The 121896-nt window shown below is 43.5% G+C and overlaps 2 protein-coding genes and 1 long non-coding RNA gene across 4 annotated transcripts; 1 reads left to right on the plus strand and 2 right to left on the minus strand.

The window, feature by feature from the left end:
- Positions 1-6700: 6700 nt before the first annotated feature.
- DCLK3 (doublecortin like kinase 3) lies at positions 6701-37354 on the minus strand (the record flags this gene model as incomplete). 2 transcript variants are annotated; one of them, XM_081834764.1, is made up of 5 exons in its annotated part: positions 6701-10316; positions 11301-11468; positions 13351-13483; positions 17525-19404; positions 37252-37354. In XM_081834764.1, 5 exons carry the CDS (start codon positions 37352-37354, stop codon positions 10120-10122), a joined length of 2481 nt encoding a protein of 826 aa, XP_081690890.1. In that variant the 3' UTR covers positions 6701-10119. The 2 variants fall into 2 exon arrangements, with proteins under 2 accessions (XP_081690890.1, XP_081690891.1); XM_081834765.1 differs by lacking the exon at positions 37252-37354 and adding an exon at positions 26760-26787.
- Positions 37355-64183: 26829 nt separating this feature from the next.
- On the minus strand, positions 64184-117142 carry TRANK1 (tetratricopeptide repeat and ankyrin repeat containing 1). Its single transcript, XM_081834706.1, has 24 exons — positions 116992-117142; positions 100706-100858; positions 100246-100375; positions 98619-98769; positions 97677-97795; positions 96426-96509; positions 95816-95954; positions 94797-94928; positions 93420-93590; positions 89333-89494; positions 86882-87136; positions 85259-85435; positions 80603-83566; positions 79122-79321; positions 78520-78657; positions 77841-77984; positions 77037-77193; positions 76304-76392; positions 73663-73766; positions 72561-72693; positions 71585-71730; positions 67214-70254; positions 66720-66821; positions 64184-64723 (listed from the first exon to the last, which is right to left on the minus strand). The coding sequence occupies exons 2-24, from the start codon at positions 100855-100857 to the stop codon at positions 64611-64613; spliced, it is 9003 nt and encodes a 3000-aa protein (XP_081690832.1). The 5' UTR covers position 100858; positions 116992-117142; the 3' UTR covers positions 64184-64610.
- Positions 73671-74201, plus strand: LOC309326281. The gene is made up of 2 exons (XR_014150258.1): positions 73671-73813; positions 73946-74201. It is a non-coding gene; the product is annotated as an uncharacterized lncRNA (long non-coding RNA).
- Positions 117143-121896: the final 4754 nt, after the last annotated feature.

The raw sequence follows: 121896 nt of genomic DNA on the forward strand, positions 1-121896 counted from the left end.
TTTTGGGCATATCCCCCCAATGTGGATTGGTGAGAGGTTGGTGAGTAATCGTGCCAAAGCAGTAGCAGACTCGGAGGAAAACGGCAGTGAATAGGCTTTGGGGGAAAGTGAACACCATAACCATTCGGAGAGTTTCCATGAAATACTGAATGCTAGAGAGAAAGTAGAGTTTTCTCCCCGGAAATCAAAATGGGAGCCGCATTCATAAACACTAAGCCTACGATAGAAAAGCAATTTCGTTCTCAGAAATACCCAGCTAGAAAAGCAAGTTTTCCTTTTCTTTGCCAAGGGCCCCATCTGCCGGACATAGCAGAGAACTGAGAATGAGCTGCACCAGCAGGAAACCATCAAATAAATCGAGAGAGGGAGAAAGCAAGGGCAATCGCTGTGCTACAACTCTGACTCTGACCACTTATCCTTGTCCCACCACCAATCCCCAGACTCTGAGCCTTCTTTCTTCCCTTGGGGTTCCCCAGCTAGTGCCTGACACCATTCCTCTGTGCCTAAACATAGAATACCAAAAATGCACATCAAAATGCTTATTTTTATAAATGCATTATGAGACTATATACTTTTAGAATTCATGTTTTGTGGTTAGAAAACAAGTTTAGCACAGAAGATGCAGAAACAGGACAGAATAGATTTATAAAGGAGCATATGCAAAATTGACACAGTCTGCAAACAGACTGATGTGTCCACCCCAGTGTCAAAACTGTCAAAGAAGCATGCCTGCTGAGTTTCATTAACCAAGGGCATGTTTGATTCCCTCCCGTTTCTTTTAATCAAAAGTGGAGCTTCTATAACCGTCAGCAATAATGATTATACTACTTTCTCTTTGCAGGGAGCAAACAGACTGGTGGGACAGCTTTATATCAAGGTTCAAAACCCCACTCTTGAGTACATAGTCAAGATTGTTAGTGCAGTCCTATAAATCAGGGCGAAGAACTGTGGGATTGCTGTCTTGTTTGTTTGTTTGTTTGTTTGTTTGTTTGTTTGTTTGTTTGTTAAATTTGTATGCCACACTTCATCTGTTAGATCTCGGGGAGGTTCACAAAAACAAAAAAGCACAAAATTAGACCCACAAGACCTCTCCATTTGGCCCACCAAGCCATTTAATCCGGATCACACCCACGTGTTTTACACCTGATGTCGTATGAACAGCCTGCTGGATCAGGCCAATGGCCCATCTAGGCCAGCATCCTGTTCTCACAGTGGCCAATCAGGTGTCAATGGGAAGCCCACAAGAGAAGAAGAAGAGTTTGGATTTTATATCCCACTTTATCACTACCCTGAGGAGTATCAGTCCTTGCTGCTCTGGTTCGCCAGAAGCAGCTTAGTCATGCTGGCCACATGACCCGGAAGCTGTATGCTGGCTCCCTCAGCCAATAAAGCAAGATGAGCACCGCAACCCCAGAGTCGGCCACGACTGGACCCAATGGTCAGGGGTCACTTTACCTCACTTTAAGGAGTCTCAAATCAGCTAACATTCTCCTTTCCCTTCCTCCCCCACAACAAACACTCTGTGAGGTGAGTGGGGCTGAGAGACTTCAGAGAAGTGTGACTGGCCCAAGGTCACCCAGCAGCTGCAGGTGGAGGAGCAGAGACACGAACCCGGTTCACCAGATTACGAGTCCACCGCTCTTAACCACTACACCACACTGGCTCTCAACACAAGGGCACTCACCACTCCTGTTATTTCCAGTAACTGTAGGGCTGCCATACGTCTGGATCTTCCCAGACATTACTGGGATTTCAAAGGTGGAATTGATATATCGGGGGGGGGGGGTCCGAAAGGTAATGCTTTGTCCAGGATCTTAGGCAAGTCAAATGTTTGTGGACTACAGGATCTTAGGCAAGTCAAATGTTTTTTGGGGGGGGGGTTGGCGTTTTTTTAAAAAAAGAAAAGTTTCTACAATTTTGGTGCTTTCCTTAGAAAAAACTCAACAATTTTGGGGTGTTCCTAAAAAAGAAAAAAAAAGAGGCTCGGCAACCCTAAACAACTGGTAATATGTGGCACAAGGTGTGGGGCTCAGCCAAAAGCAGGTTTGCAGAGATCACCAAACAGTGGTGCTGTAAGATCCCACTTCGGAAAGGGCTCACAAAGGCCGCAACCCCTTTGCAACGGACAATCTAGCGAACCTCTTTGTGAAAGGGTGGTGGAGATAACAGCCTGGCCAACCTACCAGGTCCAGGACTACAGCCCTGCTATATGTGTTTATGCAAAATTTCAATTCCTTATTTGCATATGTGGACCTGTGTGAAAACTATCTACAGTATCCCCCTGCTGGCCCAGGGTGAGAACTTCAGTACATAACAGCCAGCACCTTCCCCACCTGGCAGTCCACATTCTGTGGCCTCATTGCGACAGTCTGGAAGCCCCTCCCCACAAATTAGGGTGTGTGTGTCCCCCCCCCCAGGTTTTTGTTCTTCTACAAATTTCAGGGTTCTCCCAAGCCTGCCACTGCTCTGTTGTGCATAAATGGCCTTTTTGCTACACTCAGACAATGAGCTCACTAGCTAGGCAGAGTTAACAGGGGCTGCAGGAATCAAGAGAAGGATTGGCTGGCTGGCTTCACGGTTTTCACCCTGTGATTTTTGCTTAGCGTTCACACACACATCACAATGTGGGGAAAACCAGCTCAGCTCTCCCCGGCTGCAGGGACCAGCGAATCACAAAAGCAGGTGCCAGCAAAAATGAGGGGTGCAGACAACTTGGAACTGCAAGCGGTGGTGTAGTCGTAATTTTTGAGGAGCAGAAGCCTGCTGTAACAGAACCCACTATTATACCCCGAAGTCCTAAATGGTTGGATATATGATCCCACAGGAAGAGAAAACAGTGTGCGGCATAATATGTATTTATCAGGATCGAGTCACATGACTTTTTTCCATGCTAGTATGACGCAATATATAGTAAAACATGAAAGCCCTGTTATCACCTCACTCACTTCCCAGAGCTAAGGGTTCATCTGCTTTAACAGATTTTACATATGTATAGTTAATTCATTTTTAAAAAATTAAAATTATACCTTTTAAGTGGGCCTTATTTTTATCTGTAAGCCACCTTGAGTCCTGCCAAGGTAAAAGACAGGGTATAAATAAATATATTACAATAATATTCAGTTGCCCCGGCCCTTCAGCAGGTGGTATCATTCCAGCTTAGCAGTGTTCAATTTGGATCAAAAAGTCTTATTGTTTTTCAAAGTACGTGAATGGCAGATCTATTCACATGTATGGCATTCCCCCTGCCAGCTATACCATGCCCACTTGTTACAGCTAATAATGAAGGTAGCTACCAGAAACTCCTCCCTATTGCCTGCCTTAAATTGAGAGTCTCAAACCTGTTAAAGAGGGCAGGATCACATCCAAATCAAACACAGAACGAGCACGTAGGCAAGGAGAACGAGGAGCCGTGCAAAAGGACAGTGTCAGGTTTAGCTCTGGTTCCTTAAGTCTTTTGTCTGCCTAGTTCCGCCAGGAGTTAAGCAGCCCAAGAGAATGGTCGAGTCCTTTCTGGGCTGCCGGTGATACAAAGCACATTAGTCAATAATTGATTATACGAAAAGTCTTTTCCTCCTCTGCGCTATGAAAAGTCTCAATAGGGTGCTTCTTGAAGGACAACAGAATGCAGCTTGAGCTCCAGACTGGCAGCGGCCCTGAACTTGAGAACATGCCTTCATCTTGCCCAACTATGACCTTTCAAAATTACCATTTGGCACAAAGCCGCCCACATCCTTGGATCATTCACAGGTCTGAGAACTTTCATAAGCAGCTGAACTCTGCAGCAGACATCTAATCCACACTTAATTAAGGCAAGGCAGCTAGGAATCCTCTCTTAATACTGGAAGCAGAATTTCCATTTCAGGTCCATCTTAGCCTTCAAAGCTTTATTCCCCCACGGCATGGAAAATACACCATCACAAAAATCTCATTCTTTATATTCTTGCTATACGAAGATGGGGCCGTTATCAGCAGTAAATTATCTTGTTTAGTCGTTCCACTTTCATAACCCAGGGTGAATAATTCTCTCTCCTCCCAGTCCTATCTCTTTGCGTGACCAGGCAGCGACAGCCCCAGCCCCAGGGATCATAAGAAAGAAATAAAGACTCTGGCAACATTTTATGGAATTAAAATCAGGCCACAACTTTATTAAACTTCCAAATGTAGGAGGCCTTAGGCCTTGGGCGTGTACCCCTCCCAGCCCCCCAGCCGGGGAAACTGGGGCACATCAGGGTAAATGGGATATGGGGGTGCACTGTGAGACGTAAGTGTATGCAGGCAGCGCAGCCCATATCCCCACACACAGGGTAGTTCACTGACAGCCTTTCGGTGTATGGCCAGTGACACCCATTATATAACCCCTTTTAAGAGGGGACCCTGGAATCGCCGCCGCAGGGGGGTGAGTCACCACTTCACGCCCACTCCCCATTATAGGGAAGAAAAGACTAAAGGATTCCACCCAAGGCCACAACCACCAAAGTTGTGACGACTTGCTACGGGGAAGACAAAACCTGCCAATGCAGGAAAATTTCTTCCTGGTCCTTCATCAACAACCAGTCAAAGACCGCAGCAGCGCCCACTAAAAAGGAAGAAAAAGTTAACCTGCAAACAAAAAAAACCATTAAACTAAGGGAGGGACAGTTGGGTGAATCTCCTGAGCCGGCTGCGTGGCTACTGTCGGCTCCACCCCCTATATATAAATGGGACTGGCCTCACCTCCCAGCAATGAAATTTGACTACTGAGGCTGGGCGTGAACCAGTGGCGTAGCGTGGGGGGTGCAGGGGGGGCCGGCCGCACCGGGCGCAACATCGGGGGGGCGCGCTCGCCGCCTCCGGAGTCGCCGAAGAGCCTCGGGCGCAGGCTGTAGCAGAGCCCCATGTCTCGCGGAACCAACAAGCTGTGCGCGCGTCCGGGCTGAAGGCGACGGCAGGCAGCGGCTCTCAGCGCTCACCGCGGTCCCCGCGTGTCAGGGCCGCGGAGGGCGTGCCAGGCAGCTCCTCCTCACAGCCCCGCCGCCGCCGCCGCCGCCGCTGCTGCTGCAGCTGCTGGGCCATGTTGCATTTTCCTCGCCTCTCTGCCCTCATCCTCCTCGGGGCAAGCGGCGTCGTTTGAGCGGCAGCACCAGCAGCAACTCGCCTCAGATCACCTGACACGGACCCCCCACCGCCGCCGTGGCTACCTTACCGTAAATACCCCAGCCCAGGCAGCAGCAAGAAGAAGCTGGCAGCGGCGGCAGGTTAGGGGTTAGGGGCGCAAATTACTTGCCTTGCCCCGGGTTAGGGGGCGCAAATTACTTGCCTTGCCCCGGGTTAGGGGGCGCAAATTACTTGCCTTGCCCCGGGTGCTGACAACCCATGCTACGCCGCTGGCGTGAACCTCCAAATAATAACAATGAGAAGCAGGCCAGTCCCTCTGTTTGCCATTAAGCTTCCTGGGAACTGTAGCACCACGTGCGATCCCGCAAAGGGCACCCACAATGTAAAGTGTGAGTGCTCATTATAGATGTGCAAAATGCTGATACTTTGTGCAGAACTTCAAGGGCCACACTTACAAGTTTTTTGCATGAAGGACAAATCTTACACTTCTTGATGGAAAAAAAGTCACTTTGGCAAATGCCTACTAATCAAGCAGAAACTTTTTTATGCAGAAATTCCAAACAGTCAAATAGGTGAAGCCCCATTAATAGCTTTCTGAAACAAAAGCTTAGAAGCAGCATTAGAATAGATGAACTGACACAGAATGCCGCTTGCGGGCCGAATAGACCATTGTCTGTATGTTTTCAAGATAAGCAAATATGGCTGTTTCATCATGGAAAACAGGTGTTTTTCATTCTTAACTAAGATGAGGGGTAGAGTTTAATTTTGACACCCAAAGGAACACTCGGTGGCTGGAGCTACATCTCCTCTGCTTTAAGTTATCACTTCATATTTCTTCCAGGTTGAGCTGGTACAAGCATTGAGCTGGGCTAGCAAGTTCCTGGAAAGATGGAATAGGTAACTAAAATCGGGGAGGGGTAAATATTCACCCACACACGCTTTTCAATGCACTAAAGCAAACTCCCCATGTACTCTATTTTGGACATGACTACGTCAGGCACATGAAGAACGAGCCTAGCTCTCCAGGTCAGGGCTTCCCAAACTGTGGTCTGCAGATCACCAGTAGTCCATAAACTCGATTCAGGTGGTCCACGGTGTGTCTCTAAAAATACAATTAAATATCATACAGCATCTAACAGAGCATGCTACAACAGAGAGGAAAGAAATATTAAGTGGTCTGCCAAGACTCTAAGCATTTTTCAAGTGGTCCATGGAGAGAAATGCCTGGGAACCACTGATCTAGCTTGTTTGTGAGAAGTGTGAACTGTCCCATTCTCAAAGTTCAAACATCAAAATCTAGTGGAAAGTATTTATACTGTTAATTATTACTCGTGTTTTTAATAAATTTAATTTTTTTTAAAAAAAAATCTTTATTCCCCCCCCCCCCAAAAAAAAAACTAGGTGCGCCCTATGGTCTGGCACGCCCTATGGAGCAAAAAATACGGTAAATCCATGTTGGCTTGATTAAGGCCCATAGCATTTACAAGTCTACTGTACACAGCTTCCTTCCTCAAATTTCCCAAAATGAGCTTTCCCCACCGCACCGGAGGCTATTCCGTAAAGAGAGAGAGAGGACTATTTAACAGACAGACACCACCAAGGAAGATATTCCTGAGTTTTTGTTTAATTTTTCAGTGTTACAATCTAGAACAGTAAAAACAAGGGATGAAAAGTTAAAAGAGACAAAAAGAGTGCTGGCAGATTTGCAGCGGAGACCTGGCAACAGGTTTTGATTCCTCCCACCCCGTGAAACTGAAGATGGAGAGGGAACAAAGGTGAAGCTCTGAATGACTTGTGTCGCAATCAGCCACCTCCATGCTCCATATGAATTTCCATCCATTTCCATGCTCTAGCTGAATCTACACATGTGGACCGGTTTCCTTTGTAAGTAGTAACCAGAGTTGCTGGGGAAATTGGAACTTTGTTCTGGAAACATGAAAAATTGGTTTCTCTAGAGTGAACATCAATTTGATTGATTGATTGATTGATTGATTGATTTGATTGATTGATTGATTGATTGATTGATCAGTCTTCTTATTTCTCCCTGCATATCACTGGCTTCTCACAACATTATCAGGGATACAGACAGTCATAACCAGGGACGGTTCAAGACATTTTGGCACCTGAGGCAAAAAACAAAATGGCGTCATCCTGCCCACCTGGGAGGTAAAGGTGAGCAAAAATCTACAAGGGAACAAGTGGGGAATAAATATCTACATCAGGAACAAAAGGGGGAGGGAAGATCTGTATTGGGGAAAAGCGAGGGAATCAAGTCAACCTTACTCAAAGTGGGAATCAAAGGCCATAATGGGGGAGATAGGGGCCTGCTCTGAATCACACCAGGCAGGTACAGACCCCCCCCCCAGGAGACCCCAGAAGACAGCCCCTGGCATTTCCTCCTTAGCAGTGGGAAGAGACCTATTTGCTGAGGCCACTTCTATCCACCAGATCCAGCCTCCAAAGACCATGCTGCAGCCATCGCTGCAAGCGATGCATTCCTTGGAGGCTGGATCTGCTGCCCTACAGATACTGCCATCTGAGGCAGTTGCTTCCCCTTGCTTCATAGGTGGGCTGGCCCTGGTCCTAATTCAGTTAAAGGTAGAAGCTGGAGCCTGACGTGAAGGAGACAGAAGTGAGTGAACAGGGCAGGGCAGATGGCAAAGTGTTTTTACCGAATCCGGCAACCCCAGTGGCTTTAGATGCTGATGTTGCAAACCTCCGGAGCTGGAATGTATGCAACCTCAGAATTTAAAGTTTCCTGGTTGAAGTGCCAGACTCACTGCTAAAGTTTATGTTGAAGCAGGATATACTCGTATTGTTTTTTCTCTCATGGGCTGTACAGAGCAACAACTTAAATATGATGTTCCAAAGAAAGTATGAGAAATTAAATATTTGAATTGCATAATATTGGAAATAGAAATATCTGTTGCAGCATAGATTTGTGGACTGACTGTGTTTGATACCATATCTAAAAGTAAAGGAATCTGGTTTTTATATGTTCCAACTCTTCACTATTTATAAGGGGATAAAATTTCTTGAAGATAATTCACATCCTATTAGCACAATATCCTATTAACTTTTCTCATATTTTCTATTACGTGTTCAGAATATTATATTTTTATGTGTGTGTTTTTGTGTATATCTATATATATCTATATGTATCTAAATACACCTGAAACAAGGTTCCCCCATACACAACACGTACAGGGAGAACGATCCCAGTTCGTCAACAATAAAGGATACAAATGCTATAAATCTACAAAGAAAATTATAACACCAAGGCTGAATTCAATAGCCAGGATCCAAAGAACACGCAGCTCATTCTAGATTCCCAAGGAAGCTTTTTGCTTATGATTCTCAAACAGCCAACTGTGCCCCATGGCAGGCCTTGGAAACTGTATCCAGCTGGGGGCAGGGTCCTTAATAACCAAGTCACTGACAGGTGGGCAGGAAATTTCAAAGAAAGGAACCAAGAGTGCTCTCTACGTGAGCTCCCAATATTTCATTTATAGCCTGGTTTGAATTCAAGCCAGAGATACAAAGGAACAATGTCCCTGCAAAGGAAGAATTGTGAGCACACGCCCCTTATTTGTCTTCCCTTTTGCCATAGCTTCTGCTTTAGCCAGGTTTCCGGCATTACAGGGGAGTGGACTCCCTAAAAACTCCACATCCTACAACTGTATTATTCTAGTTGTTGCTTGAACTTGCCCTTGCCTGACATCATATACAACATCAGACTAGGGAAAGGTGGTCGTGGTTTTGCTCCAAAAAGCCTGGTAGGTTAAGCTCTGAAGCCTGGCAGATCTAACTAGACCAGAAAGCCGGAAGTTCCCTATCACTGCCCCTTGGCAAGCTGCCTTTGTAAATTGAGGATACTTTCCAAAAGGAAATACAGTAGTACCTCGGAAGTTGAACAAAGTCCATTCGACTTCCAAAATGTTCGGAAACCAAGGCAGGGCTTATGATTGGCTGCAGGAAGCTTCTGCAGCCAATCGGAAGCTGCAGAAGCCACATTGGCCATTCGGGTTCCAAAGAATGTTTAGAAACCAGAACAGTCACTTCCGGGTTTGCAATGTTCGGGTGCCAAAACATTCAATTTGCAAGGCATTCGTCAGCCAAGGTACAACTGTACGAACATTTACTCTTAAGTAAAAAAAAATGCCATTGGTCACACACATTCACAAGTCCTCATGCACACTTAAAAGTAGTTCTTAGGGTCCTGACCAGTATGTAAACTTATTAAAACATGTTGACGGATTACAAACAGAATCAATTTTATCCATTTAAGTTAACAGTTCAACAAGGACTTTGCAGGTAGCATTTTCAAAGTGAGTTCTGCTTAAAATATGCCTCCACCACCACGACGTGGCCTCTTCACCCCAAAGAAAAGGTGCAGGTGTAAAAGTTGGAAGCATTCAGATAATTAGATTAACATTAAGGCAGCCTTTTGGTGCACGCAGACGTACCAAAAAGAAAACAAGAACAAAAATCGCATTTTCATGGGCCAGAAACTGAAGAAGCTGCCTCATTCGGAGTCAGACCCACAGTGCAGCTAGCTCAGTACTGAACACAATGACTGGCAACAGCTCTCTGGGGCTTCAAGTCCTACCAGGAGTTGCTCTGGGTTGAATCTGGTACCTCCTGCGTCCAAAGTAGATGTTCTACCACGATGCTATGACCAGCCCAGCTTCCTTCTGCATCTGGAGAGCCAGTGACAAATGTGCTAACCAGAAAACTGAAGGCCAATTCCATCCTCCGCCAAAATATTTCAAGGTTGGGTTCCCAAGATTGCTCAAACAGGCTGTTCACCACCACCCCTGCCCCAAGTATTTTTTTTTAAAAAAAAACAACTGTAGAAAGAAGGAAATGGGGCACATAACATCACAGGAAACTAGCCATTCAGTTTGGGGGCACAGGGGCTTTGTCTTCATACAGGAATAATGGATTTCCCCTGAGCTCAGTCCTTAAGAGTATTTGATAAGTGTGCTTTTACAGTGGGCTCATTAAGTACACCTGGGCGCACCTTTACGAGTCTTTGTTGCTAGCTTCAGCCTTGCGCTGGCTCAGAAAGTGGCGCTCAAGATTGATGGTCACCTCTCTCTGGAGGTTCCTGCTGCTGTTTTTCCCCGCTGTGTGGATCCACAGGTGCTGAAGAACTTGCTGGGCGGTGTAGCGCTTCTGGGGGTCAATCACAAGGAGTCTGCTGATCAGGTCCTTTGCAGCTGTCAGGGGCAAGAACAAAGCAGTGAGCGTGAGTTGTTTGGAACAAACTGGAGAAATGGGGTGACAGTTAACAGTCAGTATATAATAATAATAATTTATTATTTGTACGCTGCCCAGAGTGGCTGGGGAGACCCAGCCAGATCTCCCTTGATCTGGCTCCGAAACAGCTCCTCTTGATCTCTTTCATGACTCCGGAAGGGGGGGAATCCACAAAGCTGGGGTCTCCCCAGCCACTCTGGGCAGCTTCCAACAAAGATAAAAAATACATAAAAATGTCCCACATTAAAAACTTCCCTAAACAGGGCTGCCTTCAGATGTCTTCTAAATGTCAGGTAGTTGTTTATTTCTTTGACATCTGATGGGAGGGCGTTCCACAAGGCGGGTGCCACTACCAAGAAGGCCCTCTGCCTGGTTCCCTGTAGCTTTGCTTCTCGCAGTGAGGGAACAGCCAGAAGGCCCTTGGCGCTGGACCTCAGTGTCCAGGCAGAACGATGGGGGTGGAGACTAGTAGGTCTAATTCAGACATCCCCAAACTCGGCCCTCCAGATGTTTTGGGACGACAACTCCCATTATCCCTAGCTAGCTAACAGGACCAGTGGTCAGGGATGATGGGAGTTGTCGTCCCAAAACAGCTGGAGGGACGAGTTTGGGGATGCCTGGTCTAATTCATCAGAATATTCAACAGATAGCGCGGCTGCAAACTCTACCACACCGAGTGAGACTTGCAGGCAGATCATGGGAGAGGTTTTTGCTGCCCATGGCAATGTTAAGAGTAGATCTCAAGGCAATTTTAAAAACAGCATTTTCTTATCAGATCTAACCAAACTCATAACGCTAAAGTTTAATGGTATGTGCCAAAAAGACCAATAAAACTAAATTCTGCAGTTCTCGAGAAAGACGGATGCCAACAACATAAATCACAGAATTGTCCAACACACACAGTCCTGGCTATCAACTCCCCAGTCTGTTTTTAGGAAACTTACCAGCTGAAATGTTGTCCCAGTATGGTGAGAGAAATTCATAATGCCCAAGTTGTATGATTCGAAACAGCTCCTCTTGATCTCTTTCATGACTCCGGAAGGGGGGGAATCCACAAAGCAAAATATAGAGTATAATGCCAGTAGCCCACATGTCCACTTCTAGTCCATAGCCTAGGGGAGCAGAAAGATAAATCCAGAATCTTTAACATATGCAACTAGTTTATAAGGAACAGCCGCTTTCATTAAAAATGTAAATGAAATATTGGAGTAAAATGAAAAATCTCCTTTCAAACGGCACAGAGATTATACTCATGCAGCGCACATACATGCCTAGTTAGACGTAAGTTACATTGGTCTTCAATGGGACTTACTCAAATGTAAGGGTGCATTATTGTCAGTGACTGGGCAGAGGATGAATGGTGGAGTCTGCTTCCCATTCCTGACCCTTCCAGGGAGGAGGAAGAGGAAGAGGAAGACAGTATAGATTTACAACAGGGGGTTGAGGGAGGTGGCAGCTCAGAGGCAGATGAGGGGGAAAGTTAGGAAATCGTGGGAGAGCCATAGCAACACCAGGCTGACACGTTGTCATTAGAAATCATTCCAGACCCTCCATCTCCCAGAATCCAGCGAGCCTCGAAAGTAGGAGAGCAAAGAGCTCAAAGACAGAGGGCACATAGCAGCACCCGTAGAGGAGGTGATGAAGATGACGAATGAGGAAATGGAAGAGAAGGGGGGTGGAGACTCACTCAGGACAACACCATTATCCAAGAGGCTGGGTTCTACAGCCTCTCTCTGTAAATACTGAATAAAAAAGGACAGTAAGAAACTTTTCCTTGTCTTTATACTTTCCTGGGCAACCAGCCAGGAGCTGATGACAGCATCCTGACAATAGTAGTGCAGTCTGTGTGCTTCTTAATCTTTTTAAACTTGGGAATCCCCATTAAACTTTTTCTAGCTTTTCTATCATCCCCCATTCCCAGGATAGCACCAATAACCTGTTCTATAAGTAAACATGCACAAAAGTTGCGTGCAAAGAATCTGCTGGTGCTATATTGAAAGATTCACTAATGCCAACACCACCTTTAGCAAAGAAATAGGATGTTGCAGGGAATCATAGTAAGAATAAGCAGCAGTTTTTAAAGCCCTCTTTTTTCCAAATCACATTAGGATGATGGAGCAGTGAGGGTGCTGTCACTTCCGGGGGTGGGGGGGAATCCAGTGACTGCATTCTTCCAAGATGCAATCCACCCTGGACTTTGCTAGAAAGCAAGGAAGGTACGACTTGCTTCAGGTTTCTACCCTTTCTTAGAACATCACAACCTAAGCTTTCATGCTACAAAGTCAAGAGGGAAAATTGCCCCACAGCTTACAGAGCAGGGTTTTCAAGCAGATTTTCGAAAGAAACCCAGTACAGCCTGTCCATCAATTCTAACACTATTAAGGAACTGAATATGGAGAAGCGGGATACGTAAAAAGAAGCTAGTGGTCATCCCAATATCCTAGGTAAAGGTAAAGGTACCCCTGCCCGTACGGGCCAGTCTTGACAGACTCTAGGGTTGTGCGCTCATCTCACTCTAGAGGCCGGGAGCCAGCGCTGTCCGCAGACACTTCCGGGTCACGTGGCCAGCGTGACAAGCTGCATCTGGCGAGCCAGCGCAGCACACGGAACGCCGTTTACCTTCCCGCTGGTAAGCGGTCCCTATTTATCTACTTGCACCTGGAGGTGCTTTTGAACTGCTAGGTTGGCAGGTGCTGGGACCGAACGACGGGAGCGCACCCCGCCGCGGGGATTCGAACCGCCGACCTGACGATCGGCAAGTCCTAGGCGCTGAGGTTTTACCCACAGCGCCACCCGCGTCCCCCCAATATCGTAGAGTATGTTTATCTGCCCTGTACAAGCTCTCATCCAGAAGACAGCAAACTGTTGGAAAAAATAATAATGAGAAGCCCAATTATATTTCTTGTTCAATACTGCATCTAACAAATATTTGAATAATAGGACAATACACTAGATTATTTGGAGCGTATTAAATGAGTTAAACTTCATATTCACCAGTCTCAGCCAGTATTTCAGGAGCAACGTAAGTTGGAGTTCCGCACACGGTGAATATGGGTTTGGTCACCTGTTTTGCAAGGCCAAAATCTGCTAGTTTCAATGTGGTACTTTTGTCTGGATTACGCTGGACCTGTGCAGAAACAAAAAAAATTCAGAACAAGCTGCACCTTAAGAATATAAGAAAACAAAGAACTTTCGCCTTAACACAAACCTAACACAGGCTTTCCAAATGAAGAGCAGCATTTATTTCAATAGCACATGCAGGTGGGAAAAAGCACATCATATATAGCTGGCTGTCACTTGTGAGCTTTCCCTTGCCACACACTGTGATGTCATGAAGTGGTTATAAATATTTTTGCTGGTTCAGGAAAAGTCCACAGATATGATTCCCCCTGCCATTTTTTTTAATTATTATTGTTGTTGTTGTTGTTGTTGTTTTGCTTCTCAATATTCTCTGGTTGGTCTCATGTTATTTTCTCCTACCGACAGAGAACCTACAAAAGGACTCCATATGGGCTCTTGGGTACCCCATAAGGGAAAAGGAGCAGGTTTTTTTACTTATATCATAACTATATCTCAAATGACAGAATTATATTTCAAATTACAGTATGAATTTATGTGTGAGTCCTTACAGTAACCTGGTTAGCAGGTCATTAGTGATTTAAGGGAAAGAACAAGTGCCCACAGCTGCACGCTTCAAATCTTTGCATTTCTCTATGCTGTATCTCTTTACAACACAAGATGGCAATACTACATTATTATTTCAAAACATTTGCAGGAACTAGACTCCCTCTATATTCCCAGGCCTGCATAAAACCAATGGAACAGAACAAAGCCTTGTTAATACTGTGGTACCTTGGGTTACATACGCTTCAGGTTACATATGCTTCAGGTTACAGACTCCGCTAACCCAGAAATAGTACCTTGGGTTAAGAACTTTGCTTCAGGATGAGAACAGAAATCATGCAGCAGCGGCACGGTAGCAGCAGGAGGCCCCATTAGCTAAAGTGGTGCATCAGGTTAAGAACAGTTTCAGGTTAAGAACAGACCTTCAGAACGAATTAAGTTCTTAACCTGAGGTACCACTGCATTCTTTTCTGTATAACCGCTTAAGCTTCTATTAGCACCATTTCCAAGCTTGCTATTGTCAAAGAAACTGAAGTGTGCTTATGTAATGCAAATTAATCTCAAGTGTGGAAAGTGGTGGGTTCTACTTCCTTGGAGGATTTTAAGCAGAGGTGGCCATCTGTCCTGGATGTTTTAGTTGAGATTCCTGCATTCCAGGGGGTGGGTCTAGATGACCCTCAGTGTTCCCTTCCAACTCAACATTTCTATGATCTGGCAGTGTTTCATCCTTTGTGAAGGAAAGTTTTGCTTCTGCACATCACCCTAGAATGTTCAGTTCACCATGAGTTCACGGAAACATTGCATTCTGACCTGTTCTTAGTGCTTGGTTGACCACATCTACGGCTGAATGCTATATATTAATGTTATTAATTGTTTAAGTCTTGCTATATTAATCACTAGTTATAATTTAATAACGCCTGTCCAATTCTGTGTTCCCTTTCCCACCCTTTAATCTATTGATGATTAATGTCTATATGTAACCTTTGCTTTGTACTTGTGTTAACCAACATATGTGGCAATGCTGTAATATTCAATAAAAGGGACTCCCCGAGACATGCTCGAGAGATGCCTCCCATATGACACCCCACCACTCGTCTGTCGTCTATTTCAACCCAACACTTTGCATTCTCATTTGCACAATTTCGCGTGGGAAAGGGGCTAAAATGCTGTGCAAAAGCATTATCAGAACGATTATTAAACAGGTGGTGTCGGGTGATTCAAATTCAAAGGAAGAATCAGGCAGACTAGACGGAAGGAGGGACTTTAACTAGCAAATATATTCATATAATGGAGAGCAGAACTACAGGCATATGCCTCATCAGAAACAACTGGTTCCACTTGTCAACCTCTGCCCATCTACCCACATATCCATGCCCACTCCCATCACGGATGGACCTCAAATACCTTGGCCTTCCCAGTTCCACACCAAGGGTGCTTTTACTGGGATGAGGCAGGCTGCTGGTGGTGGTTGGTGCCTCCTGTCTTCCTTTTCCTGGTCCCCAACCGCACATCCATCTTCGCTGCTAATCACTAGAAAGGCCCCACCACCTCAGTTTACCTATGTGGCTGTTTCCAGCTGCAAAATCTAGCAGAGGGGAGGGAGAAGCCAGCCTAGATGAGAGCTGGAGACTACCAGAATCTGCTCGCTCTGCCTCCTGCCACAACAAACAGTTAAATCAACACTTCTTAACTCAGATGCATCAAGTGTGTGTTTTGGATGGGGGACTTTCAGGTTTCTGGTTCACTAGGAAGGTTTTCTGTCTGAGGGAGGCTATAAATCTGCTATTTATTGTTTTAGCTTCCTTGAATTTTCAAGCCTGGGTACAGAAAATCAATCTCAGAGAAAGGGGGTGGAAGAAGAAGTACGGCTGCGAGTTTGAGAGGAGATATGTGGGAGGAAAAGAGATGTAATCACTGAACTTCAGTATCACAGACTAAAAAGAAAGAGACAAAAACAAATGAGGTGCCAGTACATAAGGTATCTGTTCTAGTCAGTATATTTTCCCTTGCAAGTACGAGTTATTCTCTTATGAAACCTGTGGATTTTTCGTTAAAGAACAAAAGCAAAGCCAGGGAGCCACACAAAAGCTGTTTAATGTGCCTCTTTACCTTTAAGTTAAACTTTCAAACACCACCAAGGGCCTTCTAGTGGTTCCCTCACTGCAAGTAGTGTCACTACAGGGAGGGCCTTCTGGGTAGTGGCACCCACCTTGTAGAACGCCCACCCACCAGATGTCAAGGAGATGAATAACTGCATAACTTTTAGAAGACATCTGATGGCAGCCCTGTATAGGGAAGCTTTTTAATGTATGTTTTATGTTTCTATATACAGTGGAACCTCTACTTACCACCATAATCCGTTCCAGCGGCCCGTCCTTTAGGTGAAATGGGTCGCTGGTAGAAGCGCCCTTATGCGCATGAGCAGATGGCGGCAGCTGCTTCTGCGCGTGCGTGTATCGCGGCAAACCTGGTATTTACTTCCGGGTTTGCCACAGCTCACGACTTGGATCGGGCCCAAGTAGAGGCAGTTGTAAGTAGAGGTTCTACATAAGTAGAGGTTCTACTACATGTTGGAAGCGACCCAGAGTGACCGGGGCAACCCAGTCAGATGGGCAGGGTACAAACAATAAAATTGATGTTGTTAATGTTGTTGTTATTTAAACTTCTATGCTGCCCTTCATCAGAGGATGGCAGGGTGATTTACAATATAAGAACACAAAAATATGTAATAAGGTAACAAACAAAAACTGTACCCCCAGCATCTAGTATTGCTAGGCAAGACCTAGAATAATGTGCTCTGATGGAGGCTTTCACATTATAGGGCCTGAAGACTTAAGAATCTCGCCATATGTGCACAAACTAGAGAGAACCACGGCCGGTCATAAGGTCCATGCAGCATATACCCATATCAAACAGGTATTTATAGCAAGCTTGTAAAAAGCCACTTGCCTGAATAACAGAGAAAGGTACAAGTTACCTACAGGTGAGAGGGCACAGAGGACGTCTTGTATACTGAAAGAGGGTTGATTATTGTTAATTTTCAAGGTGTCACTATAGCTGACACTAATTAGCAACAGACGCATGGATAGGAAGACCAGTAATGGTTTTGTGGGATAGTAGGTTTTGTGGACTTATTTGCAAGGGTGGTTTATAAGCACTGCATGTTGCATTTTTAGTACCATAACTGAGTGCAAAATGGTGTCAGTTGTGTCCCAAGCAAGGATATTAGAAGTTATTCCGCGTCTCTCGTTCCAGAAATAGCATCCTAACGTTCACACCCTACAGTGTATATCCATTTCCTGAAAATTAGTATTTCTGTCCAACACAACAAGTACAACCCCTCAGTTGTATTATTATTATTATTATTATTATTATTATTATTGATTGCTTGATTGAATTTATATACCACCCTAGACCCAGAGGTCTCAGGGCGGTTCACAGAACTAAATCAGAATAAAATACCACAAAATATATAATCAAAATAAAAACAACAACCCCATAAACGCCACCCCGCCCCCCTCCCAGCACATTTCCCAATACTTACCAGAAGATTTTCTGGCTTAAGATCTCTGTGGACAATGTTCTTGCCGTGAATATAGACGAGAGCTTCGCACAGATCAGTTATCATGAGAGCAGCATCACGTTCTGTGAATTTCACACTCTCGATTATGGCATCAAACAAGTCCCCACCAGGAACGTACTCCAAGATTAGGTATATTTCTGCATCGGTTTCAAATACTTCAATCAAACTGACAATGTTTGGATGGGAAAGGCTCTTTATGATCAGTATTTCATTTTCAAGCATGTCTTCCTTTCCTTTCAGCTTGGACTTATCGATGATTTTCATAGCATAGTTCTGATTAGTGCTGCGGTGATGACACTCCATCACAACAGCAAAGTTCCCGTCTCCAATGGTTCTGCCAATCTCATAGCTCTTCTCCACATCTGCTCTGCTTGAGACATCATGTCTCAGCTTTGCGTCACTGGCCCTACGCGTCTTGTTAATCTCTTTGATGACTTTATGTTCTTCCTCCTTTTCATACCTAATCAGTTCACCCTCACTGTGACCTACTTTCTCATCTACTCCCTTAGCTTCCTCCTTCGGTTTCCGTACCTCTTCCCTATTCCCCTGAATCTTCAATGGTTTTTCAGTATCTGTCCGAGAACCCTTGATCAACCAACAGCTTTGGTTCACTCTAGAACATTTTCGGTGCTCCTTCTTCAGTTCATAGGCATCTCCTACTATGGTACGCTGACTTTCGATGGGTTTCATCTTTCCCAGTTCTTCATCATGATTCTTATGGCTTTCCAGAGTTTGCTCTCTGTCAACGCTCCTTTTTTGCTTCTCCGAGTCTTTTTTGGCATGGCTGAGAGGGGCTGTCCAGGTACTTTGACAAGCAGCATCGTTCCATGTAATTTTGCCCTCTTCCACTGAGCTTTCTGACAATTTCCTGCAATTTCTCAATTTCACTGGCCTTTCTACATGGTATCTCTGACAGGTTCTCATACTCAAGTCCCTGCTCTCAAATGGAAGATCAGTCTGTCTTTCCTTCTGCAATTTTTGCCTGAGTTCCCTTTCTCTTTGGCACTTCTCACACCTCACTATCACGTCCGAACTCTTTTCTGCTTCACTTTCAAGGCATTTCTCTTGATTAAAATATCTCTCGCATTCTCTTGCTTTTGTAGATGGCTTTGCATCTTGCTCTTCATTCCAGTTGTCTCTGACCCACCTCTTTTTGGTCCTCACCTTCTCCTCTTGCCTGACCCTGGTCTGAACTTTCACTTCATGCCTATTAATTAGTTTAGGAGATATGGCATCCAGACAGTTCTTGGCAGCTATGGGCTCAAGGCTCTTTTCCAGTTTGGAAGACTTTTCATACAGCCTGTTTTTGGGTTTCTGAGTTTGTTCCCAGTTTTGTGTGGTTCCAGTACGAGGTGCATAGGGGTTGTCAGGGAAAAGCTCTTGGATTGCCGCCTCCAGGTTCTTCGGGGTTAGCTGCTCCTTTCCCATAGCTATAAAGGCATCGCCTTCTCTAAAAAAGTCAGAAACACTTCGGATTTCCCTTCCCTTCAAATTATACAGTTTTCTCACGCGGTCATTCTTCCAGCGTGGAAACCCAAGGGCTTCTGAGATGTCAGCGATCAGTTGTTCAAATGTCTGGACAGATCGGCGATTTAGGAGCAGCGTTATCTTCCTCACTGTGTGCCCACAAGGTTTTACGACAGTGACAATCCTCGGTTTTACTGGGCTGTTCTCGGAATGAATTGTGTGGAAACCAGTCCGGGAATTAATAAATGGGGAACTGAAACAGTTTGTACCAAAGAATGGCTTCCCAAAACTTCCACGGCCAATTGGTGGGCAAGTGCCTTGTAGTCTCCTCTCCGTTATGCAGTTTAAAGAGTGGTCAAAAAATCCTCGAGGTTCTGCAAAAGAAAAGAAAGCCATTCAACTTTTGTTCCCCACGAACTTCTAGTGAACATTTTCTGCAAGTTGGGTGGGCCTAATACACAAAAACTAAGACACTCAGACCAAAGAGCTGCTAACTGTTAACTGATCCCTATTAGCATATTCATATCACTTAACATGTCCCTTTATATCAGGAATACATTTGTCCAGTTTGGAACCCCAATTTTCAAGGAAGATATTGACGTGTGTTGTCTCGCACCAAAAATAGACTGTGAGGCATTTGAATGGAACAGAGAGATCCAAAATATGTATTAGAAAGCCAATGGTGTGAATTTAAAGTCTATTTCCAAGTGTTTGTGCCATGTTGAGCTTGGTGGGTTTTTTGGCTAACTTTCATTGGAATATTTTCTGGTGCAGAAAAACACACTATAAAGCAAAGTACCATAGATCTGAACAAACAAAAGCTGTCCACAGAGGACTTTTGAAACACTTGTAAGTTAAAACCCAGTGGCCACAACACGGCAACTGGAAGTTTAGGGAAACAAAACAAGTAAACACACACACATGTACCCTGTTCTACTTTTAAGGCTATTGGTGGGAGGCAGCCCTCGAGACCTGCTGAGTTTTCCCCAGCAGCCTACATCAATATAGAAAAGATATTTCTCCCAAGAAAAGGAGTCAATTCAAACAAAGCATCCGCTCCCAAAATAAAAGGCAGGAAGGGAATTCAAACTCTTCTAAAATAGAAACCAGCATGTTTTTGGATTTCAAAGAATGTCATGCACATCTCTAACTCAGAAGTTCTTATAGACAAGGTCACTGCAAATATCACAATCCCCTCTATGGAAACAACACAAAGAGAAGTGATAAAGCCATTTTTATACCGCAGCATGACTTTGCAATAAAAATACAACTTAGTCATTCTGGCCTATGATTTATATGGCTATAAGCAGTGCTATTTTTCTAGAAAAAGAGGTGCTGGAAATCCCTTGTTCTTTTATAATGGCAATGGCACCCACCTGAGAGGGGCCGGAACTGAGTTTCAGCAAGTTCTGGCTGAAAAAAAGCCCTGGCTATAAGCATATAGAGTAGTTCTTCCAACTCCAGAGATACTATAGTTGTAAAGTTAGGACCTGGACCTGGACCAACTGATTGCTTCTAGTGATTTCTCTCCTTTCCTAATCTAGTGGAAACTCTTGCCCTCCCACAGTCAACAGGCTAGCTACATATACAACTGAAACACCCATTATTTGAGCTGGAAGCACCGAGTGCCTCTGAAACCCCAGTCTTTAATATCCTTTGACAACGTCCTAAAACAATAGCATCTTTACATTGAACCTTAATGGACAAGACAGCTTGACCTCAATGGAAAGAGAGAGGATTGGTCAACTGGAATATCAGGTACCTGGAAAGCAATGCTGGCATCCATGAGACTGATCTCTCTGGGTATCAGGCTGGGCCTTATGCAGCGAAGAGTCATATTCAGAGCTTACCAAACCCCACAATGGCTTTCCCAAAAAGATATGAAGCACAGGCAATGCTGTCCATGTGCTACCCACTCAGAGATCACATGTGGTCCTGCCCTAAAATTACAGAGTTGGGGCAGAGACTGTCAGCCATTTTAATATATCTCAGATAAATATCTGAGATTCAAGGACATCAATATCTTGTGAAATTATGTTCCAACCCTATGGAACCTGATGGAGGGACAAAAGGCCATTATGGTGGATAAGCATTCCGGCACTGGAAAAAACAATCATCCTCTTCAATTGCGCAGTGATCAGAGAATATGACCACCCTAGCTCCATACAAGAAAGTAACTTTTCAAAAATGGAAACAGGAAGGGAAATTCTTAGATATATAATACGTTTACGTAAGGTTGCATAAAAGGAGCTCTGTTAAATTGTGATTGCCAACTGAGAGTCCCCAAACCTCTTATTTCAGTATATTAAAAAATGTAAATTGTAAAAAGTGAGGCTGTGAAGGACTATGCAATTGGTCAAACCTGCCAAACAGGTCTTCCTTTGTTATGTAAAAAAAAAAATGACCAAGTACAAGAGACTTGTTGGAGACCCTTCTGTTTTTTTGTTTTTTTTTTATAAATATTTATTAAAGTTTTTTCTGGCGGGGAGAGCAATTTGGAAATCAGCTGTAGAATGTGCAAACTCAGTGTCTGTTTGAAAGAAGCAGTTTAAATTAAGCTGAGAGAAGACATACAAAAAAAGGTGGACTGCTTTATGCAATGATCCTACAGGAGCTTGTGGTTTCACTCGGAATTTGAAGAGGGAGCAGTGGATTTAGGGCATTTGCTTGTGTTAAGTGGTATATATTCCCCTATGCTCAACCTGTATATATGTGTATACAAATCACCAACACAAACGCCACAAACACTAGCAAGTCTCCTCCAGTGACCTCGTTCCAAGGGAATAGGACCTGCGTACACTGTGCCCCTTGAGTTCTCATCATTTAGAGAACTGGGACACATGCAAAATATTATGAACCCAGCTGTACACTGGTATGTCAGTATTAGTCCTGATCAGAATAGACTCCCATTTAAAAGGGCTAAGGACACAAAACGGAGTGCTTCCGGAAGTGGCAGAAAGATATATCCAGATTTGTCTGGCAGGGCAAAAAGCCCAGAATTAAGTTTAAGATATTAACAGATGCGAAAGAAAGAGGGGGCTTTGCCCTGCCAGACTTAAAGTTGTACTATGAAGCCGCAGCTTTTTGCTGGCTAAAAGACTGGCTACTTCTCGAAGACACTGACGTGTTGGACTTGGAAGGTTTTAACAATGCTTTTGGTTGGCATGCATACTTATGGTATGATAAAGTTAAGATCAATAAGGCCTTTAAGAACCATATTGTCAGGAAAGCAGTGTTTAATGTCTGGACAAAATACAAAGACTTACTGGAAAATAAAACTCCAAGGTGGCTCTCACCTCTGGAGGCTAAGGCCCTAAAAAGACCCAATATGGAGGCTAAATGGCCAAAATATTGGGAAATATTAGAAAAAGATGGAGACAATTGGAAATTGCAGAGTTTAGAGAAAATGAAGGATAAGGTGCGAGACTGGTTACATTATGCTCAGATTAAAGAAGTTTTTAAAAATGATAAAAAGTTAGGGTTCCAGGTGGAGAAATCGAAGTTAGAAACTGAATTGTTAGAACCAAAGACTAAGGTATTATCTAGAATGTATAACTTGCTGTTAAAATGGAATACACAAGACGAAATGGTTAAATCGGCTATGATAAAATGGGCACAGGACATTGGGCATAACATTATGTTTGAGGACTGGGAAAGGTTGTGGACCACTGGGCTGAACTTCACCGCATGTAATGCTCTGAAGGAAAATGTAATGAAAATGATATATAGATGGTACATGACCCCAGTTAAACTTGCCAAAATATACCATTCGTCTGATAATAAATGTTGGAAATGTAAAGAAAACGAAGGAACATTCTTTCACCTCTGGTGGACATGCCCTAAGGTGAAGGTCTTCTGGGAAATGATATATAATGAGCTGAAAAAGGTATTTAAGTATACCTTCACTAAGAAACCAGAGGCCTTCCTTCTGGGTATTGTCGGCCAGAAGGTGTTAAAGAAGGACCGAACATTTTTTATGTATGCAACAACGGCAGCAAGGATACTCATCGCAAAAAACTGGAAAACTCAAGATCTACCCACACTGGAAGAGTGGCAGATGCAACTGATGGACTATATGCAACTGGCCGAGATGACTGGCAGAATCCGTGACCTGGGAGAAGAGAAGATGGAGGAAGACTGGGAGAAATTCAAGAAGTATCTACAAAAACATTGTAATTTGGTTGAATGCTAAGAAGGATGCTAGATTATAAAAAACTGGCCACCACTAAATTAGATCTGAAATTTGATGATAAGTGAGACTAAAGAAAATATAAAATTTTTTGGAAGAAGTGCTAGATTATATTTGAATGAGTGGACATGAGATTGTAAACAAGTTGATAATTTGTTTGGAAAAAACTTTTAACGATGTAAATGGGAGCGGGAGACGTGAGGGAGCCCAAAGAAGTGATGAAATTATGTCTGTGATAGAAGTAAGACTGTTTATTATTTGTGCATTTATATTTAAAAACTTTAATAAATATTTATAAAAAAAAAAAAATAAATAAAAGGGCTAAGGACAAAAGCTTAAGAACATTGTCCATGTAGGTAATGCTACATTTTCACAATAGCACACACACAAAAACCAGTAGCCTCTTTGTTTGTAAAGTTATATCTGAGAGCGTTTCTGTAATGCCTGGAGACGTTTGAAGCCAGGGAAGTCTGTGTAACTCTGCTTGAGAGATACATTGACTGATTTAATAAATAAATTAATTGAATGTAAGTTGTTGAACACACTGCTCTACAGGGAGGGTGAGGTTTTACTGTCTCTCATAAATCATTGCCCCTACATATAACTAAAAGAATAAATGGTGTCAAGCAGCAAATTCCACTGTCAAACAGCTCTTACTGTCAGGAAGTTCTTCCTAATGTTTAGGTGGAATCTTCTTTCTTGTAGTTTGGAACCATTGCTCTGTGTCCGCTTCTCTGGAGCAGCAGAAAACAACCTTTCTCCCTCCTCTATGTGACATCCTTTTATATATTTGAACATGGCTATCATATCACCCCTTAACCTCCTCTTCTCCAGGCTAAACATGCCCAGCTCCCTTAGCCGTTCCTCATAAGGCATCGTTTCCAGGCCTTTGACCATTTTGGTTGCCCTCCTTTGCAGTGGCGTAGCGTGGGTTGTCAGCACCCGGGGCAAGGCAAGTAATTTGCATCCCCTAACTCGGGGCAAGGCAAGTAATTTGCGCCCCTAACCCCTAACCTGCCGTCGCTGCCAGCTTCTTCTTGCTGCTGCCTGGGCTGGGGTATTTACGGTAAGGTAGCCACGGCGGCGGCGGGTCCGTGTCAGGTGATCTGAGGCGAGTTGCCGCTGCCGCCCAAATGACGCCGCTTGCCCAGAGGAGGAGGAGGGCAGAGAGGCGAGGAAAATGCAACATGGCCCAGCAGCTGCAGCAGAAGCGGCGACGGCGGGGCTGTGAGGAGGGGCTGCCTGGCGCAGCCTCCACGGCCCTGGCACGCGGGGACCGCGGCGAGTGCTGAGAGCCGCTGCCTGCCGGACGCCTTCAGCCCGACGTGCGCACAGCTCGTCGGTTCTGCGAGACATGGGGCTCTGCTACAGCCTGCGCCCGAGGCTCTTCGGTGACTCCGGAGGCGGCGAGCGCGCCCCCCCAGATGTTGCGCCCGGTGCGGCCGGCCCCCCCTGCACCCCCCACGCTACGCCACTGCTCCTTTGGACACGTTCCAGTTTGTCAGTGTCCTTCTTGAACTGTGGTGCCCAGAACTGGACACAGTACTCCAGGGGAGGTCTGACCAGAGCAGAATACAGTGGCACTATTACTTCCCTTGAATACTTTATCCCTCACAGCCCAGGCATAACGCCCATATTTGAATTACATACCCCAACTTTAATATGTGCTAAGTCAATACATGAACCCTCTTCAGATGTTCAGTGTAGTCTGAACAAAAGTGCATGGGTTGGAGAAGAGGAATGTGGCGCCAAGACTCCACCTCACACCTAAGCATGTACATTTAAAAATCTGAAGAGAACCTGTGAGTTCAAGTAGGGACCTCTATACACAATTGGGAGCTTTGACTTTCACCAAGTTCCCAATTACACAGAGAAATCCGAATGTACAGTCTTAGGGGTGAAGCTTCTTCATCATGCATGTTCATTGTACGTATGTTAAAAGGTCCCAAAGAGGGCCTTATATTGAGGCCAAAAATATCAGTTCACCTAGGCTTGCCAACGTTTCTCACAAAGAGTATAAAAAGTTTGAAAGACAGACAGAGGAAGCCTTACAAACAGGAAGACACTCTGGGCATTGCCTGCATGACTTTCTTGAACCACTTGAGACTCCTGCTCAAATACCCACAAAAATTCTACCAGGTACTGGGGTGCCATTGGGGGGAGCGGGGAGGCCGAGGCACCCCAAAAAATTCAAGCGGGGGGCAGGTCCCGCATAGCTGTGTAGTCTCCGTCGGGCCCTCCCACAGTGGTCCCCATCGGGCCTTCCTTGTGGCCACAACAGACCCTGACCACAGATGTGCAACAAGCCCCCCCAAAAGTTGGGTGGAACCCAGTGCGTGTCCTAGGGCACAAGGATAACTATTTTGAGCCAGACATGCCATTTTGTTTTTAAAACAGTGAAGCCAGTTCTTTATATTCCTGCTCCAATTCATTGAAGGTGGGGTCAGGGGAAGAGAGGCTTTGTTAGATTTCGAGGTGGGGAGGGGGAATTTCTATTACTAATAGTTTCTCAAGTAGAAAAACCCTTCAAAACACATTCTTATTATGCAGAAAGCCTTTGAAAGAGCATAGCTACCAAAAACGAAGTTTGAATTTATATCACCAGTGATCCATTATTTATTTCATTGTCATGCAAAAGACCTTTCATTGGCTAATTTACGAGGCTGATGACTAAATTGCAACTACCTTTGATACTTGCCCCTTCCCCAACTAAAGTCAGTGCATTAATCCCAACGATACTAAAATTATAGTACACAAAGGTATGCACTGTGACAGACCCACAAATCACTGCATACAAGTATGCGTAAAAGCAGGCTAAAGGAAGGACACACTGGCATCTGTGTGCCTCAGCTGAGCACAGTTCAGAACAGCCCTTTGTACGACATGGCTCCCTTGCGTAAACGTACACAGGTTTGCAATGCACAAGTAGCCATTATCTGTAAGGTGTAACTTGAGTCTTTTAGAACTATATTGCCTTCGATCTCTTGTTCCTTAAAGTAAATTATTCACAACGGCAACTTGCAAGGCCAGTGTACACTGTGTGTGCACGAGACTGTACAGAAAGGGGGAGCAAAGAAGGCAGGACACTACATAGCAAGTGTATTGAATTAGTCAGGTGGAAACAAAATGTGACCACAGGCATCCTTTTACAGCACGTGAATTTCACACTGGCATTGTTTACCGGCACCTTAGAAATGGAATCCTGCCTTCTTAGCCTAGGTCAGCAAGCAGAAATAAAAGCCAAGCAATGAGGGATTTAAGGAAGCAAAAATTAAGGTTTTAAATTTTTAAATTTAATATAAAATTATTAAAATGGAGGGAAATGCAGACAGGAGCAAATCTGAGAGCTCAAATATACTTTTATCCATCTAAGAATGCCCTATTTATTATGCAGATACAGAATTAGTACAACTGGCTTTGCAGTGGCTTATGAACACAACCAAGACATCAAGATTTCATGCAATGTGGGGCTTCCCACCTAACCCCCCGTTTTCCAAGATCAAATTTAAGATAGAGACTTCCCTGCACGTATTTACTTACCTAAGCTAACCATTCTGCAATGGATAAATCCAGATTTGTCCAGGGTCTGGAAGGAGGGGGAAACCATCTGTGTTGAGAGCTCGAGAGGTTGCTAGTATAACCTGAGACTAACTCCTGTCTGAAGAAGAGTTCAATGTAACCTGAACCTGCCAAAACAGTTCAATTCACTGCTTCAGTCTTGTCTCTTGTAGCTCTGTACCAATTTAATGCTGGGTGTCAATCAAATTTAAGAAACCGGAGCAGACCAGAGAGTTGCATCCACTTCCTTAACTGTGATTAAGGCAGAAGGTGGAAGCGCATCTGCTCTAACTGTGGTTAAGGCTGCCCAAGGGCAAATGCAGATGTACCAATTTGCCACATGGCTGATGCTGGAGAGCAAAATCCCATCTTTAGCCTTCCCCTCTGTCCTGTATATTTCAGCAGACATCTCCTCGGTCTGCAATAAAGTCTAGACTACATTTACATTTTATGTTATTATTGAAACAGGAAAGCAAAACTGAATGTTACAAATGCTAGACATAAGCAAATATTTAAACCTTTCAATACACACACACACACACACACACCATGTGCAACACTAATCTGAAATATTATTAAACTTCTAATCTGAAAACCTGGTTCTTTAAAGACAACTCTACTCACAAGACTCTATAGTTCAGGGAATATACCTCCTCTGCTCTTTTATCATGTGTCATGGATCGCTAATGCGGATGACCAGTTTACAAGTGGTTAACCCCCAAGCCTTGAGCACTATTCAGAATGCAAGTGAGGCAGGGGGAAAACTCACATGACCAAGCAAATTCCACGGTTGCCAGACTGCTTATTTTGGCCACAAGCTTGCTGCGTAACCAGTATAGCTCCAAATCCTTGTTTAAGAATCTTAGGATGGAAATTTGATCTGCACAGGTAGTGAGCAGGTGATTCTGCGGCCCATTCAAGATTTCTTGTTAAGAGAGTCCCAACTACCATCACCCTTAAGAGACCAAAGCTAGGCATTCTTGTAATACCTGCTGAGAACTGAAGTGTAACTCCCAAAATAATTTTGTTTCTAAGTGGACTAAGTGGTTACATAGTGGAGATACAGATCAAACACTGCTAACAAGGCAGCTTACAAAGGGAAATCAATGTTATGCATTAACTTGCAAAGCGGTCTTAATACTCCCCCAGATCTATCAGCTCCTTATGCACTGAACAAGACCGACTTAATTTTATACGACAGGACAAGTAATTGATCATTTCTGCAGGGGGAAGAGATTTTATCTCGATCCATAGGGACAGTCTGAATACAAACATCTGCCAATATTGAAAACAGGCTTTAACATTAACATATTTGTTCACAAAAAGAACGCATTTGTTAAAACAGGAATATTCATATTATAAGAAAACTATAGATTGTGCCTTCTACCCAAACAGATGACGTTTTCCAATTTTAAGGCCTTTTCAGTGGCAGCCCGTCAACGATGGAATGCGTCCCATAGCAAAGTTCCCCAACTGCTGCCTTCTTAGCACTAAGCTAAGATTCTTCTGTTCTCCAGGGTCTTTTAAGAACTGGATTCTGAAGTCCCCATGATACAGCTGACAGTTTTGATGTATGCATTTCACGGGTGTTCTGCACCAAATTTAGGATGGTGCAGGTGGTTTGTGCACACAGGGCACCAAGCCAAGGGGGTGCATAATAAAACAAAACAAAACAAAACAACAACAACAACAACAACAACAACAACACCTATATTTATTCGGGTACCTATTGATATGATCCTTTTTAAAAGCAACTGGACCAAAAGGAATTGTTGTGAAAATAAGAAATATTGGGGGGGGGGGGGGGGGCAGAACGTGCCAAATTTTGTCTGCTCAGGACACCATATTACCAAAGTCTGTCCCTACAGGTGTTTTCGGTTCTGTGCTGTACACAGTATTATACTGAGCTGGTTTTATTGTGCTGGGTTTGTATCTCTCTCTTAACTTTGTGGTTTTATTGTTGCTAGACCTCAGAATTCTGCAAATAAGCTGCTTGAGTGACAGATCATTTTCACAAGGATTACTGAAAGCCTCCTTTATGCGTAAAGGTAATTGCTCACATTAGCGCCATAATTGGACTAAATAAAATTATACTAGGAACAGAAGGAAGTCAGGAAATGTTCTATTTTAATTTACAGTGAAGCAAACTATTCCTAGGTAAGCTAAACAACTTTCAGACACCATAGACTGTATATAATTCAATAAACTATTTAATTAAAGGGAACACAGGAAGCCTGCCTTGAGGCAGACTGCTTCTCTGGCTTTGGGGCTTTGGGGTTTTATTGTTAAACAGGAGCAGGTTCTAAGTGAGTCTGTTCAACCCCCTGCATTGTTCTATGGCTAATTACATTTAAAGGGGGATATAGACCACCCTTCAAGGGATACAAAAATTATTCAGAGATCACAAATGTTAAGTAAGGGATGAGGGGGCTAAGTGGCAACATATTGCTCTTGTGACGCCAGAGGCAGTCAGGTTGTGATTTTATTTTTATTTTATTTTACTGACTTCCATAATTTTCTATTACGTGGGTGGCAGTCAGCAAGAAACAAACACAAAGTCTGTTGCGTTAAAATGCCCAGGTTAAGCAAAATGCAGAGAACCAACGGGCCCCAATTGCTGTGCCAATAGCACATTCTAGCAATCATATTCATTTCTCAGTGTTTGCAGAATATGGCTACATATGCATATGCAGAAAGGCACAAGCCCTTTCTTCATATTTATTTATACCTTTAATCATAAGGTATGGGGAAAGACCCCATAACGGAGAACATATTGTGCATGCAATAGATTTGGTTTCTGTCATCTCCAGGTAGGGTGGAGAAAGACAAGATGCTGGAGTTGGTACTAGGCATCATTCTAAACCTAGTAACCTGTTTGGCCTGCTTCTGCACATCCAAGATGGTGGCCAAGCCACCACTATTTATTCTGAAAGCTTTCCCCCACTCTTTTTCCAGCCCTTGTAAACAAGGTCAGATGCTAGTTAAGGCACAGTTATTTTGGAATAGGGTGCATGGGATGCTCCTTCTGGGGTAGTTTGTCCACCTTTGGTCATCACTCTGCACTCAGCTCTCACCTGTGGCTCTTAGAAGCTGTCAGCATGCGGCAGTAGTCACATCCCGGGAACGGCTTCCACTGGCCAGCTAAACCAGGTGAGGGTAGCCGATGGGTCTCAAACCCTTGGTGAGTCAGGGACTTTCCCTGCATGGCTCTGGAGAATGAATAGACCAAGTGGGTTCAATGGTCAAGAAGGTGGTTTCTGCACGTTATAGAGGGAAGTGAGGGGCAGATGGGGCTCATCAACCTGGGAAGGGAGTCCATCTAGGAGAAGGAAAACTCTGATCCTCAGCCTCCGCTGCCTTGTGGGATATATTTGGGAGGAAGAGAAGAGGCTAAGGAGCTACTAACACACAGAGAAGCCAACAACAAATTTTGGAATAACAGATCATATAAAAAAAAACCATCTGCAAACTGATCTACTACAACTTCTTTTTCTTCAGATTTCCCTCTGTCTGCCTCAACAAATCTCAAGCACCCTCCTACTCAATCCATTATGAGTGAATTGCCATTCCTTGCATAGCTTTTTCGAGAACAAAAAAAGGAATGTGTTGGTATATTTGAAAAGGCAAGTACCTTGCTGAGAGAGAGAGAGAGAGAGAGAGAGAGAGAGAGGGAGGGAGGGGTGAAAACAGTGGCAACTCCAACCAACAAAAGCAGGACACAAAGTAAATATTCAGGCTTGTAGCTAGAAATTGAGTTGACTGGGTCATCTTACTTCAGTGCAAAACAGCAAGGGTAATGTCTTTTATTTAAAGGTAATAAAACATTTTAATTCAAAACCACTTCAAACCATTGCTAATTATCCCCGTCTTTTCACATGGATCAGAAACAGCCAGGAACAATGGGGTGGGCAACTGCCTTGAGTGTCTGGTCATTTGTTCTTCCAGAAACATAAGAACAAGACACTTTTTTTCCTGAAAACAAAAGGAAGAGGCCTGGACCACCTCTAAGCTTGGAGTCTAGGGGTGAAACCCCAAAGCTTTCCACCCCTTCGAGTTACAACTGAAGCTCATTTAACATTTGCAAAAGTGGATCATTTCCAAGATTCTGATAAGTTTGTGGACTCTAATCCACAAAAAAATTATGCCATACAACAGTTCTTCTTTGTTGTTAATTGAACTGTCTCAAGAGAAAGGAGTCTACATAGATTCCGTCTGACTGAACCAGAATCCTTCTTCCTGTCCCACATGCCAATTTCTTCTTCCATTTGTTCTAAGCATAGTTTCAAGTGATGACTGATAAAGCAGCTATGGTCAGTTCCCAAGTCCAAGCCTTGGTTTACGCTGCTATTTCAAACCATGGTTTCAAATTGCGTTTTGAAGACTAACACTAATTACTGTTTGCCCAGTTCAGCTATTATGGCATTGTTTAAAGAAAACCCAGAAATGAGGGGGGAAGCACCAAACCATTATTACCTTGATGGATCATAACATAGGTCCTGAATACCGTGGTGCCTCGCAAGACGAAATTAATCCGTTCCGTGAGGCTCTTCGTATAGCATTTTTTCTCGTCTTGCGAAGCAAGCCCATTTACAGCTTAGCGGATTAGCGCTATTAGCGGTTTAGCAGCTTTTAGCGGATAAGCAGATAAGCGGCTTAGCGGCTTAGGAAAGGGGGGGAAGGGGGGAAAACCCCGAAGGAACTCACAAGACCTTTTCGTCTTGCGAAGCAAGCCCATAGGGAAATTCGTTTTGCGAAGCGCCTCCAAAACGGAAAACCCTTTCGTCTAGCGGGTTTTCCGTCTTGCGAGGCGTTCGTCTTGCGGGGCACCACTGTACAGCCACATCTCTCTCTTGTGGTGAGGAACCCATCCCTTGCTAATTGGCACTATACTTAAATTTTAACATGATACCAAAGTAAATTTCCATAGTTCCTCTTATTATTAAGTACACATTTCTTGTATGGACTGAAAGAGAAGTGGATAGCTTCTAGAAAGGAGATGTCTTTCTAAAAAGGGAGCATTTTCCCCCTTTAACTCATAGCTCTGAAGTCAAGAGCAAAAATATTCGCACAGCATAAACACCATATTAAAAGGAAGCATATTAACTGTTCACATTGTTTTTTTCATGGTGACATCTATCGAATAATGAAAAAGGTATGCATTTCTTTATGAAGTGTTCGACGGAAATAAAAGACTCATGTTAACTATCCACCCACTGCACTAACACAATCCATGCAGCTTGATTCTTTAATGTTCAGGCATCTATTTATAATATTTTAAGCTTCCACCCTCTCCCTACGTCACAGTATCGAGCTTAGCATGTATACATCACACGCACAAGTTGCTAAGGGGCAACTGTTTCTAAAAGAGAGATTACTTTTCAACTTTTGGAGGACTATGGCAGAAACGAAAAGACAACGCTGTCAGTGTTGAGAGATCCAGGCAGCAGTTCTGCAGGCTAAATGCTCCCAGACTGCACATCATAGCCGCCTTCCCTTCTTCGTGGAATGCTTTCCCTTTGGTCCCTGTGTACTCCTTTCCAGTCATTCAACATTTAAAACCTAGGCAACCTGAAAGCGAAAGCCAAAACTAACAACCTAAGCTTCTTCCAAGGGCAGATATGCATGACTGACAAAATACACAGCTGGAGCTCTAGCACCTTCACAAAGTCTGCTGTTTGCTTGTTTCTCAAGCAACTAGAACACATTCATTTTATGCAGAGTGGAAATATGCCCCCTTGCCCCCCCAAATGACTGTAGAGTCCCAAACCTGTTCTCATTTAAGTATACTATGGCATTTTCTGTTCTCAATTGGAACTACTGAATTTTAGAAGTCATGCTTTAAAAACATAAAAATGATTATTTTCAGCAGAATTGAAACCAGTGTTAGAAATATGAAAACTGGGAGCTAAATGGCACCTTAAACCTAGGTTATGGGCGCAACAGAGGAATGTCTAGGTGTGCTTTTTAATAGCAAAAATATAAATTTGAAAATGAATGAACTGCAGCTAAAATATTATGTCTATTTTCCATGTGGTCTAGTCCTTTCCCTGCCCACTCCCTTAATATTCTTAAGGGGGGTCTCTTCTCCGGGCTTCAGAGAGTGGCTGGAAGTGGGGAGGCAGAAAAAGGTCCTCCTTTCCTTCCACTTTGCAGTTTTAAGCTGAAATCTTAGCCGCAGTAGTGCACCCAGAGCTCAGAAAGTGCTTGTGCTAATTCTCTGTCGCAATTTGCACCTAGAACAATGGGAGTTTCAAACACTGATTGAAACATCAATATATCCTTGATTTTCCCTATAACGCTGAAACAACTTGGATTTTTGAAAGGTTTGGTTGTTTTTCCAATCCACCAAATTCCTGCAAATCTAATGACACCTGTCTAAGTTTTATCAAAAGTCTTCACTTTGTTCTTTAACAAAAAAGGATGGATAGCAGTATGCACTCAACCAACAGTATACACAAACCAGATTCTATTTTTCCTGCAATAAATTATTTGCTCATTTGCTGAAAGGGTTGTTAACATGAACTCCAATGAACTCCCATCACAGGCCATGGGAATGTGAACCATGACGACAAGCCAAAACAACTTTTTTAAAAAGTTGTTTTTCATAAGTGTTTTTTTGTAGAACACATCAATACTGTGGTCCAATTGTCATATCACAATAAAGCATACAGTCGTTTGCAAATTCACATTAAAACATATTTAAAAACTATGTGTTCGCCCACCCTGCTAAAAAGTTCTCACTCTGCTCTTCTCCCAAAACCTGGCTTTTGATGTCTGAACCCTGGCTCATGGTTTGTTTCTCTTCAAGCTACAAGCAGTAAACCAAGAACAAACTGTTGATTACCAGTCATGGTTTGCTTAGAGAGAAACAAACCATGAGTCAAGGTTTAGATATCAAAAGAAGACGGAGTGTCTGTTTCTTGGTGACACAGCAAGAAGGGAGGACTAGAGCGAGAACTTCTGAGCAGCATTTACTAGCACAAGGCACATTCATATTAAAATATTAAAGTAATAACTTTAAACTGTAGTTTAATGTGACATGTGAACTGGGCCAAGTGTTCCTGGCTCAGATTTGCCACACGCAAAAAAGAATTTTAATACAGCTGTTGAATTTGAGAATACTGTGATGCTTTTCACTGGATGCAAACTTAACTTTAAAAAAAAGTATCTGAAATAATATTCACCTCGTTCTCCAACCACAATTATTTCACCCTCCACAGCTATAGCAGACTTTAAGATTCTCTAGTTAAATATTTTCCAAGTTTTGAAAAGGAAGATATACAAACATTTGGAGAAAGTAACTCATTAAGAAGCACAAAGCGGAACACAACCAACATCATTAATATCCATTTTAACGTGCAACCAGCTGAAGGTGACACAAAAAGGACCAGCCTCTTAACCACTTTGCTGATAGATCCATGAGATATATCCATCCCACACAAACTACATTCACTATCCTGCAAAGATGGAGAACTAGGCCTGCATTTCTGACAGAAACAGTCCCTGCCCTTCACAACATGAGAACAACTTTGCCACCAAGGCGATGGCTTTCAGGCAATGACCCTCTAATGAGGAAAAATTCTAGGACAGAGCAGGATCCTGAAGCAAGCTCTGATTCGTGCCTCTCCCAGCCTACACCTAGTTAGTAAGGTTGAATATGCGCAAAAAAAGGGGTCCTCATTGATTCACACTTTGCAGAAAGGCCATCGTTTAGTAACAGAGCATCTGCTTGGCATGTAGAAGGTCAGTCATTGTAGACAGGGCCTGCCATTGTCGCTAGGTAGATCAAGGCAGCTTCTTATCAAGATTGGGCAAGTAGCATAGTGTGGAAGGGAAGAGCTGCCCGACTTCAACAAGTCTTAGAAATTTTACCTTATCCTGTGCCTATCACATGGAAGCAGAATAAGAAGCAGGTAGACAAACAGTGACCCAAAAAAACAGCAGCCACATAGTCTACTGATGCGTTTTAAATTTTTATAAAGCAGGAAAACATATAAAGGATCTCCATAACACTTAATTTGTGTAAAGCGACTCCTGAGAGTGGAATCCGGCGCAACAAGAGATGTGGCTTTCTGGAACTGGCCAATATTCATCTGGTCTGGCATCCTTTTTGCAAAAAATCCCAACAGGTGGTGCTACCCCGACTGGCCATTAAGTCACCAAGGGACCACAAAGTCCATCTTCTGCCCATGCTTACTTACTCTCCTAATTTTGACAGCTACTGTATCGGATCACCACTAACAGCCACCTGGGGAAGAAAGTCAGAGTTATGAACCGATAACTTTATGATCAAAAGTCAGGAAGCACTGGGAGGGCTCTTTTGTTCCTCCTATCCCAGGATACTAGAGATCCCAAGACCAAAAAGATACAAAACTTTTTCCAACCCCCATCCCAGCCAATGAAAGGAAGCGGATGTTTAGTTCACATCACAATTTGCTGCTGTTTTGGAACTGCACCATACTTTTCACTGGCAATAAACAGAGAAAAGACAGGTCAGTGTGCTCACTTCTTGCTAGCACAGGAGTCAACTTGTGGGGCCAAAGTCCCTTCACCCCCCCAATAAAATATTTGAGGGGGCTGCTCCCCAAGTTGATGGGCATTGCCATTCAAATAGTGTGTGCATGCTGCGTCATGTGATCAATTATGCCCCAACCCCCCCAATACTCTATTCAAGCTGACACTCCTGCTAGCTAGCTATCCCATGTTGGGCAAAAATATTCATCCACTGGAGGGGGTTGGACTAAATGACCCTTGTGGGTCTTTCCAACTCCACGATTCTCTGATTCTGTTAACTACAGTGGTACCTCGGGTTACATACGCTTGAGGTTACAGACTCCGCTAACCCAGAAATAGTATCTCGGGTTAAGAACTTTGCTTCAGGATGAGAACAGAAATTGCGTGGCGGCAGCGGGAGGCCCCATGAGCTAAAGTGGTACCTCAGGTTAAGAACAGTTTCAGGTTCAGAACGGACCTCCGGAACGAATTAAGTTCTTAACCCGAGGTACCACTGTATTGTGCATTGAAACAAGCTCTGCCCAGGATAGAAACCAGTCGATACCCAGCTAGGCATTGCCTTTTCAGGAGAAGATTCTCCCAAGGACTCAGAAGACAAACCCTCTGGATCGTTTCTGACCAGCAGATCTACCAGGTATTCCCCCACCTGCTGAAGCCGAGGATCCTTTTTTTTAAAAAAAAAACAAAAACAAACCTCCACCAAGCACCCCCCCCCCAGGTTAATCACTGGAGGTAACACAGAATGAGGGCAGATAAATGTGGGGGCGTCAATAAGGAGGCTGATATGGGGGTAGGGGGTAAAGAGTAGAAGAGGGGAGGAGGAGGGGTGGGGTTCGGGGTAGAGGGGAGGAGGAGGGTGGGGTAGGGTGGGGTTAGCAGGAGGGGTGGGTGGGGGTAAGGTGGGGTAGGAGGAGAGGTGGGGTAGGGTGAGGGTAGAGGGTAAGAGGGGGTGGAGGTAGGGGTAGGGGTGGGGATAGGATAGGGGGTGGAGGTAGGATGGGGGTGGAGGGTAGGAGGAAGTGTGGGGTAAGGGATAGGGTGCGGGTAGAGGGCAGAGGAGGGGTGGGGTGGGGGTAGGATAGGGGGTGGAGGTAGGATGGGGGTGGAGGGTAGGAGGAAGTGTGGGGTAAGGGATAGGGTGCGGGTAGAGGGCAGAGGAGGGGTGGGGTGGGGGTAGGATAGGGGGTGGAGGTAGGATGGGGGTGGAGGGTAGGAGGAAGTGTGGGGTAAGAGATAGGGTGCGGGTAGAGGGCAGAGGAGGGGTGGGGTGGGGTGGGGGTAGGATAGGGGGTGGAGGTAGGATGGGGGTGGAGGGTAGGAGGAAGTGTGGGGTAAGGGATAGGGTGCGGGTAGAGGGCAGAGGAGGGGTGGGGTGGGGTGGGGGTAGGATAGGGGGTGGAGGTAGGATGGGGGTGGAGGGTAGGAGGAAGTGTGGGGTAAGAGATAGGGTGCGGGTAGAGGGCAGAGGAGGGGTGGGGTGGGGTGGGGGTAGGATAGGGGGTGGAGGTAGGATGGGGGTGGAGGGTAGGAGGAAGTGTGGGGTAAGGGATAGGGTGCGGGTAGAGGGCAGAGGAGGGGTGGGGTGGGGGTAGGATAAGGGGTGGAGGGAGGATGGGGGTGGAGGGTAGGAGGAAGTGTGGGGTAAGGGATAGGGTGCGGGTAGAGGGCAGAGGAGGGGTGGGGTGGGGTAGTCTGGGTAGAGAGTAAGGGGGGGCCGAGTGGGGTCTCCAAGGAATCCTGCGCGGGCGGGCGAGGCTTTCACACGTTTCCCCTCGTCACGTTTCCCTCTCAAGTTGGGGCAGCGAAACTCCCGCCCAGGGGAGCGCGCGAAAAACTCACGCAGCAGCTATGAAGCCGGGAGAGGGGGGGGCTGGCAGAGGAAACGGGGCGCGGGGGTCCCATGGGGGGTGGGGAGTCAAGAGGGTCGCCCCCGCTGCGGCGCAAGGCGGGCCCCACTCACCGGGATGGTGTCGGGCGCAGGGGCAGCCGCAGGAGGGCGCCGGCCCGGCGGCGGCGGCGGCGGCGGCGGGGCGCAAGGGGGGCGGCGGCGCGGCGGCAGGCATGGTCCCCGCTGCGCTGAGTCCCTCCGTCGCTCCGTCTCCTCGCGCTCTGGCGGCAGACGCGGGCACGAGATGGCGAGGCGGCGCCTCTTCCGCCCAGAGGGCTGCGCCCTTCCCCGCGGAGGCGGCGTCGCTTTCCCGGGAGGCTGCCTGGCTGCCTCCTGCCGCTCTGCCTTCGACGCCCGGCTCCGAAATCTCTCTTTAAATAATATAATAATATATATATATATATATATATATATGCAGGTTTTGGTGTCCTCGGGTGTCTTCCCGTGTAAAAGTTGGGGTGAAAGTACACGGGAAGACACCCGAGGACACCAAAACCTGCATTCCTGTACCCGTGAAAATCTACGAAAGCATATATATATATATATATATATATATATATATATATATATATAAATTTTAAAGGTTACAAAAAGAAAAATAGAATAAACACCAAGTTGAACAAAAACAAAAACAAAACAATGCATAAAGACAAACAACATCAAAAAAAGAAGAAAAGAGAAAAAACAAAATTAAATACAAACAATTAAAAAACAAATCAAACCTTTACATATCTTTCTTTCCTTTGCTTATTTCCTTGACCTCCTCACACCTCCCTTTTTGGTATTCTAGTTCAAGTAGATATTTCAGCAAATCCTTTCCATCTTTATCCTAATAATTTATTTTGATATACTATAATTTTACATTCTCTTCTTGAATTAACAATCCATTTTTACTTAGTCCTTTATATCATTTCTGCTAAAACCACATAACTTCATTCCAACATCCTTCTAACATTCCTTAATTTTACAATATTTCTGTAGATGAACTTTAAATTTCTTCCAATCTTCCTCCACCAACTCTTCTCCTTGGTCCCGGATTCTGCCAGTCATCTCCGCCAATTCCATATAGTCCATCACCTTCATCTGCCATCCGGCTCCGAAATCTTACCCAGCCTCTCGCTGGGCTTCTTTGCGCAGGCTGCTGCCGGCGCCAAGCCGGAATTCCAACAGGTGAAGCTTTCCTCCTCTGGCATTGCCAGGAAAAGCTGCCCTTCTGAACCTGTTGAATGTCTGCCTGCCTACCGCGCAGGCACACACACAGATTGCCGGCAGCGCTCCAAGGCACTCAGCATAGCCCCGTTGGGAGTGCAGGAGACCCTTAATCTCTGGGTCGTGGGTTCGAGTTCCACCTGGACAATAAATTCCTACATTGCAGGAGGTCGGTGTTTCCCAAATTTGGGTCTCCGGCTGCTTGGGGACTACAACTGCCATCATCCCTAGCTAGCAGAAGGTCAGGCATGATAATAATAATAATAATATTTTTTTATTTATACCCCGCCCTCCCCAGCCAAGGCCGGGCTCAAGCAATAATAAAAACAAGATGAATGATTACAAACTTAAAAACAAAAATAAAATACAACATTAAAATAATGGAACATTAAAATATTAAAAATGTAGCCTCATCGCAGGAGGAGAAGGGATAGAAAAAAGAGAGAGAGGGAGGGAGGGAATCAAATTGGCTCCAAGCCAAAGGCCAGGCGGAACAACTCTGTCTTACAGGCCCTGCGGAAAGAAATCAGATCCTGCAGGGATCCTGGTCTCATGAGGCAGAGCGTTCCACCAGGCTGGAGCCAGAGTTGAAAAGGCCCTGGCTCTGGTTGAAGCCAATCTAATGATGGGAATTGACAGCGGGAGACCCAAGTCTGGGAAGCCCTGATGACTCTTGTGGCCCCTTTATGAATGCGCCCAAGTAAGACTGTCAATGTAACCAGTGATGAATAATTTCGAGCAGTAGGGTTGCTGCCGTTTCCTTCCCGTTCCTGTCGTTTGGGTCCTCAACAGCTTGTGCGGCAGGCAGAAATTAAACAGGTCTGAAGCACAGCTTTTCCCAGTACCTGAACAACTGAGCTGTTTGTTTTCAGGAGCAACTGTTCCTGTTTCCCTTATTCTCTTTCATGGGAGTAGCACTATGACAACCCTGTGTTTTGAGCCATTGCTCGGCCAAGCAGTCTTATTTTAATGCCAAGACTCAATATCACCTAGCTCTTGGGACACAGTTCACCTTACAGCATTTCCACCTTGTGACTGACCAATACTTAATTTGAAACATCTCTCACCTGCCCTTCAACAAAACATACTCCAGGGCTGTGTGAAATAATATAGACAATGCATTAACTAACAGTTAACAATAAAGCACTTAAAATTAGCAACATAATAAAAGGCAGCTGGTAAAAACTGCACAGTCGACTGAGACAGACCCTGGTGCTGAAATGAGTGTGATATAAATGCCAGGTGTACTCCTCGGAGGAAAGCATTCCAAAGCTGAGGTGCCACCACTGAAAAGTCCACTCCTTTATGATTGCATCATGGCACAAGTCTGAGTTGGCAGCAGGACTTCAGTGGCATATCTTCAGACATGGGCAGGTCGGTCCAGTCTCCCCACCATTGTGCAACTTACTATTAAGTTGCTGCGAACTTAACTTCTCGGTTGTCTGCCCGTCGTGTTGCCAACATGGCAGACACAGCAGAGAGGGAAGACCCAGTGATTTTTCTTCCCCCTTGCCCTCTTATTTTTCTGTAGCTGCCCTGCCATTTTGAAATGCCAGGCTCAAAGACTCGCAGAACACCTCAGAAATCCTCTATGGTGAATATGAGTGAATAAAATAAGCATTTTTCTGATGCAAAGTGGTTGCTTGCATTTGACCTATAGGCAAGCACTTCAGGGCCGGTCCTCTTAGTAGGCAGAGTCAAGCAGCTGCCTCAGGCTCTGGATTTTGGGTGTCACGAATGGGTAGCAAATGGTTAGTTATTTAATTTCCTGTTGCTTTGTTTTGACTACTATGGAGGTGTAAGGTTGTTGTTTCTCCCCCTCAAATGTCAAAATGACTGGACTGACGTTGAGTACTAGGCCCACTGACTCTCATGGGTGTTGTGCTGTTCCGTCTCAAGAAGCGGCAAAATGGCTTGACCCGGCTTGGGTGATGAAAGGACCTTAAACTTTGCCCGTCCATCAGTTTAATCTGGCTAAAAATCTGTGAAATTGTTCAGCCTGAGTGGCAGATGATGGGAAGGGGAGTTCAAGTCTTTCCTGTTCTCCATCACCCTGCTGTTTCTCCCCCACTTAGATCTCACCCCTTTCTGAAGCCACAATCAAGGACTGGGGAACATAACTGGAGGAAGGTGGAGCTCCATAAATAACAGACTCGGGGACTGGTCACAGGTCCAGTTGCCACACAGCACCTTCATGTTTCCAAAGCTCCACGTTTTCAAAACTCTTCTTCACTTATTATTATTTTATTACCTCTGCCAAGTTTTAAGTACTGAGATTATTAATTTATCTGCATCAGGTTATTATTATCTTTCTCCCTGTCCTGACCATCCCTCCGAGGTTATATTTATATTTATAATCTTTCAACTTGGCTGGTCTATTCACTTAACCGCCCATGGGACAGAGGGTCATGGATGAATGATAATCCAGCTTCTACCTAGGGTTTTAATAGGTCATAAGATTTTATGGTAACTATATTCGTAATGTATTTTTGTCGGTGTTTGTCCTTTGATGCTATGGCCTGTCGGCTACGCAAATAAAGTCTATTCCTATTCCTCCACGTTTTCAGAACTCTTCACTTCTTCACAATTTTAAAAGGAGAAAAGTTTTTTTATTTTTATTTTTAAAGCATTTTCAATTGCCACTTGTAAAATGTGAGCATTTTCCTGCAGCAATGAGAGACCCGTCCATTTTCTATTTCCCTCGATCTCATTTATCATCCTGATTCCATCTAATTTAGTGGTGCACAGCTGTTTATGATCTAGCATCCTTCTTAACATTCAGAGACCCGTCCATTTTCTAATGAGCAGAGGCTGGTTAGCAATGATGGCCATGCATTAACATTTTTAAAATTTGCTTTGTAATTTACCCAGCAGTTAATTAGAACTTAAATAAATACCCATCTGTGTACATTAAGGCCCTGTTTCATGTTGCTATCAAGAGGCAGCCGGAGACATTTTGGAGACTGAAGTAGAAAATCCAGCTTGTATTTAGCCTGTGTACACGATATACCTTTAAAGCGTTTGAAATTCTGCTCCTTGGAGAATTATCTGCCGTTTACCTCTCACCGAATTACCGATTCCCAGCAACCCTTAACAAACTACAGTGCCCAGGATTCTTTGAGGGTGAGAATGTGTTTTGAATGTGCTTTAAAGGAATATTATAAACACTATTCTGCAACCACAAAAGGGTATCTAGGGCAGCTAAATTGCACAATCAATAGTGGTAAATAGATTAAACTGTTTCTATTTGATACTTCAAAAAGAATCTGCTCCCTGTGGTGGGTTGCCTCCCCTGCCTAATGGTAAGGCTGGCCCTGGTGTTGTTTGACCTACATAGTTACTATAGCAATCGTCTGCCTCTGTTTCTCTATGCAGCATCTCACGGTCACTTCATTGCTCTCCTTCCAAAGATGACTAATGAGAACACTGTTACTCCCCCCATTCTGTACAATACAGTCAAACAAGGAGTGTTGCACTGTATTGCCATGCAGAATGAAATTGCCACCAGAATGAAAATACCTGGTATTTTTGTTGGTCTGGCTACTTTTGGAGGGGATAGGGATGCGGGGAAGGCAGTAATTTCATCTCCCACTAAGATGGAGATGGGGAATGAAATATACTCGGAGTCGAGTGTGGATTTCATGCTCTTTATTCAGCTCATAGAGGTGAGGAGGAATGGAAGTTCCCCCAGAATGTCTGCTTTATATACATTATTTACACAATGGGCCCCACGTGATTGGCTAATTCCGGGATTCTCCTGTAGGCCAATCAGGTTGCGGATTCACTTCTACCTGGAGCTGGATTGGGTGGCTCCTGTGGACCAATCAGACTGCTGCATTCTGAGTCCTATTGTTCTAGGACCAATCAGACTGCTGCATTTTGGATCCTATTCAACTCAGTACATAACAGGGAGCATGTGGCCTGCAGATGTTGCTAGAGCTCAGCTCCCATCATTCCTGAGCTTAGGCTGTGCCAGCTTGGGGTGATGGAAGTTGGAGTCCCTCAACATCTGGGCAACCACAAGTTCCCCAGCCCTGCTGTAGAATGGCCACAAAAAGTTAGAAGGGTTCAGACAGAATGGCACAGGATAGGGTTACTGTTACTGTTACTGAGCCATAACCTCAATACTGGAAGACCGAAATGTGGCAACAGAACTGAGCTGAACAAATGAACCTGTGCTCTGGAGAGCCACCGTAATCCCTCCTCCACTCTGTTTTGAGCTTGCCTGTTGCAAATAGTTGTTCCAAAACAGAGCAGGGAAAGCAGCTTGCAGAGATCAAGCCTACAGACTCAGCACGGGCCAAATGGTTTTTTGGTTTGATTTGTTTACAAAATACAGTACCGCCGTCTATGTGTGCAAGATGCGACTTTAAAGCCAGCCCATTTAATTTTTGCAGCTCCTGGGAGCTACCATCTGCCCTGCTGATCAGCAGACACCTGACACATAATACAATATAAAAATAAAAGTGGTTGTTTTGTCTGTTATATTAGCTTCAGTAGTAAACCAATTTATACGCAGTTATGGCATTAAAAAACACAGAGAAGGGGATTTCATTGCTATACAAATTCTTCTGGTGCAATATTTTTGCACCAGAGTTGCAATGTGATATCAGTGCCTGTCAGCTCTAATCCACCTTAGTACTATGATATTGATCCTACCAATAGCAAGGTGCCTGGCAGCGATGCCACACTGGGCGCTATAGACACTTTATGAATCATATAATCTTGTTCAGAGTACATTGACTCTGCTGCTTTTCAACAAGCTGTCCTGTACTTCAATCACCTCACAGGTCCTGAAATACCGCCAGCTGAAAAGGATCGATCTAACAACTATTCAGATATTATTCTTTTAAAATAAACTTGAAAAATTTTGCCCTCCCCCACCTCAGTCTGCCCCATCCACACCTGCTTCACAGCAGGTGAATGACCCTGGGATCTACAGATGAAGGGTGAGAGCTGGACCATAAAGAAGGTTGATCGCTGAAGAATGGATACTTTTGAATTATGGTGCTGGAGGAGACTCTTGAGAGTCCCATTGGACTGCAAGAAGATCAAACCTCTCCATTCCGAAGGAAATCAGCCCTGAGTGCTCATTGGAAGGACAGATCGTGAAGCTGAGGCTCCAATACTTTGGCCACATCATGAGAAGAGAAGAGTCTCTGGAAAAGACCCTGATGTTGGGAAAGATGGAGGGCACAAGGAGAAGGGGACAACAGAGGACGAGATGGCTGGACAGTGTTCCCGAAGCTACCAGCATGAGTTTGACTAAACTGCGGGAGGCAGTGGAAGACAGGAGTGCCTGGTGTGCTCTGGTCCATGGGGTCATGAAGAGTCGGACATGACTAAATGACTAAACAACAACAACAACAATAATGGCATTAAACATAGGAGTCAGCAGTAGAGCAGGCAGGGCTGGCTCATGACATTCCTGTGTCCTTTAAAGATAAAATAATGCTTGAATAGAGTTGTGGATGTTTGCAGACTAGGCAGCAGCGAAACCCTGCCATGAGAGAATCCCTTGCAGAGACAGACAGTTGTGTTGTGCATCCACAACAGGGACCAGGGGAGGAATGACCCCTGGGAGGAGCATGGAGAGAAGAAACACCCTGGTTTATCTGAAGCAGCACGACTGGATGCCTTCATCTGCCCCAGCTGCAACAAAACATGTCTCTTCCATATCTACAGCCACAGCAGGCGCTGCGACCTTCCCACAGTGTGACTTCACTCCCACAGGCTCACTCCTCCATTGTCTCCCAAGACAGCTGGATACCAACAAGTCCCATATATGGCAGAAACCGATTTCAATGCGTTCATAGCATGAGGGGTGGGGTCCTAAATTCCCCTGCGTCGACTGTTTGGTAAGTCGTACATGTAATTTTGAAGTAGTGCATGGGAAAGCTTTTTAATTAAACTGCAGCCAACAATCGGAAACTCACAAGGGACTAGCAGCTTGATCTGATAATTAGAGTGGAAGCACACATTACTTTAGCAAACATGTATTCCCAAGCTCATGCTTGTAAAGGTAAACAAAGACGAGGAGGCAAAAGGAACATTTATAGGGAAGAATAAGGAAAAGGGATGGGTATTTAGCTCCTCTGGTACCCACCAATACTTCTCTGTAAATACACTCTCCTCCACCTAGACTGCTTCTTCTCTGCCAACCTTCTTCTCATTTTAGAGCCTGGATGTTGAAAAGGCTTATTAAACATGGCCCAGGGAGGGCATTTTCCAGTGAGAAGTTTGTGGTCATGAGAAGCGTTAAGCCCCCTCTTCCTCGTGGCTGACGGAGTACAATTCAGTTGCCGCATTGTGCAGCCCTTGCCTGGTGACAAATTAAGAACCAGACCAAAACCAGACATTCTCTGGCAAAACGAAATCTCTTACAATACAATCTGCGTCACGTTTGCTCAGAATTAAGTCCCACTGTGTTCAGTGAGGTGTACTCTTAAGTGAGAGCGTCTAGGAATGCAGCGTGACACATCCAATGTTGTCGTCGCCGCTTGTTACCTAAAGGGACCCCAGATTTTGAAACACAAACAATATATACATTATACCATAGGGGCAAAGGGACATTTATATAAAATGTTAACAAGAATGAGGGATCTTATTTCTTATCGGAAGGGCCACTGGTGGTGCAAACCACCAACTGTTTTCTTTTTGTGAGTGAGTGGCCTGGGGGATGTTTTTGAAAACATGGATCAAGTAGGCTGTTAGCTGGCATGACCTGGCATGATTAATCTCCCACTGGGTAAGTGAGAGCTTTGAAAGTGCAGATTGTGCAGCTGGCAGCCTCCTGCCAGAGGAGAACTTAAGGGCAAAGCATACCCTCCAACATTTCTCCAGTGAAAATAGGGGCATTCTATTCAATAATAATAATAATCTGCTCATCTGACTGGGTTGCCCCAGCCACCCAGGGCAGCTTCCAACATATATAAAAACATAATAAAACATTTTTTAAAACCTTCCCTGTACAGAGCTGCCCCCTAAAGGTTGTACAGTTACTTATCTCCTTGGCTCGGGGGTGGGTCACATAACTCCATACCCTCCAACACTTCTCCAATGAAAATAGGGACGTCCTAAGGAAAAGGGACGCGGGGGGGGGTGCTGTGGGTTAAACCACAGAGCCTCAGAATTGCCAATCAGAAGGTCGGTGGTTCGAATCCCTGCGACGGGGTGAGCTCCCGTTGCTCGGTCCCTGCTGCTGCCAACCTAGCAGTTCAAAAGCACGCCAAAGTGCAAGTAGATAAACAGGTACCACTCCGGCGGGAAGGTAAACGGCGTTTCCGTGTGCTGCTTTGGTTTGCCAGAAGCGGCTTAGCCATGATGGCCACATGACCTGGAAGCTGTACGCCGGCTCCCTTGGCCAATAAAGCGAGATGAGCACCACAACCCCAGAGTCGGCCACGACTGGACCTAATGGTCAGGGGTCCCTTTACCTTTACTTTAAGGAAAAGCAGGACATTCTGGGATCAAATCAGAAACCAGGACAGCTTCCGTAAATCTGGGAGTGTCCCTGGAAAATAGGGACACTCGGGGCATCTGCCAAAGCAGTGGTGTATCATGGGTTGTCAGCACCCGGGGTCGTGTGGAGCGGTATCTGCATCACTCAAAAGATCATAGCCACAGAGATAAGGAAAGAAGAGTCATTCTGTTGTCTGCAGAGAGCACTTCCTGGTTCTCATGAAGAAGCCGTTTTGTATGGAGCTCAGCAATAGAAGCATGCAGCTGTACAGGGGGAGCACCGGGTGTTGAAATTTTGTGCCCCTAACAATTTTGCGTCTGGGTCAACCGTCCCTTTGGCCTCCCCATGCTTTGCCACTTGGCCAAAGGACTAAACAGCTAGTTTGTGGCCTAGAGGTTCCCTGCCCCTGGTTTCAAAAGACCTAACCATAAAACAATATTCTTGGGTGAAACAGGACCGGAGATAGGCGTTTGGCAGGGGACAGTGTGTGGAGGCTGCGTTCTTCTATCAGCCACCATGGCTACATCTCCAATTTTGCCATCAGTCAAACGTGGAGTGTGATGGAATTTAGCTACTTATTCTGGAAACACAGTTCCAGAGCAATGGCCTAAGGGAGCCAGCACCTGTTGGGTGGCTTAAAAAGGGCAATAGTTCTTACTCTGCTTGCATAAAAGAGAGGGTGTGACAAAATAATTGCCTAGCATCAGAAACAATGCCTGAAGAACACTCAAATGATATCATACGTACAGTAATGTTATGCTTCCAACACTGATATACATTGCAACAATAGCACACTTCATACAAGCAAGAACAGTTGCACAGCAACAGCACGGCTCCCAAATAACTGTGTTGTAAGAGTTGGGGATCGGGGGGGGGGGTTAATGGTGCCAGAATGACTGCAAATTTTCCTTGATAATCACTGGAAAAATTGTCAGCCAGATCGTAAGTTAGGGTCCAAAAAGGCTAGAAAATTGTAAAAGAAAGTAAGTCATTCTTCTTTTCCCCTCCCCTTTCCACCTAAGTAAGGGGCAAGCTAAGCATGTGTGGGAAAATTAATAACAGCATATTCAGAGGCAGACTACACTTTTGGAGAGAAAATGCAAAGAGGAAGCAAATGCTGGGGGAAACAGCAACACTTTTTTGGAGGGGATGGCCCTCTTTGGAGAGCTGAGAATTTTCTGCCAGCGTATTTAAGCTGTGTGCTTCCATTTATGTTCACCCTGTATATTTGTAAAATATTACTAAATAGTTACACTTTACAAATGCTATAAAATGCCAGAAGCTTCCAGTGGCTTCCTTCCAAAGGGAATAAACATGCCTGGAATTTCTCTCTTTTTTTTTTTAATAAATATTTATTAAAAATTTTAAATATAAATGCACAAATAATAAACAATCTTACTTCTGTCACAAACATAGTTTCATCACTTCTTTGGACTCCCTCGCGTCTCCCGCTCCCATTTACATCGTTAAAAGTTTTTTCCAAACAAATTATCAACTTGTTTACAAATCTCATGTCCACTCATTCAAATATAATCTAGCAATTCTTCCAAAAAATTTTATATTTTCTTTAGTCTCACTTATCATCAAATTTAAATCTAATTTAGTGGTGGCCGATTTTTTATAATCTAGCATCCTTCTTAACATTCAGCCAAATTACAATCCAATTAAAATAAAGTCAGATTTCAAAGTCCAAGAACCTTCAATAAAAAAATTTCCAGCAGAGTTAGGATTTAGTATTTAACAACAACAGTGTTTCTAATGGTGCATACTGGTAATCCAAATGCTTCAGAGTAACAAGTTCAGACTCTCTCAGATTGTTTCAAAGTTCAGATTCAAAGTATCCAAGCTGCAAACTGCAAACTGACAGCTCAATTTCTCAGGCAGCTCCAGCACCTGGGGTTTTAACTTAAAATGTAGCTCCAAGAGAAGAAAGGTATCCCCATGCAGCTAAAACTCATAAAGTCCAGCACATAAAATTATTGTTCCACTTAAGATAAAGTTCAATGGGTGCTCAGATCAGTTAGTTTAAAAGATCTCTCTTTGCCTCCACTCCTCCAGCTCTTTGCGTTCAAGTTCAACGACAGCGGAAGACGGACTTCCTGTTTTTCGTCACTCCGCTTTCAGCCAAATTCAATACTTTAAAGTCCAAATTGTACAAAGTCTGTTGTTTACTCACGGGTTGTTGTTTCCAGAGCAAAAATTTCAGGAAGAAAGGTCGGCACTCACTGGCAACAGCTACGCGGCTTCGCTCCGTTGATTGCGGAACGACCCTCAGCGCCGCTACCCCCTCCGCGATCCGGAGCCCCTTACGGGGTTCCTTCAACGTTTTGGGGGCAGCTCCTGGCGCCCGCCGGGTCCCAAGACCGCAGGCTTCTGCCGCCTGCGGTTTTCCGATGTGGGTCTCCGCTTCGCCGTAGCGGACGACCCTTTTCAGCGAAGCTACCCTCTCCCGGTTAGAAGAGGGCAGCCATTACCATTTCGCGCCGCCTCCGGAAGTCCCATGCCTGGAATTTCTCACTACTCCGAGAAGTCATGGGTTACAATATGTTCAGAGCGCAATCTCTGTCACATGGACCAGCAAAAAATATGCAGTCATCAGGCATCAGAAGAAGCACCAGTTGTACAACAGGTGTGGGAGAGAGGAACTATGGAAATCGATATGTTGCTTTCATCCTAGCATTTAGACCCAACTCACCAGATTCAGTAGGGAAAATTCATAGAAGACGTTTCTTCTCATGATCAAATCCCAGAGTGGACACACATTGGCGAATGGAATGTTTGAACTGGGTGGTTGCATGTTTCGTCAACAACATTTCCTGTGGACTGTGAGGAAACAGGAGTGGTATTGTATAGGCCAAGTGACTTCAGGTTCCAGGTCTTCGTACAGTGGTACCTCGGGTTACATACGCTTCAGGTTACATATGCTTCAGGTTACAGACTCTGCTAACCCAGAAATATTACCTCAGGTTAAGAACTTTGCTTCAGTATGAGAACAGAAATCGTGCAGCAGCAGCAGCAGGAGGCCCCATTAGCTACAGTGGTGCTTCAGGTTAAGAACAGTTTCAGGTTAAGAACAGACCTCCAGAACGAATTAAGTTCTTAATCTGAGGTACCACTGTACTTCCTTAGCAGGAGATACCTATCCAGAAACCATTGTGCTTGTGCATGTCTTCCTCAACTGAATGCTAGCTCTGAAAAATAAGACTCCTTGGCTCAGATTATAGACACAAAGAGTTGGAAGGGACCCTGAGAATAGTTCTAGTCCAATCCCCTGCAATGCAGGAATATGTAGTTGTCCTTTACGGGGATCGAACCTGTAACTTTGGCATTATCAGCACCATGCTTTAACCAACTGAGCTATCTAGCCTAACCTGGCCAGATGTAGCAGAGGGCAAGACTCTTGCACATTTAATATTCATCCAGGTGAGATAAATTATCAGCACTGGCGCCAACGTGGTGGAACGCTCTGTCACAAGAGACTAGGGCCTTGTGGGATTTGACATATTTCCGCAGGGCCTGCAAGACAGAGCTGTTCCACCTGGCCTTCGGCTTAGACTCACTCTGACCCCTTATGTGGGATTTGGTATATAAATTTTCCCTTTGCTTTTTTGCTGGCCCATGTAGGACCAGCAAGGATAGCTGGCCCGGGTGAATACCGGATGTTTCCTCCCTTTATGGTCTTGATTTATGGGCTACTACTAAAATGAGGCTGTATTTTAAGCTGTATTTTAAGCCGTATTTTAATTAACTGTTTGTTTGTTTGTTGTTGTTGTTGTTGTTGTTGTTGTTGTTGTTGTTGTTTTCCTATTACGTTTTATTGTAATTCATATTTGGTGTTAGCCACCCTGAGCCCGGCCCTGGCAGGGGAGGGCAGGATATAAATAAAAAAGTATTATTATTATTATTATTATTATTATTATTATTATTATTATACACAACTATTAAAGGGACAGAAGCCCTGCCCCCTTTTGCATTTGCTTAGATCTTCTAATAATTACATCACTGATTAGACTGAGATCCTATATACCAAGAGCAAACTTCGGTCTCCAAATGTAATTCAAATAACACCAACACAAGAGAGGGAGGTATCTCCAAGGTTTGCAGAAATACAAAATATTTTAGGGAAAAGCAAAACGTTGGAGATGGCAAAAACAGCACAATAAGGACCAAGCATCCTCAGTGGCTGACTCTCTCTTTTTTTGGGGGGGGGGGGAGAAGGGGATGCAATGGAAAGAAGGCATGGGCAGCTGGAACCCTGAACCGGTAGAATCTACACTATAACTTTTTGTTGCAGGTCCCCACAGATATTCTACATCTGTCAACTTTGAAATACAATCATTTGTGAAGGTTAAAGATTTAGCACCTGACACTGCCACAAGTTTTAAACTAATTAATCCGTAGGAGCACGAGATAATTAGAAACCAAAGTGCAGCAGGGGTATCTTGATGGGCGGTCGTTTTTAAATCAACTGTGGCAGAAGCTGGAGAATTCTCAATAGATACATTATTATTTTTTAATGGCAAATGTGTCATCTCACAATTGCATGTCAAAAGTAAAATGAGTATAAATTATGACTGCCTGGCATTCTATGCTCTTTTGCACCATAGATTTTATTATGTGCGATTTGCGTTGAGCTGCAATTATGGCCGCTGTGTTGACCCCTATCTTTAGGCTGCACACTGAGAGATATGTACCTCATGAAGTATGCCTCACAATACGCTGCAAACCACAATCATAATAATTTGCATGGGTTGAGTGCTATGCCTTTTAATTAAAGCTACCAAAAACACCATTTTTATCCTGTTCTGATGAATGAATCATTTTTTGCAACTTTGTCTATATACGTGTAAAAAAAGGCAGGCTGGTACTGGGCTTATCAAATCCAGAAAAAATATCTTCCACTTATTAATGAAGTAAATATTTGTTTGGGAGAAGTGAATTAAAAATCAAAAGCTGGATCAAACCAGAGGCTTTTCAAGCTGTGCTCTCTTTGGTAACTTGCATACAGGACTATTGCAATGCATTCTATATAGTGCTGCTCTCGGTACTATGGCATGTATTCCTGTGTTTTTATATTGTAAACTGACCTGTGATCCTCGGAGGAAGGGCGGTATAGAACTTTAATTAATGAAATAATAATACATTTTAAAAGTTCCATCAGCAAAATGACAAACTCACTTGTGTTTCCTTCAGCATCTGATAATCAGAGAGAGTGCTCCTGTACATGAAAGCACAGTTACGAGCTATTGAAGCTAACCAGTGTTGTGCAGAACTAGAAATGCTTCTGTCCACTTGATAAGGGAGGGTCTTCTGAACTGATGCACCCTGATTGTGGAACAGGTTGCCTAGGAAGAAGTGCCCGGCTCCTTTACTGCCTGCCTTTTGACAGGCAATAGAAGCAATTACCATATTTTTTGCTCTATAAGACCCCCTTTTTTCCTTCTAAAAAGTAAGGGGAAATGTGTGTGCGTCTTATGGAGCGAATGCAGGCTGCGCAGCTATCCCAGAAGCCAGAACAGCAAGAGGGATCGCTGCTTTCGCTGTGCAGCGATCCTTCTGGAGGATCTGAAGAGGCTTCACGTGGCTGTTTGATCCCTCTTGCTGTTCTGACTTCTGAGATTCAGAATATTTTTTTTCTTGTTTTCCTCCTCCAAAAACTACGTGCGTCTTATGGTCTGGTGCGTCTTGTAGGGCGAGAAATACGGTAAGTTCAAAAAGCAAATTCCTAATTTGACCTGGTGGATGTCTCTCCCCCCCCCCCAGTTAATCATTGGTTTTTATTTAATGATTGTAATGATTATTCTGAGGAGACTAAAGGATTAGGGTAGCCAGATGCAAAAGAAATTGGGGTTTCTGCACCATTAGTAGTTGTGAAAAAGAAGGAATAGCTGCTGCAGCTGCTGAAAATTTTGTGGTCTGCTTGGAAGAACCAACACACTAAAAGCTTCTTTGTCTGAATGGGTCAGACACTACCAAAATACTCAGAAAATAAAAACTCCACCTGAAGTATGTAAGAATTGTCTTTTTGACTCACAGGAGAACCAGTGTGATGTAGAGTGAGTTGTCTCCAACTGAGTTCTACTCAGAGTAAACCCAATGAAATTAATGGACCTAAGTTAGTAACGCCCATAGGTCTCCTCTGGATAGAACTAACTTTGGATACAACCCTTTGTTTTGGACTGAGAGACTTGAGTCCAAATCGATAGCCAGACATGAGTATCACTAGTCCAGCATGTTGATTCTGACAGTGTATAGCCAGATGCATCTAAGCACTCAAAAAGGGCATCAAAGTTGCTAGTCCCTCCCGTGTTGGTTGCCCTCACCACCTTGGATGCACAAAGTATGCCACGCCTGCACAAAGATCTTCTATTTATAGCTATCCCAACTAATAAAATTAAGGAGAGCATTATCTACAGAGTTACAATGACATAGAGGGCACACTGAGTTTTGGACAACTAGGAGTCTCAAATAACCAAAGCTCAGATGACAGCCGTTGCACTACTAACTTAGTGGAAAAAGCTGTTTACCCATGTTTTATTTATATAAACCAAGTAACAAACTCTCAGTAAGATTTATTATTTATAATGCAATGGTATACACAGACAACTCTCAGTTTCATTAAAGAATATCATGGCATTTGGGGTCTTTCTAGAAGCATTTTCTCCTGAAGGCTAAGAAATTTCAGTCAGCTTGACACAAAACTGGATTTTTAGGAGCCATGCAGCTGTCTCATTGATGTTGAAACAATAAAATGTATTTGTAGGGCTTACAGACTGAATACAGGTGAGGCTATGTACACATTTAATTGCTGCATATCTGTTTACTTACTTCTCTGAGATAGATGATCAAACATCTCATGGGAGATATTGTTTTTCAGAGTTATTGATGTTTGCCCTGCAAACATCATGAAATCCTATTACAGCACAGACTCTTCCGCAGCGTATTTAAAATGAACAGGATTCAGTTGGTTTAATCACCCCCCAAAAATGAATGCATGCTTCTCCTTGGCATTCAGTCTGCTAGACCAATTCTCGTTTTGTCTCACTTACCTTCAGTAAAACTGAGAATTAACAGACTCACTATTTTATTTGCTTGGGGCAATCGCTGCCGGCTAAATCAAGTTGAAAGTAAGAAACAGGCCTCCATAATAATAATGCTCAATGTGACTTTCATTTCAGGGCAGAGCTAGTGTAGCTAAGAGACTGAGCTATGAACCACAACGTATCTAGTGCTTTCCACAGTAAGGCATTTTTGAATTGTCTAGGCCAGGCAAAGGCCAACTCGGCCCTCCAGATGTTTTGGGACTACAATTCCCATCATCCCTGACCACTGGCCCTGTTAGCTAGGGATGATGGGAGTTGTAGTCCCAAAACATCTGGAGGGCTGAGTTTGCCTATGCCTGGCCTAGGCATTGTTCTCCTGCAATTTGCTGAAAGTGGAATTAACTGAGTGCTTCCACAAGGTGCAGAATAATGGTGATAGGAAAAGACCCTGGTGTTGGGAAAGATGGAGGGCACAAGGAGAAGGGGACAACGAGATGGTTGAACAGTGTTCTCGAAGCTACCAGCATGAGTTGGACCAAACTGCGGGAGGCAGTGGAAGACAGGAGTGCCTGGCGTGCTCTGGTCCAGGGGGTCATGAAGAGTCGGACACAACTAAATGACCAAACAACAACAACATTCTCCAGAAACTTCCCAGAGACCAGACCCTTCAAAAGAAAGAACAGGGAATAGTGGAAGGCAAGATCTTGTCTGTCTGTTATTATTGAGTGCAGGAATTACGAACACTCTGAAGAAGTGTGTGAAACCAGCACCTTCATATCTGACCTCAGCCAGCCATTCATTCGCTTGGTGCCCTTTGATCAGGAATCTGTGGCCCTCAATGTTGTTGTAGTTCAGTTCCTATCAGCCAAAGCCAGTGCGACCAATACTCGGGGAGAATGGGCAATGCTATCCAACAGCTACTGTAGCAGGGGCAAATTTTGGTAACCTCTTGTAATATGGCCAAAATTTGGCGCCCCCAGATGAATCTTCTCAATTGTGGATCTTCTCAATTTTACACCCCCTCGGCTCCCTGTGCATGGGAACTGCCAAAACCACCCTAGATCTGGTGCTCCCAGGTATCAAACACTCGCCTTAGGGCTCAGTTCCTTACCCTAAACATAGGAATAAAACAGGCCAACCTTAAAGGTTCACATTAAAGATGACTGAAATCATGCCTTGCAAGTACCGTATTTTTCGCTCTATAAGATGCACTTTTCCCCTCCTAAAAAGTAAGGGGAAATGTGTGTGCGTCTTATGGAGCCAATGCAGGCTGCGCAGCTATTGCTGAAGCCACACAAAGACTCCTGAGCGCAGCAGACTTTGCGTTTCCATTTCTCCTCCCGCTTTCCTGGAGAGGCGCTGCGCAGAGAGGGAGAGAATATTTTTCTTCTTGTTCTCCTCCTCTAAAACTAGGAGCATCTTATGGTCGGGTGCGTCTTATAGAGCGAAAAACACGGCACTTTGCGGGTTTAAAGCATTTCACATGTACAACCTATTTCAAATGCTAAGGATCGTTCATAGGAATAGGCAAAATTCCCAGACTAGGTGGGTTCAAGCTGTCCCAGGTATTTAGCACAGGTGTCCAGTTCTGGTAGGTGGATGGGGGAAAAGAATTATCTCATGCCATGAGGAATTAGGAAAACAACCTAATTAATCCATCATTGCCTTAGGTTTGCCTTTTAACTGCAGGAGGTAGTTAAGTACTAAAGTAATCTCACCTGCAGGAGGGCAAAAAAGAAACTCAGGAAATGCCTCTTTGGGGAAGAAGAATGTAGAAGAAATGTATTTATCCTCTCACAGGCAAAGTCCCAAGGCTGAATTCTCACCTGCCTGATTCCTGGCTTGGTTTGTGCTGACACAGATGTCAGCAAAATAACTTTGGGATGTCTGCCCACAAACAAACAGCTAGGAGAAAAAGCAAGCAAGCAAGATGTTATGCACAGGTGATGGGTACAAAAAAAAAGGTTACATAAGGAACTCCGCCCTGACCCCACGAGACACCAGCAGAGAAAAGGGACTGAGCAAGACTTCTGTCTAGAACAAGGCACAAACTTGTGTGCATATAGTAAACACCTAAAGAAACAGGAAACGGCATTAAACAATGACAGGTAATAGCAAACACTGAAGATTTTGCTGCCTCTTTATACAATTAGCAGCTCAGCATAATCTTTACTAATATATATAGTATTACTAGTAACTAGTCCAGGAATGGGGAGCTTGTGGGAAACTCATTTTATGTCAGGTGGACAGAAAATGAGGAATGGGCAGTTTCGAGAGATGATATAATAAATAATAATAATAATAATACATGCATTAAACTCCAAATAAGGGCAATACTCATTCAAGGGCCTCTCACCAATTAGGTACTGAAGATAAATTTCATGATTTGCATAAGCCAAGGGGAAAGAGTTGACAAGACTCATGGGGAACAAGATAGCGATTAGTAGAATCTGTATCTTGTCTTTAATCCCACAAGCTACCTGCTATGCGGTTGAATTCCCACCTTGGCCAACCACTTCCAAGTATACTTCTTTAGTTTGCCACCATAGAAAAGATCCCTCTCTTCTTCCACTGTTTAAGCCAAAGGTCAATTTTTTTCTTGCTAAATAATAAAATGCCTTGATTTACATCAGCAGATGTCAAGGCAATAAACAACTATTTTACTTTTAAAAGACAACTGAAGGCGGCCCTCTTTAGGGAAGTTTTTAATGTCTAATGCTGTATTGTTTTTAATATTCAGTTGGAAGCCGCCCAGAGTGGCTGGGGAAACCCAGCCAGATGGGTGGGGTATAAATAATAAATTATTATTATTATTATTATTATTATTATTATTATTATTAGACTGGCTGCCTTTGGTCCAGGCAATGTGGCTGCTGTTCCACTCGCCTCCAGGTTCAGGGAGTGTTGCTGGTTGTCGCTGCACAGCTCCTTAATAAACAATTTTAAATCCCTAACATATGGGGGGCGGGGAGGAATATTATTTATTTATTTATTTATTGAATTTATATACCCCCCCCCATATACCCGAAGGTCTCAGGATGGTTCACAGAACAAAAATGCTCTGTGAGGGGTAAGAAAAGCACTCTCACAGATGTGCAAAAAGCATGGATTAATCCTTAACTAGTGAAGAGTTAAAAGTGGCAACTCTCATTTCCATTGGGGGGGGGGGGAACGCAAGAGAAAACTGAAGGGATTACATGGTGTTTACTTCAGCACACAGGAGTCCACATTAACCTCTTTTCCAAATTTAGGCTCACCCCAGGGAAAATAAATTCTGCAGATGTACATTTCTAAAGGGCATCCTCTTTGATGCACAACGTTATCCCCCAAAAAGAGGCAGTCACGCAGCAGCCTTCTCAGGTCTCTCTCGGCCTCAGGCACATAAACTGAGAGCATGTGGGTTGTTGCTGCATGAGTCCATTTCAATGCGGAGCATTAGGATTCATTTCACCAGAGTGCGCAGGCCCCGCCACCAACTTTCTATAATAAATCTGTTTTATTATCTACAGAGAAGGGGGCCCTTCTTAGAAAAGAAAAAGAACTGATATTGCCAGTGCCCCCAAATAACTCTTTAGGGCTGTATTTCTCATGTGCTTGGGGGAAGAGGGAGGATAGGGAAAAGGTCAAAACAATGTTAATTTGCAGTGCAAATTATATAACAAAGAGCAATTTGTCTTATTATGCAGGAAATCATACTGCATTGAAAAATGTTGCCGGCATCATTCTGACATGGCAAACAAATCCAGAAATTTGGAGCATCGTGCAATTTTTTTTAACATATCAATTTTGGGAGTGGGGGAGGGAAGCAATCACAAAGTGGCACAAATTCTCCATTATTATGTTATTGCTCATCAGTCATATTGATATATGACTACATAGCTAAGGGAAGAGGACACATATTTGCATTCAGGCTGTTTTACCATTAAGACCAAACTAGAAGTGTCATGGGAATTGCTTGAATGCAATAAACATGCAGTTTTAAAAAAATGTAAAAAGGATGAGAGGAAGTCTGATCATAGAGAATGGAGATGAGGGCTTTAACTCTCTAAGTCCCTGACCCCACACCCCACAAATAATCCTGACTTAAAAAAATAGTTTATCCACTGCTTTCCAGTATACCTGAAGGAGCGTCTCCACCCCCATCATTCTGCCCAGACACTGAGGTCCAGCACTGAGGGCCTTCTGGTGGTTCCCTCGCTGCGAGAAGTGAGGTTACAGGGAACCAGGCAGAGGGCCTTCTCGGTAGTGGCACCTGCCCTGTGGAACGCCCTCCCATCAGATGTCAAAGAGAACAACAACTACCAGACTTTTAGAAGACATCTGAAGGCAGCCCTGTTGAGGGAAGCTTTTAATGTTTAATAGGTTATTGTATTTTAATATTCTGTTGGAAGCCGCCCAGAGTGGCTGGGGAAACCCAGCCAGATGGGTGGAGTAGTAATAATAATAATAATAATAATAATAATATATAATATATTATTTTCAAGAAAAATATGTGCCAGAACTCACCATGAATATGTTACAATAAGTCACTGGGCGACTCGGAGCAGTCCTGAACAGATGCTGGTTTGACACATAGACATCTTAGGTAAAGGTAAAGGGACCCCTGACCGTTAGGTCCAGTCATGCACAACTCTGGGGTTGCAGCATTTATCTCACTTTACTGGCCAAGGGACCCAGCATTTGCCCACATACAGCATCCGGGTCATGTTGGCCACTATGCCAACTATTAGCATGACTATGCCACTTCTGGCGAACCAGAGCAGCGCACGAAAACGCCGTTTACCTTCCCGCCGGAGCGGTAGCTATTTATCTACTTGCACTTTGATGTGCTTTCGAACTGCTAGGTTGGCAGGAGCAGGCACCGAGCAACGGGAGCTCACTCCATCGCGGGGATTCGAACCGCCGACCTTCTGATCGGCAAGCCCTAGGCTCTGTGGTTTAACCCACAGCATACAAGTTATGTTGACACAAAACCACACACACGCACTACGTAAGTAGAAGAATAGAAGCATAACCACCCACCCCACCCACTATTTCCCCCCTTCCCCCTTTTTTTCTTCCTAATTGTTTAAACCAGTTCATGAACCAAGAACTTGTACATTGACCACTAACAACGAAACTCATGTTATAGGTATTTTCCCACATTTATTGTGCTATTTTTGTGAAATACAAATGTCATGTGGCGGGGTGGGGGAACCATACACCATTTTCGCTAATTTCATTTACTATTTTGTTAAGAAAAAATTGGCTAAATGGTCTTTTTAAAGTCAGTGGGGGAGGGGGGGCTATGTAATATTTCTTGGCTGGATTTTTCAAGAACTCGGCTCAGAGCAAGCCAGCAAACTACTGTACAGTACTTACATTCACCTTACATTTGATAGGTACCAATGGACACAGATCTTCCTTTAGACTGGTGGAGAGAAAGTGCAGGATGTTATGAGAAGAACTCCACAAAACCAAAGCACCCAGTTTTAAGAGGCGTTTCCCCTTCCTTAAAAAAAAACAACAAAACCAAATCACCACCACTACAAAATCAGTGTTTTGAGTGCTGTTGCCAAAAGAATTGCAGAAGGAAAGTTTATCTGCACAGACTTAGGAAACCCATTTCTAATCCCTCTCTGTTTATTAGGAATAACCCCCCCCCCCCGCTTCCCCCATGCCATGGAGAATTCGTCATTAGGCCAGGAGCCTGGGGACTCTTCCTTTGCTACCATGGCAACTTATCTGCATCATCTACAATGCCCTGTGGATAGTCTTCCTCAAGTCCTAGTTTCAGCGAAAAACAGGGAGTCAAGATAACTCTAGTCATCTGTCTTTCCCATTAATACAAGTCGCATTCGGAGGGAGGGGAGGCTGAAGAGGATTAAAATTGACAACAAATTTGTCAAGAAGCATTATGTTTAGGGGGGAAAGAAGCCTTTTAGCTAAGGCTCTGCAGGATTCCCTATATGCAGAAGTACAACACAACTATAGATTTGTTCTTTCTTTGAAAAAGGCTCATGAAAGGGTCTCCCTCCTCAGAGCTCTCAAACGGAACCGTGCTGGCTAGCTTGTTCAAACATCTCTGGCCGCTCGAAGTCACACAGAGAAATGGGCCCGTTTCTTAGCTACAGAACTGAAATGGTAGCTCCACAGGAAGGCCGTCAGAGATCATGAAGCACTTTCTTCCCTGCTGGTTTAAGAAGTCCAAATTTGGGTTTCTGTAGACATGTGGCGGTATTTGCAACCATTTTGTCTCACTCACTTTCCCCATTTTATTCAAGACCCATGAATTGGAGGGGGTGGGGGAGAGAGAGAGGGGGGGGTCTGTTTTGTCCACTGGTTTAAATGGAGGCAGAGTAGTTAAAAGTGGATGGCAGCAGACATTTTCTTCTCAGGTCACCCTATTAAGAATGTCACCTGACCTTAAAATGACATTTGTCACAGCTGATGGCCCACAGCAGGCCATCTGCAAAGCGACTGTCCGGTCCAAGAGCCATCAATCCCTTTTCCAACAGCCCGCTGGGTGGAGACAAGAAGAGAGGGAGCCAGGATTGGCTCCACACACTCCTGGCTTTGGCCTTGCCCACAGTCACCATGAGACCCATGGCGGATCACTCCTTAATGTATGTGGCCCTCGATTTTAAGAAAACGTTGCCCAGCCTTGAGCTAAGAGAGGCAGCTGCTTGAGGCTGTGCTTGCAGACCCTCCAAGTGTCCCTATTTTCCAGGGGAAAGTTCTGGATTTACAGAAACCGTCCCAGTTTCTGATCTGACGCCAGAATGTCCTGCTTTCCCTAGGATGTTCCTATTTTCATTGGAGAAATGTTGGAGGGTGTGGAATTATGCGACCCCTGAGTCAAGGAGATAAGTAACTATACAACCTTTAGAAGAGGTAGCAAGGTACAGTGGTGCCCTGCAAGATGAATGCCTCGCAAGACGAAAAACTCGCTAGACGAAAGAGTTTTCCCTTTTTTTTGAGTCGTTCCACAAGACGAATTTCCCTATGGGCTTGCTTCGCAAGACGAAACGTCTTGCGAGTTCTTGCGAGTTTGTTTCCTTTTTCTTAAAGCCGCTAAGCCGTTAATAGCCGCTAAGCCGCTAATAGCCGTGCTTCGCAAGACGAAAAAAATGCAAGACGAAGAGACTCGCGGAACGGATTAATTTTGTCTTGCGAGGCACCACTGTACATGTGTGGCGGACTACCCTGAGTCCCCTGAACTTGCCTGCTGCCCTCAGTCCTAGCAGCAAGATTCAAGAGCCAGTCCTGTCAGCTTCTGTAGGCTCAGTGGGAGACAGGAGAGAGATGCCACCTTGTCCTTTGCCTCGCAGTCGACCCAACTGATGGACCTTATTTGACCATCAAGAGCCACCATTTTCCACTAAAAATTCAAGGGATCATGACTGTTGAGATTGCCGGTAAAGCCTGAGGTTTTCCCTGTGATACTTCTTTGAACCACAGGACTGCTTTGACCAAAGCTATTGAAACCGAGGATCAAATGACCCAAATGTTGTTGTTTAGTTGTCTCCGACTCTTCGTGACCCCATGGACCAGAGCACGCCAGGCACGCCTGTCTTCCACTGCCTCCCACAGTTTGGTCAAACTCATGTTGGTAGCTTTGAGAACCCTGTCCAACCATCTCGTTCTCTGTCGTCCCCTTCTCCTTGTGCCCTCCATCTTTCCCAACATCAGGGTCTTTTCCAGGGAGTCTTCTCTTCTCATGAGGTGGCCAAAGTATTGGAGTCTTGGCTTCAGGATCTGTCTTTCCACTGAGCACTCAGGGCTGATTTCCTTCAGAATGGAGAGGTTTGACCCAAATACAGAGAGTTCATCGCGTTTCAGGTGGACCACTTGAGCAGGATATCATGGCCCATGGCCATCTTCCTTTCTTCAGGTAGGGTTCAAATGTGTACTTAACAGCATATTGAACAGCAAATGTGGGAATTTTCCCAGCATAGAGATAAAGCACCAAGATGTACAATCCTACGCACATTTAACACTGACCTGCTTCTGAGCGCAGGCCCCTATTGCATTTTGTGTGATAATATGGTCTATGCTCTACACAGGAAAGCCGCTCAGTAAACTTCAGATAAATGAGTCTTTCTTTCATTGTGCAGTTGGGTTTTTAAAATTCATCCTTTTGTGCTCCTAATTTGTCATAAGCGCACACACCCCCTTGCAGGAGCAGCAACAAAAGACCAGAATGATGACATAATAGATTCTGAACTCCCTCCTCCACCCTCTAGCAAGGGAGATTTGTTTTCTTCCTTAAGAATAAGCTGGCTGGTTAAAAATGAGACGAGAGATGATATTGAGCTCTCCTCCACAACCACCCACACACATAGTTGGTTTTAATCACAGATGAATGTGCTTGCTGCAGTGCTGCATGTTTGTGTAAGAAGAAATGGCTTCTTAGTAGCTATAATAAAATAAGCCATCATACTTTGTAAGGTGGGATAGGCTGCAAGGCAATGTTTGTAACTCATTGACTGCCACCATGACACTGGAGTACTAAATCTGGACACTTGGAATGCCCAATCTGTAGAGGTTTTTTATTAGACAGGGCAGTGGGCTGTTGGTGAGATCACTGAAATAAGAACTCATTAATCAACTCTAGGTTTCTGATTTAAAATGCTTCATTAACTGGTTCAGGAGAAATCGGCAGCTAAGCTGAAACAAAAGCAAACCGTATTTGCTAACTAGTGCTTACACTTGATGTAGATCCTAAAACTATTTTCAAAAACCTATGTATGAAAGCATAGTATTTGTGCACAAATGGCACAGTTCTCCTTCTAGAAGGGAAACACTCAAAGAGCTTCATTAACATGTGAATCCAAAATTCCAGATCCCCCCAAACTGATGTCAAACTTTACTGCTAGTTTCATGCCATTTCGTGCTGCGAACCCTGCATTTTGTGCTGCCCCCCCCACAACCGAGTAATTGACACAGAAAATTGGGGTCACAAGTTAATGCCAAAAAATCCAGCCTTGGCCGATTGACTCTAAACAGGTGCCAAAGTTCTGAGCTCGTTTTGTGCTGCAAACCCAACGTTTTGTGCCACCCCAGAATCCAATCTTGTCTGATTGATTGCAAACTGTTGCCAAAGTGTTGTGCTAGTTTGGTGCCATTTTGTTAATGAAGTCCAAGAAAAGCTTCTCTAGCCAAAAAGACAAAGACATGCCCATTCAAGGTTTTCCACTTTCGTGCACACACAATGGTCATGATCCTTAACACATTGAGAGCATGCACACATAATATGGGCAGAAATTAGCATACTGTAGAAAGGCAAAATTCACATTATTGCTCCACCCACTTTTGCCTCTGACCGCACTCACCACTGGCACGCGGCCCCCAGCAGGTTGCTTAGAAAAAAATGCGGCCCCCAGTTCCTCCCTCCAGTCTTGGTTTATCATGCCACCCAACTCTGTCTTGTGGTTTGGTTTTGGGCTTAGTGTTTCTGTTGGTCTGGAGGAGAAAGGCCACAAGCCTGGGTTCGGATGGCATGCCAAGCCAAATCATGGCTTCACTCTGAGCAACAACACAATAAAAGGAGAACTGGGTGCCACAATCTCCTCTCCAGGAACCCACACGTTTGCATTTAGTCATGGTTTGGCTGGCATCAGACGTAAACCAGCTCATTGCTGAGCTTCTGATGAGGTTAATCTGATGCTTATGCTAAATGTGGAAGGGGCTGCAGTAGCAAGTGCTGATTCACTCGCACCCACCCACCCACGCACACACACACCACAGCCAAACAGCCTTGCCAGTCATGCCATAGTGACCTCTGAATGGACTAACTCATTTGGCTGCTCTTTTTTTAAAAAAGTGCACTGATTTCTGATTAGTTTCCAGGAGCTGGCTTTGACATTTGAAGCACTTAAGTATTTTACTCATTTAAAAACCTTTATAATAAACCACCTTTCCAAATGATACTCTGCCAAAGGCGGCTTTCGTATTAAAATTCTAAAACATATCATTTCTATCCTTCTCCCCCCCCTCCCCCACAAAAACCACACACCTGTGTATCACAATACAAAGAGGAAGATTAGTGTTATTTGCAGATGAAGTGATTGTTGTAGATCCCATTCCTTTGGGTGACATTCCTGTAGTACATTTTAAAAGAGTGTTGCTTGAAAAAATTATTTGAAACTGGCATTATTGCATACACATCCTCAACCCCAGTGGCCCCCAAACTATGTTTTGGGTTCCTTAAATGGAAGGTGATTGTTGACAAGAGCTGCTCAGTGTACTAACAGCAGACAAAATTCCCTCAAACAAAGCTTGCACTGACCTCTACTGATCTCTTGGAATAATTAAATTGGGGAGAATATTTTTCCCCTTGTAATTGATGTCAGAGATGGGCAGACTTCAAGCTTACTTTTTTTTACTAGGACCCCTGATATCCACCAACCTGAGCCAAGCCAAACATACCATTAGAATCAAATAGTTCTGAGATCAGGAAACCGTTTTTTAAAAAAATCAGAATTCAATCGAACTTAAGTATTTCTACACCAGCACGTGTTCTTTATGTCCCCCACCCTTGGCACACTTTCTTCATTTCAGCAGAATAACTGGGAAGGGGGCAAAAAGGAATGCTGTTGTTTCCAAGTTGGGAGTCAGAAATCCTCATGATAAGACTTCAAGCCACCCACGCCTCTCTAAAACCGATTTTACAACCTCTGTAGAAAAAAGGCACGAGTCAGTTATAAACACCAATATTTGTTTTTTTATTATTTTCTAAAATAGTACAATGCTGTATTTTATTTTGTTGAATTGCAAAAGTATAAAAAACCCCTTTAAAATGTATATAAACCATAATGAAACTCTAGAGAAAGATTATCTTTTTTGACACATGTAGGAGAACAGTTGATATCAAATTAAGTTTGCGAGAAAAATGAGCACTCTCGTTATTCCTTGCAGTTTCCAGGAGACACGAGGAAAGGAGAAACGAGGCTGAGCTTCACAAATTAGCAGCTGCTTCTCACTTGCATAAGGTATTTCTGAACATTCTCCAAAAGTTAAAATTCTTTGAAACTAAAAAACAAAAGCAAAAAAACCCTCTCCTGTTGTTGAGGATGCTCCTAGCCCAGCTTGTAGGCACATATTTAAAAATGGAAAGTAAAGGAGATGAGGACGGAAGGTGAAGGATTATTTTCTCTCCCCTCCACTCCCAATTGCTTATGCATTGGCTCTGAAAGGTAGAATGACACATCTAACAATGGCAGGAGTTTTCAAAAGCTGGACTTTTGCCAAGCAACTGCAAAGTAGCAGAGGGAAGGTGCAATTATAAATGGGGGAACATTTAAATGCAACCAATATCCATCTAGGACACTGGTGGTGGTAGGGGAGAGTTACAGGGGGAAGTAGGAGATGAGCCAAAAAAAAACCTAAGCATCTACCCCTCCTACCACTTCTGAGTTGAATTGTGTCCTCTCCCAACACTTTGTGTACCATGGGACTCCCTGCCAAATATGTTGCTCCAGATTCCTGTTGTGGAATTGACTCTATTCTACTTAAAGCTTCTTTGAGTACTTAAAAAAACCCCAACCCTAAATTACTAAAAGCCGACTGCTAACCTTCTATCCAAGTTACTATAAGGGGAGAACATTTGTTGGCAGGTTTCACCTTCCAATTTAATTTGTGTTTTCACATTTCAATACTCAAGTTATAAAATGTAAACAAAATACAACCCAAATCAAAGGAGGAGTAAACCTCAGCTTAAAAAAAATAAAAATTAATTATTTTCTTCTTCTCTTCATCATCTTTCTTGAGGGCTTCTTGGGGTGCAGCTCTTCAAAAGTGTCCTCTTCGCATTTCACTTCACTGTCCAAGTCTTTGTCGTGGTCAAACTCTAAAAGAGGAAGAATTGTTCAATTTTAAAGACAAAACAATGTGCCAAGGAATACTTACCAAGCTGCATCCTAGCAGGGGGGAAATTTTGTGGAGTCCCACAGCCTTGTGTTCACTTTGTCATTGGCAAATATGCCAGAATGGCTTGAATTCCTATTTTATCTAAAACCTTTTTCAACATACCGTATTTTTCGCTCTATTGTACGCAGTTTTTCCCCTCCAAAAATTGAGGGGAAATGTGTGTGCGTCCTATGGAGCGAATGCAGGCTTCTGCATTCTCCGGCAGGGAGAGGCTGTACGGGGCTATGGCTTCTTTAACCCTGCTGCCCAGCGTCTCCCGGCAAGGAGAGGCTGCACGGGGCTAAAGGGGAAGCCAAAACAGCGAGCGGGATCCATCCCGCTCGCTGCCTTGCCTTCTTCCATAGCTGCGCGCAACCCCTCTGGCAGGGAGAGGTTGTGTGCAGCCTGTACGCTGCTCTTTGGGGCTGGGGGGGAAATATTTTTTTCCTTGATTTCCCCCCCTAAAAACTGGGTGCGCCCTATGGTCTGGTGCGCCCTATGGTGCGAAAAATACGGTATGTAAGCCTTAAGCCATCAAAAGGAGGTAAAACTTGCACTCGTTAGATGTCACTTATGAAATCTCCCCTTGCACATGCAAGTTTAAACTGGTGAAAAAATGCTGCTAGAACTTTATAGGGGTTTTTTTCCCCTTCTTCACTAATGAAGCTGCTGGATCTCATCTTGTTTCTTCTCTGGTCGCTTAGCCCCCATTCCATGAGCTGCTCTTTGACAATGCATGAAAGATATACTTTCCAATTACTGTATCACCTTACTGAGAAGAGCCAGCTGAATTTTTGTCGTGCAGCTAATAAAAGGTCCATGAACCTCTGTTCGAAAATAAAAGTGAGGATCCTAATCTCCTTTCTCAGCAAGTTCATCTTGACCCTGATTCAGAAAACATACAATTTGGGGTTGGGTGGAGGAAGGGTTGTGTGTGAAAATAATCCAACTTCAATAGGACACTTGAAGTTGATGCTTCTGTTTAAATGCCTTACTGCAGTGGTTTTCAACCAGTGTGGCATGGCGCCCTGAGGTGCCTTGAATGATGGTCAGGGTGCCATGGGCAACACTGGCCTCCGTCCCTCTTTTCTTCCCTTCCCTTCCCTTCCTCCTGATGCCCTCTTGCGTCTCTGCCTCTCAAAGGCTTGTATAGCTGTTTGTATAGAAATATACAAAGCTTGTATAGCTGGCTACAAGCTCTGTAGGTGAATGGTGCCTCTGGAGCTGGCCAGGGGGTGCTGGTTGCCAGGGGCTGAGGTGGCAAGAAAGTGGGCGAGGGAGTCCAGCCAGCCAGCCAGCCAGCGTGCCAGCCCTTGCTGTTGGGAATGGGCAGACAAGTCCCAGGCCCCTGTGGGGCAGTGTGGGGAGGCACCTCTCTTTGGGGCAAGGGTGGCAGCTCAGAGACCAGGGGCGGCAGCAGCAGCTGCCCAGAGGACTCCCAAGGAGATGGGAGGAGGCTGATGGAACATTCCCCGAGGGAGGGTGTTCAAAAAAGGGTGAGGGACTGCTAGCTCAGCAGGCAAGGGGTGACATAACAGGGCTCCTGAATCCCACAGGGGAGCTGCAGGAAGAATATAGTTGTTCAAGGGAGCTGTAGACTCAAAAAGGGTGAAAACCTCTGCCTTACTGAATGGCCCATGTGTCAATTCTAATTGCCAAAAGGAGGAGAAAGAAAATTCCCTGTCTCTTCAGCAGTTGGGCAAGAAAGGAAGAATTTAGTCAAGGAAAGCTCCTGACCTAGCAATAAGGCTGCATCCATACTGAATCCACTATCTCAAATTACAAGTTCCATGCTAAGTAACTGAATGGGCTGCCAGCATAGTATATCACTATTCTTACAAGCCACAGTACTGCTGACTTCTAAACAATACACGCTTCAGTTTTAACAGATGTAACCTTATATAGTGAGCTGCATGTACTTAAAATTTAAAACGTACCTTCCTCCTTTAGTAGGCGGGACTCCGTTTCCTTCAGCCAATTGGAAGCTTTGTCTACATTAGAATTCAAACTGCTAGCCAACTTGGACATGGTTTCTTCAGCTAAAACATAAAACAAAAAGATGTAACCAATTAGAATCATGGGTGTAATGGGAAGGGGTAACACCCCATTTAACACTTATTATAGGAATGTAGAAACAATGGAAGTTGGGGACAAGGGGTGGGCAGGAAACCACTACTTTCATCTGAAAAGGCAAGCCATTATTTAACAGTATATGTGCATGATGGAGTGCTAGGCATTATATCTAACACTTCATTACTGGAGTGGACTGTTGTTATTGTTGAAAAATCACATCTGCATAGTGTGGGTCCTGCCAGAATGCTTATATTCACTAAATAATTTTGATGAATGACATTTCAGTATCATTCCCTGCAAAGGAGAACATTCCCTGACTGCTGAGATGATAGACGTTGAAACAACTGAAATGCCTTACCATCAGCCCACGCCTTTCTCCTATAGATGTCCTCCACCATATCAGAAATCTTCTTAATAGCCGCTTGGATTCTGCTTTGCATGTGGTTAGACTGCTCATTTGATGCAAAGTGGCCTTTGATGCACGTGTTATCGGCAATACTTTCCATCACATCCATCCCCTTTCGGATTAATGGCTCCACGTTAATTCTGAAAAACTCAAAATACCTCTGGTAAGAGGCAAAATTATTTCCATGTTCGTCCAGCATGATGTGATTTTCAAACGTTTCACCAGCGGCAAAAAATTCATTTCTGTCCATGTTCTCTTCCCAGTCTGCCTCCGCTGGTGTTGTGACTTCTGTGGGTTCTTTTTCAGAAGGTTCTGTCTGAGCAGCAAAGTTTGCAGGCCTTTGGAGAAATTTGACTCCACAAAGGTCACACTGTGTTGGGTCAACGTCTGCTTTTTTGAAGACTCCCAGTGCCATATCTGGGGATTCTTGCTTTGAAGAGGAAATCCTTTTCCATCTAATGCAACAATGGACAAACAGGAAAAGGCCCCGCAGCTTCCGCTTGGCAGAAGCTTTCTGCTGTTGCTTCTGCTGCCTTATCGATGCTATATTGGCTAATGGGTCTTCTCTCTCTTCGATGTACATGTCCTTTTCAAGATCTATTTCTGCCTCTTCGAAATTCCTTGCCTGGCTCAGATATGCAAATCTGTCCAAGTCGGCAACCTCAAAGTAGATACCTCTGACAAGTTTGTTGTTCTCATACTTAGTAACCCTCGTTCCTCTAGGGTCCCACCTCCAACAACAGTCCGCTAAATACTCTGTATCTCGGCAAAACAGCAGCTCCTTGAGGCCATCAACTACTTCTTTAACACTGGAAGTCTCACTCATCAGATCCACAATCTTAATCAATCTTTCAGGCACTTTGGAAGGGAAGTCCCTTTTCAGTTCTGCAAGGAATTCTCGGAGGGTGGGAAAAATTTTGGCTAAGAGATCTTTATATTTCCAACCAAGCACCTGATCAGCATTCACCAACATCACTAAGCAAAGCACCACAGTGCGCTCAGCTTCCCCAGACATGATGAAGCCAAGGTCACCAAAAGCATCAAAGAGTACATTGAAGTTTTCATACCCACACAGAACCTTGGCTAAATATCTCAGGTGAAGCTTAAATTTCTCTATGGCTTGCTTTGTGTCCTGTGGCTTATATTCTTGTATGACAGAAAAGGTGAAGGCGTCTTTACATCGGTCCCCTCTTGCGAATAAATAGTCCCAGTAATGGAAGAGGGCAATATAACTCTTGGGGAGGCAGAGAGTCATGGTTTTGCAGAGGCGCATGAGGACAGCACAACACAGGACGAACTGAAATTCCAGCAAAGCCACAGTGTTTCCTATGCTTGGAATTAAAGGGTCAACGCATTTCTTCACCAAGACATTCATGAAACGATAAAACAACCACCTGCACTGCTCAAGGTTTCTGTGAATGTAGAGCTGGTCCATGGATTCCTGCAAGAGTCTGATGAAACACAAGTATGTGCTTTCAGCATTCCCTGCATATTTATCAGGTAGCAGCATTCCATATCTGCCCTCTATGCCTTTGGATCTCCCTCTCCCCCTTTCGTCCGCCATCTTCAGTTCTCTGTTATAGTCATCTTCTTCTTTGGAAAGGAGTCTATCAAACTCTTCGGGGTAAGTGGAAGTAAAGGCAAAGACCTGCATCATTCTCAGCCACAGATCCGTCGATTCTCTCCTGTTCTGGGCCGTCTCGTTTCTAAATTCAGACCGGATGCATTCTCTCAGAACTGCCCTGCAAGGATTAGAATTTTTATGGCTAAAGTGATAATGGCTCAGGATCTGTTTGCATACCACTGGATTTTCGGACACCATCCTCAGGTGGAAGTGCTTGGGAAATATTGCATTGATAAGAGATTTGCAGAGTGCATACTTATCAGCGGTCAATAGCTCATCAATGGCATTGGGTTCATGAAGCAAATCTTTTGGGAACACTTGCTTGGCTTCTAACAGAAGCCCATTTATTGCAGCCAGGTGCATTTTACACCGAAATATAGATTTTATCTCGTGAAGTGACAGGGAGCTATGGAAGTCCTCACAGGTTTCATCCTCACACTTCAAGCCTGCAATAAACTTTGTGCAAACATTTGGGAATCTCAGACCACGTAAATGGTGAATAATGGCAGTAAGCCTATTCAACAAATGTTTATTCAGTGCAAATTTCACCTCTTCCAGGCTTACACTGAGCTTATCACTTGTTCTCTTTTCTCTCTGTTTGTAACTCTCGGACAAATGTTCTAGAATACAGCCCGCTTCATTCTGGGGGACCTGACAACTTTCCCCATCTATCAGGACAATTCCAAAGTATTCAAAACACGACTTCACCATTTCCTTCTCGGCGTTGGTGCCTGCTTTTTTGAAAGCCTTGACCAGATTTAGGAGGGCTTCGATTCCATAGGATGTTAATCCCAAGATGGCCTCACTCTTGACATCACAGCTTGTTGCGCCAAACAGAGCTTCCACAGCGCCAGCATTGTGATTCACACGCAAAAACATTCCAAAGGCCTTCTCCAACGTATAGAAGTCTTTCTCTAAAAGTCCTATCAAATAGGTAGCCTCTGCGCTACCAGACTTTTGGTCTGTTCGCTCAAACAGATCTAAGGCTTCGCTCAAGATGTCTCTCACGTTCTCCACCTCACAAATGCCTGCCACACTAAGGCGGGCCGCAGCAAGCAGGCACGATGCTCGGAACTCTTTTTGGTTAGTGAGCTTGGCTGCTTCCAGTACAAAGCCATGCTGCATCATCAGCTTTGCGGCTTCTTCATCTTTGCCTTCCCTCTTCAGCAGGTCAGCAGCTTCAGCAAAGCATTTGTGCGTTTTCAAAAACACAAGCTGGTCTTCGGTGTCAAGGTGAGACAGCACCTCCTTCATTTCACTCATCTTGTTTGTGCGCAGGTACTTGGCAGCAGCTTCCAAATAAAACTGGTTTGCTGTGTATGAAAGTTTGGAAATTGGCAGTCCTTCTTTTCTCATCATCTTTTGATATCTGAAACAGACATATACAAGTAAACTTCAACAGGGAATTGGAAGTAGATGCACAACTTCACATCCAGTGAGATGTTATCTAACACTGCTATAAGTTGTTCTGGAGACTCAGAGCTTAATATGAAGTTGAGCCAGGTCTCAATATTTCCGATTTCCCTTTCTTCATAATACTGGTGTTTGGTTTTATTATTGGTGTATATTTCATATTATGTTTTATAGTCTGGTGTCAGGGAACTGCCATCGGAGCTAGAGGCGGAGGAAAGGCTCCAGAGGGATGCCGGAGAGGGTCCCAGTAGGGAGAGAGGCAGCCCATCTGCTGGGGAAGGAAATCAGCGTAGCACCAGTGGAGAAGGGGGGCAGATGGGGGAATCGGAGAGAAGGCTCCAGGACTCCTCACCGGAGACCAGCGGGGAGAGCACGGGTCCTCCGCTGCCCACACCCTCCCTGCGCAGAAGACTTCCGCGCAGGGAGAGTAGACGGAGACTTGGCGTCAAAGAACTTCTTTGCTGGAAGAAGTTCAAGAAACGCCCACTGACGGATTCTGCCAGCGATTGAGACAGCCACGGATGGGTGGCTGTCCGGACAGAAAGGGTTCACCCAGGTAACCCAGCCAGGTGTGGCGACAACTTACGCACGAGCAACCCCCTAGAACCATTACATCTGGTTATATGTCATGGCATTTGGCTAGTACAATCAGCTCATTGGCTGAGTGACTGAATGATTTTCAAAGCTGATTTAAAAACAAAAAAGTACTGGGCACTGTTTCTTTTTTAAAAAAACAAACCAGCACTTTTACTTTTCTATTAGATCTTTGTATATGCACTGTAGAAATGGCTTAAACCAGGGGTCCGCAAACTTTTTCAGCAGGGGGCCTGTCCACTGTCCTTCAGACCTTGTGGGGGGCCGGACTATATTTTGAAAAAAATTATGAATGAATTCCTATGCCCCACAAATAACCCGGAGATGTATTTTAAATAGAAGCACACATTCTACTCATGTAAAAACACCAGGCTGGCCCCACAAATAACTCAGAGATGCATTTTAAATAAAAGGACACATTCTACTCATGTAAAAATATGCTGATTCCTGGACCATCCACGGGCCGGATTTAGAAGGCGATTGGGCCGGATCCAGACCCCGGGCCTTAGTTTGCCTGCCCATGGCTTAAACTATCTTTTCCAAGTATTAACATTTTCATAGGCTATTTAGATATGTGGTTCTAAACGGCATGCATTGCAACCCAAGGACACAAATAAGCAATATTTTCATAAAACTGACAAGGCAGAAGAAATGCTATTTTTTTTAATGAAACAGGCTCTTGAAATACAGACCTTTCAACCGATTTTGCTGCTTCTTCATACAGCTCCTCATGGCAACACATTTTAAGCGCTAGATCAAACTCTTGCATCTGCTCAAAACACCTGTATGCATCTTTGTAGTATTGTCCTCTTTTATAGTAATATGCCGCTTCTTTCACCTGTACGATGATGACACCACATGGATGCTTACATCAAGCATACAATAGCTGGCAACACCTCTCTAATTCTAGCAAATAGGGCTAGACTGACTGCAAGAGGAAACAACTTGCTTATGCTAATAGGCTATCATCTAACGTCAGATAGGAGTTTAGTTATCACCTGGAGTTCACTCAAGCACCACATATTTCAAGTGAATAAATACACATTCAGCAGCAAGTCACCAAGTCTACCACGACAAATGTAAAGAAAATCAAATCAGGTGCATGCGTGTGTGACAAATTTCTCCCTTTTAACACTTCTCACAATAGAAAGGAAATTGATTTGTCTGTCCTTATCACACAACACAAAAAGGCCAGCTTAAAATATTTACTGGTTCCTAGACTTTCCAGGCACTCTCTCTCCCACCCCCATTTTCTTCTCTATGGCTGACCTCAATTAAGTCTCACCCACTTACCTAAAATTAAGGCTTCATACACCCATATCCACACAACACACACATATTCTGTAGGGGCAACCAGGTGTGCACCAAGCTAGCTTTCATTTCTGCCTACTGACTATGCAAAAGTGAAGTAATATGAACAACAGAAAATATGAAATAAGAAACCTTTTGCATGCAGAGTAGCTGTGGGATAAAATATACTGACCCAAACAGCTCTCCTGAGTCAAATGTCACTTCCATTAACTGTTAAAATAGCTCTCAATGCAATGCTTTGATGAGCAGAGATAAATCAACTTGGATTTCTTACTCTCCCATAGTGAAATACTAAAGAGCCCCCCCGCAAAAAAAACTGGAAAATGAAAGATAAAGAAGTGGGGAAACCACATTTACCTTTCCTAATTTTTCATAAAGTTGTGCACAAAGCTGGTACTCTTTGGCATGGATTAGACATTTGAGAGCCAAATTTGGTTCATCACATTCTAGATAAGTTTTAGCCAGTTCCATATATTCCATTTGCTTCTCTCTGTTTATATATATAGAGAGAAATAAAACAAAGCAATCACATTTTGAAAAATAGGCAGCCAATTGATTCAAGGTATTTCATTCCATTAGCTATTTTAAAACATTAACAAGCTGAGACAGAAACAGATTCCAATACGCGTTCTTCATGCAGGAAAGAAATATAATAAACAGTGACTTCACTGCTCTAAAAGGGACCTCAAGTCTTCTTTTTGAATCAAGCCATGGTCTATGTTACATCCATCACAACTGGAAGCAAAAAGGAGTAAAGTAGTTATGCCAAATTTGTTCCATTGGCTTTAAAAGGAAGCTCTAGATATGGAAAGGCCAGTCAGGAGAAAGTCTGACGGAGAAAGTATGTGGAATGATAATTGTAGGAAGCAGAGGTGGTAGTAGCACCCTAAAGAGCTGGGTGTGCACCCTAGAGGAAGGCAAGATATTTACTTTTTATAGCATCTAAGATAGGAAGCATAAAACTGCCACAGATTCCCTATCACCACCATGCCAATTCACAAGTCACAGCAAGCCACAAATAATGATTTACCACGAATACGCAGATTGTTCTTGTGACTCTCTACTAGCAAGTTCAAAGAACAAAGCAAGACTGATCCCTGAGCCGCAAATCATGGTTTGCTTGGACCAAAATGAAACAGCCAATCTCTGGTTCAAATTAACATTAAACCAAGGATTATGGCAGGCATAGGTAAACTCAGCCCTCCAGATGTTTTGGGACTACAATTCCCATCATCCCTAACCACTGGTCCTGTTAGCTAGGGATGATGGGAGTTGTAGTCCCAAAACATCTGGAGGGCCGAGTTTGCTTATGCCTGGATTATGGTTTGCTGCTTCTATGTGCTTAAGTTGAGGGAGGGCAGGGTTTGCTGTAAACCAGCGTTTATGGTGATGCATCAACCGACTTTTAACCAAAAACTTTCAAACAGATTTATGTTTTTTACATTTAGAAGACACTTACCTGGGGTTCATTTTCTTTGACTGTACTTTAAGCACAGCGTCATGTGCCAAGGCTAGTTTTTCCTTCTCGGCTGCTCCTCCTTTTTGATAGCATTTAGCAGCCACCTGAAACAGGAAAACAACATTTATCTAGAGCAGTGTTTCCCAACCTTGTGCCTCCAGCTGTTTTTGAACTACAACTCCCATAATCCCTGACTAGCAAGACCAGTGGCAAGGGATGATGGGAATTGTAGTCCAAAAACAGCTGGAGGCACAAGGTTGGGATACACTGATCTAGAGCACAGAGGAGCAGTGCTACTCACTTATTTGAATGGCAGACAACAGGCCAAGCAGGCTTGCTCATTGTTAGGTATTTTGTTTGTTTTTAATCATCTCTTGCTCCTGTGCCTGTAACAGTATCTTAACGGGCCACCATTTGAGATATCAATGCTTCCCCCAAAAGCAGCGCTCCTAGAAGGCTTCACAAAGTGCCCGAACACATGCTTGTAGGAAGCCCACAAGTAGATCATTACCCTTCTTCACTGTGGCTGCCCATCCCCACCCCCAAAACAAAACTCAGCATGGAGCTTCCATCTAGTCATCATAGCAAATAGCCGCAGATAGACCTTCCCTCCATGAATTATCTGTTGAAAATCATCTAAGTGTCGGGGGGTTGCCGGGAGGGAGGACAGGCCCCCTGGCGAATGACATATATGTGCCAGCCCATCTCTCCCTTCTTCGTGCTGCTCGGGAGATCCATCAACCTACTTCCCCGACATGCATCCGTGACTCATGTCTTGAGACGATGAGCACACACTGACTTAGCAGAGTCAATAACAGCAGTGCTAGACTTGAGGCGTGAGTACCAAGCTACTTTTATTATATAGAAATCAGGACAAAGGAAACCAAGGCTCCTCTCTCTCTCTTCTTCCTCGGAGAGAAGGAATACAACAGTACAACAGAGCGGAACAGTGTAAAAACAACATCCGCTCCCATCAGTGATGGAATGTAAACAAAGACATGTGATGAAGCAACCCCACATATCTGCACAACGGGGGAACGGAATTCCAACACTAAGCAGGTATCGCTCTTCACATCTTGTAGCAGTGAACTTCATGTTCATTATAAACTGCAGAAAGATGCAGAATCAGAGTTGGCTCGTCCCACACTTCAAGAGCCACTGCTGCTACAGCATCCATGAGAGGTGGCCATCCAGCCTCTACTTAAAAACCTCTAAGGAAAGATAGTCCACCATATTCTGAGGCCATCTGCTTCACTCTCAATCCAAACATTTGCCCAACCTTGGTTTAAGGCTTAAGCTGTAAATTGCAACATGCAATTAGTGTGCGCGCAAAGAAATCGAGCAACAAACTACGACAGAGTTAGATCCAAAGAAGTGTAAATGGAAGGAAAATAGCAACAAGCCCTGTTGGCACAACAGCTTGATTTGGAGTTCACGCAGTGCTTTATGTAGCAGGGCAGGCTTCTACAGCAAAGAAGAACAGCATCTTTGAATTTAGTTTCATTTCTTTGCACACAACTCTGTAACCATTGCCCTTCCATAAACATAAGCTGCCTTCTGCATCTGGAAAAGCACAACTGGATCCATTCCTAAATGTACATACAAACCTCTCTACAGGGAACCAGGCAGAGGGCCTTCTCGGTAGTGGCGCCCGCCCTGTGGAACGCCCTTCCAGCAGATGTCAAAGCGATAAACAACTACCTGACATTCAGGCAGCCCTGTTCAGGGAAGTTTTTAACGTGTGATTTTACTGTATTTTTGGTTTCTATGGAAGCCGTCCAGAGTGGCTGGGGAGGCCCAGCCAGATGGGCGGGGTATAAATAATAAATTATTATTATTATTATTATTATTATTATTATTATTATTATTATTATTATCTCAAGAACATTGGTTAAAAAAAATTCTTAATATAAAATCCAAACTGCAAACAAAAAAGAAAACAGTTACAAAACACACTGCTATATATATAGAAAAGCACACCCAATATTTCAAGTGTACCAAAGGTAACCCAAAACAAGTTGAACATGCTCTATAGCATTTGGTTAATTAAACTACTGGGTTAAAAAACAAAAGCAGCACTGGATGTAGCCTTAATTCGTAAGCATTTCTCAAAATTGTGCCAATTCAGCTATGACACACTGGTACATGACAACAAAGACAAAAAGTGAAATTAGTTCCACAATTATCGGTCTATTTGCTATATAGTTTTCACTGAGTGACACTTTACCAATGAAAGCAACAAAAACAAGCCTTTGTGTTGCACTGCAAAAAAAAGGGGGGGAAACACCATTTTAAGTACATCAAACATCAACAGGGCATACAGACTTAAACACAGCGACTCAACAGGATTTGCAGGTGTGTTCCCGGTTGTGAATTAGAGGGACCACATCCATGGCATTTTGCCATGCCTCGTCTGCAAAATTATTGAAAATCATTAAAAAAATACTCAATTAAATGAGGTTCTGCCCCACCCTAGCAGAAGCCTGCCCCCCACAAAGCTCTACCGGTACACAGCCTAGCATAATTCTAATCTGTATTGTTGTTTGTTTGTTTGTTTGCAATTTCACTTCTATGTTTCATTGCCAGAGTTACTGTATTTTTCCTAAAATGCCCTCCCTTTTAAGCAAGTCTGTGAATTTACCTTCCAACACTGATGCTTTGCATAATATTCTCCTTGCGCAATCCATTCTTCTGGAGTTGAGGTTTTAACAAACATGCTGTCATCAAAATCTAGGAGGCAAAACAAGGATGGAAGGAATTGTTGCACTGTTAAAATTCTTGTGACATCAACTCAGCTCACTTTTAATTCAGTCATCTGAGCAGTTCTCTTGACTGTAAGCCTGCTTTGGGGTGGAGAAAATGGGAGGTTGGTTCCCCAACTCACATCCCCTTCTCAAAATGGCGCTCTGACAAAGCTAACTGTTGACCACAGATATAAATGTTCTTGGATATGTGACAGCCTTAGCCAATGCTTTCCTAGTATGTTGCAGTCAGCTGTGAGTTGGTTCCAAGGCACTCTTGAAGAGACAGAGATAAGAAGAAACCAGAAATATATTAGAAACATCTTTTTAAGTCAGACTTCCCCAACCTGGTGTCTGCCAAATGTTGTGGAATTACAACTTCCATCATCCCTGACCTTTGGCCATATTAGTTGGGCTGGATGGATGCTGCAGTTAAAAACAGGAAGGCTGTTTTTAAGCTCATTAAACTAGCCCTAACATTACTGAAGTCATTGGGAATTTCCTAAAATGTAGGCGATAAAAAACATTTAAGCATAAATTTCTCCTTCCTTAATTATTTGCACCTTCTGTGCTAAAATCAAATGTTTATTATGAGACAGTCTAGTTTGCAGAATTTTGTAGCATAGACCTTACCTTTATCTTCCTCTGTTTTGACAACCTGAACGAGTTCTCGCTTGATGAAATATCGAAATGCAGGTGCACGCCTGTCACTGTTTTCGTCAAAGATCCACAGATTGACTCTGGCCCTTGTAATAGCAGTATATAACTGCTTTAGCTCTCCATTAAGCATCTAGGAATACAATGTTGATATGTGCAAAAGACTATCATAAAGAGCAGTGCTGCAGCTAAATACATTTGGACTAATGTTTCATCAAGAGAAATCAAACTCTAGGACATCATGTTTGAAGACACAGAAATCAAAATAAATTTACTAGTGCAAACTAACATGCCATTAGACTGCCAAGCCAAGTGTGGCCTTTGGTTTAAACTCGCCTGTTTGGAATTCACTGCTTGTTTATAATACAATTATTTTCCCAGAAGTCTGAGAAATCAGCAGGTAATTTGGTGTGCATGTTCAAAACCTCATTACGGGCTTCAAGTTCACATATTAACTTGCCTGCCCAGGAAAGAAGGGCAATATATTGCAATGTTGTAGTTCTCTTGGACGCTAAGATACTTAAGTGAAATTTGGAATGTACTTTTATAAGCACAATTTGTATCCAATTTAAGACAATGGATGAAAGATTAAAAATGCATTACAATGCAATATCTTCAGTTAGTCCTCAAAGATTGGGATGTCAACTATTTAGAGATTCATATGTATTCTTTATTTATTCTCCAGGCTGAATAAAAGACAAAACGGAAACAATTACTTATTTAAAAATAGGTTCAAAAAAAGGGACATGATGATTGCTTCCGGTTTTATTTTGTAATCACCTTGTACATTTCTGGATTCAGAACAGGATGTTTTCCTTGAGCATCAGCAAATTTCTCCAAGGGCGTTTCAATGACCATTTTGGTTTCTTCAGGTAAAGGAGAGGGTGGTTTGAAAGAAGAAATTATTTTCCATTCTTTGTAAGCCTAAGGGGGGCGGGGCGGGGAGACAAAAAAACCATAGCTATAATAGCACTACTGCACCCAGAAAGCTGTAACCAAGTTTTCAATTTTACTCGTGTTTGAAGTCAACCTCAGAAAGCAAAACAATCTTCAAATCAGTGAGCAAAAGCACACAGTGCAAAGAAACAAAGAAACCCTCTATCTCGGGCAAAAATCCCATATCCAGTCCCAGATATGAAAATGACTCCGGCTATAAGCTAAGTGGAACTCGTTTGTCAAGTGTTCCCAAAACAATTTACTTGGGGTCAATGTCTTCACTGGTCCTGAATATATTGTATAAAGTAAGATGTGCTGATATTGCAAAAAAAAAAACAACATTTAGTACAAACAAGCACATGTGATGGAAAACAAACCAGCAGATAAAAGAACATATTGAACATATTGTTATTAGCAGGAACAAAGGATGACAACTCAACCTAGCCTATTTGAGTTGTTCAGCTCTCCCCTAAAGAGAAATGAATGATATCCAGTCTCTCTCTCTCTCTATTTTTTTACATACCTCTGAATCTGTGAAAAAGTTGTAAAGGAGTACATCATCAAATTCCAAGCCTTTTGCTTCGTAAATTGTTAGCACAAGAGCTAAACTAAGTTCCTCAGGGATCTTTTCCTTTGCTATTTCATTTGCCACAAGAATCACCTACAATCAAAATGGGAGACATTAGATCACCAAAACCAACAGCAACCCATGAAAATAATGCAACAAGTAGAAAGTTGCCTGAAGTTGAATCTAGGTCTTCAGATTCTGGTGATGGATAAGCCTAGACAGATCCTATCACTGAGAAGAATGGCCTCATTTAGGTGCCTAGGTTACTGTAGTTATCCAGGAACAGTTTCCACACCTCCATCTGAAATTAGGGCTGTGGACTTTTCTTGAAGATTCAGACCTGGTGCCCATAATTTACAAGTGCAATGTATTCCGATGCTCCCAAACAAATAAACAAGAAAAACAAGTGGTCTTCTCTATTAATACAGACATGCTTAGTTTTATTAACATTCTGAAAAGCTGTTCAAAGAACTCAAGACAGCACACTGTCATTTACAATAGCGAAAACAGCAACGTTCTGTTCTGGTACAGAACATTATATGCTGAGAAAAGCCTACCTGATGCGCTCCAAACTCTATCGGCTGTGTTTTTCTTTTGTTGCCTCTCAGCAGAATTGCCAGATCGCTAACACTGCAAGATTCCAAGACGGTGGGTTTGGGCCCATCAAAGAGGCCTGAATCCCTAGGAAGACGATCAAAGGATTCTGGGAAATAGTACTGAAGCAAGTCAACAACTCCAGAGGCCAAGTGGAGAATACCTGCAAACAATAATGAGCAGGTAGAATTGACCTATTAAATCTGTCTCTCGGGTGGGAAACAAAATAAAAGGGTAACTGAAAGGACAATATTAATCTTGAAAAGTTAGCAAATGCCTAGCTCAAAACCGCAGCTGGGACACAAAGCTGTTTTACAGCTATGGCTTAAAAGCTGCTTCATTGATGGTGGCCACATGAGGGGACAGAGAAGGGCAGAACATGGTCGAGTCATATACCCTCCTTCCACATTTCTGATAAACTCATGTTCATTAGAAAGGTGCACAGAAGTGGGTATCACAGAAGCACTGCTTTAGACCCTAAGGAACCAACCCAAGCTGGTGCCAGGGCCCTATCCTGCAGCAGCTGTGAGAATCAGTCACCAAAAGCCTCAACAGTTCTGTGAGAAGTCATGTGGGATTGATTTGGGTTACACCTACGCCATACATTTAAAACACTATTATACTACTTCAACAGTCATGGAGAATCTTTGTTAAGATTAAGGGTGCTGGCAACTGTCGCTCTGTGATGTCAGCACCCTTAAAAAAAAAACCTATAGTCCTCAGGATTCTCCATGACTGTTAAAATAGTGCTTTAAATGCATGTTTTCCATGTGATCTTGGACTGGGGCCAACGTCCAGATCAGCCATGGCTTTACTGGGAGCAATGATTCTCCACCTCTTTTCTCTGTTCAAGAAATGTTGCTTAAGTCACAAGCCCACATCAGAGAACTGTTGCAATGATGGGTAAGAGAAATCACACAGGTCAAATGGCAGAATTACAGGAAAATCCTCTGTAAAGCAGGGCTTCAGTATAAGACTGCAGAGGATATCTGTACAAGCTAAAATAAATTCTCTTTCAGCCTGGAAATTATCGTTTTCATTCTAGATCAGTGGTTCTCAGTTAGCTAAGTACTGTGGACCCTGTTTTTCAAAAGCCAAGCCATAACCCCCCTACTTTTAAAAATGCTATTTTTATGGTAGTTTTTGTTATGTGAATGGTGTGGGTGGCTTACACAAACCCCTTGGGGTCCGCAGACCACCAATTGGGAACCACTGTTCTAGGCATAGCTGTCAACTTTTCCCTTTTCTTGCAAGGAATCCTATTCGGAATAAGGGAATTTCCCTTTAAAAAAGGAAAAAGTTGACAGCTATGCTTCTAGGTTGTTCAACCTGAATACTTTTAAGGAACTTTAGCTTAATCGAGTACAGCTATCCTTTCTTTTAAACCTCCGTCTCCTCAGCCCACCCCATGTAACGTATGTATATAGATTTGAGATTTTGATACCTGAATGAGATCTGTAGTTCTGATAAAGCTGGTATATCCTTTTTGGTTTTCTAACAATACTCTGTTTCTTGTCAGCAGAGTTTTTGCTGGCATAGTGGAAAAGTGATTTCAAGTCACTGAAACGAAAAGCAACTCCCTGCATAATGCTCTGTGCTGTGTCGCCAGTCAGAAACATCGCATTCGGGTCATCAATGCATTTCATTAGCAATGCTAGCTCTGCCTGGGTGAAATCCTGAATTTCGTCCCCATAAAGCTCATGGATGCACCATGGCAGATCACTGAGCTTTAAGAGTCTTTGAGACAATTTGTGCAAGACATCTTCTTCATCAAAATAATTTCCTTGTGATCTTATTTGTTGGTAAAGGCCAAAGAGCTGATAAATTTCGCTACGGTCTTCTTTGAAATTTGGGGACCTCTTCCGTCCTAGTTTTTTGTATTCCTCTTCTGTAAGTATGCCTTGGTGGCTGCTTAAAGCCTCAAAAGACCCTTTCAAGAAAGATTTTATTTCTTTCCAAACTAACGCTGGGTTGTAGGGACATTTGCCTTTTACCATTTTGGGCCAGATTTCATTAGCAAATATACCGTAGGTCACAAAGACTCGAGGATCACTCTCTCTAATATGGACTTCTGCAACCTTTTCATCCTCATCATAATCTACGTCTTCCTCTTCCTCCTGCCAATTTGAGATGGCGAGATCTTCTTTAGTAGACCATCCAGCAATGGTGCACTTAAGACTTCCGTCTTCATTTCTCAGAAAAAATGGTTCAGGCATAGAGGCATCAAGGAGGAGCAGCAATTGTCTGGATGTGAGGAAGAGAGGAAAGTTTTCGTCTTTAACATCCTGAAGTCGGTGAACATTTGGTTCAAGGGGCTTGAAATGACTAGTTGCCTTTGAAGACTTGCTAAGCTCTATGAAGTTCCTCTGAACTTCTTGGCACAGAACATGGTTTTTAGTAACAAAGATCTGATGCAAGTGTTCCAGTTTGTCAGTTTCTTCTGCAGCATGTTCCTCATCAGAGTCATACCGTAAATTCATTTCTGGGTCTCCTAGATTTGAACCCTGTTCATCTTCATCCTGCTCTTGCTCATCTGTACTTAGAGATGTTTCCAGTTCAGATGAATCAGTGGGGTCACTGCCATCTTGCTTTTCACTATCTTCCTCCTCAGTGCTGTTTTCAAAATGCATATTAAATTTCAATCTGTGCCACATCTGTCTGACCAACAAGGGACCTCCTGCCAACTCTGCTTTCTCCCAGTAAGAATAAAACTTTTTCCAAAGCCTGTACAAGCAACAAGTAGTCTTCCCAGTTCCACTCCGTCCAATTAAGATGATTGGCTCCAAAGGTCTGGGGTTCAAGTCAATGACTGCGTATTCCAACTCGCCCACTCTGAAGGGGTATTCAACAGCAGTGGTCATGTCACTGATGATATTAAGTGCCATGTTAGTACTGAAACTGTGAAATTTCATGATGTTGTATTCCGTTTCCACTGCACTAGCTGGGGGAAAGTATTCAGGCAGAACATGATCTTTTAACTTTTCTGCCTTAGTATCTTCAACATATACGCGAGGAATGCGCTTTTGTATATTCAAGTTAGAAGAAATAGGAGTTGCGTTGATACCTTTAAGCTTTTTCCTCAAAATACAGGACAGCCCACGATTGTACGCTTTACATATCTTTTCAACAGCAGGGTCAACGGCGGCACGGTCAGCAGCAAGATCAACGGCACGGTCGATAGCGCGGTCAATGGCTCGGTTGAGTTTGCAGTGATCAAGCTCAATGTCCCATATCCTGATGATTTCTGTGTAAACCCTCCCCGTTTTTTCTGTGGGATGTGTGGAATTCTCATTCTCTATTATCTTTTCCGCAGCCTCGCTACAGCGAGGAGAAAAGTCTATGGCAAGCTCCCAAAGCAGTCTGGCCCCTTTGTCCAACTTTGCCTCGTAGAGCCGAATGTCACCTTTCAAATGTTTCAGCCTCTTTTGTAAACCTTGGGTCCATTCACCGTTTCCTAGCTGCTGAATTGCCAATACTACTTTCTTCTTCATGTGGTGAGGGAAGCTTTTGTCTCCTAATTTCTTAAGCGCCTCAGAGGTGCACTCAATTTCCCATGTCATATTATCAAAGTCCTGAAGGCACGTCTCAATTTCCTGAAGCTGTCGATTGACTTCGGCGTCTTCTTCCTCTTCTGCTTTGGCCTCCTCAAGCTCATTCTGCGCCTTCTCCCCCAATTCATCTTGGTCTGGGCAAGCATTATAGGCCTCATGGGCACACGCCTGCAGATATTCACTCTTGTCATCTGCAATCCTAGTCATGGAAGGTGGCTGCTTTGGTACTTGGGATACCACTGAGTTCTCTTTTGTTGAGACTTCATTCGGTGCGAGTTTTTGGATTAACTGTGTGATTGCTTGTACAAGGCAATCTCGCAGAGTCAATGGCTTATTGGTATCTCTGAAAGATGAGCTATGAACTCCAGCAACTTCTGCCTCTTCCTCTTCCTCTTCACGGGAAACAGCACATAGATTACGTTCTGTGTCTGACGGCAGTTCTTCAGGCGGCATTTTGGATGACCGTGCAGCTGAAGAATGGGTTGAATTTGGGGGCTCTGACTTGCCGCAAGCCAAAGTGGATTTCGGTATTTTAGTTTGATGTCCTGCTGATTCATGTCGGGACCTCTTCTTGTTCTCAGCCACAGCTTCATTCCAAGCTATAAGCATCGGATCCGTTTTTTTTATTCTGTGACGCACATCTCTGCCAGATTTATTTTTTAAATTCAAGTTAATTTCAAACTTTGCAAGCAAGCCTAACATTTTCTTAACATGCTTTGTTAGGTTTTTCTGAAAAATAATGTGCATGACTGTGTCCCCATTCTTGTCTCGCCTATTGGGACTAAGATACGAAAATTTGGACTGATCCGAATCGTACAATTCTAGAAGGAGTCTCAATAAATGTAAGCCATTCTCATCTAGAGAGAGAGAAAAAAACAAAATATACAAAATTAAGTTTTGTATGTCCATTCACACAAGCCACAGTAATATTTTAGATTAAAGTTGATCCTTTTTATCCATATTGTACAATGCTCAAAGTGGTTCATAACCATCTCTGTTTCCATCCTTCAAGTTAACTTACTTCTAATGAGATGCTGCCTACCAGAAACAATAAAAATTTCCTGGCCTGAGAGAAAGCTAATGGAGGGCAGATATTTCATTCCAAGTGGAAGGAATTCTCCACAGCCTTGGAACAAGTTCAGAGTTCTGCAATCTCTTGATCTAGGGAGTGTTAGGTGAATTTTTCTTTTTAATCCTTTTGACCCACCTTAAGGAATATTTCTTCCTTTTTGGAAGGGGGTGGGGTGGAAGAATAGAAAGGGTGCTTCAAGAGCTGCACTCTGCATACAGGTTGTCCCCATTTTACTCCCATCTGTCATCACCAGCATATAGATTCTCCATACAATGCAATGGTTCATTTGTTCCTAATTAACTTGGCTAAATCTTTCGGCTCTGTTGAATTTTATACTTAATTGTTCAGGTAAAGCTTCCAAATGAGGTAGCTGTACTCTAAGACAGGACAGAAAGGAGAATAAAAAGTGCCCCGCTGTGTTCTTTGATATTTGAAAGAGCTAACAAATATTACACATGATGTGGAGGTTTCATTTGTTCATGGAACCACAAGTTGCCCATTTCAACTGGCAGCAAACTCTCTGGGTTCTTTGGCAGAGATTCTTCTTACGATTTGCTGCCCACAATTCTTCTGAGCAGAAACCATGGGGGGCAGTATGGGGTAGTGGTTAGAGTGGTGGACAAAGACCTAGGAAACCAGGGTTCAGATCCTTGGCTCAGCCATACAGATGACTGCCACTGCCTCTCAGCTTAATCTCCTGCACAGCATCATTGTGGGGATAAAAACGGGGAGGGGAAAGAACTGTGCATGTCTCCTGGAGCTCCTCGGATAATTAATAATAATAATAATAATAATAATAATAATAATAGGAGGTAAAGGGACCCCTGACCATTAGGTCCAGTCCTGACCGACTCTGGGGTTGCGGCGCTCATCTCGCTTCATTGGCCAAGGGAGCCGGCGTACAGCTTCTGGGTCATGTGGCCAGCATGACTAAAGCCGCTTCTGGCGAACCAGAGCAGTGCACGGAAACGCCGTTTACCTTCCCGCCGGAGCGGTACCTATTTATCTACTTGCACTTTGACGTGCTTTCGAACTGCTAGGTGGGCAGGAGCTGGGACTGAGCAACCGAAGCTCACTCTGTCATGGGGATTCGAACCGCTGACCTTCTGATCAGCAAGTCCTAGGCTCTGTGGTTTAACCCAGAGCGCCACCCACGTCCCTAATAATAATAATAATAATAATTTATTATTATTATTTGTAGCCTGCCCATCTGGCTGGGTTTCCGGCTGGACGAAAGGTGGAGTATAATTGGAATAAACAAACAAACAAACAAACAAACAAACAAACAAACAAACAAGGACTCTACATTGAGCTATGGAACATTCCCATCCCCCTTCCTGGTGGTTTTGCAAACCATGCCACTGACTTTGCAATGGTGAGAGGATGGCAGGAGAAGCTGCCGTCAACATGGTTGATGAAGGTTATAAACTATTTCAATAAACCACCCCTCACAAAAATACCAAGTCAAAGTCCTTACCTTTCTTATCAAAATAAATGGACAACGCAGCATGTAAAGGGGTGTCACCTTCTGCCATGGATATATGGTGTGGATTTGCACCCGAGCTCAGGAGCACACATGCCAGCTCAAAATCATTGCTCTTTAAACATTTCTGAAGTGGTTTTTCATGGCTTCCTCTACTCCCCTCAGGCGACGCTTTGGGAAATGATATTACAAATACCAGCATTACAAGCGCATGCTACCGGGGATCGGGGGAAACAGCAGCAAAATTTCAACAGTTCTAGAAAAGGCACAATGCATCCACAGAAGCTTGTGAGATTAACAACAAGGATTTCGCTACGACTGCATGCAAGCTGCCCTTTGTCTACTAGCGTTTAGGTTGGAGGGGAGAATGAGATGAAAGGGTGGGGGGCTTTCATAGCGCAGCCCCATGATAAACAGGACAGAGGTGTGGAAGGCATAATGGGAGCCTCTCTCTTAAGCTTAAGGAGGCTTAACAAAAATGCAGCTCCCTTCTACGATTGGATTGAAGACTTACACAAACTCACAACATATGAACAACTTGCACATAAACGCAGACTTGCCATGGACAGATTCAATGCTATTTGGAATCCACTCTTACAAATACTGTAATAGGTTAAGATCTGGTGAAGTACAATACAGTGGTACGTCAGGTTAAGTACCTAATTCGTTCCGGAGGTCCGTACTTAACCTGAAACTGTTCTTATCCTGAAGCTAATGGGGCCTCCCGCTGCTGCCACGCCGCCGGAGCCCGATTTCTGTTCTCATCCTGAAGCAAAGTTCTTAACCTGAAGCACTATTTCTGGGTTAGCAGAGCCTGTAACCTGAAGCGTATGTAACCTGAGGTACCACTGTAACAACTTTGCAAAATATACAGTTTTGGGTGTCCCCCCCCTTCCCCCTTTATTCTCCTTTATACACGGGTTCTGTTTCTCTGTTTCTTTCTCAAAACAGCTCAAAAGCAAAGTTTATTTCCATGGGGGCACTGTGGGTTCTTAGCGCTCTGTACCACAGTAATTCCTAGCTTCTTAATGTTCCTGCAGCCATCTACAATCAAGTTAAACCAAGGATGGGTACATCAAGCTTGCAACTGAGCTAGCAGTACAATAGAAGCGTCACAATGCAATATCGCTTGATTGTATCCCACACCACCAAGCCTCTGCCACCAATTTTGCTTGGTCACCCTCTGCTCACATAAAGCGCCATCTTATTAGGCAACACAATACCACAGCTTTTCCACGCCATAGTTCAGCAGGCACAAAAAGCTATTGTAGTTACAGTCGTACCATGGTTTTCAGACAGCCTAGTTCTCGAACGTTCTGGCTCCCGAACGATCGAAACCTGGAAGTGATTGTTCCGGTTTTCAAACGTTCTTTTGGAAGCTGAACATCCGATGTGGGTTCCGCAGCTTCCGATTGGCTGCAGGAGCTTCCTGCAGCCAATCAGAAGCTGCACTTTGGTTTTCAAAGGCTTTGGAAGTCGAACGGACTCCATTTGACTTCCAAGGTACGACTGTATTTTTTTTAAAAAAGGCAGAAGAGATAGACTGGCATTAGTTTAACTCAAGAACGAAGAGATATTCAGATCTTCAAAGAAAGTTTGGTATCTGTGAATACTCACCTCCCCTCTGGATCAAGCATCTCACGAGATGCAACCGTCGCCCATCTGACCTGTCCATGTCTTTCAAGACAGTGCCAATGTCAACGTCCGACAGATTGCAGTTCTTAATAAAGCCGTCTCCCAATGTCATATTCCCTGTGGTTTTTCGGGTCAGCAGCAGCATAACTTCATGCCACCTTTGCTTCTCCAGCAACAGCTTTATGAAGCGGCTGGCGCACACAGGAGGAATGTCACAAACTATTTCTTCAGGAATTTCTGAAAGTAGTCAAAATAAGGCTGCCATTATGCCCAGCAAAGTTACAAGATCTTTGAAATACAGTTGACTATAAAAACAAATTCCTTGGCACTTCGGATTTGATTATTGCATGTGTAGAGGCGGGCAACCCATTTCACACAACCAACACCTCTTGAAGCCACTCCATGGTTTCGTTCCATCCAAGTCCCTTCATTCTCATTTGTTTCCCTTCTTATTTTTCCTAGCTTTTTAAAATGCCTTTTCTTCCCTATGATGTAGTTTTCAGAACAATTAAAAGAGGTAGTATTTTACCCACTTTTTCCCTAGTTGTATGGAAGTTTCCCTCCAACTCTGCTGGCATGTTCAGTGTGCTGTGTTTGTGGAGCACATTAAAGACAGAGGTACAGTGGACCCTCTGGATACGAATGTAATTCATTCCAGGGGTTCGTACGTACCCTGAAAAATCCGCAAGTAGAGGCTTCTGCGCATGCATGTGCGGCTAAACCCTGAAGAATACTCTTCTGGGTTTGCAGCATTCGCAATCCGAAAGTAACGTAAGACAAGAGTCCACTGCAAATTACTTTAACCCGCTTTCCAGGAAAGTAGTCCGTGGGGGGGGGGCAAGTGATATATGTATCTCTTCTAGATACTCACTGAATCAAACCTAATCAAACCCAGTGGGGCTTATTTCTGAGGAGGCCTGGATGTAAACTGGACATTCTAATCTGATTTAGACATGGTGAAATTTTTCGTTGTTCTAGAAAAATCCAAAACACTTTCACCTTTTGCTCTGTCCGTAATATGTCACAACTTCTATTGTAATGAATGTATGGGGGTTGCTCATGCGTAAGTTGCCACCACTGCTGGCTAGGTAGCCTGGTTAAACCTTTCCTGACTGGACAGCCCTTCACTCCATGGCTGTTCAGTCGCTAGCAGAATCCGTCAGTGGGCGTTTCTTAAACTTCTTCCAGCACAAAAGCTCTTTGACGCCAAGTCTACGCCTACCTTCCCTGCGCGGAAGTCTTCTGCGCAGGGTGGGTGTGGGCAGAGGAGGACCTGTGCTCTCCCCGCTGGTCTCCAGCGAAGAGTCCTGGAGACCCCTCTCTGATTCCCCGAACCGCCCCCCTTTATCCGTGGTGTTACGCTGATTTCCTTCCCCAGCCGATGAGTTCCCTCTCTCCCTGCTTGGCCCTTCTCCGGCATCGCTTGGGAGCCCTGCCTCCACTTCTGGCTCCGATGTCAGTTCCCTGACATCTATCTTATTTAAATGCCAACTGAATACGTTGACATACAAAGATGGGCACTGATTGCCCTCCTCAAAACACTTAACACAGTTGTGCATTATTAAAAAAGCTACAAACCTAGGGAAGAAAAAACTGAACTCCCTGTAAACCTGCAAAATAGCCAATGTGACGTTTCAGTTCTCAATTTATTTAAGACAGGAAGAAGGCAATGAAAATACATCATTGTTTCCCTTTTGTTTCTCAGAAAGATTCCATTGGTGTCTCCTATTTGCTACAAACCATAGATCACAAACTAGCACTAGGGTACATCAAACTTTCTGGCAAGCACTGAAAGGCTTCTAAGTGAGGCAGGAGCTACAACCCCCGACAACAAGTGCTTTTCTTTTGTTAATCCAACAATGCGATAGAATTCTCTATGTTCCTCGACTCAGTTGGTTACCTTTCACAGAAAATCAGTTTACACAGCACATTAAAATATCCAACTGAACAACTTTTGCCGCCTCAAGGACAATATAAATGCTTTGCAATTAAGACTTTCTATCTGATATGCTGATCCCTCTGAAGACCGAAAGTGGACATGCATCAGGACTGCAGCTGTCTTTCTGGGGTTTTATGGAGCACATCAAGACAGGAAAACAAAGCAGTTAAAATGGATTAGTAAATATTCAACCTTCAGAATGTTCAAGCAAGCAGAGGATTGTATTTCAAACTGCTCCTATGTAAAATATCCCCCGGTGTGCTAATTTCCTACATACAGCAGCAGGGTGCAAGGGGCGGCAAGACTTGAACAACTGCCAAAATTGGCTATTTAGATGAAGCAACATGAATGCTCAAGTTCTAAAAATATTAAGTAGTGGAAGATTGGTCTTTATAGCAAACATTTTACTTGGTTTCCAAGTCATCCTTGTGTTTCGGAAATGATTCAAACATGTCCCTGGCATATATCAGACACTGAGAATGAAACATATTTACCTCTTATTGAATTCAGCAGGTTCAGAAGCCTCTGAACTTTTTCATGCCTCAATACACCGACGTTATGCACTCTGTTTTCCGAACAACAAAACCTCACAAACTGCTCAAAGGCATCATGAAGCAAGGCAACACTGTCTGCAGAGTCTGTGCATTCAGTCTGCTCTGTGGGAAAAACATTGAAAACCTCTCTGAGACATTTTTTCTCTCCTTTTTCGACGGGAACAGAGCTCATGGATCTGCAATCCATGATAAGGGATATGAAGGGAAAAAATCAATAGTAAAGGGGCCCAACATTTCTGCTTTCAATAGCCATATACCGTATTTTTCGCCCCATAGGACGCACCTAGTTTTTTGGGCAGGAAATAAAGGGGGAAAAAAATTTATTCCCCCCCCCCCAGGTGCGGGGCTGGGTCAGGGTAAGCCCGAGCTTCCCCCGACCCCAGCCCCCAGAACAGGCAGCTCTCCGCAAGCCGTGGGAGCCCAGTGCGAAGTCGCGCCGGGCTCCCACGGCTTGTGGAGAGCTGCGCGAAGCTCGGAGCCTGGGTCACGCTGAGCTCAGCACGCCCCAGGCTTTGGGATGCAGTGGAAGACCCTTCTGTTTCTCCTCCGGCTTCGCAGGACAGGCGCCTCGCTGGGAAGCTGGAGGAGGAATAGAAGGAGACCCTTCTGTTCCTCCTCCAGCTTCCAGGCAGGCACGTGGCTGAAGGGGCGCTGTGCAGTTCTCCCTCTCTGCGCAACACCTCTCCTGCAAAGAAGAGGGAGAACTGTGCAGCGCCCTTCAAGCGAAGCTGGAGGAGGAAGAGAAGAGGCAGCTGCCCTAGCCACGCGTCACCTCTACAGCTGGGAGAGGGTCGCGGGGCTGTTCCTTAGCCCCCCCCCCCCACACTCTCCGGGCTGGAGAAATGGTGCGCGGCTAAAGAGGCTGCTTCCAAAGCTGCCGTCACCTCTCCAGCTGGGAGAGGGTCACAGGGCTATTCCTTAGCCCCGCGCACCGGGTTGGAGAGATGGCGCACGGCTAAAGAGGCTGCTGCCATAGCCGCCTGCCACCTCTCCAGCCGGGAGAGGCTGCGTGCAGCTATGGCAATACCCCCACCTCCTGCAAAAGCCCACAGGAGCCGCACACCCTTTAAGGAGCACACGGCTCCTGTGGGCTTTTCTAGAGGAGGGAGAAGGGACTGACTGGCTGCCTCAGTCCCTTGTCCCTCCTGAGGAAAAGCTGCAAGAGCCGCGCGGAGCTTGTGTGCAGTTTTGGGGAGCTTTTCCTGCCTGCCTGCCTCCTGCATTCGCCCCATAGGACGCACACACATTTCCCCTTCATTTTTGGAGCGGGAAAAGTGCGTCCTATGGGGCGAAAAATACGGTATTTCCCAAAGACCAGTGGTTTTCAAATTTTCCCGTCATCCAAAACCTTCCACTGTAACCATCTTGAAAGTGGCAGCTGTGACAATACCTCATGCATATAATCACGCTTATAAAATCATGCCGTTTAAAAAGGGTTACATCTTTTAATTGCTATGCCATGGGACTGTTGTTGTTTTTCTCTTCAGAAACACATCAAGTTAATGTGCTTTGGAAATCCTGTAGAAAATTCTAGGAAACATTCTTGGATAACTCTTTCTGTTGGACACATAACTCTTTTGTGTTGCCCATAGATAGTTGTGATGTATGGAAGTGAGAGCTGGACCATAAAGAAGGCTGATCACCAAAGAATTGATGCTTTTGAATTCTGGTGCTGGAGGAGACTCTTGAGAGTCCCATGGACTGCAAGAAGAACAAACTGATCCATTCTTAAGGAAATCAGCCCTGAATGCTCACTGGAAGGACAGATCCTGAAACTGAGGCTCCAATACTTTGGCCACTTCGTGAGAAGAGAAGACTCCCTGGAAAAGGCCCTGATGTTGGGAAAGATAGAGGGCACAAGGAGAAGGGGATGACAGAGGACGAGATGCAGATAGGTAGCCGTGTTGGTCTGCCATAGTCAAAACAAAACAAATTCCTTCCAGTAGCACCTTAAAGACCAACTAAGTCAGTTCTTGGTATGAGCTTTCGTGTGCATGCACACTTCTTCAGATACACAGAGGACGAGATGGTAGTTCTTGAAACTACCAACTTGTGTTTGACCAAACTGTGGGACGCAGTGGAAGACAGGAGTACCCTGCGTGCTCTGGTCCATGGGGTCAAGAAGAGTCGGACATCACTAAACAACAAATACAGTGGTACCTCTAGTTACGAATTTACCGTATTTTTCGCTCTATAACACGCACCCGACCATAACACACACGTAGTTTTTAGAGGAGGAAAACAAGAAAAAAAATATTCTAAACGAAACAGTGGATGTATGATTTTTGTGGTTCATGCTGTGGCCACAGACATGTGATCTGACAGTGAGTTTGGAGTAGCCCAGTGCAAAAGTCCTGAGGATCCTTTGTAACCACGTTTTAAGTGGGGAGGGAAGGAAAAGCACTCAAGGGACAAGGAGCATGCGTGGGGTGGGTAGAGAAGGATGCTGCTAATAATGAGGAAGAGGGGTATAAGGGGAGAAGGATCCTCTCCTCTCCCGCTTTGCTCCTTTAAAGCAAGCAGGCTCTGGTTTTCTCCCTCCTCCCCGCTCATCCCCAGCTTAGCGAGCTGAAAAACTTTATTTAGCTGCTATTTAGCTAGCCGAGTGGGGAGGAGAGAGGGACAGAGAGCCTGCTTGCTTTAAAGGAACCAACTGGACAGGAGCCGCTTACACTTGTGTAAGCGGCTCCTCTCCTCTCCCGCTTTGCTCCTTTAAAGAAGCAGGCTCTCTGTCCCTCTCTCCTCCCCACTCAGCGGCTCTTCTCCCGCTTTGCTGTTTCAAAGCGAGCCACGGAGGAGGGAAGGAAGGGGAACCATGGATCCTCTGCTCACGACTGCAGCAGATCCCCCCCGCGACCCGTAGGCATTCCCTCCATAACATGCACAGACATTTCCCCTTACTTTCTAGGAGGAAAAAAGTGAGTGTTATGGTGCAAAAAATACGGTAATTCGTTCCGGAGGTCCGTTCTTAACCTGAAACTGTTCTTAACTAGGCGTGCTTTTGCTCTTGTTGCTGCTGCACCGCCGGCACATAATTTCCGTTCTCATCCTGGGGCAAAGTTCTCAACTCAAGGTAACTCTTCCAGCTTAGCGAAGTTTGTAACCTGAAGCGTTTGTAACCTGAGGGGTTTGTAACTCGAGGTACCACTGTAGATAGTTGTTGAGCCTTAGCACTGGGCCTATAACTGAAGAGCATGCACTGGAATAGAACTGAAGAACCTGTGTCTCTCCAGATGTTTTTAGACTCCCATCTGCCCCAGCCAGTGCTCAGCGATGACGGGAGTCTTGAAAAATCTGGAGGGCCATCCCTGCCTTAGAATACACCCCCAATACTTCTCAGCCGTTGTGAATTGTAGGAGCGAGCAAGATTCTTTCAGAGAAGCGTGTCTGGCATCTTCTCTTTGAAGATGACCTGAAAAGTTTCAGAGGAACCCCAGAGTTTCCCAAAAGAGCTTTAGGGGAAAGCTCCATCACTAGCACATAACAACACACAATTATATGTATCAACCAAAACAACGTCGCCATGCAGCCCTGCCGCTCAACCGGTGAGATATATTAGTACAGTAGTGGGCATACAAGCCCAAAGGACTGCACAAATCTCCTCGGCCTATGTATGCTTGTCTCACCTCTGCTGATAGCTGTCATAGTGTAGCAGCTTTGGGTTTCCAGTATCAAAGCCCAGTTTCAAAGCTTTGGCGACAAAAATACTTTGCAAAAACCAAACAGGAAGCCATGGTTAGGGGTGGGCACTTGGGACATGGATGAAATTAACGCAGAGATGGAAAAGAGCAGAATGATCATGACCTCCAGTCCCTGAATAATGGTTAAGTGTTATGTCTACAGCAGGGTTTCCAGCTGTTTTTGGACTACAGTTCCCATCATCCCTGACTACTGGTCCTGCTAGGTATGAATGATGGGAGTTGTAGTCCAACAAGAGATGGGAGACCCAACTTAGAAAACGAAGAGGACACTTTTGCCAAGTGTGGGTTATTACTGAATACAACAAGCAGGCCTGCTTCTGAAATACCTGGTGACTCATCCCGGTGTAGATTAAATCTTTCCATGTGCTTGCTGATTATATCTATAACCCTGAACTTCTTGTGTTTTTTCAAGATATCCATAGCAGACCTTGACTGGGCATCACAGATCTTGGGATCCACCCCAGCGTTCAGAAGCATCACCACATTTTCTATCAGATCTGAAATACAAAACAAATAAAAGGAGTCTGCAATATTCTTGACTTGAATCACAACAGGCTTCACGCCATGAGTTCAGCTTTGTGATTTGACACTTGCAGGAAGGAAGAAGCTCTGAGAAGTGTGTGGCGCTCATATGCAGCCGTTCTGAAACTGGTCCAAAGAGCAAACAATGAGTAACTGATTGCAGCAATCCATGCTTGCTAGAAACATCAAAACACACCACTCATTCATCTACCCCTGGTCCGTCACACAGGGAAAAGGGGATAACAAAAACTGCAAAAAGTTCCCAGGTCACCAATTTGGGCTGAGAAATATATGGTGGAGGATTCACATTTTGGGTGCCCACTAGACTGATAATTATTATTATTTTTTTAAAAATAATAATAGGTGCATTTTTCAAATGGAACAGATAGATGCTTAGTTCCTCCCCTTCAATCTCAAAAAGGATTGCAAGACAGGAAGCCAACAAGACACCTGCTTCCCCGGCTCCCTCACAAAACTAGGGCAAAGCAATACAAATTGTTATTTCAAAAAAAACTGGGAGTACAAAATTATTGCTTTTCAATGGTGGCTCCCATCTTATGGAACTCCTAGGTTTAGATGGCCCCATTTTATTCTGGGACCTTCTATGCCCAGAGCCATTGTTCTATTAGTGAAATACAGTCCTTCCTGAACATGTCTTTATCCCATTATTCATTCCCTTTCTGCGACAGCAGTGAATTTATTACTCATGTTATTCCAACTTTTCGGTCACCCAGTGGCTCTGGGAAAATTAACACGATGATGTTTACTACTGCCAACCCACTTATACCTAGGAATAAGCCCCACTGAACTCAGTGGAGCTTATTTCTGAGTAGATCTACCTAGGATTGCACTGTAACTGAATTCGAAGCCTACTCTTGATGCTGGAACAGACACTTGTATTCCCACTGCCACCTCATGGGCAAAATAAAACCTGCAGAAACTATCACGCTACAATTCTGTGAGAATATGTCCACTAGAGATGGTCTCAAGGAAAGCAGATTCCTAGTCTGAGTATTCTGTTTAAAATGCAGCAACACAAAGCCAGTCTCTGTTAAAAGCACAATGCTAGCCAGAGTTAGCCCTTTCTAGGGTTTCTGTAAAAAGAATAGGAGAACAAGAATTAAACTAGCAAGATAGTGTATTGTCCAAAGACCAGGTTACCTAAACACACACACACTTACTTTTCATAGGATAGCCAGCTGAATGAGATGCTACAATGTGCAGAACTGTGGCCCCCTCTTCATTTTGCTGGTTGATAAGATCCTTCAGTTCAGGCTTATAATTCAATAACCATCTGAAAAGGTAGTTTCCATCTAAATAATTAAAAAGAAGAAATACACCATCAATTTAAGGAAGACTGTGCTTAACCTTTCCAGAATACATAAAAAGGATATTTGCAATATCATTTATTTTCCCTGCTTGGCTTTATCTAGTCTAGTTGGTGTATAGCAAAGAACCTTGCAGGGCAGGGATGACCAATGTTCTTGGCACACGCGGCACAAATCAAGTCCAGAATATAAAATGGTGCCACTCTAGTTTGACGGTACAGTATTTTTACAGCTCCTCCCTGCCTTGGGGTTAGTTTTCTCTTTAAGACCAGTTTAAGGTAAAGGTAAAGGGACCCCTGAACCAGTCCTGACCGACTCTGGGGTTGTGGCGCTCATCTCGCTTTATTTGCCAAGGGAGCCGGCGTACAGCTGCTCTGTCATGTGGCCAGCATGACTAAGCCGCTTCTGGCGAACCAGAGCAGCGCACGGAAACACTGTTTACCTTCCCGCCGGAGCGGTACCTCTTTATCTACTTGCACTTTGACGTGCTTTTGAACTGCTAGGTTGGCAGGAGCAGGGACCGAGCAATGGGAGCTCACCCCATCGCAGGGATTCAAACCACCGACCTTCTAATCGGCAAGTTTTAGGCTCTGTGGTTTAACCCACAGCGCCACCCGCATCCCAGTAAGACCAGTTTACAGATACTCTAATATACTGAGGAAAGGAAAATACCAGACTTTATAACATAGCTACTTCTACGCTGCCCCCAACAAGTGTCCCCCCATCCAAAGGCTGGCCAGCCTATATTGTACATCTCTCACTATTTTCATAGGACCATAGCTTTATGTTTTGCATATAAAATTCATCTCCAAACTACATGCAGCATCATTCAGGACATCATTTATTTTGATTTGATTTTTTTAAGCACTTACTTGCTTTGATACAAAGCATGATGATAGCATGAAGAGGATAGGTTCCAACACTTCTTATATTTGCTCCAAGGGAGACAAGCCACTCCACCAGTTTGGGCACTCTTTCCATTTTTTCATATTGGCCAAAGAGAACATATTTCTGGTTCAAGAGAAACAAAGAATAAATGTTTAAGGCTCTGGTCACTTGGTGCACATAAAATCTCAATCCTCCACCATCACTGTATTATGATAAAATCCCCACCACGTAGAAATGCTGATGATTAGGCAGCATAACTTGGATACAAATTTTATTTCTGTTGACAGTAGTATTTTATTTAAGCACCATGTTTGCCTTAAATAAACAAACTAAAACCCTGTTATCCACGTCGACCCACAATTAAGGGAAATCAGACAAGTCTGTTAAAGCAAGCTAGTAATGGAGTTGGGTTTTGTTTTTGTTTTTAAGTTTGCTGGACTGCATGCAGGCTCCTCTAACACCCTTTAGTTTGTAAAACAGATATTGGTCACCTATGTTACCTGCCATTCATGCAAGCCCTCTGGTGAAATCCATTTCCTAATTCCATTCACCCAGGCCCCAGTAAAGGATTTCTACTGGAAGATTTCGACAAACCTCAAACAGCTCTCTTAGTGATAAATTGGTCACTTGCAGATTCCTTGGCAACCGGTCTTTCTCAGCAGCCAACAACAGGCAAGACTAGGGAGTGAGGGAAAATATTTTTTCCGTTAGAACTTCAAATGCATGTAGACCTCACATCTTTTTCAGATCACAGCGACACCTGGTGCTTTTGCCAACAAGAACAATTCTTTGAAACTATGGAAAGGGTGAAAAGGAAATATATCTGGCTGTATTCTGATTCTATTTTCTCTGTCTAGGTGCTACTGTTAGTGAATAAACACAAATGCCTTATAATTTTGCTTTTCCTGAATCACCCAAGATTACAACTTGTTACTGTTGAATGAGACAGAAGTGTTCACTTGTTGGGGGAAGGAAGGGACAACTGAATTCAGTATTGCTTCCTCAGAGATTATTGGCATCAGTAGAAAGGTGAGAGTTAAGAACCACCACATGTGTATTGGCTGAGCAGCGGGTAATTGCTTCCTTTTGCTAACAGCCATCACTGATCAACACAGGTTACTATTGCATCAGGCTGCAAGAATGTAATTACCTAAACAGCCATGAAACACCGTTGGTATTGCTATGGGAAGCGAATAAAGTGCTTTTTGCTGCATTATGACCTGCCAACATGGAGAAAACTGCAGTGGTTGTCCTTTCCTGCTCATGCTACTGGTTTAGCTGCTGAGAGCTAAATCAGTTTGGTTTACTGTTCTGTATGAATCTGGCCTCGTCCTTGGGTCTCACTTCAACAAGCCACCAAGTTTTGTCCTTGGCTTGCCATTGTGGTTTGTTTGGAGTGAGATAGACCACAAGACAATGCTCAGACATAACATGAAGCCAAGCCATGGCTGAGCTCCCAGTAGCATGGCAGCAGGAGCACAGAATGACTGCAATGGCTGTGATTTTCTCCCAATGTACCAATATGCTTGCCTATCCACAGCAAGCCACGGTTTGGCTTACTATTACCTACATTGTTCGTCTCTCTTTTTCCTTCTTTAAAAGGTGCAAGCAAAAATAATGAGCACTACACCAAAAACTGTGCTAAGCTTACACATTAAGGAAGCACACCTACAATTCACATCAGCTTATCCCAATTCTAAGCTGGGCTATGTAATCACAGGGCTGAAACGTCGAAGCAGACAGATTCCAGAACCTGCGATCACCTACTGTCATACAGGTTTTGAAAAGCCAGCCTGAGCTCAGGAGAAAAAAAGATGTCATTATTTACAACAATAAGATGCCTACCTGCCACAGTCCTTTTCTGGCCAGCTTTTCAATCACCTGTTGCCAAATTGGTGGCGTGAAATTATCGCTCACAATTTTTTTACAGACAGATAATAAATGTGGGGTAATAGTCCTTTCATCTAAAAGGGGGGGGGGGACAAAACAAGAGAGGCTTAATCTTGCATAATCTTCATCATCATCAACATTTACAGTTTGTGCTCTTTCAACTTAGGAAATCCCCTCACGGCATCAACAAGGAAAGGGAAAAGCCTTTACACAACAGAGAAAACAAACTGCAAAATCACCAATGCTCTCTCCCTAGGGCTCCCTTCAGCCGGTCTATACAAGCAACAGAATGAGGTAGGAAGTTGATGGCAGAATGTTGTAGTGGTAGAATGGGCTGCATCATCTCAGCCTGCAGGTTTCGAATGCACCAAAATTTATACTATAATAATGATTGTGGACAATGACCTGGTTTGCACATCATTGTAAGCAATACTCTGAAACACATTATAAATGACTGAGAATGAGAAACCGGCTGCTGCCCGCTGCTCAGTTATGACGCACTTCACTTTGCCAAGCCTGTAAAAAAGAACACCATGGATTGGCTGGCATAGTGCTGGAGGCAAACCAGTGTAGTGGTTTGTTTATTTCTGAACAAAACACAAGTAGCAGCCAAGTTTCGTTCTTGGTCTACTGCTTATAGCTTATTTGGAGAGAAATAAACTACAATCATTGGTTTTTGCACATCCACTCCAGAGTTTGTTACTCAGCTCAGCAAAGGGAGTAGTGAACCACTTGCATGCTGCTCATTCATGGTAATCCATAGTTTCTTTCAGACTACGGTTTACTGTGATTTGCAAACGAGGCCATTCATTTCAGGCACTCACCAGCCATCAGCTGCCCCCATCCTGTCCTTATTGTGACAGTTTAATGAAGACAAAATCTCACGTTATCACTTACCATTAACGCTTGAGAAGATACCGACTATAAAATCAGAAATTTGAGCCACATCTGATGAACCATGGAGATAGTCTAAACCTTGATAAAACGTTTTAACAGCATCGAGAGGCTGTCTCAATTTAATCAGGGAGTAGCCAGCTCTATAGTACCCCTAAGAAAGAAAGAAGAAAGAAAGAAAGAAAGAAAGAAAGAAAGAAAGAAAGATCCCAAGAGTCAGTCTTTCACTTCAGGAATATATGTGAAGGCTAACAGACATTTAATAGCAACATTTCAATATAAGAACAGAATAACCTAGCAGTAAATACATTTAAAATGGCAGGGTTAAAACACTTTTGCACCAAATACAATGGGCACTGGTCAACTATGTTTTCCTTAGAATATATACTCAGTATTAACGAACATTATAAAATTAAACATTTATTTGGTTTATTATAGCTTTCTAAACTATAGGAGGGTGATTGCTTTTGTTTCTTACTATAGTGTGTGTTTTTTTAATATGGATACAAATCTTATTTCTGTTGTCAGTAATATTTTATTTAAGCACCATATTATGTTTTTTGTGTTTTTATATTGCAAACCATCCTGTGAGCCCCAGATGAAGGGTGGTGCAGAAATTAAATAAATAAATTTCTGAATGGGAACGCTGTTCTGAGCCAACAGCTGCTCTGCAAATAAGTTTATGTTCATATTAAGTAAAAGTGACTTGCAAGCCAAAACGTGGAGCTTCCGAATACAACAAAATTTAACAACCAAATGCAAATCCAAAGTTCTTCAAGCTTTAAGCTCCTTTAATGTCAGTGCTCAATCCTTGCATTTTCGGTCTTGAAATTTCTCTGTTTAAGAGTCAAAGCACACATTGCTTCAAAATACAGTGGTGCCCCGCAAGACGAATGCTTCGCAAGACGAAAAACCCACTAGACGAAAGGGTCTTCCGTTTTGGAGGTGCTTCACAAGACGAATTTCCCTATGGGCTTGCGAGTTTTTCCGACTTCCCCCCCTTCCCCCCCTTTTTCTAGGTCGCTAAGCTGTTAATAGCCGCTAATCTGCTAATCCGCTAATGGCCGTGCTTCGCAAGACAAAAAAATCGCAAGACGAAAAAACTCGCGGAACGAATTATTTTCGTCTTGCGAGGCACCACTGTATCTTATATTCCGAACTCTTAATCCTTATTTTATTTTTTGATTAAAAAACAACAACCCTGCAACCTAGGCTTAAAGAATCATAGAACTGTAGCGTTGTAAGGGACAGAGCCGTCTTTCCTATTGGGTTTACTGGTGCGTTGCACCAGGGCGTGGGCCTCTCAAGGGCGCCCCAGCAAGTGGGGGAGCTGCATGGCTTTGCCGGCGCTTCCCCTTTCCCTCCTTCATGCCCACCAGCTGCTCCCCGTCAACCATATGGCTGGAGAATGTGCAGCTTCTTTCCCAAGCCCCCGCGGGAGAGCAATCCCCACAGAGGCTTGGGAAAAGGTCGACAACTCTGGGAAACGGGGGTGGGGCGCCAGAGAGATCTTTGCACCACGGCGCCGGGTATGCTTAAGACGGCCCTGGTAAGGGACTCTCTGGGTCATCTTGCTCGAATCTCATCCATGACAGATGGTCTCTTAGCCTCTGCGTAGAGTACAAAATACCTTAACGTAAGCTGGATCCCACTGGAGGCTCTGTCTTGCTGAGCAGAAGGCTTCTCTCCATTTGTTTAAGTTGTAAAACGCATTTGATCGGTTGCAGAGTAAAACTGCCACATCTCGCCGTTGGGAAAAACTAAGAGATGAGAATGTTAAACGTAGTTGCATCAAGAGAAACAGCTTTATAGTTTTACAGAACACATGAACAGGTTCCCGCCCCCCTTCCTCTACACAGAAAGAGAGTAGAGGGGGGAATTGTTATATCTTATGCATTCCCTTTATTAAATCCCAACAGAACACTGCTATGAAAAGTTGAATAAAGAGTGTAAGGAAAACGGCAAATAATTACTGCAAAGATCACAGATAACTTGGTGACTGGAATCCAAGTTCAGTAGCTTCACAGAAGGAAAGCTCAAGTCTAGAAGCTAGCGCTAGACAGCTCACAGTTCTCTAAGAAAGAGCTTACCTTACTGCTCGGTGTAAATAGACCAGTATGTTTAGTGCTTCGTCATACTTTCTGATGGCAAGAGCATAGTTTCCATTTTTGAAGTCTTGATTCCCTTGCACTCTCAAGAACTCGGCGTAACTAATGGGGTCCCCAAAGCTGAAGGGATCCATTCTGACAAAAAGAGGAAATAAATATGCTCTGAGAGACAGCACAAAATATTTCCCTTACCCCACAGCACGAGAGCATTTTCAGTTACTTAACCAACACTGCATATATTTAAACACCAATAAAGTGCTTCTACCATCGATGATAAGCTGAAGTAATTATCGGGACTATCTAGACCAGCGTTTCCCAAACTTGGGTCTCCAGCTGTTTTTGGACTGCAACTCCCATCCTCCCTGAACACTGGTCCTGCTAGCTAGGGATGATGGAGACCAAAACAGGCACAAGTCTGGAAAACACTGGATCTAGATCCAACATAAAAGGACACAAGGCATCACAGGAAGGAAGGCTTTTGTAGCAGGAGCTGAGGAGAAACCTGCCCTCTCCAACTTTGGTTTGTTTTTGCCTCTTATTTTAATTGCATCTGTCTTCTATCGCCACCGCCCGAATTATTAAGGGGGTGGGAGGAGGAAACATTTTATAAATACAATTTTAGAGGTCAAAAAGTTTGGCATCTAAGAAAAATCCCAAAGTCCATATTAATGTAATATCTTTATTAACCCAAACAAAATACAGTGGTACCTCGGGTTAAGTACTTAATTCGTTCCGGAGGCCTGTTCTTAACCTGAAACTGTTCTTAACCTGAAGCACCACTTTAGCTAATGGGGCCTCCTGCTGCCGCCGCACCGCCAGAGCACAATTTCTGTTCTCATCCTGAAGCAAAGTTCTTAACCTGAAGCACTATTTCTGGGTTAGCGGAGTCTGTAACCTGAAGTGTATGTAACCTGAAGCGTATGTAACCCGAGGTACCACTGTATCACAAAGTAACATGCAATCCTTTGAGCTCTGCAGAACTCTCCCATCCAGACAGATGGTAAGCAAAGCAGGAACATGGGGCAGGGAGAATCAAAGTGCCTATCTGGTGATAAAACCTTTATCCCTGTTTGCATCTTGTAAGGTTTTTAAGACTGAGGGAGAGAGGAAGTCACAGGCAATGATACGAGGCCCTTTAGGTGCTATGCAAGTATCAGGTTGCTGGGAATGAGAAGAATAACAATGGGGTAAATTCCCCATCTCTGGGGCTACAAAATTAGCAGCTATTGCCCAGCTGGGTCTTCATCCTTAAGCAAAGCACAGAGAGTCCTCCATAGTTTCCTTCCTGTTTTTGAGCTAAGGCAATCTTCATATTAGCAAAGGTGAAAATTAATATTAGATGGTTTGCCAAGTCAAAAGAAACCAACGAGGACAACTGCGCCTAGCAGCTGAATGAAATGTTTCCTTGGAAAATAAAGCCCTGCCCTCAGGTGCCCTCAGTTTAGGATTCTGCTGTTAAAACAACCAAATTCATTGTTTTCCAATCACAACCAGTCTTTTCCTTACTGCCACCTCTGCAGCACCTAAAATACCTACTATTTTTTGCTTTGTTTACCATCTAGTCTGATAAAGAGTTCCAGAGTACTCAAAAGACTGGATGATATTTTGCAATATTTTGGTTGGCCTAGTAAAGGCATTGCCTTAATATGGACTTTAGAGATGAAACATTGGTGTAAAAGGGGGGGGGGAGAGAAAACTCTGTCCTTTTATTTGCAGCAAAACATAGCATTTGGCTCCAACAGACTCCCTCACACTGTACAAGGAACTGGAAAACAATTTCTAAATTCAAAAAATATTAATTATGCCTAGTGAGCATATGAACAGTGACCAAAACAGCCAGAACCACTCCAAAATAAACAAAAAAGTATTAAAAATAACTGACAAAAGGTAAAAAATGGTAAGTATTCATTTACTAGTGAAAGCATGATACAAAATAAACACAATGTATAAAAATGAGTGCATGGATAAATAAACAATGTAATTACAATGAGGCTACTACAAGAACTAAATAAGATATAGGGCTTTGTATTAGCTGCTTCAAGTACGCAAGAAAGCAGTTATTTTCTTAGCACCCTCTTCCTCCAGTCCAGTTAAACGCAATAGCACCTTAAAAAAATTAAAATCTGCATTATAAAGGTAATTAAAAAATACAAGAAAAATTAAATAAGATTTAGCATAGATGTGTGTCCCTAATATTGGGATAGACTCAGGGACTTTTAGGGAATAATGCGTCCATATCTACCAGATCTGCTGTGGTTAATTGGTTTCCACTACAAGACTCCTCAGCAAAAATAATCCACAAGGATTAGAAAAATCAAAAGCTGATCAAAGAAAGAAAAACCCTAAAAAAAGCCAACATCTATGAGGCCACTTCAAAAACACAGGCCTAGTTTTCAAACCCCCAAAGCCAGCTTGCCTCCATGGAACTGACTTTGTTTTTCCGTATTTTCCGTAATACAACTCTTCTCATTTCAAATCTCCAGCTACGCTCCAAATTGTTCTCTTTTGTAACACTCCTGCACAATTTTACCCTCATCAAAATGAGTCATTCTTAAATTTATGACTTCCACCAACATTCTCTACCTTCTCTGGTTCTTCTTCACTTTCAACCCAAAATCTTTCAACCTTCCTTATCAAAACCACAACACAAATTCCACCCAGTCTTGGAATAATGACCTCGAAACCATCTGCTTTCTAGCTAAGATTGTTCCCTCCTTTCTCGGACTAATTGCCCAAAACAAAGGCTTCTCTCTCTCTCAAGAGAGACAAAAATGTTGGTTAAGGAAAAATAGTAATATTCTAACTCAACTAACATATCGTACAAGGTACACACTTGGACAATTATCAGATAACACGCACCACCACAGGCTTATAGCGCCCAGTTCAAATATTATACCCCTCTTTTCACCCCCATAATTTATAATTGGGATGTTTTTCCTTGAGCAGCTGCTTCCCATTTAACCAGAGATATATTGTAACTTAAACTCTGAATGGAGGCCGAAATATTGGGAGATACTAGAACAAGATCGAGACACATTGAGACTGCAGAGTTTTGAGAAACTAAAAGATAAAGTGCGAGATTGGTTACACTATTATCAAATTAGAGAGGCCTTTAACTTGGATAAAAAAATAGGCTTCCAGGTGGAAAAATCAAAATTAGAAACAGAATTGTTAGAACCTAAAACTAAGATACTTTCGAGAATGTACAACTTGCTGCTAAAATGGAACACTCAGGATAAAACAGTTAAATCAGCTATGATTAAATGGGCACAGGACATTGGTCATAACATTATGTTTGCTGACTGGGAAAAGTTGTGGACCACTGATATGAAGTTTACGGCATGTAATGCCTTAAGAGAAAATATTATGAAAATGATCTATAGGTGGTACATGACCCCAGTCAAGCTTGCAAAAATTTATCACCTGCCTGATAACAAATGTTGGAAATGTAAAGAAACTGAGGGAACATTCTTTCACCTTTGGTGGACATGCCCAAGGGTTAAGGCCTTCTGGGAAATGATCTATAATGAACTAAAAAAGGTATTTAAGTTTACCTTTCCCAAGAAACCAGAGGCCTTCCTTTTGGGCATCGTCGGCCAATTGGTGCCAAAGAAAGATAGAACATTCTTTATGTATGCAACAACCGCAGCAAGAATACTCATCGCAAAGTACTGGAAGACACAAGATTTGCCCACCTTGGAAGAATGGAGGATGCAAGTGATGGACTATATGGAATTGGCGGAAATGACTGGCAGAATCCGAGACCTGGGAGAAGAGTCGGTGGAAGAGGAATGGAAGAAGTTCAAAGAATACTTACAAAAACATTGTAAAATGTTTGAATGTTAAAATGATGTTGGATATAAAGATAACATGGCAACAGGGACATGGTAAAAAGAAAAATGCAAGAATGTTTCAAAAGAAAAGGGTGTAAAGGCCGAGTAATATCATGTCGAAATTAAATAAAATGATATAAGGGATTAAGTTATAAAGAACATGCAAGAATGTATTTAAAAAGAAAGGGGAAATTAGAAGACATAATAGGTTGGAATGTACAATATTGATTAAGATTTGAAAGAGGGTAAGGAGCTGCTAAATTTGATTGTGTAAAGGGGAATGCAGGAAAGGGAGACGTGAGGAAGTCAGGAAAGAGGGTTATAAAGATAAGAATCTAAAAACTAATTTTTCTTTATTCTCTGTTCTTTTTTATTTATTTTTTTGCTACATGTTTTTATACTGTGTTTTTTTATTATGTTGTTTTTTATTGTATTTCTTTGTTGTTTGGTCTGATTGCAACATCTGTTTCATTATATAAAATCAAAATAAATATCTTTTTTTAAAAAAGAACAAAAAAACTCTGAATGGGAAGCATGTAAAATCAAAAGGGATCCAAAAATGCAAATGCATCAAAGTAATAAGATAAAGGAAACATTTGTGTAAAGGGTCAGAGAGATACATATTCTCCTTTTTCTTATTTTGAATTAAAATGGAGAGTAATCAGAATTTGCTCCTCCAGAGACCCCTTTGGTGCTGTTCTCAGAGAACTGTCAACCACACAGACACAAGTCAAAGTACCGTAAGTTATAGGGCTCATCTCTCTGTTTATCTCTTTAAAAAATAATAATCATGATTTTAAGTTTTATACATTTCAATAATTTTACAATCATTTTAACATTTCAAAACTCGAAAAACCTTTCTACAGTTCCTTAAATTTATGTTTTATATTTTCTGCATATGCCAAATTAACTTAATTTACTGATTTATTCATCTACTTTAAATATACACTCTTATAAAACTGTAAGTTATTACAATAATCCTGCCAATGTTCTTATCGGTTTACAGTTTATTTGTAAATATTCAATAAACCATTTTCATTATTTTATTAAAAGTTTGCTATCTTGATTTCTTATTTTTCTGGTGAGTTTCGCCATATCTCTCTGTTTATCTCAAAGCCTCTAGGGTAGGAATAATAATAATAATAATAATAATAATAATAATAATAATTTATTTATACCCCGTCCTCCCCAGCCAAAACTGGGCTCAGGGTGGCTAACAACCAATAATAAAAATAAGTTGATTAAAATACAACTTAAAAAACAAGATTAAAATACAACATTAAAACATTAAGATGCAGCCTCTTCACAGGAGGAGAAAGGAAAAAAGAAAGAGCCAAAGGTCAGGTGGAACAACTCTGTCTTACAGGCCCTACGGAAAGAAATCAGATCCCGCAGGGCCCTGGTCTCATGAGACAGAGCATTCCACCAAGCCGGAGCCAGTGTTGAAAAGGCCCTGGCTCTGGTTGAGGCTAATCTAACTTCCTTAGGGCCCGGGACCTCTAGGGTGATGCTGTTTATGGACCTTAAGGTGGGGCATCCCAGGAGAGGCGGTCCCGTAGGTATGAGGATCCTAGGCCGTGAAGGGCTTTAAAAGTCAAAACCAGCACCTTAAATCTGACCCTGTACTCCACCGGGAGCCAGTGCAGCTGGAAAAGCACTGGGTGAATATGCTCCCATGGCAGAGACCCCGTGAGGAGCCTCGCTGCAGCATTCTGCACCCGCTGGAGTTTCTGGGACAGCTTCAAGGGCAGCCCCGCGTAGAGCGAATTACAGTAGTCAAGGATCTGATGGTGCAATGAGAACATCATTTCCACTCCTTCAGCCTTCAGCATCTGCAAGTTGATCATCATGGATTCCTGAAACCATACTTTGGTGCATACAGTATGTGGAACTGCTCCCTGTGCCCAGCACTACAGGAACCAGAACGGAAGGACCTAAGTAACTACTTGCCACTTGGCAAGTAGCAGATTCAATAAAAGCACCTGTGGTCTCAACTGTGATATACAACAGGTTTTTTCAACAGGGAGGGGGTGGGACCATGATGCCCCTTTGAACAGAATGGGCATCACTCTCTACTACTGGTGCAAGATGGCAAAAGTGAAGTTCAACAGTCATGATGCCAAGCCAACTTTAACTGAAAAAGGCTTTCCTTAGGACTAGCTGCCGAAGGTGCATGGAAACATCTTGAGCCGTTTCCTTTAAAATAAAATAAAAACAATGTATCTTGGGAGCTACGTAGAATGAGGTTGCTGAAATACCAGACACCCAAAATATAATGAAATGGTTGCTAGATTTATTTTTGTTTGTTCCCAGCAAATCAAGGGGAGGACAATCTAAATACAGTGGTACCTCGCAAGACGAATGCCTCGAAAGACGAAAAACTCGCAAAACGAAAGAGTTTTTCGTTTTTTGAGTCGCTTCGCAAGACGGATTTCCCTATGGGCTTGCTTCGCAAGACGAAAACGTCTTGCGAGTTTGTTTCCTTTGTCTTGCAAGTTTGTTTCCTTTTTCTTTAAACCATGCATTCACTTTGAGGAGCAACTCACAGCACGCGGTGTGGTAGCCTTTTTTGAGGTTTTTGAAGACTTTGGTGATTTTTGAAGCTTTTCCAAAGTCTGTGCTTCGCAAGACGAAAAAATCGCAAGACGAAAAACTCGCGGAACGAATTAATTTCGTCTTGCGAGGCACCATTGTATCGTGCTTTCAGGATTTATCGTAACAGAATGTCAGGATGGAAAGCTATCAGAAACTTAAATTACCTGGCTAAAAAGTGCACAGTTGGGTGTGTGTTTTGCCAGCATACAAGACGAAAAATCACTGGCCCACTTGTCTGTGCTTATCTATGTTAGTTATTTGTGGCCTAAACATGGAGGGGAGCCTTTGTGAAGTTTCCTTGCCTGTCTGAACCAGCTCTAACAATGGTAAAACAATAATCTCTCCGCTTAATAAGCCAATATACGAACAAGCCTTTTCTTTACAAGCCACAATTAAACTAGGAAGCCTGTAATTAAACAGTGTTTCCATATTGTCCAAACCAAGAAACTATGGATTCCAACTTCAGAACAAGCCACGCTATTAAAGGAAGACTTGAAGTTGTGTATAATATCATGGCTTGTTCCAAAGCTGGCAACTATAGTTTTCAGTCTTGAATGGAAGGCTTTCTGGTTTGGTTGCTCATATCACAAAAGGAGGAATGAAGGGACAAAAGACTAGCTCGTTTCTCAGCTTATCAAGACGACATACGTTCATCTGGTTATGGCCTTAGTCACCACAGGTTATCAGGCCAGTGGCTATTTACATGCCTGCTTCAAACTCTCAAATATGGAAATTAAAGTTCATTTGTGAGTTCAAGGAGGACCCTTGCAGATATTCCATTATCCTCTGGGAAACAGATGGCAGAACACAATTTGCCACTAAAGGCTGGACGAGGAGGAGACAGAGGCAGGAGAAGAACTGTGAGTGGAGATGAAGATGATGGAGTTTATGAAGCTGGCTGATCTCACCGGGAGAATCCGCGACCAGAAAGAAGAGGAACACCAATTAGATTGGAAGAAATTGAAAGACTATTTGAATAAATATTGTAATATTAAAGATATGTAACCACTTGAAAGAACTAATTCGGCCTAGGATTAAATAAATAAATAAGAAAAAGTACGATAAGAAAAGTTAGGAAATTTGATTATGACTGTAATATTGTTTTATTAAATAATGATATTGGAAACTGCTGCATTTAATTACAAGGGAATTCAGATGGAAGAGATTAGAGGAAGTCAAGTAATATGTTTATGAAGATGGATCTTAATTAACTAATTAGGTTTTAGTTTATGTGGTGATATATGGGAAGTTTGGAGTATTTTATGTTTCATATTCTTTCTTTTTTCTTGTTTATTCTCTTTTTTGTTATGCTTTTGTATGAAAATTAATAAATATTATTGTGAAGGGGAAAAAAGAACTGTGAGAGGAGGGGCACTCTTTTTTCATCCTTGGGAGCCCCTGGCAAACTCAGCAAACCTACTGCACCCGAAACCAGGTGTGGAGAGGGCAGCTGACTGTTTAATGGGACTCCATCCACCCCGGGGCTTGCCCATAAAAAGCAAACCTAGAGGGGAAACTAGGGTGATGCCCGCAGCAACCCTTCTCCTAGCGGTACTTTTGTGGCTGTAGTGAGAACCTAGCTGAGAATTAGGGTGGGAAGGTGGAGTCCGGGGTGAAAGCAGGAAGCGGAGAGGAAGGGTGCTTCCAAAGGCAAAAGAACCGATATTTGTTGATACGTGTTAGCAACTTTTTCATATGTTGCCTGTACAGTGGTACCTCTGGTTACGAACTTACCGTATTTTTCGCTCTGTAAGACGCACCAGACCACAAGACGCACCTAGTTTTTGGAGGAGGAAAACAAGAAAAAAAATATTCTGAATCTCAGAAGCCAGAACAGCAAGAGGGATCGCTGCGCAGTGAAAGCAGCAATCCCTCTTGCTGTTCTGGCTTCTGGGATAGCTGCGCAGCCTGCATTCGCTCCATAAGACGCACACACATTTCCCCTTACTTTTTAGGAGGGAAAAAGTGAGTCTTATAGAGCAAAAAATACGGTAATTCGTTCCGGAGGTCCGTTCTTAACCAGGGTACCACTTTAGGCAATGGGGCCTCCCACTGCCACCGTCGCGTGATTTCTGTTCCTGGGGCAAAGTTCTTTTTTTAAAAAAATAATATTTTAGTAGCAATTTCAGCATAACAAAATTTCAAAACATATCATATTCATTATTTTCCCCCTTGCCCCCCCCATTAAACCCTCCCTCCCCCCGAGGCTTCCCTCAGCCCCTCTCTATGATTTCTCAGCACATATTATTCTCTGCATGTTATAAAATTATACATATCCTTACATTATCTATCTAACATGTTATCAACCAATAAATTTGTGTATGTTTATTCAAAACCTGCCAAGGAGTCCAGTTCATTTTGTTGTCTTTTTAGATAATTTGTAAATTTGTAATTTGTAAAAAGGTCCCATTCTTCCTTAAAGTCACAGTTGTCCAGGAAGAAAGGATGAAATTTAAAGACTATTTAGTTAAATATGTCAAGTTAAATTAATTGGAAAAGCTTGCAAATACCAGATAGGCTTAGGATTTAGATATGTAATGTGATGAATTAATATGTTTAATGCTGAATCGGAAAGAAAGAAAGATGTTAAGTGTTTAAGTCAACTTTATAAGAACTTAGGTTTTGGAAAACCGTTAAAATGATATACATTGAAATTCAACCAGGGGGATACGAGGAAGTCACTTAACAATATTACCAAGTTTGGTTTAAATACGGTTGAGATTTATGTTTGTTTGGTTGTTTATATGTCTTAAAAAACTTTCTGGAAAATTAATTTTAAAAATTGAAAAAGAAAAAAAAATAAAGTCACAGTTGTCCTTGTCCCGCAATTTGTATGTCAATTTAGCAAGCTCTGCGTAGCTCAATGGTTCTTGCCACTGTTCTTCCATCGGGATTTCCTTGTTCTTCCATCCTTGTGCTATCAAGACGCTTGCCGCTCTTGTAGCACATCCTGGGGCAAAGTTCTTAACCCTGAAAAATCTCCCTCCCATGCTTCAAGCAAACCTGCAACTGTTCTCTTTTTCCAGTTGGACACGAGATCAGATCAGAAGAACTTTCATTTGCATCAGCCACTAACTATAGCAATAAAATAAAATACAGTGGTGCCTCGCAAGACGAAAAGAATCCGTTCCGCGAGTCTCTTCGTCTTGCGGTTTTTTCGTCTTGCGAAGCAAGCCCATTAGCGGCTTAGCAGATTAGCGCTATTAGCGGCTTAGCAGATCAGCTGTTAAGCGGCTTAGCGGATCAGCTGATAAGCGGCTTAGCGGATCAGCTGATAAGCAGCTTAGCGGATCAGCTGTTAAGCGCCTTAGCAGATCAGCTGATAAGCGGCTTAGAAAAGGGGGGGGAGGGGAAAAACCCCCGCAGGAACTCGCAAGACATTTTCGTCTTGCGAAGCAAGCCCATAGGGAAATTCGTTTTGTGAAGCGCCTCCAACACGGAAAACCCTTTCGTCTAGCGGGTTTTCCATCTTGCGAGGCATTCGTCTTGCGGGGCACCACTGTATACTGAAGATAGAGGCAAAAGCTTAACTAGACAAAATACATTTTGAGGGAATTGGACACTACACATTTTGGAGAAGAGAGAGAGCAAGACTTCGCTTTTTCTAAGCCTTGCACTGGCAAATGACAGTAAGTGCATCGTATTTGCAACCAATGCATTCTGAACAAACAAAGTTCGGTGAGGATTTTACCACACACCCTTTCCAAACATTTGAACCATTTCCATTACATCCTTAGGACAGAGCAGAAGTCTGGACTAGATGTACTGAGACACACTGCTCTAGCATTTGAGGTTTTGCAAAATATTAATACATCAAGCAACCTACCCACCTAAGTTAAAATACAAAATGACAACTGCCCACAGTCCTCATAAGGCAGCCGTAAGGTCTGGGGCAAGAAACAGCTTCCCCTACCCTTCCGAGAAGAAAATAACAACATATACTGCCCCTCATCCCCTTCAACAGAAAATTAGTAGGAAATGAGTAATGTGAAGGTCCTTTCCACACGGCGTCTAAACAAAATTCATCTATGTGATCCAAAGTTTTCCATTTGGATGTTGCTTGTGTCATTCAATTTATTTTATATTTGTGATCCTGAGGGAGCTTCTCCATAGCTCAAACCCAAGCAGAGCCCAATACACATTTATCTGCTTCAGAAAACATGTTACTTGGCCTGAATTTCACCAGGAGCCGTAACGAGGACATACCGTCCAACATTTCTCCGATGAAAATAGGGTTAGGGGTAACATAATGATAATTTTATTATTTATACGCCACACATCTTACTGAGTTGCCCCAGCCACTCCGGGCAGCGTGCAACATATCTAGAAACATAGATATTATTAGATTATCTGGAATGTATTAGTGAAGGGCAAATAACGCTAAAGGGATTTAGAGACGCACTGTGAAAGACTAAGAGTTATTGTGCAAAGCAAACAGGAATTAGGAATCGGTATAATGACAATATAAGTAATGAAACGTGTAATTTTATTTATTGCTTCGAATGATTTACGGACAGGCTGAAGGAAGTCCCGTAAGAGACGACTATGTTATATGGATGATATGGAAATGATAATTGCTGTTTATTATTTTTAATTTTTCTTTTCTGTGTATTTTCTTTGTATTTGTGTGTTACCTTGTGTGTGTTTTTGGAAATAACTAATAAAAAAGAATAAGAGAAACATAATAAAACATGAAACATTTAAAAAAAAACTTCCCTATACAGGATTGCCTTCAGATGGATGGGGGGGGGGTTGGATGACCCCATAGCCTCCAACAATTCCTCCAGTTAAAATAGGCACAACCTAAGGAAAAGCAGGACATTCTGGGATCAAATCAGAAACAGGTACGGCTTCTCTAAATCAGGGACGTCCCTGAAAAATAGGGACACTTGGACAGTCTGTGAGGAAGCAGATCTGTTCACCACATCCATGATTATATTGTCACTCTGATCTGTTTGTTTACACACAATTATGCATTTTACTCTGGCAGGCTTTTGTTCAGTTGCTTTACTTTTATTTTTAACTATACAACCCTCTCCGAAGGAGGATTTGAAAAATATTTCAGATGAACCAGCGGCAATATAATTATGTGCTAGGGTAATGCAAATTCTGCATGAAGAAAAACTGCCATATAATTTAAGAAAACTTGCACAAACAGGATCCAAAGAACAGTACCAGCCATTTATGTGGACCTTTGCCACATTTCTCAATCAACAGCCCTTCACACTACATGGAAACTGAGATTTTCAAAAGCAGCTTGAGACACAGCAGTTCTTTATCTTACACAAGTCATGCTGCTCCTGCTAGTTATAGAAAACAGCTATGCATGGGCCAAGGACATTGGACACAACATAGAGTATGACAAGTGGGAGAGGTTATGGAACAGAGGAATGAAATTTACAGTATATGTCACGTTAAGAGAAAATTTGGAAAAAATGATGTATCGTTGGTACATCACACCGGTAAAATTAGATTAAATGTATAAAAGTGGAAATAAAATGTGTTGGAGATATAAGCAGAAGAAAGGCGATTTTTACCATATGTGGTGTGTGTGTGACAAAATTTAAAAAATTTGGGAGCTGATATATAATGAACTAAAAAAAATCTTTAGGTACACCTTCTTAAAAAGACCAGAGGCATTCCTCTTAGGAATAATCGGAGATGAAATGAAAAGAGAAGACCAGAATTTATTTCAGTATGCGACAACGGCAGCCAGGATATTGATAGCTCAAAATTGGAAATCAGCAGAGACTCCCACAATTATGGATTGGCAAACAAAATTATTTGAATATGCAGAATTAGCAAGAATGACAAACAAAATTAGACATCAAAAAGAAACAAAGTTTATTGAAGAATGGAGTAAATTTGTGAAGTACATTGAAAGTAATTGTAACAAATTAAAAACTACAGTAGGCCTAACATAAACCTTGCTATGCGTAAATCACAGAGTTAGAAACTGCAGGAGAAGAAAAGACTTGAGAAAACCGCAACAGGATAGAAGGGAAGTCAAGACGTGTGTTAACGATGTGTAAATAAGTGGATGATACTTATAATTGATTAATAAGAGTGTTTTCTTTTTTCTTTTTGTCTGTTTATTTTTCCTCTGTTGTATGTCTTTTGTTTTTTTTGTGGAAATTTCAATAAAAAGCAAATTTTAAAAAAAGAAAAGAAAACAGCTATGCAATGTGAGTTAAGTGCTACATTAATCCTGCTCAACCCTGCTCTGTCTTCGGAGATTTCTTAGTTAGCCCTTATTTACCCACACATTCAAATGAAAGCAGGGGCTAGCAGAAAGCTGAAGCCTCTGTCCTGTTCAACCATCCCACATAGAATTTGCGTGAGAATCTTAAGGGAATTTAAGGGGAGGGGAGGGAAACATAAAAGGACCCAGGGCATAGTCAAAACTTCCTTCTGGGCACGGACTGATGTAAGGAGTAGCAAAAATGAAGTTGCAAGAACATGAAAGTGGCTCACTTACAATATCAGGAAAATCATAAAACACAACTGGAATACATTGAATTGCAATTGGGTCTAACAGAGACAATACAGATATAGCAGCAGTTTAAAATATATATTAAATCTTGATCACTAAAATATAACCTAAAATTGTCATTTAAAACCTTAATCATTTTAGTAGTACAGCTTGTTCCCAAAGTTTTATGGCAGTCGCACAGAATTTGGCCACCCTGAGCGTGATCTCTAGATCAGTGTTTCCCAACCTTGTGCCTCCAGCTGTTTTTGGACTACAATTCCCATCATCCCTTGCCACTGATCTTGCTAGTCAGGGATGATGGGAGTTGTAGTTCAAAAACAGTTGGCACAAGGTTGGGAAACACTGCTCTAGATCCTTGTCCTCTACCAGGAGTTTTAGACATTGAAGTTCGGACCCCTTTGGAGATTTCTGTATAACAGGAGTCATAAATACCGAGTGTATATCCCCGTAGAAACGGCAGCGTAACAAGACATGAGAGAGAGTTTCTACCTCCATCAAGCTGCAGGGGCAGACTCGTTCTGCGTATGGTTTACCCTCAAATCTGCCCTGCAATAAAGCAGATGGCAGCACGTTGAATCTAGCGAGGGTAAATGACTGTCTGTATTTGGGTATTTGTAATTTTGAGAAATAATTTGCTGAGGTAAATCCTCTCCCATTATCTTTTATTGCTGGGCGTTTATTCACATGAAAGTGGCATAAGCAACGTTCGTCTGGAATAATTTTCTTACATTCTGGAAGCATTGTTTTTTAAAATAAATACATTTTCATAAATCACCTGTATATTAAGGGAACTTGATACTTCACAGTATAAAGCAGTTAACATTGGTTTGCTTCAGGCTTGTTGGTTGACTAAAAGGTCAGTATGGTAGACGGCTTCTGGACAGTGCTATCGCACTTTAAACTAAAGCAGTAAAGACAACCGTAACATTTTTTCAAAATGCCCTTGCTTTAGATAAGAACAATCTGCCTGCAAACAACAAGCAGGAACAAAACTGTACGGTTTTGCACTTCCATGCCAAAACTTAGATAATATTCAATCCCTGGAGGATCCAGCGAGTGGTTACTAACATTGTTTGGCTTGACTGCTTGTTTTCCAATGCAGATTTTTACTGCTTTGTTATTGGCAACATATTTTTTTCTGCAGTAATGCCAGGGATTCCCAGTTGCTTCTATACGGGAACACATTGCTAATGCAATTATCAAAGAGCTAAACTAACTTGATCTAGAAGAAGCCAACTCTCCAAACATGAACTCTAGTTTTTCAGCTGAAGTTTTATAATGGTGCTATAAAATACAAATAAAAAAATTCCAAGTTCATCTCCGCTTGAAGAAAGGCTGTTCCAAATTCAAAACCAAAGCCCTTGAGAAAAACATAACCTAAGCAGGCAATTTTTTTTGGAAACAGCTTTACTTACAAATATTTAAAAGTTGCCAGAAAGTTTCAGGTAATTGTTCTGCGTGCAAGAAAAGCAGAGTGGGTTTTTTTTAAATGTTGACTTGATAACAATCACACCACTACTATTTCTAGGCTGGTTAAAATTTCCGCTATTAAAATAAATGTATACAATCTTTTCTTCTTTGGAAGTCATACTTTGCATTTGCAAAACATGGCCCGCCAACATTCAAAGGAACAGCAGAGGGAATTCAATGATGGGGGAAAGGGAATAACTTTTGTAACATGCCTTACGATTTCAGAAAGGAGGGTTCAGGGAAGCAAAACTCTGGCAAAATTAAAAGAGAAAGGAGAAGTTGCCTCTCTGCCCTGTTTTCCTCAAGGAAGAGCATATGACATGCAATGGAATTGGTGAGGCATGTAACATTTACCGTAATTTCTAACGGACATGGTACAGACTAGAGACAGAATAATGTGGAACTATATCTTTATATACCAGCATGAGTTTGACCAAACTGTGGGAGGCAGTGGAAGACAGAAGTGCCTGGCGTGCTCTGGTCCATGGGGTCACGAAGAATCGGACACGGCTAAACCACTAAACAACAACAACAACAACATATCTTTAATGACCCCCTTCATGCGTCTCATAAAATGGGCTCTGGCCTACAGTAAACATGACAGCCTTTTCAAAAGACACCAGACTCCACACTAGTTTTCAAAATGCCCTGCATCCTTCTTTGAAAACTGCATTTAGCGTGCTCTCAACTTCTCAGTTCTCAACAGACTTTCAATGCCCCACCACCACCAAAGGCCAACTCAGAGGCCTCACAAAGTTGCACAGAAACCAGCCGATGTGTCTAACAGGGGCACTTCACTTTTCCTGGACCAGCTTCTGTTAGTTTGCAAGCACGAGGGTTGGTCGAAGCTCTCATACTTCTTTTTTTATTTGCAGGACAACTATTCTGAAAGAGCCAAGCCACCAACATTAGTCAATTGGGTCAGACGTCACCACCAACATTTATGTTCGTTTTCCTACGAAGGAAGTGTACACACTTCCTTTTACTCTGGTTTGGGAGAGCAGCCTACACAAGTGGAACCGAAACACTGCTTTGATGCATACTCCTCCAAACCAGTTTCAATCCAAGTTGAAAGAAAAAAACAGCCTAGGTCTGAAGAGGACATGTTCTCTCAAGTGTGATCCTGTAACAATACCCAGATCTGCTCTCTCACAGTGTATGCCTTGGCAGGCAGGAAGCAAATATTTTTTTATCTAACCCGGGCAGTGCAGGAAGTTATGTTTCTTACAACCTACGCTGGCAATCAGTGTGGCAACCCCCGGCCACTTTTCTGCAAGGCAAGGGCCTAATCTTTGGCTCGCCGGATTATGTTGGACTCCAATTCCCATCAGTCCTGGCCAGTGGTCATGGATGATGGGGATTGTAGTCCAACAAATATGTGAAAAGAAGCAGGTTTTAGCCACTCCAACCCTGCAGAAGCACCCACAGAAACCTGTTGGACCATGCCTGATTCCTTTGGTCCGCTTGCTTGCTTGCCCTCCAGTTATACTTAAAACCCAACTTAACTTCCCTGCCGCCCATGACTCACAGCTGTTGACTGTACATTTCCGCACAGAAATTAAACCAATTACCAGGGAGCTCCAGGAAACTTAATCTCGAAATGGATTGCACCCTGAGGCTCGGCTCTCACGCGAATCCTGCAACCCAAGGAAACGCAAACCACAACAATTTCTTCCACCTTAACAATGGGCGTGCAGGATTAGGGTTTACGTGGCAAAAATTCAAAAAGTGACGAGGGGAGAGGGGGAAGCCATGCAACCCACTTGCTTCCATTGCCCCGGGACAACACACCCGCGCAAGGAAACGCTGCTTCCGATTTGGGGCTGGTTCGTTTGCTAAACACAAAACATGCCCCGTGCGCGCATGCATATACATACGTTGATGCAAAAAGACGCGCCTCTCCTTCCTTTCTTCCTGGACTGGAAGTAACCCGGCGCTCCTGGCTGCTTTAAGGCGCGCGCGCCCGGCCAAAGCGGGAGCTGCTGCCGCCGCTCAGCTGCTGCGCATCAACCTAGCCAGCCATCCTGCGAAGGCGCGCGCGGGGGAAGCAGAAGAAGCGCAAGCCGCGGGCCGGCCCCGCCCCCGCGACGTCATTTCGGGGAAAGGGGCGCTTCCTCGCAACGCAGCGTGTTTCCTTTCGGCGAAAGCGAAAGCGAATAGGAAGCTTTTCCCAGTTCCGCCGCCGCTTCTCCGCCTTCCAGCGCAGCGCCTGGGAGCTGCGTGCACAGCTGTCAACTTACAGATTTGAAAATAAGGGACCAGCAGCCTCGGGGAAAAAAAAGGGGATCAGCAGCCAAAATAAGGGATTTTGCTTAGCTTAATCAGATTGAGGTTGAATCCTGACAAGACAGAAGTACTGTTTTTGGGGGGACAGGAGGCGGGCAGGTGTGGAGGATTCCCTGGTCCTGAATGGGGTAACTGTGCCCCTGAAGGACCAGGTGCGCAGCCTGGGAGTCTTATTGGACTCACAGCTGTCCATGGAGGCACAGGTCAAATCTGTGTCCAGGGCAGCTGTGTACCAGCTCCATCTGGTACGCAGGCTGAGACCCTATCTGCCTGCGGACTGCCTCGCCAGAGTGGTGCATGCTCTGGTTATCTCCTGCTTGGACTACTGCAATGCACTCTACGTGGGACTACCTTTGAAGGTGACTCGTAAACTACAACTAATCCAGAATGCGGCAGCTAGACTGGTGACTGGGGGCGGCCGCTGAGACCATATAACACCGGTCTTGAAAGACCTACATTGGCTCCCAGTACGTTTCCGAGCACAATTCAAAGTGTTGGTGCTGACCTTTAAAGCCCTAAACGGCCTCGGTCCAGTATACCTGAAGGAGCGTCTCCACCCCCATCATTCTGCCCAGACGCTGAGGTCCAGTGCCAAGGGCCTTCTGGCGGTTCCCTCATTGCGAGGGGCAAAGCTACAGGGAACCAGACAGAGGGCCTTCTCGGTAGTGGCGCCCGCCCTGTGGAACGCCCTTCCAGCAGATGTCAAAGCGATAAACAACTACCTGACATTCAGAAGACATCTTAAGGCAGCCCTGTTCAGGGAAGTTTTTAACGTGTGATATTTTACTGTATTTTTGCTTTCTATGGAAGCCGCCCAGAGTGGCTGGGGAGGCCCAGCCAGATGGGCGGGGTATAAATAATAAATTATTATTATTATTATTATAGCTTATGCAGAAATCAGGCACTGATGGAGCCATGCTGCTTTGGCTGCCACTGACTGTGTTTTGCAGGGGGTCGGACTAGATGATCCTAAGGGTCAACAACTCCGACCAAAGAAGAGTGGCAGACCAAATTGATGAACGACGTCGAGATGGCAAAGCTTACAGGCAATATTAGAAACCAGGAAGAGGTCCTCTTTTATAATTTAGTTGAAAAGCTATTGTAAAGAGTTACATTGGTAGGATTGACAGAAAACTTGTAGTAAAAATTTGAACTGTGGCTGGACAAATGATTTATAAAAATAGAGTTATGAAAGGGATGCAGAGGGGGAAATCACTACATTAAGATGCTGCACGGGTTGGAGGGGATGCTAAGCCCCACGTCGGGGCTGCCGTCGTCCTGGCGCGAGGAGTTCCATCGGCCCTTCCTCGCCCGAGAGAGGGAGGGAGGAAGGAAGAGGGACTCTCGCCCACACCGCCCGCGAGCCCGGCATGAGGCGGTTGCGGCGCCATGGCGGCCGCTGAAGTGCCACCCTTCTGCATCCCTCCCCATCCCCTCCTCTTCCTTCTCCTTCAGGCCGCCTCCTCAGCCGCCGCCACCGCTGCTGCCTCCAGCTTCCCCTGGCAGCATGGTGGAAGTCTCGCAAGAGAGGGGCTGCCTGCCCGCCCACCGCCACCCGTCTCCTCACAAGGCGCCCCTGAGGGGGAAAAGGGAGAGACGGAAACACAGCAGCTTGTGCGCGCGCTCTCTCTTGCGGCGGAGGACCCCGACCCGCTGCTTCCCTCCCTAGGCGGGCGAGCATGAAACCCGGGCAATTTAAGGGACATCATCAATAAGGGACAGCAGCGGGACACAGCGCTGGGATAAGGGAGTTTCCCGCCAAATAAGGGGGTTGACAGCTATGGCTGGGTGTAAAAAATCGGTTTCTAGTCTGACCTTCTACCCTGTCTTTTGCCTGTCTCTCTTGTCCAGGGTTCCCTGTCTCAGAAGCAAATTGCATTACTGTATAGGATACAAGAGAGATTTTTCACCTCTGGGAGAAACTTTGGGGAAGCGACTTGAAATCTACAGCATGATGTTGTTCTTTGAAGGAGAACTATCTGAAAGTGATTCACAGGTGGTCTCTAACTCGGAGCAGGCTTGCTAAGATTTCCAGGGCAGAATCAGACAGCTGCTGGAAGTGTAAAGAGCTGGAGGGAATGTTCTTTCATATGTGATGGACATGCAAAGGAATATTGGGAAATGATTTATAATGAATTGGAAAAAAGGTTTAAAATTACTTTACCAAAAAAAAAAAAAAAACCCCAGAGTCCTTTCTGTTGGGGATAACCCAGACTGAAATCCCAGGTGTCAGAAAAGATTATTTATATATGCAACAACTGCAGCCCCTCCTTTGTCAGTCCCCAAATGGAAAAAGAGTGAGGTCCCAACGAAAGAAGATTGGCAACTTAAGTTTGCAGAATATGCACAACCTGCAGACGTAACATATAGAATAAGAGAACCAGAAGAACATATGTTTGAAGAAGATTAGGAAATGTTTATTGAGTATATTGAAAATAACTACAGCTGAAAACGCTGGCGGTGTTAAGATAAATTCAACAGTGTAAATAATCTGTGATGGATGTAATAATGAAAAACTGGTATAGTTGTTGTAAAATATGCAGAGATATAAGATATGCAAAATGAACCATGGAAAGAGAAGAAGGGAAGTCACTGATATTTTAAGTATGTATAATGTTTATTTGAAATTGTAAAACAAATTTTAATAAAACACACACCCACACACGTATAAATTGCATTATAAGGTTTATATAATCAGGGCAAATGTCATAAGGCAGCCTGCAAAAGCCACGCAGAAGCAATTTAAGGCAAAATTTAGCCCCCTTTAAAATGGGGAGGGGGCACTGGATAAAAATGGATGAAATGTGGATCTGATTAAAAGCTGATATGAGAGTCTTTAAAAAAATTATTAGGGTGATGGAAGAGTGCCTCTGGCCCTCAATATCAATTAGGCCCAACATGGATCCCCCCTTTTGACTGTTATTGACTAAACCATGCCTACCTGCCCTACACAGGTATTTAACTTTTTATTAAAATCAGAAACCTAAAGTGATCGTCACTGGCAAGAAGCCCCACTGCTGAGGGGGTGTGCTTTCCCTTTTCTCCTTCTGCAGGAAACAGTTTGGATACAAACTGCTTTTCTCCAAACAGCGCTTTCTTTGCTAAGGCAAAACAGGATGTTTGCAGGTTGGCTCTCTAAGCAGACTTCAAAGGGGCTTTCTGGGATCTCCAATGAATTTAGCAGTTACAGCAAATCCCTTTGCAAAGCACCAATGAGCTCATTTTAAAGGCTCTTGCTGTAACCACTGATAGGTTCAGTGACCCCTTTTGAACTCTTGACACCTTTTAATCATAGCTGTCAACTTTTCCCTTTTCTTGCGAGGAATCCTATTCAGGGAATAAGGGAATTTCCCTTAAAAAGGGGAAAACATTAACAGCTATGCTTTTAATTACTTGATGTCATTACAGTTTTAGGAAATGTGAGTGATCCCTATAAAGTTGGTCTGTGTGGAGTGGGGAAATTAAGTTTTCAACCCATCGTCCGGGTTTGGTTGTCCACCCACATCCTTAGGGGAGCATATTCCATAAGTATAGGACCACCACTTAAACAGACCTCGTCTTTGGTTTCCATAAGCCTAACCACTGTTACTGATGGGTCAGAGAGCTGTCTCCTTCTGAGGAAGCATGTATAGGATTAAGCTGTCTGTTGAATTTAAGTCCCACTGATTTCAGTAGAAACTAAATGCAAGTAACTTCCAGTGGATCAAATCCAATCACTATTGTAACACCTCATATTTCTGTCCAAACTACTCAAAGATCGACATCCGCAAACTTTGGTATGTTGGAGCCTCAATCTGAAAATCCATTTTTAAATTGTAATTACCTGTAAGTTTTCAATAGATGATATATGCCATTAATGTTTAATTTAAAAAAAAAAGATTTTTGTCTATGTGTTTAGCTGTTCCTATTTTATCTATAAATAAAATAGATAAAATCTATAAATAAAATAGATAAAAATATTTTATCTATTTTATCTATTTTACCATGATGCTTTTGAATTCTGGTGCTGGAGGAGACTCTTGAGAGTCCCATGGACTGCAAGAAGATCAAACCTCTCCATTCTGAAGGAAATCAGCCCTGAGTGCTCACTTGAAGGACAGATCATGAACTGAGGCTCCAGTACTTTGGCCACCTCAGGAGAAGAGAAGACTCCCTGGAAAAGACCCTGATGTTGGGAAAGATAGAGGGCACAAGGAGAAGGGGACGGCAGAGGACAAGATGGTTGGACGGTGTTCTCGAAGCTACCAACGTGAGTCTGACCAAACTGCGGGAGGCAGTGGAAGACAGAAGTGCCTGGCGTGCTCTGGTCCATGGGGTCACGAAGAGTCGGACACCACTAAACGACTAAACAACAAACAACAACATTTTATCTATAAGCTGCCTTGTGTCTCTGTTGGGGGGGAAAGGTGGGGTATAAATAATAATAATTATTATTATTATTATTATTAATGCTCCATATGCCTTCATGCAAAATATCCTTTATGCCTCACACTGGA

The sequence above is a fragment of the Podarcis erhardii genome (assembly GCF_964252035.2).
Source record: "Podarcis erhardii genome assembly, chromosome: 12".
NCBI classification, from domain to species: Eukaryota; Metazoa; Chordata; class Lepidosauria; order Squamata; family Lacertidae; genus Podarcis; species Podarcis erhardii.

Bases quoted from the DNA above. Each gene is read 5' to 3' on its own strand.
- TRANK1 (XM_081834706.1), bottom strand. From the start codon at position 100,857: ATGGATCCCTTCAGCTTTGGGGACCCCATTAGTTACGCCGAGTTCTTG. The intron at 79,322-80,602 runs GTATCAAAATCT...TATTGTTTGCAG, and splicing joins GAACTACAGATCTCATTCAG to GTATTCTCCACTTGGCCTCT. The intron at 70,255-71,584 runs GTCTGTATTTCA...TGTCTGTTTCAG, and splicing joins GCAGCAAAATCGGTTGAAAG to ATATCAAAAGATGATGAGAA.